The sequence below is a fragment of the Rhipicephalus microplus genome, chromosome 10 (genome assembly GCF_043290135.1).
Source record: "Rhipicephalus microplus isolate Deutch F79 chromosome 10, USDA_Rmic, whole genome shotgun sequence".
Taxonomy (NCBI): domain Eukaryota; kingdom Metazoa; phylum Arthropoda; class Arachnida; order Ixodida; family Ixodidae; genus Rhipicephalus; species Rhipicephalus microplus.
This window is the reverse complement of record NC_134709.1, coordinates 57,913,115-58,057,293: the sequence shown is the minus strand read 5'-3', so window position 1 is coordinate 58,057,293 and position 144,179 is coordinate 57,913,115. Positions and strand designations below refer to the sequence as shown.

General features: G+C 45.5%; 5 protein-coding genes across 5 annotated transcripts; 1 reads left to right on the top strand and 4 right to left on the bottom strand.

The window, feature by feature from the left end:
• Positions 1 to 62,039: 62,039 nt before the first annotated feature.
• On the bottom strand, positions 62,040 to 117,914 carry LOC119181056 (uncharacterized). Its single transcript, XM_075875738.1, has 5 exons — positions 116,859 to 117,914; positions 116,622 to 116,783; positions 116,349 to 116,556; positions 116,148 to 116,258; positions 62,040 to 63,940 (listed from the first exon to the last, which is right to left on the bottom strand). The coding sequence occupies exons 1-5, from the start codon at positions 117,038 to 117,040 to the stop codon at positions 63,032 to 63,034; spliced, it is 1,572 nt and encodes a 523-aa protein (XP_075731853.1). The 5' UTR covers positions 117,041 to 117,914; the 3' UTR covers positions 62,040 to 63,031.
• On the bottom strand, positions 85,974 to 90,881 carry LOC142774740 (uncharacterized). The gene is made up of 2 exons (XM_075875733.1): positions 90,462 to 90,881; positions 85,974 to 86,505 (listed from the first exon to the last, which is right to left on the bottom strand). The coding sequence occupies exons 1-2, from the start codon at positions 90,871 to 90,873 to the stop codon at positions 86,183 to 86,185; spliced, it is 735 nt and encodes a 244-aa protein (XP_075731848.1). The 5' UTR covers positions 90,874 to 90,881; the 3' UTR covers positions 85,974 to 86,182.
• LOC142774738 (uncharacterized) lies at positions 94,607 to 111,337 on the bottom strand. Its single transcript, XM_075875730.1, has 3 exons — positions 102,856 to 111,337; positions 97,024 to 102,123; positions 94,607 to 96,882 (listed from the first exon to the last, which is right to left on the bottom strand). The coding sequence occupies exons 1-2, from the start codon at positions 103,518 to 103,520 to the stop codon at positions 101,523 to 101,525; spliced, it is 1,266 nt and encodes a 421-aa protein (XP_075731845.1). The 5' UTR covers positions 103,521 to 111,337; the 3' UTR covers positions 94,607 to 96,882; positions 97,024 to 101,522.
• On the top strand, positions 99,350 to 100,441 carry LOC142774741 (myb/SANT-like DNA-binding domain-containing protein 1). Its single transcript, XM_075875734.1, has 2 exons — positions 99,350 to 99,573; positions 100,234 to 100,441. The coding sequence occupies exons 1-2, from the start codon at positions 99,350 to 99,352 to the stop codon at positions 100,439 to 100,441; spliced, it is 432 nt and encodes a 143-aa protein (XP_075731849.1).
• A 15,609-nt stretch (positions 117,915 to 133,523) lies between the features above and the next one.
• Positions 133,524 to 138,394, bottom strand: LOC142774739 (uncharacterized). The gene is made up of 4 exons (XM_075875731.1): positions 135,385 to 138,394; positions 134,908 to 134,970; positions 134,672 to 134,734; positions 133,524 to 134,204 (listed from the first exon to the last, which is right to left on the bottom strand). The coding sequence occupies exons 1-4, from the start codon at positions 135,464 to 135,466 to the stop codon at positions 133,537 to 133,539; spliced, it is 876 nt and encodes a 291-aa protein (XP_075731846.1). The 5' UTR covers positions 135,467 to 138,394; the 3' UTR covers positions 133,524 to 133,536.
• Positions 138,395 to 144,179: the final 5,785 nt, after the last annotated feature.

The window sequence follows — 144,179 nt, the reverse complement described above, 5'->3', positions numbered from 1 at the left end:
TTTTTGTTCAGTAGCGTTGGCGGCCACCGACCACGGAGCCCAACGAGGGGACGCTACAAGTTTACAGATGCTGAAAACTGCAGACGCCAGCCGTACAACGCCACTGTAACCCAATGCGCCTAGACCAAGGTAGGCTATTTGCACAGGGTTGACCCTAGCCGCCAGGAAGTTTGGAAGTAAACGGAAGAGAGTAGAAGACAGGACAGATCAATAGTAAGAAATAAAGACGTAGATGTAAGGAGCGAGATATAGGAAAAGGCGACTGCAGATTTCCCTGGGTGGGTCAGCCCAGGGGTGCCGTCTACATGAAGCCGGGGCCAAAGAGGTGTGTTGCCTCTGCCGGGGGGCCTTAACGGTCCAATCACCCAGCGTCGGCTCAACCCTCAGGATCCCCTTTTCCCCGGACACGGCAAAGCCACGCACGGCTAGGCGTGGGAGGGAGTCGAAACCCCCCCGTTAGCTCGGGTCCGTGGTGTCGCTACACACCAAACGCCTGCTTGCGCAGGAGCCCCTACGGGGTCATTGCCACTCTGGGTCATCGTCATCGTCGGTGTACTCGCTCTGCCCGTTCGTTTTGCGAGGCGTTTCTTCAAATAAACACTGACACAGCCAAGACTACCAAGACTTCATACGTGGTGGAGGTAGATTTTTAGTCCTCTGACCTCCCGCAGCCCGCTATACCCCCTGGAGCTTCGTTCAGGCCGCCGCTTGCGCCCGCAGTCAGGCAGCATGTCCCAGACAGAGCCTGCCAGCGCTGATGTCATCAACCACGCACCGCCGCAAGCTGCCCCTCCTACTTACATACACGGACACCAGCAGGAACCCCGCTTTTCACTGGTTTTCGGGGAGAAGACGTAGAAGACTGGCTCGATGACTACGGCCACGTAAGTGTCGCTAATAGGTGGGACGAGGCCGCCAAACTGCGTTACGTGCCTTTTTATCTGACCGGAGCCACGAAGACATGGTATTTTAACTACGTCGTTGACTTACCCGACTGGGCTACCTTCCAGCAGCAGCTGCGACACGTCTTTGGGACTCCGGACATTCGATCCGCCGTTGCAAAGAGGACGCTCGATACTCGCCGACAACATCCCGGTGAATCATACACTTCATACATCGAGGATGTCCTCGCACTGTGCCGGCGTGTCAATCAATCCATGCCGGAATCGCACAAAGTGCACCATTCGTGTGCCTTATCGAATACTCCACTCCGCGCACTCCTTCAACGTAGTCATCGATCATCCAATCATCGCCAACGCAAGACATGTGACGTCCCGCAGCGAAGCTATAAAGGAACCGGCCATCAGCTTCAGCTTCAGTGGGCATAGTGGCAGCAACGAGGACACTATGTTAAAACGATGCCTTTTTTTGACGCAGCTCCTTGTCAGCCTGATCGGACCCTCGCTCTGCGCAAGTGCCGTTCCTGGTTTCAGCGCTGCATCGCCTTCTGACGTGCCATTCTGCCTGGAGGGTCATGTGGTCTTCGGTGGCGGCACGCCCCTGGACTTTCCTATCGCCCCCGTGTGCGATAGTTGCGACGTGTCCACCCGTGTGCCTTATCGAAGACTCCACTCCGCGCCCTCCTTCAACGTAGTCATCGATCATCCAATCATCGCCAACGCAAGACATGTGACGTCCCGCAGTGAAGCTATAAAGGAACCGGCCATCAGCTTCAGCTTCAGTGGGCATAGTGGCAGCAACGAGGACACTATGCTAAAACGATGCCTTTTTTTGACGCAGGTATGTTACTTTTCTGACGCGTACGTAGTCCGTAGCGATGACCGTTTTTTATTGCTGCTGCTCTGCCCAAAGTGTTTGTTTTGTCATGTTCGGATGCAGTGTTTTCCTTTAACAGTATTTTACTGTGTGGTGATGTCAAACCTAATCTCGCCCCCCCCCCCTCAAAACTGCACCTGGAACTAATAACCGGCCGCATAGCACTCGTCCCGCTACTCGTTCATTCGGAAATTCTATTTCGACCCCTGAGCTCGGTGCACGTTCCCGAATAGCTGATTGTTCTATATCAGACAAACCCGATGTCGCTGCTTTGTTTTCACAACTGCTGGCTACTCAGCAGCAAATCGCAAGTGATATTGCTGACATTAAGCTCCGTTTCGACAACCGATTTGATGCACTCGAGTCTCGGGTATGTGCTTTGGAAAAAGCTTCCACGGGTTCCAACTCCAATTCTGCTTCTGTTGGGTCGCCTAACGCATGCATTGCCGAACTCGCTTCCAAGACGGATGATCTTGAGAATCGTTCACGGCGCAACAATATTGTAATTTATGGACTGAAAGAGGAAGCCTTTGAAGACGGTGGTTGTTTGGCAACTAAAATTGAGGCGTTTTTTACTGAAAAGCTGCAGATTGAATGTCCTCAGATTGAACGTTGTCACAGACTCGGTAGACAGCAACTAGATCGCTCCCGTCCTGTTATACTTAAGCTTCTTGATTATCGGGATAAAATGACCATATTTAAGAACGTTTCAAAGCTTAAAGGAACTAAAATTTATATTAATGATGATTTCTCTCCGCGAGTTCGCGCTCTGCGTAAAAAAATATGGGACGCCGCAGCTCCTTTTCGTGATATAGGGTGTTCTACTAGTTTGAGGTTTGATTACATTCTAATAAACAAAGCTCGGTACTACTGGAATAAAACACTGAATTCTCTTGTCAAAGCGCCTAGTCTTCCAAATAATTCCGATGCGATGCCCTTCCCGGCTACATCCGGTTCGGAACTACGATCTTCTCCTGGTAAACCTTCCCCGGCAGCAGCGCCTGTTGTCTCCGGTTGACGTCGTCCCGGTAGGAATGAAAATTTCGTCCTTCTAAACTTAAACGCTAGGAGCGTAATAAAGAAATTGCCTAGCCTTCTCTCCTTTGTCTCAGTGTATTCGCCTCACGTCATCGGCATTACTGAAACGTGGCTACATGATGGTATCCTTGATTCCGAGTTCACTCCCCCAGGGTGCACAGCAGTTCGCACCGATAGACTCGTGGGGAAAGGGGGTGGTGTTGCTCTTCTTATCCGTTCGGACTTAAAATTTGCTGTGATTACAGGCCCAGTCGACACCGAGTCTGTTTGGTGCAAGATTTGCCTCGAAAAATGTGCAATTGTTGTTTGCGTTTTCTATCGGCCTCCTGCCTCGAGTATTGAAACACTACAGATTCTTAATAACTTCATGTACGAGCGCAATTTTAGTGCGTCGAACTTCATTTGCATGGGCGATTTTAACGCCCGAGGTATCCACTGGCCTTCCCTTACGTGTGATGGTCACGAAAGTAATATTTGCAAGGAACTTATAGACTTTACCGTATCTTTCGGCTTAACTCAAATTGTTCATGGTGCCACCAGGTTGAATGCTGTTCTCGATCTTGTATTTTTAAGCTCCGACCTTTCGGATAAAGGCTTTAACTATGAAATAATTGATGGCCTGTCTGACCATCAGGCTGTTCTCGTTTCCCTCGCATGCGTAATCAGTAAACCGCGATATGTTTTCACTTCGTTTCCTGACTTTGAACGTGCGGATGACCTTTCTGTTTTAGACGCTTTGGCGGATGCGTACGATGACTTTGTGCCACTCAGCGCTTCAGGAGACATTGATACACTAACTACCACTTTTGAAAATCTAGTAAAATCATGCATTTCAGAGTTTATCCCTACAAAGACTAAAAAGAAAAATACTGATGTTCCCTGGATGTCCCGCGATCTTTTACACTTATCTCGTAAAGTCCGAAGACTTCGGCGCTGCAAATCATCGAGCAATCCAGAAAGCATTATCAGGTTTGCTGGGGCCAAGAGGGAACTTCGAGAGCAGCAAAATATAGCTAAAGATTTCTTTTTTCGTGTTCAACTTCAAAGTTTACTATCCGACAATCCCCGCAAGTTCTGGCGTTCGGTCCTGCCTCGCGATGCTTCTTGTAATTCTTTCAAAATAAACGATAGAATCATTGATGATCCGGCGGAAATTTCGAACAATTTTAACTCGTTCTTTCAGTCTGTCTTTACAGTGGACGATCTGGTTGTTCCCTCTTTTTCCACCTTGAATCCAACGTCTCCAATCAGTGATGTAGTGATCACTGAAGAGGGCGTGCTAAATCTCGTACTTAATTTGGACACTAAAAAGTGTAATGGACCCGATGGTATCCCCAACATGTTTCTCGTTCGCTACTCCCTTTGGACCTCTCAATACCTTACCATAATTTTCAATAAATCTGTAAAATCTGGAACCGTTCCCAGATCTTGGAAAAACGGCAAAATAGTACCTTTACATAAATCTGGTGACAAGCAAGTTTTCAGCAATTACAGGCCCATCTCTCTTACCCCTCATTCCTGCAAGCTATTGGAGTATATTATATACAAACATATTACTGCATTTCTCGAATCTAACAAATTGTTGTCTAGCTTCCAACATGGATTCAGACAAAGTTATAGTACTGTTACGCAGCTAACCGAATTCGTGCACGACATTTCTAGTAATATGGACATTGGTAATCAGGTTGACGCACTATTCATCGACTTTTCGAAAGCGTTCGACACTGTACTTCACTCTAAATTACTATGCAAATTAAATGCCATATTAAACAACCCGCAACTAGTTACCTGGATTTCTAATTTTCTTTCTGAGCGCTCGCAATACGTTTGTTATAACTCAACTGACTCAGACATTGTTAGCGTTAATTCAGGCGTTCCACAAGGTTCTATACTTGGCCCGTTACTGTTTCTACTGTACATAAACGATTTACCTAATAACGTCACCTGTAAAATTCGTCTGTACGCGGATGATTGTGTCTTGTATGAACCCATCGACTCTTCTGAAGCCCATTATTGTCTAAATGACTCATTTACTATATTTTGTGAATGGTGTGCAACCTGGCAAATGAGTATAAATTTTAACGAATCTGTGCTTATGTCTTTCACGAATAGTAAGTCCCCTTCCTGCTTCACGTACTCGTTTAACGGATCCACCTTAAAAAAAGTAACAGAATACAAATATCTTGGTGTTGTTCTTTCTAGCCATTTATCTTGGTCTCAGCATATTAACCTTATCTGCACAAAATATTTAAAAAAGTTAGGTTATTTAAGACGAAAACTGTCCCAATCCCCCAAAAGCACTAAATTACTAATGTATAAAACACTGATTCGTCCTATACTTGACTACGCATGCCCGGTATGGAATCCACACAAGCAGGGTGAAATCGATAGAATTGAGGCCATTCAAAAAAAAGCTATCAGATTTATTTGTAACTGCTATGATCGCTACTTTTCACCTTCCCTTGCCCTGTCTTCTCTTGAACTAACCACATTACGCATGCGCCGTCTAAAGGATTCTATGAAACTGCTTTACTGTTTTATTAACTCGGTCTATCGCATGTCCCACAATACCTACATCTCATTTGCCTGGCCGTCCACAACTAGAAGTAATCACCACCTTAATATCAAGCCTTACCATTGTCGAACTAACATATTCAAATTTAGTTTTTTTCCTTTGACTGCCGAAATGTGGAATCAGCTGTCCGGTGATATTCGCTCCCTTCCGCTGGAAAACTTTTTACTTGCCCTTGCTGATTTGCGTTAAGTGTTCTTTTGTTTTATTGCTCTGTTGATCTGTTTGTTTGTGTAAATGCTCACTCCTGCCATAGCCCCAAATTGGGGCTGCAGTATGTATAAATAAATAAATAAAAATAAAATATATTGAAAGGCATTGGGCATGTTGCCTTTAATACCCTCGCTGTGCAAAACCCAGCTACCATCGCTGATGTCGTGACGACATGCCAGCGCCTTGATGCGCTGGACTCCGTTCGCCTCTATCCGGACATTGGCGACCACCACTCCACGTCACATGGCCATCTGCGTGACCTCATCCGGAACATTATACGCGAAAAATTGCAGTTCATGGGCTTCACGCCTCCTACACCGCGTTCTACACAGCCTACGGAAGTGTCCTTACGTGACATCTTCAGGGAGGAACTTACATCCCTGACTGGCTCAGCGCCCGTACAGCCACCTGCTTCTCGCCCTATATCCACGTACCCTCAAGTTGCTGCCGTGCCTCCCAGCGACGCCCACGTGACATTGCTGCGTCCATCCTACGCGTCAGTTGCTGCTGCTCCCCCGGTGAACTACCATTCCGTGCCCCCTGGCCCTTCGGCCCACCTGACCGCGCTATCTCCAGGTGCCTCTAATGCCTTCTATTCCCCACCGTGGCGCTCGTCTCGCCCTGTATGCTACTACTGTGGCTATCGCGGCCATATATCTCGTTTCTGCCGAAAGCACCAGCAAGATGAACGTCGGAACGATGTGCGCGAACAGTACACTGGGGCGTCTCATCAAGGTCGGCGTTATTCATCTCCCCCGCACCGGTCTCCATCTCCTCCGGCATCGACTGCACCACGAAACAGCCGAAACACGAGACGCCGCTCGCCTTCACCCTTCCGCCGTTCCACTACTCCACTTCGGCCCGCCTCTTTCTCCTCAGATATTCATTCGGAAAACTAAGTGATGCAGTTTGTGGAGGAAAAACTACATTCGGAATTAGAACTAAAATTCCTCCATCAGGCCCGTGTAACATGGTTTCTGTGGAAGTGGGAGGAGTGCGAGTCGATGCTTTGGTGGACACAGGCACGACATTGTCTGTGATACGCGCTGATTTGTGAGAACATTTAAGGAAAGTAATGATGCCTTACGATGGCGCCACGTTAGTTGCTGCCCAGGGGAACGTCATTCGCCCTTCCACGTTTTGTACTGTGCGTGTTTTCATCGATGGCATCTGCCATCATGTCCAGTTTGCTGTCCTGTCCCGCAGCTATCACCAACTAATTTTAGGGTGGCATTTTCTATCATCTGCTTCCGCGGCGATTTGTTGTGGACAATGCGTCGTTCACCTCGCTGACACCGACTACATGCTTGACGACGACAATCAGAAGCCACTTCGTCTGGTCGCTGCGAAAAACATCGAACTGCCACCACTACAAGAGCAAATTGTCAACATTACGTCCAACGACATCTATCACGGTGATGTATTGGTCTCAACGTCACCACTTTGCGTTCGTAAAGGTATAGTTCTTCCGTCTGGTGTCGTTCGTTTTTGCAATGGCTCTGCACTTGTCACCGCTGTCAACTCTACACCGGAGAAGATCTTACTGACACAGGGCACTACTGTGGCCCCTGTTGCCAACTTCGAGCCTGTATTTGTCACGCCACTTCAGGCCATCGCATCCAGGGAACCTTCCTTCGGTGAGCATGTTTCTTCCTCCGCCTTTACCACCGCTATCAGCAGCGCATTGACATATTCACAGAGGCAGCAGCTGCTCGCATTGTTACAGAAACATGGAAATTCTTTCGATACTTGCTCGTCAAAGCTGGGCCGCACTAATACTACAGCACATCGAATTCAAACTGTTGGGACATCTATCGTACACCGCCGACCCCACCGCAGGTCTCTAGCTGAAAGAAAAATTAAAGAAGAAAACATTGCGGACATGCTTAAACAGGAAGTCATCCGTCCCTCATCTAGCCCTTGGTTGTCTCCAATTGTTTTGGTCCGTAAAAAGGATGGCTCTCTGCGCTTTTGCGTGGACTACCGGGCGCTCAATAAGATCACACGCAAGAACGTGTACCCTATGCCACGCATTGACGACGCCCTTGATTCCCTACAAGGCGCGGAATTCTTTTCAAGCATCGACTTGCGTTCTGGGTACTGGAATATCCCCATGCATGAAGACAATAAGAGAAAATGGCGTTCGCAACTCCCGACAGGCTATGTGAATTCAACATGATGCCTTTCGGGCTCTGCAACGCACCCGCGACTTTTGAGCGCATGATAGATACCGTGCTGCGCGGCCTAAAATGGAAAAGTTGCCTTTGCTACCTGGACGACATTATTATCTTTTCGTCAAATTTCTTGAGCTCCTAGAACGATTGGATCAAGTTATGACGTGCCTTGCCAGCGCCGAATTCAAATAAACACTAAGAAATGCTCTTTCGCTAGCAAATCTATCAAGGCTTCAGGACACGTCATTAGCAAAGATGGCATCCGGCCCGACCCTGACAAATTTTCCCGACCCTGACAAAAAAGCTTCACAGTTTACTTGATCTCGCCTTCTATTTTCGCTGGTTTATCCAGAACTTCCCTTCTATTGCTGCTCCTTTACACCAACTACTTGCTTCTAACGTCTCCTTTCTGTGGTCTCAAGAATGTCAAACGGCATTCGACCTGTTGAAGTGGGCACTCACGTCTGAACCTCTGCTCTGCCACTTTGACGAAGCCGCACCGACTATTCTCCATACCGACGCTAGCGGCCTTGGTATAGGAGCCGTTCTTCTACAACACGACAAGTCTTCCCGAGAGAAAGTTGTTGCATATGCCAGTCGCGTACTCACCCCTGCCGAAAAGAACCACACGATAACTGAGCAAGAGTGTTTGCCTGTGTTTTGATCGGTCCAGAAGTTCCGTCCCTATCTCCACGGCTGTCACTTCACAATCGTTACAGACAACCATGCCTTATGCTGGCTTTCTACACTGAAGAACTTGTACGAACGCTTGGGTCGGTGGATACTACGCTTGCAGGAGTACGACTTTGACATAACTTACAAGTCAGGCAGAAAACATCAAGACGCGGACGCTTTATCTCGTCGCCCGCTTCCAGCTACTCATATCAGCGTTGGTGAGAACTCAACCGCCACATCTACCAAAGTTCATACGCTCGCATCAATAAGGCAACCCTTTTCGGACGACAAGCCAACAATTATCTCCCGCCAGCGGTCCGATTCATACTGCAGACGCATGATGATGATGATGATGATTGATGTTTTGTGGCGCAAGGGCCATTTCACGGCCAAAGAGCGCCAGTTCACCTTACTAAAAATATAGACTATGATTGTGATAAGCGGCTGTATAAGGGCCATAAAATTCCTCGTGGTAAGGCGGGTAAAAACACACAATTATGATGATGATGTTCGATGTTTTGTGGCGCAAGGGCCATTTCACGGTCAAAGAGCGCCAGTTCATCTTACTAAACACATGGACAGTGATTGTGATAAGCGGCTGTATAAGGGCCATAAAATTCCTCGCGGTAAGGCGGGTAAAAACATACAAGTAATAAAATCATGACCATGCCGTGAAAGGTGTGTGTGGTGTGAATAGATGACAAAAGTCGGTGATAATAAAAAACGATGGTGAGCACGTATGGCATTAGCACAAGTGCCTCACTCGTTCATACCCTTGTGTCCAAGAGCCGTGAGGCAAGTACTTTCTTGTGTAGCCACCGCAGCGAAGACCTCTCTGCAGAGGTCGTGCTACGGAATGCCCGGGTATATGATATGAAAACTATGAATTTCTTTTAAAAACACTAACAATGACTCATGACTAAAAAGCAGTTCCCTACCGACGAATATTGCCAGGTGTAAAGGTAGATGTTGTCGGTAGGGTAATGGAAAATGTTGTTTTCTTAAAGTTTCTAACTCTTTGCACTGGATTAACATGTGAAGTACTGTTAATGCTTCACCACATCTGTCACACAATGGTGGATCCCCACCGGACAAAAGATATGTGTGTGTTGTGTATGTGTGTCCTATACTGAGCCTCGTTAGTATTACCTCTGCATGACGCGATTTTGACACTGGAAGCCAATGATCAAGATGTGGCTTAATATAGTGTAGTTTGTTTTGTGTGTGTCAATTCCACTTGCTCTGCCAGTAGTCCCTGAGGTTTCGTTTGAGAGACGGCTTAAGATCAAGGGCCGGGATTGATATGGGTGTAGGGGCAGTGCTCTCGTGGACGGATGCAGCGAGCTCATCCGCCCTCATGTTGCCTTGGATCTCACGGTGCCCTGGCACCCAGCACACAACATGTTGTTTGAGTGTGTAGGGTGTGCATAAAGTGGAGTAAAGTGAAACGAGGACAGGGTTTGTTTTTTTTTTGTTTTTTAAGAGTGTGCAGAGCTGTTATTACACTGAGGGAGTCCGTATAGATTACGGCTTTTTTGCATTTGTAATTGCCTGATGTGTTTAGCCGCCACAAGTATCACATAAGCTTCCGCTCTGAAGATACTTGTGCCTGGATGTAGAGGGCCAGCATCCGAAAAGGATGGGCCGACAGCAGCGTAGGACACAGAGGATTTAGACTTGGAGGCATCTGTGAAGAACTCAGGACGTGTGTATTTGTGTTGAAGTTCCAGGAAGTATGTTCGGATATGGGCAATAGGCGCATGTTTTGTAACTTCAAGAAAGACACATCGCAGTCTATAATCTGCCACTGCCACGGTGGCGGGTATACTACAGGAGCCACTAAACTGTGTTCAAGTAACACTCCAGTTTCTTCAGCTAGACCCTTCAGGCGAACTGAGAAGGGCTGCCTCGTCAAAGGCCTGTTTTGAAACAGAATTGAGCTCGACAAATCATTAATAGTAGAGTATGAGGGGTGCTTCTTGTCTGCTTTCACCTTAAAGAAATAAACAAAGGACATGTAAGTTCTCTGCAGATGAAGCGACCACTCATTTGACTCAACGTAAAGGCTTTCTACGGGACTTGTGCGAAAAGCAGCCGTAGAAAGGCGGATGCCCAAATGGTGCACGGGGTCCAGCATCTTCAAAGCACTTTGAGTCGCAGACTGATATACAACGGCCCCATAATCCAAGTGGGTGCGAATGAGGCTTCTATACGTGTTCATCAGACATTGCCTGTCACTACCCCACATAGTACGTGACAACACTTTTAAAACATTCATGGCTTTTGAACATCTTGTTTTTAAATACTTGATGTGCGGTACGAAGGTCAACTTGTCCAAGACTAAGCCTAAGAATTTATGCTCCGCATTAACAGACAGACATTGACCGTTCAGTTCAATGTCGGGTTCCGAATGCATGCCTCTCTTTCGGGAGAACAAGACACACATGCTTTTTTGTGGGTTCAGTCGGAATCCGTTTTCGTCTGCCCATTTGGAGACCTTGTTTAAACCTAACTGAACCTGCTGCTCACACATTGCCAGATTGCAAGATCTAAAGCCAAGCTGGACGTCATCGACATACGTACAATAAAACATATTGCGAGGAATGGACAAGCGCAAGGAATTCATTTTGATGAGAAAAAGTGTGCAGCTAGGTACACCACCTTGTGGCACGCCTGTTTTCTGGACAAAAGTTTGGGAAAGAACCGTGCCCACTCGGACACGGAATGTCGGGTTTGACAGGTAAGTTTCGATTATGTGAAACATTCTTCCGCGCACGCCGAGGTGGGACAGGTCTCTTAGAATTCCAAAACGCCATGTTGTATCATAAGCCTTTTCAATATCGAGGAACACAAAGAGAAAATATTGTTTATGGACAATGGCGTCTCTGATCTGTGCCTCGATACGAACAAGGTGGTCTGCGGTGGATCTACTCTCTCGAAACCCGTACTGAAATGGGTCGAGCAAATTGTTTGTTTCAAGAAAATGTACAAGTCGGCAGTTTATCATTTTTTCGAAGACTTTGCAGAAGCAGCTTGTAAGTGCAATAGGCCTATAACTCGAAGCTAAAGGGTCCTTGCCCTCTTTCAAAATGGGAATCATAATAGCCTCTTTCCAGGAGGTAGGGATAATGCCAGAAAACCAGATAGCATTGTACAAAGTAAGGTTTTTCGTGTTTCAGCTAGAAGGTTTTTAACATTTCATACACCACACGGTCAGAACCTGGGGCAGAAGTACTGCAGGAGTTTAGAGATGTTCGGAGCTCAGCTAGACTGAAAGCTTTATTATATGCCTCGTATCTAGTGCATTTGTGTTCGAGTTTTCTTTTTTATTCTTGTTCTGTACTTTTGCAAAGCGTCAGTATAGTGCGAGGAGCTGGACACCCGCTCGAAGTGTGCACCGAGGAAATTCGCCTGGTCTTCCAAAATGTCACTCTGCGTGTTTACCAGTGGGAGTGTGTGTGCTCGTCTTCTTGCTACCCTACCAACCATGTTCTAGACTTTAGCCTCCTGTGTGTATGAATTGATCCCTGACAAAAACTCCTGCCAGCTTTCTCTTCTGGCCTGCCGACGTGTTCTCCTGCCTTGAGACTATTTTCTTAAAGCTGTCAAGATTTTCGGCTGTCGGCGAGTTCCGAAGCAACCTCCATGCTTGGTTTTGCTGCTTGCGCGCATTTTGGCACTCAGAGTTCCACCGTGGCACACGTCGTTTTCCATGGTGTCCATTCGTTTGTGGGATGCATTTTGTTGCTGCATCAATCAAAAACGAAGTGAAGTAGTTGACAGCAGCATCAATGCTTAAATACATATGTCGCGCCAACTTAAATGAGTGATAGTATAAAACTGTTCCCAATCGGCTTTGCTTGATAGCCATTTGGGCACCTGTTGCTGGCATTTATTGATTTGTGGGGTTTAACGTCCCAAAACCACCATATGATTATGAGAGACGCCGTAGTGGAGGGCTCCGGAAATTTCGACCACCTGAGGTTCTTTAACGTGCACCCAAGTCTGAACACACGGGCCTACAACATTTCCGCCTTTATCGGAAATGCAGCCCCCGCAGCCGGGATTTGATCCCGCGACCTGCGGGTCAGCAGCCGAGTACCTTAGCCACTAGACCACCGCGGCGGGGCAGCCTGTGGCTGGCATTCAGTTGATGTAGGTGTGCTTAAAACTACGGGAAAGTGGTCACTTCCGTAGGGATTAGTGATGACTTTCCGGTGAAGTAGAGGTACAAGCGATGGAGTACTATGCTTAGGTCTATTGAGGAATAAGTATTGTTAGCGAGGTTATAAGTTGGTTCTTTTCGATTCAGAAGGCACGCACTGAAAGAGAGAAGAAACTGTTCAATCAGTCTACCTTGGCCGTCACAACGAGTCGCCCCATAGCCTGCTATGCGCATTCTAGTCTCTAAGGAGAACAAAGGTTCCGGGAGTTCATCGATTAAGGACTGTGTCATAACCGGCAATACAAGGAACCGGCATTCAAGGGACGCTCATCGGCGTACCTGCCATACGCTGTCCGCATTCCACAGGAACGCGGGAAATCTCTTGGCGCGCTGCGAGGAACGCGCATCGGCAGGCCTGCTGTATGCAGTCGGCGTCTAGCGCGTGCACGGACGGCTATAAAAGGAGCGTGTCGGGAGTGCGCTGGGCTCTCTCTCTGGGCTTCGCTGGCCCGCTCGTCTCGAGTGCGCTCAGGGCCCTTGTGATGGAAAGGCGCGTCTGTGCGCTCTCGTTGCAATGTACTTCTCTTGCAAATATGTAAATTGAACGCGTCTTCTACTTGTTCGTGAGACGCGTCGCAAGAGTCGTCCTTCGCCGGATCCTGGGTGGCAGCCTCATCCCCTCCCCGGGCATATCAACTGGTGGCAGCGGCGGGATCGGTTCGTGTTCTTTCCTGGTACCGATGCTGGTGAGTGCTCACTTTCCGTAGAGATTCTGCCAGGTGTTTTGGATAGATGGTGATGTTTATCTAAAAGGGTAGATTAGTTGCTGCTTTGTGAAGGATTGGGTTTATTAGAGGTACCTTCACGGCAGTTTGAGCAACGGAAGTCTGCACGGGGTGACCATGGACTTGAACAAATTGAGGAAACTGGATTTAGTGCTGTTGTGCCAGGAGCTGGGTATTGAGGTGGCGACTATACATAGAAAGCCACTTTTAATACAGGCGGTTACGGAGGAGCTCGCCGAGTGCTGGGAGCTAATTCAGGAGAGGATGAAAGGGGCACAAGAAGTCGAAGAGCGAGAGCGCCTTATGTTTGAATGAGAAACCGTCAGGCGCAAAGAAGAAGCGGAAAGCCAAGAAAGGGAGCTTGAGCGCTTGCGGCTTTAGCTTAAGATTGCAGATGCAAAAGGCGCTAGTGATCTGGGAGCAGAAAATGCAGAGATTCAGGCAGGCGCACGAGTGAGCATTAGGGACCTCTTGCAGCCTTACAAAATGAGCGAGGACATAGCGTTGTTCCTTGTAAATTTCGAAAGAACTTGTGTGAGGATGGGGTTTATCGTACCACGTGGCCTCAAAAGCTACTAATGGTATTGCCCGGCGAAGCAGCGGACACGCTTGCGCGTTTGCCAGCAACAGACGCGGATGACTATAACAAAGTGAAGGCTGCCCTCCTAAAGAAATTCCGGCTTTCAGCAGAAGCGTTTCGCCGTCGGTTTAGGGACGCACAAAAGAAAACGGGCGAGACATTTCAGGAATTCGCACTCGACATGAAGGCCGATTTGGTGGAGTGGCTGTAGGGAGAAGGTGTCAACGAGGATCGGAAAAAGCTGGTGCACTTGATCTGCCTTGAGCAATTTTACGGGTGCTTGGATGAGGAAATGCGCCTGTGGATTCAAGATAGACCGGGGGAGAGGAACATGGAACATGCGGCTGAGCTAGCTGATGAGTACACCGTCCAACGCCAGTCAGGAAAGGCACGCGTTCGTCCATTCAGCAAACAGCCGCTCAAAGATTGCTCTGTGCGTAAGGGCGCCAGCTCTGCAGTGAATGCGCCCGAGACCGAAGCAAAGGAAAACTCGGGGAAGGAAAAGAGTTTTGGGGTGAAAAAGCCACTTTTGTGTTTCCGGTGCCAAGAGCCAGGACACATAGCTGCTGGCTGTCGGAAACCGAAGGTAGTGTTTTCTTTTACGGGCAGTGGCGACGAAAATATGCAGCTTTTGAGACCGTACCTTCGAGACTTAGTCGTAAACGGAAAAGAATGTAAGGTCCTTCGTGACTCCGCAGCTACAATGGACATTGTCCATCCTGAATACGTTGAAGCTAAACACTTCACGGGTGATTGCGCGTGCATAAAGCAGGTAGTAGAAAAGAACAGCGTTTGCCTGCCTATCGCAAAGGTAACAATTGAGGGTCCATTTGGGGTACTGGAGACTGAGGCAGCAGCATCTCCGAACCTACCGAAGCAGTACCCGTACCTTTTTTCGAACAAGTCTGATATTCTTTTGAAGCAGAGAGGTCTCAGATTCTGGGAATTCGTAGCACAGGCTATTACCCGTTCCAAGGCGCGCGAGCTCGCCGCTGTGAGGACTAATGAAGTTGAACAGCCAGTACCAGCTGATCACTGTGAGCAAGCATCAACTAGTACGCGTGAGGAAGGAAGCATGTCTGGAGCACCTGTGACAGTGGACGATAGCAGTGCTACAGAGGCTGCTATTCAATCATCAACGCAAGTGCCCGCATGCTACACAATGAAACAGGCGTTTCCCCATATTGTGCTACCACATTCTAAACGTTTACTTGACCTTCTCAATGTCAACAAGGAAACTTTAGTGCACGAACAAGATCTAGGCCCGTCGATGCAAAATCTAAAGAAACTTGTCCAGGAAGGAGTATCTCGCAGGCGAATAGGTTTCCAACGCCGTTCGGGTATTTTGTATTGTCAATACAAAGATAAGAAAGGGGTCCATTACGACCAGCTGGTTGTCCCTGAGAAGTATCGGAAACAGGTTATTCTCCTGTCACATGGCGAGGGATGGGCTTGCCACTTGGGAGTGAAGAAAACTAAGGCGAGGTTGTTAAGGGAGTTCTATTGACCTCGTTGCTTTAAAGATGTCGAGAAGTACGCACAAACATGCGATGCATGCCAAAGAGTAGGAAAACCACATGAAATCCGGAAAGCACCCATGAAGTTGGTGCCGCTAATCACAGAGCCTTTCAGGCGCCTTGTTGTAGATGTAGTAGGGCCGCTCCCCGTGACCAAATCAGTCTATAAGTACCTTTTAAGCATGATTTGTTCAGCCACAAAGTTTCCCGAGGCTATTCCACTGAGTGAAGTCAATTCAGTAAATGTGGTGGATGCGCTACTATCTGTTTTCTCAAGAATAGGTTTTCCAGCAGAGCTCAAAAGCGATCAGGGTAGCGTATCTACCAGCGCTCTGACGACGGCGTTTCTGGAGCGGTGCGGAATTCGCATTGTTCAAAGTTCAGTGCAGCACCCACAGAGTAATAGTGTGGAGGCGTGGCACGCTGTGTACTCCGCGCGATTTGTTACGAACAGAAGAAATATTGGGAGGCTTGTTTACCAGCCACTTTATTCGCCTTGAGATCTGTGCCACATGAGTCTACTGGGTTCAGTCCTGCAGAACTAGTTTATGGCAGGTCTCTAAGGTCACCCCTCCGCATGCTGCGCGAAGCATGGGAAGGCCGCGGAGAAGATCATACCGTAGTTGACTACGTATTGAAGTTCCTAAACCGTCTTCAGTCATGTAAGGAGTTGGTGGAAGCCAGCATGAAAAGCGCCCAAGCTAGGGCCAAACTGTACTATGACAAAAATGCCCGCAAGAGAGCTTTCGCTGTGAAAGACAAGGTGTTATTGTTAAACACTTCCCGAAAGAATAAATTGCAAGTACAGTGGGAAGGTCCCGCAGAAGTGGTAGAAAAGCTATCAGACACGAACTATGTCGTTAAAATGCCAGGGCGGCGTAAAGAGGTTAAGATCTACCACTCCAACTTAATGAAGCCTTATAAGGAATGCGAAGCGGTGGTTCAAATGGCGCTGAATGTACCTGAGGAGGTAGAAACCAATTTTTAGTATCCAGAACAGAAACATGAAAATTCGTTCGAAAAGCTCTTAGCAGATATTGAGGAGAATGCGCACCTAAGCAACCAAGAAAGGCAGGAGCTCAGTGAATTAGTGCGCGAGTTTGAAGGTTCCTTTAGTGACACGCCAGGGAATACCACTCTAATAGAACGCGACATAGAACTGATTTCTAACGAACCCATTCTCAAAAACACCGCCTCCGTTTCTGTTAACATTTCGTATCACCTTTTCAGGCAAACTTTAGCGACAGGTCAACTCCCTTCTGACTGGAAAATTGGTAAAATAGTGCCTGTGTTTAAATCCGGTAATAAGCATTTGCCCGAAAGTTACCGTCCAATTTCTCTTACATGTATATGCTGCAAACTTCTTGAACACATAATCGCTTCCCATGTTTTCCGACACTTAGAATCAAATAATTTCTTCTTTCCGAACCAACACGGATTCAGAAAGGTTTTTTCTTGCGAAACACAGCTGCTAGAACTAACAACCGAGCTGCATTCCAATGTGAACAGTAACCTTCAGACTGATTGTATCTTCCTCGATTTTTCTAAGGCCTTCGATCGCGTAGCCCATTGCCGTCTGATTTCTAAATTATATGCCCTCCGATTAGACTCTCTTACCCTATCTTGGCTTCGCAACTTTCTTTCACTTCGTCAGCAGTTTACTATAATTAACAATTCCCCTTCCCCTCTTTCCCACGTAACTTCTGGCGTTCCACAAGGCTGCGTCCTCGGCCCCCTACTGTTCTTAATCTATATAAATGATCTGCCAAATAACATATCTTCCTGTATGCGTATTTTCGCAGATGATTGCATAATTTACCGTCCTATATCATCCCCCGACGACCACTTAACTCTACAAAGCGACCTTCACCGCATTAATTACTGGTGTAACAAATGATTAATGTCCCTGAACACGGAAAAATGTAAAATAATCTCCTTTACGCGCAAACAAAACGTTTGCACTTTCCACTACACTATCAACAATTCTGCACTATCACAGGCATCATTCTATAAGTATCTTGGTGTCCATTTCACACCCAATCTCTCCTGGTCTCACCACATCACCACCATTAGCGCGAAAGCCTCCAAGTGCTTAGGATATCTACGCCGTAATTTACATAGCTGTCCCGCTCACGTCCGTCAACTAGCCAATCAAACCTTTGTCTGTCCCCAGCTTGAATTTGTCGCTCCTATCTGGTCCCCTTATCACAACTACTTAATTAACATGCTTGAAGCTATTCAGAATAGGGCGGCCCGTTTCATTTCACGCAATCATGACTATCGCAGCAGCATAACGCAAATTAAAAACAATCTTTCTCTTCAACCCCTGAGCACTCGTCGCGACATTTCCTTTCTTTGCCTCTTTCACAAATACGTGTACACCAACAGACCCCTCCCACTCCACCTCGATGTTCCTTCCATTACTTCACGTAGGTTGCATAATCACTTCAGTTTCAAGCGATTATACGGGGCAACTGATTCATTCAACTCATTTGCTCTTCCTCGCGCCATTCGTTTGTGGAATGGTCTTCCAGATAACATCGCATCTGTATCAGACAATAATTCTTTTCGTCAGTTGCTGCTTACTCTCTTCTCACAATAGACTTGCCACTGTTCTGCACATTTTTTTTTCGTGTCGGATTTTGTGCCCGATTATGTTTGTTGCACACTGAAAATGTTTTCTGTGTATGGGCATAGGTTCTGCGTTTTTTGGTGCTTTTTCTATTGTATGTTCTGCAACTTATAAACAAATTACGGCACGTCGTTGAGGTAAAGCCAGCTGGCTATCTTTGGTGATGTCACCTTCATATGCTATAATGACTGTATTCGGTTCCCACTGTCGTGTGCGCACTATGAAATCGCCTTTTCTTTCTTTCTTTTTTCTTGTTATCGCCTGTTAACTTCAACTTATATTGCAAACCACGTCATATTTTCATTGTGCTGATACGCTCTGTAACGCGTGAATTAATTTTGTGTGATCTGTAAAACTTCACCAATTACCCCCCTTACTCAATGCCCTGTAAAGGGCCTGTAAGGAATTTTAAATAAAAAAACAGTATCGTTGGTCTCCTAGAAAGAAAGAAATCTTGGAAAGTGAAGTCAAACGCATGTTGGAGCTTGGTTTGATTGTCGAAGCGGATAGTGAGTATACCTCACCTATATTTCTTGTAGAAGCTCCAGGCAAAAAGCCTAGACCATGCATTAAATCAGTTAAATCGTCAGTTAAATGCAGTAACTCGAGACCAAACCTACCCCATCCCTAACCTAGAGGAGATAATAGAAATCATAACCCGTGCAAGGTATATATCGACGCTTGACCTGACCAGAGGCTACTGGCAGGTTCGCTAACTGAACAGGCAGAAGATTGCTATGCCTACCGGTCCAACAGCATGGCATGGTGGACACGACGAACCAGCTATTGCAGACTGTGGCCCTTCGGTAGGGCTTCCTGCTTCCTTCAGCCAGTGGACGACCAGGCAGCGGTGACGGGGCCTTTGCAGCTGAGGACAGTCCCATGCTGTGACCAAGCGTGTGATGTGCTGGGAACATTACGACGTCGAGGTGCGCCTACCGTAAGATCTGCTATGTGGTGAGTGTCTCTGTGTTGTGGTGGACAGTGTTGCGCCTACGGAGACAGACTACGGCAACTTCAGGGAGCAGCGCCACTACAGCCCTTACGTGACCTCTTCGGACGGCGGACGAGCTGTCATAACCGGCAATACAAGGAACCGGCATGCAAGGGACGCTCATCGGCGTACCTGCCATACGCTGTCCGCGTTCCACAGAAACGCGGGAAATCTCTTGGCGCGCTGCGAGGAACGCGCGTGGGCAGGCCTGCTGTACGCAGTCGGCGTCTAGCGCGTGCACGGATGGCTATAAAAGGAGCGTGTCGGGAGTGCGCTGGGCTCTCTCTTTCTCTGGACTTCGCTGGCCCGCTCGTCTCGAGTGCACTCTGGGCCCTTGTGATGGAAAGGCGCGTCTGTACGCTCTCGTTGCAATGTACTTCTGTTGCAAATATGTAAATTAAACGCATCTTCTACTTGTTCGTGAGACGCGTCGCAAGAGTGGTCCTTCGCCGGATCCTGGGTGGCAGCCTCAACCCCTCTCCGGGCATATCAGACTGGAATTCATTTTTTTTTGTAGGTAATAGCTTGGAGGTACGTAAAGAGTGCAAACTGTTACGAGTTTGTCGAAAAGCACAGCTCGAACAGACACTGCCTAAGGAGATGTTTGGAGTTGAAGGTGTGTGCATGCAATCCCTTGATTCACTATAATGGCAACACCTCAAGATGATGTCATGGCATCAACACGGTCCTTTCGAAAAATAACGTATTTACGAAAAAAGTTGCTGTGTTTTGAATTCAGGTGTGTTTCTTCTACACACAGCATTTTTGGTGAGTGTTCGTGTAAAAGTTCTTGGATATCGTCAAGGTTTCTGAGAAGGCCCCTGACGTTCCATTGTATAATTTGAGTGTTCATGATGAATGTAAAGTAGTGCTGTGTGTACGAAAAGCGAGTGGCTGTTTAGACAGGGAGTTTGAGTTCACGTACCAGGGCCGTTACCAGGCCTTGTTATCTGCTTTTTTGTTTTCTTGGCGCGCTCCAAGGAGCCACGCCGCTCTTTCGGCACCAAGGGTACCGACGTATCTATCCATTGCCTCCTCGGAGGCACTGGATGCCCGCACGTGCGAGCTGGTTGTTCGAATTCTGGGCCTCGCCTGGTGAGGTGAGGCCTTGAGACCTGAGGACCCTGGGGTCTCCGGTCTCTTTTCGGGAGTTGGCGGTGTAGTATGGACTGCAGCCGCCTTGGGGGCAGGTGCCACAACCGACGGCTCGCTATGCGCGAGCCGAAGGAGTGACGGGGGCTGGTGCGGTGGTACCCCCTGACGCGCCGCATCAGCATACGTTGGGCCATAAAATGGCGAGACTCTTTTCCTAGCTTCCTTAAAAAAATGTTTTCTTTCACTTTCACCGTTATCTCCTTTTCTTTCTTCCAGTATGGACAGGAACGTGAATATGCAGCATGGTTTCCGTCACAGTTTACACAGTGCGGCTGCTCTTTCCAGTTCTCAGACACGTGGCCCAGGGCTCCACATTGTGCACAGTTCTGGCGACCACGACAGCTTTTAGAGCCATGGCCATACCTCTGACATTGGAAGCAACGACGGGGGTTTGGTATGTATGGCCTGATTGAAGTTTACGTGTTCCCTGTTTGAATGGTTTCTGGAAATTTACTGGAAGCAAACGTGAGTACCAAGTGTTTCGTTGGCGTTTACTTTTTGTCTCTTCTGATAATAATTCTCTGTACATTAGTCACATTTTGGCTCTTCCACCCCTCCGAAAGTTCAGTCTCGGTCAAGTCAAGTAAGTCCATTTCAGATACCACTCCGCGAGTTGTGTTCATTGATCTATGTGGTGTTATGGTTATTAGATATCACCGAAATCTGAGAGACGGTCTAGCTTTTCAAATTGTTCTTTGTCACGCATTTCGAGGAAAAGGTCTCCGCTAGCCATTTTGGTTACCTTTTATCACGTGCCAAGAGTTTCGGTAAGACATCTAGCCACTACGAAAGGAGAGACGGCCCTGGCTTGCTTTCCAGTTTTTTCACAGTGGATAAAATGAAAGTGAAGAATTGTTTCTATTGGCCTGTTGAAAAAGTTTATGTCATCGGTGCGCACCCGCTTCAAGCCGGTACGATCGCTAAGTGAGGGGAATGCTTTATGCATGCCGGTTTTATTTTTATCCGGCAGCGTTGGCGACCACCCACAATGGAGCCCATTGAGGGTATGCTACAAGTTCGTAGGTACTAGAAACTTGCCAACGCCAGCCGTACAACGCTACGATAACCCAATGCGCCTAGACCAAGGTAGGCTATTTGCACAGGGTTAACCCTGGCCACCTGGAAAATTGGAAGTAAAAGGAAGAAACAAGAAGACAGGAAAGGTAAAAAGTGATGGCAAAGACAAAGATGTAGAGTGAGGGAGGGATAGGAAAAGGTGAGTGCCGATTTCCCCTGGGTGGGTCAGTCCAGGGGCGCCGTCTACGTGAAGCCGGGGCCAAAGGGGTGTGTTGCCTCTGCCGGGGGCCTTAAAGGTCCAATCACCCAGCGTCGGCTCAACCCCCAGGATCCCCTTTTTTTCGGACACGGCAAAGCCACGCACGGCTAGGCATGGGAGGGAGTCGAAACCCCCCATTAGCTCGGGTCCGTGGTGTCGCTACACACCAAACGCCTGCTTGCACAGACGCCCCTGCGGGGAGAACCAATAGCATCTGCACAATGCCGACTAGCAGGGCTGCTGACCTAGAGCAAGTGCACAGAGATCTCTTAGCATCCAGCTACCCGAACTCTGGTTAAACGCCAGCTCTTTCAACCGCAAACACATGACCGCGTGTTCCCAAGAAAACGTGCCGCTATACCGTATGTGTCTGATGTGTGCGAGAGTCGGGCACGAGCTCAAATGCCATTACGATGTCCAAGTAGTTCCGTTTCAACAAAGAAATCGCATCATGGGCTGGTAAACGTGAAAGACAAAAAAAAAGGTATCTTGATGCTTACTGGATACCATATAGACTGTGATTGTGTATATATAAGTGAGACTGGAAATTTCGAACATCAGGTCAGACAGTATGTCAGTGATGTCAACGAGGTAAAGGTGTCTTCTAACGCCTAGGCAAAACACCCTGAAAACTTGAGCGATAAAATAGATTGGGATAACGGCATAAGCTTGGGAAAAAAATTCGTCAGGACGCCACTTGCAATCGATCCTAATTTGAACAATGAATACACATAACACATGGAACAACGTGGACAATACATGGAACCTTCTTTCTTATCTACACTCGCTGTTATGTCACTTTTGAAGCCCTCATAAGCATATTTTCACTCCGTCTTGCTGTCACTCTGAACAAGACTCCCATCATGGAAGCTAAAATGTCTCATTTGTATTCCTTTCGTGGTTCGTGTCATAAATTTATCAGGTTCTCACCCTAACAGGCTTCTGTCAATATCTCAACTTCACCCATCTTTTTGAGTGGAATGTAACTACTCTTTGCACGGGATTAATTTCTTTTTGTTTATAACATGCTTCCTCGGAAGTAAAGCGGTAAGGCAACTTAATTGGCGCATTTCAGAGAATAAAAGAGTTTTATGGCAGCCGAGGAATTTAGCAAAAAGCACTCTGGTAAAATTGGGAAAAAAATCAGCCTGACACGCTGGTGTAGATTTGAGCAAATACAACATAATTGTATTCCTAATAATGAAGTTGTGATATATTGAAGTTCTGAAAAAGTAATGCTTCGTTCAGGATGCAATTAAGAAATGTGCCCTCTTTATTTTTCACATATGCAGTTTTCAGAAACATTGGCCGGCCGTTCATGTTGCCACCACCACTGCAGCACGAGCACATCAAATCATCATGGCACCTACGAAAATGAGGCCAACCACAGCAGCATTCAAGAGAAGGTATGAGCACATGACAACGTATTAAGGGGAAAGCTTTAGATGCTTTATCAAATGCGAAAATTGGCCGTCAGCACCAACAGGAGTGACAAATATAACCTTGTGATGCTATCATCGTGACATCAGAAACAAGTTCCCAAATTTGTCGTGTCATCACGATGTCACATGATCTCATTGCTTGTTCTAAGGTTGCCTATCCCGGAGGCATTTGTAAAACAACAGGGAGTGCAGAAAGCTGTTGGGAGTCATGGCGGGTCAATACAATCGACTTTAAAGAAAAAGATGAATTTTGTTATATGTTGTTTTAAACCAGTCGTGAAAAGGGAATGAAGCTGAAGAATGAAGTGGATGAAAAGTCCCCGACTTTATGAACACCTGCGGGCCGACAGAATTCTTGTCCTTCCTAGCCGCGCTTGCCTGCAGAAGTACATTAAGGTATGTGGCTTCATATTTCGGTACTATGAAAACAGGCTGATTTACGATTTCTTGCTTACAGGGATTTGAAGCTTCGTGTGTAGCGACACCACGGACCCGAGCTAACGGGGGAGTTTCTACTCCCTCCCACGCCTAGCCGTGCGTGGCTTTGCCGTGTCCGGGGAAAAGGGGATCCTGGGGGTTGAGCTGACGCTGGGTGATTGGACCTTTAAGGCCCCCCGGCAAAGGCAACACACCCCTTTGGCCCCGGCTTCACGTAGACGGCATCCCTGGGCTGACCCACCCAGGGGAAATCGGCAGTCGCCTTTTCCTATCTCTCTCTCCCTACATCTTCGTCTTTCTTACTTTTTTAGCTTTCCTGTCTACTTCTCTCTTCTGTTTACTTCCAATTTTCCTGGCGGCAAGGGTTAACCCTGTGCAAATAGCCTACCTTGGTCTAGGCGCATTGGGTTATAGTGGCGTTGTACGGCTGGCGTCTGCAGGTTTCAGCATCCGCAAACTTGTAGCGTCCCCTCGTTGGGCTCCGTGGTGGGTGGCCGCCAATGCTGCTGAACAACATACAATTAGCATGCATAAAGCATTCCCTTTACTCAGTGATCGTGCCTCCTCAAAGCGGGTACGCACCGAAGACATCAATTTTTTCAACCGGCCAAGATAATTGTTTCCTCATTTTCACGTTATACACTGCGAAAAAACTAACAAGCAAGCCAGAACTGTATCCCCCTTCGTAGTTTCTAGATGCTTAACCGAAACTCTCGGTGCCGGGTACAAGGTTACCAAAATGGCCAGTGGAGATCTACTCCTTGAAATACGTGACAAAGACCAATTCGATAAACTGAACACCATCACAACGTTTGGAGACACACCCATTAGTATTACGCCACACAGGTCCATGAACTCATCTCGGGGGGTCGTATCGGACGTAGATTTGCTTGAGCTGACGGAAGCTGAACTTCTGGAAGGATGGAAAAGCCAGAACGTGACAAACGTACAGCGTATTAAGATCAGAAGAGATCAAAAGGAAATCCCAACCAAACACTTAGTACTGACCTTTGCTTCGAGCGATTTGCCGGAAACTGTTCAGACTGGGTACACAAAGACATCCGTGAGACCATATATTCCCAACCCTCGCCGTTGCTTCCAATGTCAGAGATATGGCCACGGCTCGCAAAGCTGTCGTGGCCGGAAAACTTGTGCTCTGTGTGGAGTCGTGGGCCATGCGTCCGACAACTGCGAAGCACCTGCACACTGTGTGAACTGTGGCGGTAATCACGCTGCGTACTCACGTTCCTGTTCTTTCTGGAAAAAAGAAAAAGAGATCATCACTTTAAAGATAAAAGAAAACATTACATTTAAAGAAGCAAGAAAAAGAGTCTCGCCATTTTATGGCCCCACATATGCTGATGCGGCGCGCCAGGGGGCAGTGTCGCACCAGCCCTCGCCACTCCTTCGGCCTGCGCAGAGCGAGCCATTGGCTGTGGCGCCTGCCCCCAAGGCGGCAGTAGTTGAGTCTACTCCGCCTACTATTGAACAGAGACCAGAGACTCCAGGGTCCTCGGGTCTCAAGGCCTCACCTCGCCAGGCGAGGCCCAAGATTCGAAAAACCAGCTCGCATGAGCGGGCATCCAGTGCCTCCGAGGAGGCAATGGATACGGCGGCACCCTTGGTGCCAAAAGAGCGGCGCGGCTCTCTGGAGCGCGCCAAGAGAACTAAGAAGCTCATAACAGGGCCTGATAATAGCCCTGTTACTTGAGCTTGATCTTTCACCTTAAACAAGTCACTCCCTTAACGTACACACAGCACTACTTTACTTCCAATATGGAAACACAAATTATTCATTGGAACGTCAGAGGCCTGCTTAAAAACCTCGACGACGTCCAAGAGCTTTTATGCAAACACTCACCTCAAGTGCTGTGTGTACAGGAAACACACCTAAAATCCTCCAATACAAATTTTTTACGTGCTTACGTCATATACCGAAAGGACCGAGATGATGCTGTGGCGTCATCCGGTGGCGTAGCCATTATTGTTAACCAAGGAGTAGCGTGTACACATTTACCACTCCAGACATCCCTTGAGGCGGTGGCTGTTCGAGCGGTACTTTTAAACAAACTCGTCACCATTTGCTCTCTGTATGTACCTCCCCACCACCGTCTTGAAAGACGTGAATTTCAGTCTTTAATAGACGAACTGCCTGAACCCTATTTGCTTCTTGGCGACCTAAATGCACATAGTGGACTCTGGGGCGATTCACGCTGTGATGCACGAGGTCGTCTCATTGAACAATTTCTCTTCTCTTCCGGTGCCTGTTTGTTGAATAGGAAAGAGCCAACATACTATAACATTGCCAACAAAACTTACTCGTCTATAGACCTCAGCATCGTATCGCCTTCACTCCTACCCCTACTGAAATGGAAAATCATAAATAATCTATATGGAAGTGACCATTTTCCTGTAGTGTTGAGTTCACAAACAACATATGAATGTCCTCTACATGTTCCCAAATGGCTGATGAACAAAGCAGACTGGGAACAGTTCCACAACACTACACGTTTGAGTTGGACAGACATATGTAGGTTAGACATAGATGAAGCTGTGAAGTACTTCACAGCTTTTCTAACTGACGCAGCAGCCAGGTGCAGCCAGGTGCATACCGCAAACATCTGGAATGCCCGGCAAACGACACGTCCCATGGTGGAACACGGAGTGTCGTAATGCGCAAAAGGAACAGAACAGGGCATGGAGATTGCTGCGCAACTCGCCAACAGCGGAAAATCTTGACACGTTCAAGAAAATAAAGTCTCAAGGAAGGAGAACGCGTCGGCAGGCCAGAAGAGAAAGCTGGCAGAAGTTTTTGTCGGGGATCAATTCATACACACAGGAGGCAAAAGTCTGGAACATGGTCGGTAGGATAGCAGGGAAACAAGTACACACACTTCCACTCGTAAACACTCAAGGTGATACCTTGGAAGATCAGGCAAACTTCCTCGGGGCACACTTTGAACGGGTATCCAGCTCGTCCCACTATACTGATACTTTCCAAAAATACAGAACAAGAATAGAAAAGCAGAAACTAGAACATAAATCCACTAGATATGAGGCATATAACCAAGCTTTCAGTCTAGCTGAGCTCCGAACATCTCTAAACTCCTGCAAAACTTCTGCCCCAGGTTCTGACCGTGTGGTGTATGAAATGTTAAAAAACCTACCAGCCGAAACACGCAAAACCTTACTTTGTTTATACAATGCTATCTGGTTTTCTGGCACTATCCCTACTTCCTGGAAAGAGGCGATTATTATTCCCATTCTGAAAGAGGGCAAGGACCCTTCTTTAGCTTCAAGTTATAGGCCTATAGCACTTACAAGCTGCTTGTGTAAAGTATTCGAAAAAATGATAAACTGCCGACTTCTACATATTCTTGAAACAAACAATTTGCTCGACCCATTTCAGTGCGGGTTTCGAGAAAGTAGATCCACCACAGACCACCTTGTTCGCATCGAGGCACAGATAAGAGACGCCTTTGTCCATAGACAATATTTTCTCTCTGTGTTCCTCGATATCGAAAAGGCGTATGATACAACATGGCGTTTCGGAATTCTAAGAGACCTGTCCCACCTTGGTGTGCGCGGAAGAATGTTTCATATAATCGAAAGTTACCTGTCAAACCGGACATTCCGTGTCCGTCTAGGCAGTGTGCTCTCCCAAACATTTGTCCAGGAAACAGGCGTGCCACAAGGTGGTGTGCTTAGTTGCACACTTTTTATCATCAAAATGAATTCTTTGCACTTGTCCATTCCCCGCATGATGTTCTATTGTACATATGTCGACGACGTTCAGCTTGGCTTCAAGTCATGCAACTTAGCCATGTGTGAGCGGCAGGTTCAGATGGGTTTAAATAAGGTCTCCAAATGGGCAGACGAAAACGGATTTCGACTTAACCCACAAAAAAGCACGTGTGTCTTGTTCTCTCGAAAGAGAAGCATGCACTCGGAACCTGACATTCGGCTGAACGGGCAACGTCTGTCCGTCAAAGCCGAGCATAAATTTTTAGGCTTAATCTTGGACAACAAGTTGACCTTCGTACCACACATAAAGTATTTAAAAACTAAATGTTTAAAAGCCATGAATGTTATAAAAGTGTTGTCACGTACTACGTGGGGTAGTGATAGGCAATGCCTCATGAACCTCTATAGAAGCCTTATTCGTACCCGCTTAGATTATGGGGCCGTTGTCTATCAGTCTGCCACTCAAAGTGCCTTGAAGATGCTTGACCCCGTGCACCATTTGGGCATCCGCCTTTCTACGGGTGCTTTTCGCACCAGCCCCGTAGAAAGCCTTTATGTTGAGTCAAATGAGTGGTCGCTTCATCTGCAGAGAACTTACATGTCCTTTGTTTATTTCCTTAAAGTGAAAGCAGACAAGAAGCACCCCTCATACTCTACAATTAATGATTTGTCGAGCTCAACACTGTTTCAAAACAGGCCTTCGATGAGGCAGCCCTACTCAATTCGCCTGAAGTGTCTAGCTGAAGAAACTGAAGTGTCACTTGAACATAGTTTAATGGCTCCTGTAGCATACCCGCCACCGTGGCAGTGGCAGACTATAGACTGCGATGTGTCTTTCCTAGAGGTTACAAAACATGCACCTATTGCCCATATCCGAACATACTTTCTCGAACTTCAACACAAATACACATGTCCTGAGTTCTTCACAGATGCCTCCAAGACTAACTCCTCTGTGTCCTACGCTGCTGTCGGCCCATCCTTTTCGGATGCTGGCCCTCTACATCCACGCACAAGTATATTCACAGCGGAAGCTTACGCGATACTGGTGGCAGCTAAACACATCAAACAATTACAAATACAAAAAGCAGTAATTTATACAGACTCCCTCAGTGTGGTAACGGCTCTGCACAGTCTTAAAAAACAAAAAAACCCAGTCCTTGTCTCACTTTACTCCATTTTGTGCACACTCTACACACACAAACAACATGTTGTAGTGTGCTGGGTGCCAGGGCACCGTGAGATCCAAGGCAACGTGAGGGCGGATCAGCTCGCTGCATCCGTCCATAACAGCACCGCCATTACATCCATATCAATCCCGGCCCTTGATCTTAAGCCGTCTCTCAAACTAAACCTCAGGGACTACTGGCAGAGCAAGTGGGATACACACACACAAAACAAACTACACGTTATCAAGCCACACCTTGGCCATTGGCCACCAGTATCAAAATCACGTCTAACAGAGGTAACACTAACAAGACTCAGGATAGGGCACACATACACGACACACACACATCTTTTATCCGGTGGTGATCCACCATTGTGTGATAAATGTGGTGAGGTTTTAACAGTTCTTCACGTTTTAATCCAATGTAAAGATTTAGACACTCTAAGAAGACAACACTTCCCATTACCCTACCGACAACATATACCTTTACACCCTGCAATGTTTGTCGGTAGGGAACCACTTTTCACCCATAAATCATTGTTAGCTTTTTTAAGAGATGTTAATTTTTACCATGTATTATACCCAGGCATTGCGTAGCGTGACCTCTCAAGAGAGGTCGCTGCTGCTGTGATTACATTTAAAAGCACTTGCCTCGCAGCTCTTGGACACAAGGGCACTGATGAGACAAGTGTGCTAGTGCCAAATATTTTTACATGTTTTTATTATCAAAACCTTTGTCACCCTTTTTAATATGCATATCACGCCACTGTCATGTCTTATACTTATGTTTTTACCCGCATTATCGCGAGGAATTTTAAGGCCCCTATACAGCCACGCAACATATCATTGTCCGCATCTCTATACTCATTGAAATGGCGCTCTTTGGCCACCAATTGGCCCTTGCGCCATAAAACACCACACATCATCATCATCAGGGATTTGAAGCTTCATTCGGCTTTAATGACAAGCTGTTGCAGTCAGTAAAGGTAAAAGCTGAAGAAATGGACGAAATGAAAAGGCACAGTGGCCTAGTAGTAGATGAAATAAAACTTTCTACTCATCTTAACATGAGATCTTCCGGTCACATTGAAGGATTTGTTGATTTGGGAAAGTATACTGATGACTGCGACAAGCACACAAAAGCAGACCGCGGTCTGGTTGTCATGTTCCAGCCGTTTATTGGAAAATGGACTCAAGTTATAGGTATGTGTAGTGTTCACTGAAGCTCTCATAGTAAAACTAGTTCACTTATTTGCTTCTATATTTTTTTTTGTTTTTTCAGCTGTATTTGCGTCTAGAGGAAATGTCAAATCCAGGCTGCTCGCAAAAATTCTTTTGGTAGCAACAATCCTATGTGAAAAAGCAGGTCTCCATGTAAACTATATATACTCTCACGGCGCAGCTTGGAACCGCTCCATGTGGAATGCTTTTGGCATACGTGGCAATTTGAACGCTGTGCAGTGCAAGCTCATTCACCCTTGTGACACGAGCATGTTCCTTCACTCCGTGTCGGATTTTCCGCACCTCATTAAATGTGTACGAAATGCAATGATGAAAACAGGCTTCAACACTCAAAATGAAAGGGTACGCTTCTTACATATTACCTAGATAATCTGTGAAGTATTAACAAGGCATGCCCATTGTATAATTTTTATGTTTGCATAATACTCTCATTTGTAAAATTTTTCTGGCTCACTGGGAGCACGTGTCTACAATGTGGAAGATAGACAGCAACAGTGTCACCTTAAAGGTCGCACCAAATCTTACAAAAACCCACTTGTTTCCAAATGGGTTTGAAAGGATGAGGGTAAATTTGGCTTTCCAAGTTTTCAGTGCTGCAGTTGTACATGGCATAGATTTACATAAAGAAAAAATCTAAAGTCAGTATCACAACGTGGAACCAACAAGGACATTCATCAATCTTATGGGCAACTTGATCGATGCCATGAAGTCCAGATTTCCAGCTGAAGCTCTAATGTAGGACTAGGATAAATATCACACTCATCTGTATCGTGAAGGAATTCTAAGATAATGTTTCATGTTATCATTCCAGACCAGGCAATGCGAGAGACGTCACTCTCGACCAGATGTTGGAGTTTTTGGATTCATAGGAGAATCGCTCTAAAGAACTTGGCTTCTTCAGCAAGAACACCTCAGCGGGTCTGCGTGTAACGCTTCAGACAACCAAAGACTTGCTGAGGTATCTCGCGCAGAAAGTGGGGTTCAAGTATTTCATGACTGCCCACCTCAGCCAAGATTGTCTTGAGCGAATTTTTGGTATAGTTAGACAGAAGGGGGGGGGGGGGGGGGCAATGATCACCGTACACCCACTCAGTTCGTCGTAATCAAGAGGTATTTTAAATTTTATTTCTCTTCAACTTGATCTGCTTTTTTGTCACATTATACACATTCAATATGTAAAACACCAAACTGTCTACATTTAACGGTTCGCATTAGTTAGTAACTGCTGCTTGCTTGCTTTTAGGTTCATCAGTTTCTGCCCCGCCGCTGTGGTCTAGTGGCTAAGGTACTCGGCTGCTGACCCGCAGGTCGCGGGTTCGATTCCCGGCTGCGGCGGCTGCATTTCCGATGGAGGCGGAAATGTATAGGCCCGTGTGCTCAGATTTGGGCGCACGTTAAAGAACCCAAGGTGATCGAAATTTCCGGAGCCCTCCACTATGGCGTCTCTCATAACCATATGGTGGTTTTGGGACGTTAAACCCCACAAATCAATCAGGTTCATCAGTTTCTGCAGTCTGGCAAAAAGTCCAAAAGGCGGTAACGTCTCTGATGGTGTGCTGGAGTCACTACTGTCTGTGGAGCAACTGCTCCCTGAGAGCAACGAAAGTACCGATGCTGGAGCCAACACAGATGTTCCTTCAGATGCTGTGGAAATATTCGTGGACCACGTTTCCTACGTCGCCGAAAGAAGTGATGCCCGCCTTGTTTATTACATCGCAGGCTATGTGGCAAGGAAACAGATTCTTTCCATAACTTGTGACCTATCCAAAGCAACTTGCTTGATCGCTAAAGAAAATGTGACCTCAAATCAGCCGGCAGGTGCCTGTTTGCAGTGGGACCTCGGCGGACTTTTCTAACCATCAGGCGCGCTGTACGGCCTCATTCAGTCGCTTGAGAACAAGCTCACTCACTTTTTCAGCACAGCTCGCCTTCATGCCCATTATGTTGCAGACATGTGGCAGAAGATTGGGCAAACTCCACAGGTTGGCTGCAGTCACCATTTCATTACGCTGACTCGATCTGTTGTGCGTTTTTATTGTCTTACTCGACTGCATTTCTTCCTAAAAGGAGTCAACGAAACTGACGGAGAAAGGAAAGCCAAGCGGCCTAAGCCCTGTGTTTTGTAGAGAACTTTTTATTGCAAAGTTTGAATAAACTTGCTCTGTGTACGAACGTGTTTTCTTTTAAACTAATATTTTTTTTCTTTCTGCCGATGAAACGTACACCCGACGGTTTGACCAGCGGCTAGTGAATAGTAATGGGTCCAAGTTCGATGACAGGCAAGTTTTTAACAACACGAATATTTGGAACAAGTCGCAGTGATGCATAATTGTAATATTGTTAAAACGGCAGGACAAGCGAAAAAAAAAGTGCTTGAGTGCGCGAAATTCCGCGAGCGATATTACTCTATATCGCACGCAGTGCTACTTGGTAAGCAGCCTGCTACCCAGTTAATGCATACGATAACTATTTTTAAAGGAGGACAGGAAGTCTACCTTTATTAGTTAACTCACTTAGGGGGGAAAAAGAGACAATTAGCGCTGCAAAGTGTTGCACGCAAAAAATAGCGCGAGCAATGTTCATCGGACGCAAGCAGGTCTGCGGTATACGTTGCCTGCACAACGCCATGCGCCCCTGCGTACAGCGCCCCTTGCGGCATCGGCGCAACTTGGGGACCGGTTTCCGTGGCCGCTTTTCACACCTCCCCATTCTAGCCACCCTACCACCGTATCACATTTGGTACGCCAAGTTTGAAGCTAGCCCCGCTGCTACAAACCGAAACTGAAAGCACGAAAGCAGTGGTGCGATTATACACAAGTTCTAAATCCGGATAAAGGTGGTCTGTTCCATTGAGTCGCACGCGATTGGTCCATACAAGCTGTGACGAATGCTGTCACGTTATGAGTGACGTGGGCTGGGGTTTCACGTGACTGTTTTTTCCGGTTTTCGGAGAAAGGCGAAGGAACGGTCGGAGAGACTATAGTGTACTAGATTAGGGGTAGTGGTCCGAGGAGCGCCGCTGGCAAGGCGCGCGTCGGAAGCAGAATATCCAGAAAAAACTCGTGGCCGCGAGGTGGCGCCACAGAGCCTTTCACCTGGGATCTGCCGCCGCTCCGCCGCCGCCGAGTTCGCTTGTAGGCTGTCGCCGCTCTCACTTCAGTCTTTCTTCTGTGTTTAGTCGCTGCATTTTTAAATTCAGTTCGATGCTTTTATCACTGGCCATTGAAAGGACATGACGAAGCCTCGTCGGAAGAACTACTGCTTCGCCCCCGGTTGCAGAACTGGGTACAGCGGCGTGAAGAACGCGCCGAAGCTGTCGTTGTTTGGTGTCCCCGAGGACGACGAAAGGCGTGGTGTTTGGCAGCGGAACCTTCACCGTGCTGATAAGCCTCTGGAACTATCTGACGCTGTGTGTGAACTCCATTTTGAAGAAAAGTACATACTCCGGGACTATGTTCATGTCATTGGTGGCAGAGAAGTAAGAATACCGCGTGGAAAACCGTCGCTCTCACCGGACGCAGTCCCGACCATTCTGCCAAATGCTCCCAAATACCTGTCTAAACCGCCAGTACGCGAAAGACCCCCGCGGAAACGGGCATCCGCAGAACCAGCAAATTGTGGCTCATCTAAGAAACCATTCTTGGAAGAGAATGAGCTTCAAACAGACGGACCGGCTATCGACGTACAGGTCACGCCGTTTGATTTATGGAATGTGCCTCCACCGACGGAGCACTGGGCTGCCCACAAGTTTGCCAATTACGATGGTGCTGCTTATGTTCAGGCGTCTTTCAACAGCGAATCTCATGCTGTCGTGGTAGAAAAGACTGTTTTCATGAACTCTGGAAGTACGCAAGGCGACGTTGTGTGCCGGACGTATGTACGCCGCACACTAACATCGGAATCGTTCTCGCGCACCGTGGAAGAAGCGCAGCAGGTGTTACGTGATGCTGACTTGCTGCACATTTGTAAAGGAGCAGGCGAACCACCGGAGTTTTCTTCTTTGCCGCTTACGAGTCGGCTAAAGCAACAGATAGTCAACTTGGATGGAATTGTCTTCAGTGTCAAATGCAGAGGAAGTGTGCCTAAAGAAGGTAAGAAACTAATTTTATACTTTGAAATATTATGAATATGCATGGTACACCCCAGGAGGTCAAATTTGCGGCGCCCTCCCCTACGGATTGCCTGTACTGATTTTGGAACATAAAGCCCCATAAGTTAATAAGCACAGTTGTTTTCGTTTACTATTTTCGGGTCCTCGATTGCATAATACCCGCACCTGTGCTTGCTGTTGTGAAACAGGTAGTAATTGTAAAGAGCCTTTCACTAAAGGTAGCAATGCCAGAACTTTTTTCCCTCGCACCTGGTTTCATGCAAGTGTTTTACTTCACAGGAACTCCATGCATATCGTGCAAGTACCTTAGGAAGGCGCTACTGACGAGGCGGAGCGAGCTGAAACGAAAAACGCTGCAGGTCACGCCTGCCAAGAAGCTTCGACTTCTGAGTCAGAAGAACCGCCGTGCTCGTGCTAGGCTAATCAGCCTTACTGCCAGCCTGAATGACATGAGGGCCCAGTGTGCAAGTATAAGAGCTGAAGTGCTCGAGGAAAGCATATCTCGCTTGCCACCTAAACAGCAAGAAAGTGTGCGCCAATGCTTTGCAGCGTCGAAAAGGGCCAGCCGAAAGGGGATGATTTACAGTCAAGAATGGATTCTGGAGTGCATTTTGATGAAGATGAAAAGTCCTATACTCTATGAGCATATTAGGAAGCACAATATATTAGTTCTGCCATGTAAGACAACACTGCAGAAATATACAAAGACGTACAGGTCATCATTCGGTTTTAATATCAGATCAATGGACATATTAAAAAAGAAAACCAGCACTATGTCTCCATTCAAAAGGCATGGCGGCCTGCTTGTTGACGAGCTCAAGCTATCGCAGCACTTCAATGTCATGTCATCAGGCCACATACAAGGATTTGTGGACCTTGGGACCTTCACGAGACCTGAGCACAAACACCAGGCATGTGACCATGGCATGGTAATCATGTTCGTCCCCTTCACAGGAAAATGGAGTCAAATAATAGGAGTTTTCGCCACCAAAGGCAACATAAAAGGAGATTTACTTTTCAAGATAATCATCGAAGCAGTGATAGTGTCTGAAAAGGCTGGCTTGTTTGTGGACCACATTTCATGTGACGGGGCCGCATGGAATCGAAAGATGTGGCAATTGGCTGGAGTGTGTGCTTCTGCAAAAAAGGTTGTGTGCAAGACGGAGCATCCTGTCGACAGCAAAAGAGCCTTGCATTTTGTGTCGGATTTTCCCCATCTCATCAAATGCCTCAGAAACGGACTACACAAGACTGGCTTCACAACACCAGATGGTCATGTAAGTCAAATGTTTAGGGCTGCTGAAATTACGACCATGCCTTACATAACTCACATGTTCCCTCTTTTATTCGCTTTACAGGTGTCCATTCGGGCTGTGCGTGAAGCATTTTTGCGCGACTGCAGCGTGCGCACGCTCAAGGTGATGCCCGGTTTAACTGAGGCACACCTAGATCCCAACTCCTTCGAGAAGATGAGGGTCTGTCTGGCCTTCCAACTGTTTGGGACGTCTGTTTTGAGAGGAATGACATTCTATAAAGCAGACATTGAAAAAGTATGCGGCAGCATCACTGCAACACAGGAGTTCTTTTCGTAAGTTGTTGTTTCTTAGTTCAGTTTATTCGCAACTAAAACGAATGCTGCAACAATTAGCTGTTCTGATTTTTTTTGCAGGAGGATCAACAAGCTCATCACTGCCATGACCTCACGATTCACAGCGCAAGCACTGAGGCCAGACTCCGCAGCTGAAGCCACTCTTGTCAGTTTTCTTGATTATATCAACAAGTGGGAGGCATGTGGAGGGGCATTTCTCAGCAACTCAACAGCTACAGGTCTCCGAGTAACCATCGCAAGCACACTTTTTCTGCTCAAGTACCTCACCAAGTCTATCGGCTATAGGTACCTGATGACCTCAAGGCTCAGCACTGACCCTCTGGAAAACTTTTTTGGCATTGTTCGCCAATCTAGTGGTTGCAACGCCCATCCCTCTCCAGAACAATTTCTTGTGACTGTAAACTTGCTTTCTTTTTACAACTTAGCAAGGAGTGTGAATGGAGCGAATGCAAATCCGGATGTGATAAGTGCTCTCATGAGTGTTAATGACAAAGAAAATGTGCCCGTGAAGCCCAAAAGAATTGATGAGATGCTTTCGGAGGGTAGGCTCGATGAAGCCGAAGTATCTCTGGAGAAAGCTAAAGGTAGCTCGCAACATTTCTCCTTTGTTGTTGAAAAGAGTGATGAAAGGTTGATATATTATGTTGCCGGATACGTGGCTAGAAAATGTGTGCTTCAGCTGAAATGTACATTGTGCAGGGATAATCTACTTGTGGAATCTGTAAAAGCTGCTGCTGAGAGCCTTCCTTCTAGCTACACTGAGCACTGTGACTGGGGTGGGTTGTTGTACCCCTCCGGAGAGCTGCACAACTTCATCACCTGTCTAGAGAACATTTTCACTGAATGCTTTAGCTTGAGCGAATTGCACGCGAACAGTGTTTGTGATGTTCTCTCGCAAGTGAAGGCAAACTTTTTACCCAGGAATTCTGTAGGCTGCGTTGAGCATGGTAAAGAAGTGAGTGAGAAAATTGTGTCATTCTACATTCTCACGCGCCTCCATTTCCTAGTGAAAGGCATCAACAGCTCCAATGCCACAAAAAGGCAAAGGGCAAAACACCTGAAACTGAGCAGGAGTACATAGTTCATTTCTCCTGAGATGTTTGGTTCAGGACCCTTAAATCATTGAATTTTTGTGTATATGTATGTAAATAAACTGCTTTCTGTCAAACCACGCTTATATTGTCACAAAGAGTGCGCGCGCATTACGTGCGTTATTTTTAATGGAAGTTTCGATCATCCAGCTGCACCACCGGCGCTAGTTCAGACACTGTACCCGTGAGCAAAAGAATACGGACCACGGGAGCGCCTGCCGCACTCGTTTTGTTTTGTTGTTTAATAGACACTGTCTAAGCCGTTTATTTGCGAGCAGTTTGCTTTCGAGAGCATTACTCTAACGGAATTCGCCAGAGAAATACTCTCGACAGCAGACGGCTCGCGAACAAATGGCGTAGACAGCGATTTCGGCACGCGCTCCCATGGTCCGTATACTTTTGCTCACGGGTGTACTTAACAGATTAATTAGAATTTGCGTTCTTGCGGAACGAAAAAAAAAAGGAAGCGATTCTGTTCATTTCCCCGTCCTTCTAATCTTTTCTGTTAGAGAACACGCTGTTTCTCAGGCGTGCGAAAGAATTCATCCGACGCGAATGCGCGCAGAAGTGCCCAGGTGAAAGGCGCAGTGGCGCCACCTGTGTATGTCTGGGAGAAACGCTTCACCGCGGGGCCGCTCCTCGGACCACTACCCCTAATCTAGTACACTATAGGAGAGACCATCCGAAAGCAACCGGATGGATTGAAATGGCTGCAAGGCGGCCTGGATTGGATTGAAATGTAAGGAATTTGCGACTTTTCGCCATCGTGGCACTTAGACAACATGACGTTTCCCACTGCCACGGATCTTCGTCTTGCCTGTGCGGCAGCTGTAACCGAGCAGAAGCGCGCCCCGCCGCGGTAGTCTAGTGGCTAAGGTACTCGGCTGCTGACCCGCAGGGCGCGGGTTCAAATCCCGGCTGCGGCGGCTGCATTTCCGATGGAGGCGGAAATGTTGTAGGCCCGTGTGCTCAGATTTGGGTGCACGTTAAAGAACCCCAGGTCTAAATTTCCGGAGCTCTCCACTACGGCGTCTCTCATAATCATATAGTGGTTTTGGGACGTTAAACCCCACATATCAACCGAGCAGAAGCGACGACGCGAGGTAAAAGATGCATTTTAAGAGTTCAGCAAAGAAGAGTTCCGGCAATGTTTTCGTCTGTCCAAACGAACAGTGCGTAGCTTGTGCGACAAACTTGACCCTATCATCGGATGCCAGCGAGCCAGTGGCCTTTCCACATAGAGAAAGGTGTTGTGCGCGCTGCGATTTTTCGCCACCGGTAGCTTCCAGAGGATCATTGGTCACGAGAAACACATCGGCATGTCTCAGCCGGAGGTGAGAGACACCATACACGACGTGACGGAGGCGATCATTACCGTGGCTGCTAGGAAAAGGGTGGTGGACTTCCCACTGACCACAGTTGCCAAGGATGAGGCTAAGGCGAAGTTTGCACGACGTGGTTGCATCCCAGGCGTGCTGGCGTGTGTCGACGGCACGTTGGTCGCCGTTCGCAAGCCAGAGGAATACAGCCTGGCCGACACGGCGAGTTTCATGTCCAGAAAGGGCTATTATGCCCTGAACGTCATGATTGTAAGTACCGTTAGGATCCTTTCTTACTCACCCATCGGAGTAGTTGTTCAGTTTTGACGTAGGAGCTGGAAACAGTACTAATTCAAAGAATATGAGAGAGCCTGCGGAGAAATGGGTGCGCGCTAGTTAGTGGCTCGCATGGCCTCGGTTATCATAAGTGGCAAGTGTTTGTGTGAGTGAGCTAGTTGTCGTTTTTTGTGTTTTCGTTCTGGCATGCATGCGCAATGGAATTGCGCATTTTGAAGGTAATCAGAATATGGGCTGCAGTCGTAGCAAAATTATATAAACGACAGGGAAGTATTTCAAGCACAAAAATGCATACAACCACAATTGCAAGAGGTGGCTTTGGCATTTACTAGTGTTCTTTCCCAAGAGCAAGGCGTAGGTTTTAACTTATCGATCATTCAGTGGAAGTCGTAGCCATGTATACAGAGGATGGTCATTGCCCCCTTCCCTCCTCAGTGGCTACACCCTGTCCCTGTGTTCCCCTCTAGATGAAACTGCCTGTACCAATGACTGTACTAGTATGCATTGTTTCCGGCTTATGCATAGCTAAAAGGGGCTTGTTTGGAGCATAGATGCAGTACTATTTTGTATCACTCATTACAGGTGTGCAACGCGCGGCTGCGCATCCTTGTCGTGGACCCACGATTCCCAGGTTCGTGCCACGACTCCTGGGTTTGGGAACACAACCCTTTGCGTGCACGCCTAGCTGCACAGCTGCAGCCTGGTGAATATCGGCTTGGTAAGTATTAATGTGAACAAACTGGGGTAGAGCACTCAGCCGCCATTGTTCTATTGCAGGGGACGCAGGGTATCCCCTCGAGCCATGGCTCCTAATTCCAGTCCCTGGCAGTCACCCCGGCAACACTTCCGAAGGCCGATTCAACAAGAAGCACGCATCCATGCGCAATGTTGTGGAAAGATGTATCGGAGTGTTGAAGAGCAAGTTCCGTTGCTTGCAGCACTTTCGAACGATGCTGTACAACCCCGATCGAGCAGCGCAAATTATTTATGCTTGCGTTGCTCTCCACAACATTGCATTGGACACAGGGGACTGGACCTTGGATGAGTACGTTGGGGACATGCCACCAGCTGAGGATGACGATGGGGAGCCAGGAGAGAGCCATGTGCTCACACCTCGCAATGTGCTTCTCAGAAGACAGCAGCAGCGCAGCGCTGGCGTGGGCCGTTTTTGAAGTACACAGGAACGGTAAGCTGTCATATCACACACATAATTTATTCATACTAATTCCAGTGCACCCAGACAAGACAGGCCCGTGTTTGCCACAATACAAAGTACTTACTCGTGCTTAAACATGATGCATGGTAGCAATGAGAAAAGGCTGCATATTCTTTAAATGTCACATGAAATAGGCAACAGAAACACCCTTTTCTATATCAGTGATCAGTCACAACAGACTAGATTGGAGCAAGCGCATATGAGGGGCACCCTGTGCTGACTGTTGCCATCGAAAGATTGTGGGAACAATGCAGCAACGTCACACAACTTCTTTCACGAAAACGCATAAAAATTGCAGTTACATTAGAAACATGTTGCAAGAACGCATGATACGTATGTCCGTCTCTTCTCATAGTCATTGACTACAAGCATTCAATTGTACACGCTAGGCTTGCCAAGCACAATGCCGTGCTGGCTTTTTGTTCATTGTCCTCAACATTGTATAAATATTTAAATAATATTTCATTTGATTTGAATTCTCAACTGCAGCTATACTGCAATGCTACAAAATACGTAAATCAAAGCAGCAAATAACATGTGGGTTGTTTTGATGACATACGGAATGAATATTTGGCTCAGCAATCTCACTGCTCCCAAAGCATACCACGTTCAAAATTAATTCCTGCAATGAGTAATTTACAATGAAAACTAGATGAAAACAGTCGCTGGCATGTTGCTGTGATGATGACCATTCTCATTAGTGAAACTGTGCGACATACCCACTTGCTAGTTCAGTGGTCTCAAAAAAAGACTTGGTTCTAGTTGTACATTAGCCTCATTGCGCTGAAATGACAATATCACAGTGTAAGCAATTTTCGGCAGGTAAACATGCTTCATAAAGAATGCAGCGAGCTGCGAAACAGTGCGAGGCTAAAAGATATCACAGTCCAACACTATGTGGTAATGCTGCATAAAAAGCGCAGTGAGCTAGAAAACAGTGAGGCAACACAAATTTCACAGTGCTAAAAACATTCACAAAAATGTCAACTATACGCTCGTGGTCTTCGTGTGGATGACTAGACACCTTTAAGATGGTGGGGGAAGGGGGGAGACGCTGCCTCACGAGTAGGTCGAACATAAATTGAGAAATGCATATATCGAACATCAAAAGAGATGAAAGACATGTGAAGAAAAAAATGCTGTACTCCTTGTACAAAGTAAATGCTAACCTAAAGTTAGTATTATGTATTAAATGAAACAAACAACGTATGAAATAGAACATCATTGAAAACATTATGAAAAATTTAAAATAACTATGTAGCTCTTTCCCGCAGAAGGCCCTCAGCTGTAGCCCGGGCCAAGGATTGGACCGCCTGCAGGATGCTCTCCTGCACCACTGCCGCCCCCTCCTGTGCTGCTGCCATACGCCGCGCTAGAGAAGTGATGTGGGTGGCTCGAAGCTGCTGCTGCTGAGAATTGCAATGTGCACAGCAATTTCCCCTCAGTTTAAAATTCATTGGCCTGGTGGCATACTTTGAAAGTGTGAAGCTTCGTGTACAAGTTATGCCCTCTTTGTTTGGATAAATAAACAATTCCTGGAACTACTCTTCATTCATCTCCTCAAATGCATTTCTTACGATCAAACAGCCCTTTTCAGGGCTAACCAACCTTTTGCCCGGCAGTTTAGTATTGCAGATGTCAGATACCGTGCCCTCAATACAATGCATGTTTCTTATTTACAGCCCCAGTTGGTTTCAGTCATCATAACAGAGCATCAAAAATGTTCACACCCTTTACGTAAAATGTAAACAAAGGGTCTACTCACATCAAGCAACTGCTCGGTCTGCTCGAGGCGCTGGTCGCACTGCGAAGACACCCACAACAAGGTGTCGGCGCGCCATGGCCTCTGTCGACGGCGAGGCCACACAGAAGGCTGAGACACTGAAAACATGCAGCATTTTCGTCACCGCATGCTGTGGTAGGCTTTAAGTCTATGGCCATGTTGTGGATAATTGGGCAATCCGAATAACATACGAGAGGTTATTTTCTCAAAACACTTTGATGATCAATAACTTACCCGGTGCAGCGGGCGTGCTTTCAGGGTAACTTGGTGGGCCTTCTGTGGAGTAAAGATTAAAAGTTCACGAACTGGGGGCCCATACGTCCCATAATCAATAAAACACTAAGTTCTCAGATGCTTACGTGTCACTGTGTCACTGCCACCTGCAGCCGCTTCAGTGGCCTCCACCTCCACTGCAGGAGCGGGAACACCCGCCTGCTGGAAAGTGTCGCGAGTGTGACCCTTCAGAAAGTGGCTATTCATTACTTTGGCTATTTTACAACCTTACGTTCGAAACATTTGGGTAAATGTAGTGCACCTATTCAGAGGTCATTGATACCATGTATTACCATTTTAGTGCATGCACTTGCCTGCAGGCATTGTGTGTCTGTTATGATAAATAAATATGCCTTTTACTGCAAGGGCTGCAAAGTGAGATTTCAGTTGATAGACCGACCTGCTTTTGAATTCTTCTTCCTGCGCTATCTTACTGTTCAACAAGGTTCCCCTAAAGGCACCCCTTACAAATATGGGCAAACTCTCATGGCACCGCTCAGAAACCAGCGATACTGCGGTGGCAGAGTGCTTACCTGTTGATATTTGAGGCAAGCGAAGACGCCACCGAAGCGTGTTAACCCGGTTAGCTGCAACAAGCGACTACGGAAGCCTGGCAGACGACCCCCTCCAGTGCCCCTGGAAATATACACCAATGTCAAAGAACAAATCGCCCGCACATTCAACGGTCACTCACGTTTGTGCCTCCTTGATGGCGGCGGCGTCACGGCGGGCCTCGTGCACCTGCCTGCGCCATCAAGCCTGCCACTCATCGACGTTTTTCTGCGCAGGGCCTTCAAGGTTCAGCGCGTCGCTGAGCTCTTGCCACAGCCGCCGCGGTCGGCGACCGTGACGCCATGCTGCAGCCCAATAGCTTTCGCCGCGAGCTGTGGATGTTCGGTCATGAAGGCGAGCACCAGCGCGCGCTGACACTCAGAAACGCCGATGAGCCGCTGCTGCTGGTGGCTAGCGGTGCCGTTGCCCTCCGCCATGACTGCGCTCGACCGAGCCAACGACTTCGAAAGTTGCGCCGTTTAGTGGTGGAGATATGAAAACAGTAACTGCTTGAAACAAAGTTGTACCTAGCGCCACCACTAACCGTCCCGCTAAATTTAGCGTCGTTTAGAACAATAACAGAAAAAATACGTTTGGATTGTGTCGTATTCTTTATTAAACGTTCGAAAAATAGTGCCAACACATTTTAATAGTGCGCAATAATAGTCAAACACTCCCTGAACATGTTACAAACACTTTTTACTTTGCTATACGGTCCCCAAGTCGACGTCAAAATGATGACGCAGGCCTTCTTATCCCACATTGGCTGTTTGCTTTCCCTCGTCCTCGCGACCACTGCGAATCACCAACTTTTTGACGTCACCGACAGAACGCCTCCGTCCGGATTTGGAATTTGTATATAATTGCACCACTGATTGGTGGTGCTTAGGGAACGTTGACGAGTGTTCACGAATCTCCATGCTTCTATTTTTTGCCACCAGATCGCCGCTAGCTCACTTTCGAAGATGGCCGCCTCTAGCACCGCACGTGACAGGATTCCAGCTCGAACGTTCTACACTAGAAAAGGTAATTATGACGCATGTTTTCCTAAACCTTCTGTGAATTGTTTAGCCTAATACATTATCTGATCACTGGGTATAATTTTTTGCGATGTGTGGTAGCTTCGGACCCTACGATGGCGTGGTAATTTCGCCCGTATCATATCTGATACAGCGGGCGTTACTTGAACGCACGATCTTCTTGCTCTCAGTTGGAAATGAAAGCATAAGATGAAACTTTCTGCTCGCCGTAAAACACAAGCAACTGTTCGATGCTTCTTGCTTCACTATTTGGTTATCGATTGTGCTGTCTTTTTTTATTTTAGGTGCGGCGGGGAGAGATATCCTCCAGCGTGTTGCTGTTGGTGACGACGTAAGTGACTTCAGTGATTTTTCAGACAGCGATGAAGAAGAATGGACCGTTGCTAACAACGCTGCGCCAGATGACGCTAGTGATGACGATTAGCTGGATTTCATTCGCAGCAGTGCATCATCCTGCTCAACTTCTGGAAGGAACTGGGAAAAGGATTTGCTACAGGTTTGCCACCCAGACTTCTCCGGGATGTTTAGTGAGTCGGATGAGCTGAAGACACCGATGAAGTTGTTTCGGAAGCTGCTCATCAACGACATGTTAGAGATGCTGGTTCAACAAACAAATCTCTACAGCACTCAAAAGTGTGGCGCATTAGTAAATACAAACATCTCAAAAGTTGAGCAGTTCCTGGGAATCTACCTGCAGATGGGCCTCGTTCAAATGGCAAATGTGAATTGTTACCGGGAGCGGGCCAGCAAACATTCACCGATAGCAGACACAATGTCTAGGAACCGCTTTCTAAAGCTGATGGCATGCCAACAGGCAAGGTATGGAAACTTAGACCTTGGATGATGGTTGCTTTTACAGACAGGAGTACGCAGAAACAGTCCATGCCAAACAAGCCTACACCGTGGCTTTTTAAGCTTTGTGGGTGCACTGGAGCAAAAGGCATTCTCTACCAATTCGACGTTTATCAAACGCAGCCGAAAGAAACCTACACATTTGGACTGGAAGGTGATACTGTCCTCAGATGTGCAGCGGACTGCCCTCTGACGAGGGCTTCAAGGTTGCTGCCGAGAACTTTTTCAGCTCCCTCCACCTCGTTGAATGATGATGATATATGGTGTTTTTTGGCGCAAGGGCCATTTGATGGCCAAAGAGCGCCAGTTCATGGGATAAGGAATGTGGTCAATGATTGTGATTAGCGGCTGTATAAGGGCCATAAAATTCCTCGCGGTAAGGCGGGTAAAAACATACAAGTAATAAAATCATGACCATGCCGTGAAAGGTGTGTGTGGTGCGAATGGATTACGAAAGTTGGTGATAATAAAAACGATGGCGGACATGAATGGCATTAGCACAAGTGCCTCACTCGTTCGTACCCTTGCGTCCAAGGGCCGTGAGGCAAGTGCTTTGTTGTGTAGCCATCGCAGCAAAAACCTCCCTGGAGAGGTGGTGCTACGGGATGCCCGGGTATATGATATGAAAATTATGAATGTCTTTTAAAAACGCTAACAATGATTTATGACTAAAAAGCGGTTCCCTACCAACGAACATTGCAGGGTGTAAAGGTATATGTTGTCGGTAGGGTAATGGAAAATGCTGTTTTCTTATAGTTTCTAATTGTTTACATTGGATTAAAACGTGAAGGACTGTTAATGTTTCACCACATTTTTCACACAATGGTGGATCACCACCGGACAAAAGATGCGTGCGTGTCGTGTATGTGGGTCCTATCCTGAGTCTCGTTAGTATTACCTCTGTATGACGCGATTTTGATACTGGCAGCCATCGACCAAGGTGTGGCTTAATAATGTGTAGTTTGTTTTGTGTGTGTGTATCCCACTTGCTCTGCCAGTAGTCCCTGAGGTTTCGTTTGAGAGACGGCTTAAGATCAAGGGCCGGGATTAATATGGGTACAGGACCAGTGCTTTTGTGGACACATGCAGCGAGCTGATCCGCCCTCACATTGCCTTGGATCTCACGGTGCCCTGGCACCCAGCAAACTACAACATGTTGTTTCAGTGTGTAGAATGTGCACAAAATGGAGTAAAGTGAGACAATTAAGGACCGGGTTTTTTGTTTTTTAAGACTGTGCAGAGCCATTACCACACTGAGGGAGTCTGTACGAATTACTGCTTTTTGTATTTGTAATTGTTTGATGTGTTTAGCTGCCACAAGTATCGCGTAAGCTTCTGCTGTGGAGATACTTGTGCCTGGATGTAGAGGGCCAGCATCCGAAAAGGATGGGCCGACAGCAGCGTAGGACACAGAGGAGTTGGACTTGGAAGCATCTGTAAAGAACTCAGGACGTGTGTATTTGTGTTGAAGTTCCAGGAAGTATGTTCGGATATGAGTAATGGGCGCATGTTTTGTAACTTCTAGAAAGGACACATCGCAGTCTATAGTCTGCCATTGCCACGGTGGCGGATATGCTACAGGAGCCATTAAACTGTGTTCTAGTGAGACTCCAGTTTCCTCAGCTAGACTTTTCAGGCGAACTGAGAAGGGCTGCCTCATCGAAGGCCTGTTTTGAAACAGAAATGAGCTCGACAAATCATTAATAGTAGAGTATGAGGGGTGCTTCTTATCTGCTTTCACCTTAAGGAAATAAACAAAGGACATATAAGTTCTCTGCAGGTGAAGCGACCACTCATTTGATTCAACATAAAGGCTTTCTACGGGGCTGGTGCGAAAAGCACCCGTAGAAAGGCGGATGCCCAAATGGTGCACGGGGTCCAGCATCTTCAAAGCACTTTGAGTTGCAGACTGATAAACAACGGCCCCGTAATCTAAGCGGGTGCGAATGAGGCTTCAATACAGATTTATGAGGCATTGCCTATCACTACCCCAAGTAGTACGTGACAACACTTTTATAACATTCATGGCTTTTAAACATTTTGTTTTTAAATTCTTGATGTGCGGTACGAAGGTCAGCTTGTTGTCCAAGATTAAGCCTAAGAATTTATGTTCGGCTTTGACGGACAGACGTTGCCCGCTCAGTCGAATGTCAGGTTCAGAGTGCATGCCTCTCTTTCGAGAGAACAAGACACACGTGCTTTTTTGTGGGTTAAGTTGAAATCCGTTTTCATCTGCCCATTTGGAGACCTTGTTTAAGCCCAGCTGAACCTGCCGCTCACACATTGCCAAGTTGCACGACTTGAAGCCAAGCTGAGCGTCGTCAACATATGTACAATAGAACATATTGCGGGGGATGGACAAGTGCAAAGAATTCATTTTGATAATAAAAAGTGTGCAACTAAGTACACCACCTTGTGGCACGCCTGTTTCCTGAACAAATGTTTGGGAGAGAACACTGCCCACACGGACACGGAATGTCCGGTTTGACAGGTAACTTTCGATTATATGAAACATTCTTCCACGCACACCAAGGTGGGACAGGTCTCTTAGAATTCCAAAACGCCATGATGTATCATAAGCCTTTTCGATATCGAGGAACACAGAGAGAAAATATTGTTTATGGACGAAGGCGTCTCTGATCTGTGCCTCGATACAAACAAGGTGGTCTGAGGTGGATCTACTTTCTCGAAACCCGCACTGAAATGGCTCGAGCAAATTGTTTGTTTCAAGGATATGTACAAGTCGGCAGTTTATCATTTTTTCGAAGACTTTGCACAAGCAGCTTGTAAGTGCAATAGGCCTATAACTTGAAGCTAAAGAGGGGTCCTTGCCCTCTTTCAAAATGGGAATAATAATAGCCTCTTTCCAGGAGGTAGGTATAGTGCCAGAAAACCAGATAGCATTGTACAAACAAAGTAAGGTTTTTCGTGTTTCGGCTGGTAGGTTTTTTAACATTTCATACACCACACGGTCCGAACCTGGGGCAGATGTACTGCAGGAGTTTAGAGATGTTCGGAGCTCAGGTAGACTGAAAGCTTGGTTATATGCCTCGTTTCTAGTGCATTTGTGTTCGAGTTTCTGCTTTTCTATTCTTGTTCTGTATTTTTGGAAAGTGTCAGTATAGTGGGACGAGCTGGATACCCGTTCAAAGCGTGCACCGAGGAATTTTGCCTGATCTTCCAAGGTATCACCCTGAGTGTTTGCGAGGGGGAGTGAGTGTACTTTTCTTCCTGCTACCCTACGAACCATGTTCCAGACTTTGGCCTCTTGTGTATATGAATTTATCCCTGATAAAAACTTCTGCCAACTTTCTCTTCTGGCCTGCCGACGCGTTCTCCTGCCTCGAGATTTTATTTTCTTAAAGCTCTCAAGGTTTTCCGCCGTCGGCGAGTTCCGCAGCAACCTCCATGCCCTGTTCTGTTCCTTTCGGGCATTCTGACACTCAGAGTTCCACCGAGGGACATGTCGTTTGCCGGGCAGTCCAGACGTTTGAGGAATGCACTTGGCTGCTGCTTCAGTAAGAAAGGCCGTGAAGTACTGCACAGCTTCATCTATGCCTAATCCGCATATTTCAGTCCAATTTAAGTGAGTAAGCTTTTGAAATTGTTCCCAGTCGGCTTTGTTTACCAGCCATTTGGGAACATGTGGAGGGCATTCATATATTATTGGTGTACTCAAAACAAAAGGAAAATGGTCACTTCCGTATGGATTTTTTATGACTTTCCACTGAAGCAATGGTACAAGTGAAGGAGATGCGATACTGAGGTCTATGGAAGAGTAAGTTTTGTTGGCAAGGTTATAGTATGTTGCCTCTTTCCTATTCAACAGACAAGCACCCGATGAAATGAGGAATTGTTCAATGAGACGACCTCGTGCATCACAGCGAGAGTCACCCCACAGACCATTTTGTGCAATCAGGTCCCCAAGGACCAGATAAGGTTCAGGTAGCTCGTCTATTAAAGACTGGAATTGAAGTTTTTCAAGAGGGTGCTGCGGAGGTATGTACAAAGAGCAGACAGTGACAAGTTTGTTTAGAATAACTGCTCGGACAGCCACCGCCTCGAGGGAGGTTTTAAGGGCTAATTGTGTGCATGCTATACCTTGACTAACTATAACCGCTACACCACCGGATGGTGGCATGGCATCATCTCTATCCTTTCGGAAGATTACGTACTTACGTAAAAGTTTGTGTTTGTTCGTTTTAAGTGTGTCTCTTGTACACACAGCACTCTTGGATTGTGTTCATGGAGGAGTTCTTGTAAGTCATCAAGGTTTCGAAGAAGGCCTCGGATGTTCCACTGTAATATTTCTGTCTGCATATTAAAAGAAGAGATGCTGCTGTGTGTACAGAGAGTATCCTGTGTTAGAGTGAGCTTGTTATTTTAGGTGGCAGGACGGTCGTCCGGCCCCGTTATTGGTTTTTTATTTTTCTTGGCGCGCTCCAAGGAGGCGCGCCGCTCTTTCGGTACCAAGGGTACCGTTGTATCCATTGCCTCCTCAGAGGCACTGGATGCCCGCACATGCGAGCTGGTGGTCCGGATTTTAGGCCTCGCCTGGTGAGAGGAAGCCTTGAGACCAGAGGACCCTGGAGTCTCCGACCTCAATTTGCTTGAAGGCGGAGTAGACTGAACTACTGCCGCCTTGGGGGCAGGCGCCACAGCCGATGGCTCGCTCTGCGCTGGCTGAAGGGGTGGCAAGGGATGGTGCGGCGTTGCCCCCTGACGCGCCGCATCAGCATATGTTGCGCCGTAAAATGGCGACACTCTTCGTCTTGCTTCTTTGAATGTGATGTTTTCTTTGACTTCAAGAGTGATTATTTCTTTTTCTTTCTTCCAGTTAGGACATGAACGCGAATACGCGGCGTGTTCCCCGTCACAATTCACGCAGTGAGGCGTAGTAACACAGTTATCAGACGGGTGGCCTTGGCTACCACATCTTGCACAAGTTTCCTGATCCCGGCAGTTCTGCGAGCCATGACCAAATCGTTGACATTTATAACACCGTCTTCGATTGGGAATGTAGGGACGGACAGAGAGTTTGATGTAGCCTGTGTCTATAGATGAAGGCAGTGTGCTAGATACAAACGTGAGTATTATATGTTTGGTAGGTATTTCTTTGTTGTCGCGTCTGATGACGATTCGTTTCACATCCGTGACATTTTGCTCTTTCCACCCTTCAAGCAGTTCCTGTTCATACATTTCAAGAAGGTCTGCTTCTGAAACAACTCCGCGTGAGGTGTTCATTGATCTATGAGGTGAAACAGATACTGCGATATTACCAAATGCTTTGAGACTGCCAAGTTTTTCATAGTGGTGTTTTTCTGGCGGCTCAAGGAGAAGGTCTCCGCTAGCCATCTTTGTAACCTTGTATCCTGGGCCAAAGAGCTCAGTCAGAGATTTAGCAACAAGAAATGGAGATATGGCTCTGGCTTGTTTTGTTGGCTTTTCGCTGTGCACTACATGGAATTTCGGAAAGCATTGTCTGGGTTGGTTGAAAAGTAATATTTCATCGGTGCGTCCCCTCTTAAGCGGAAGACGATCTAGGAGATGGGGAAATGCAGGTGTTCCCATAGTAGTGTACTTTTTTTTCGGCAGCAATGGCGACCACCCACCATGGAGTCCAACCAGGGACGCTGAAGCACTTAATAGCATAAGGCTGCAGACGCCAGCCGTACATTGCCACTATAACCAAATATAGCTACTCAAGGTTGAGTAATTACACAAGGTTAACCCTTGCCGCCAGGAAAAATCGGAAGTAAATGGAAGAGAGAAGAAGACAGGATAGATTTAAAGACGAGAAAAGACTAAGATGTAGGAAGAGAGAGATAGGAAAAGGCGACTGCCCATTTTCCCTGGGTGGGTCAGCCCAGGGGTGCCGTCTACGTGAAGCCGGGGCCAAAGGGGTGTGTTGCCTCTGCCGGGGGGGGGCCTTAAAGGTCCAATCACCCAGCATTGGCTCAACCCCCAGGATCCCCTTTTCCCCGGACACGGCAAAGCCACGCACGGCTAGGCGTGGGAGGGAGCCGAAACTCCCCCGTTAGCTCGGGTCCGTGGTGTCGCTACACACCAAACGCCTACATGCGCAGGCGCCCCTGCGGGGGGGGGGGAGGGAGTAGAAACTCCCCCGTTAGCTCGGGTCCGTGGTGTCGCTACACACCAAACGCCTACTTGCGCAGGCGCCCCTGCGGGGCCACCTCGTTGAAGAACTCGCCAGTAGAGGTATACAGTACGTGGGTACGCTCCGCCAAAACAGACTGAAGAATTGTCAGATCATGGAGGAAAAAGCCCTAAAGAAACTTGGACAAGGTTCCCATGACTACCGTGTCAACAACAAGAACGGTCTCGCTATTGTACGGTGATTTGATCGAAAAGAAGTCACCCTAGTTTCAAACTTTGCTTCTGTGGAGCTCATGGAGACGGTCAAACGCTTCGACCGCAACGCTAAGAAGCACAATGACGTACCACGCCCATGTGTTGTGGGCGTGTACAACAGCTTCATGGGAGGATTGATCAACACAACTACCAAGTGTCCCTGTATAAATACACCATCAGGTCGAGGCGGTTCTGCGCAAATGACTTAGTGCATACGTGGCAATGGTAGGGCTTCTCTTCTGTGTGAGCGCACAGCTGCACCTCGAGATTACCCTGTTGTGTAAATGATTTAGCGCATACCTGGCAATGGTAGGGTTTCTCCCCTGTGTGAGCGCAAAGGTGTGCCTCGAGATTGCCTGTTGTGTAAATTATTTAGTGGATATATGGCAATAGTAGGGCTTCTCTCCCGAGTGAGCACAAAGGTGTGTCTCGAGATTACCCTGTTGTGTAAATGATTTAGTGCATATGTGGCAATGGTAGGGCTTCTCTTTTGTGTGAGTGCGAAGGAGTGCCCCGAGATTAACCTGTTGTGTAAATGATTTAATGCATATGTGGCAATGGTAGGGCTTCTCGCCTGTGTGAGCTTCGAAGGTGTGCCTCGATGATGATGATATATGGTGTTTTTTTGTCGCAAGGGCCATTTGATGGCCAAAGAGCGCCAGTTCATGGGACAAGAGATGTGGACAATGATTGTGATTAGCGGCTGTAAAAGGGACATAAAATTCCTCGCGGTAAGGCGGGTAAAAACATACAAGTAATAAAATCATGACCATGCCGTGAAAGGTGTGTGTGGTGCGAATAGATGAACAAAGTTGGTGATAATAAAAGACGATGGTGGATATGTATGGCATTAGCACAAGTGCCTCACTCGTTCATACCCTTGCGTCCAAGGGCCGTGAGGCAAGTGCTTTCTTGTGTAGCCACCGCTACAAAAACCTCTCTGTAGAGGTTGTGCTACGGAATGCCCGGGTATATGATATGAAAATTATGAATTTCTTTTAAAAACACTAACAATGATTTATTACTAAAAAGCAGTTCCCTGCCAACGAACATTGCAGGGTGTAGAGGTATATGTTGTCGGTAGAATAGTGGAAAGTGTTGTCTTCTTAGTGTCTAAATGTTTACATTAAATTAAAACGTGAAGAGCTGTTAATGCCCCACCACATTTATCACACAATGGTGGATCACCACCGGACAAAAGATGTGTGTGTGTCATGTATGTGTGTCCTATCCTGAGTCTTGTTAGTGTTACCTCTGTTAGACGTGATTTTGATACTGGTGGCCAATGGCCAAGGTGTGGCTTGATAACGTGTAGTTTGTTTTGTGTGTGTGTATCCCACTTGCTCTGCCAGTAGTCCCTGAGGTTTCGATTGAGAGACGGCTTAAGATCAAGGGCTGGGATTGATATGGATGTGATGGCGGTGCTCTCATGAGCGGATGCAGCGAGCTGATCCGCCTTCACGTTGCCTTGGATCTCACGGTGCTCTGGCACCCAGCACACTACAACATGTTGTTTGAGTGTGTAGAGTGTGCACAAAATGCAGTAAAGTGAGACAAGGACCAGGTTTTTTTGTTTTTTAAGACTGTGCAGAGCCGTTACCACACTGAGGGAGTCTGTATAAATTACTGCTTTTTGTATTTGTAATTGTTTGATGTGTTTAGCTGCCACAAGTATCGCGTAAGCTTCCGCTGTGAAGATACTTGTGCGTGGATGTAGAGGGCCAGCATCCGAAAAGGATGGGCCGACAGCAGCGTAGGACACAGAGGAGTTAGTCTTGGAGGCATCTGTGAAGAACTCAGGACGTGTGTATTTGTGTTGAAGTTCCAAAAAGTATGTTGGTATTTCCTTATTATCTCTTTTGATGATAATTCTCTGTACATTTTTGACATTTTGGCTCTTCCACCCTTCCAAAAGTTCAGTTTCGGTGAGTTTGAAGTCTGCATCAGATACCACTCCGCGAGTGATGTTCATGGATCTGTGTGGTGTTACGGTGATCGGTACGTCACCAAACGTTGAGAGGCTGTCTAGCTTTACAAATTGTGCTTTGTCCCGAATTTCGAGAAGAAGGTCTCTGCTAGCCATTTCGGTTACTTTGTATCCAGCCCCGAGAGTTTCAGTAAGACACCTGGCAACTACGAAAGGAGATACGGTCCTGGCTTGCTTTCCGGTTTTTTCACAGTGAATGACGTGGAAGTGGGGAAAAGTTTCTATTGGCTGGTTGAAGAAATTTATGTCGTTGGTGCGTACCCGCTTTAGGCCGGTACGATCAGACAGTTGAGGGAATGCTCCATGCATGCCGGTCTTATTTTTGTTCAGCAGCGTTGGCGGCCACCCACCACGGAGCCCAACAAGGGGACGCTGCAAGTTTGCAGATGCTGAAAGCTTGCAGACGTCAGCCGTACAACACTGCCATAACCCAATGCGCCTAGACTAAGGTAGGCTATTTGCACAGGGTTAACCCTTACCGCCAGGAAGTTTGGAAGTAAACGGAAGAGAGTAGAAGACAGGACAGATAAACAGTAAGAGATAAAGACGAAGATGTAGGGAGAGAGAGATAGGAAAAGGCGACTGCCGATTTCCCCTGGGTGGGTCAGCCCAGGGGTGCCGTCTACGTGAAGCCGGGGCCAAAGGGGTGTGTTGCCTCTGTCGGGGGGCCTTAAAGGTCCAATCACCCAGCATCGGCTCAACCCCAGGATCCCCTTTTCCCCGGACACGGCAACGCCACGCACGGCTAGGCGTGGGAGGGAGTCAAAACTCCCCCGTTAGCTCGGGTCGGTGGGAAGGTGTGCCTCGAGACTACCCTGTTGTGTAAATGATTTTGCGCATATGTGGCAATAGGGGCGTACGGCTGGGCCAGGTGGCGCGCCGGAGCGATACTAGCAGCGCTGCGCGCGGCGGAGAACCGCCCTAGTTGTCCGCAGGCATACCGAGCTGCCGTGCCGCCGCTGCTGGTTTTCAATGGCGAGTAACACGTTGGCGTTCTATTGCGGCTTCTTTCCTCTCGAAAACTGTGAGCTATTTTTTAGGGAGGCGAACCTGACAAAGGGAAAGCTACTCGTGAAACATGTGTTCGCGGTGGAGGAGATAATACAAGCAGACGAGCATCAGCTGAACGCCCAGTGCGTTTCACAAGTGCAAGACAACGACGTCTACAATGTGCGTCTGAGGTAAACGCTCTTTCTCTTTTTTTGTGTTCTTTCTACCGCTTTTGTCGAATGTATTCGCACTCAGAGGCTAAGTACACAAAGGTGGTGACCCTAAATTGACTTTTCGCATGCAGATCTGCGCTCATACACGGTCCGTAGCCTCCGGGACGTGCTCTTGCAAGGCGGGAATAACCGGCCGCTGTAAGCATGCCGCGGCTGTGTGCACCTACGTGAATGAGGCAACTGACGATACCTGTACAAGCAGACTTCAGCAGCGGGGAAAACCGTCGAAAAAACCCAAGCGGGACGTGAACAAGACCAACGCGGACCTTTTCCCAGGTATTTTGATTAGGAATGCATTCGCTCGATTCCTCTTTTCACCGTGGATTCGTGATTGATTGATTGATTATGAGGTTTAACGTGCCGACGCTACACAGACGGCGGGGCGCGCCGTAGTGCAGGGTTCCAGATTAATTTTGACCACCTGAGGATCTTTAACGTGTGCCGAAAGCTCAAACACACGGGCGTTGTTGCTTTTCGCCTGTGTCATAAAAGCGGCCGCCGCGGCCGGGAACCGAACCCGCTTTCTTGACATACCCTGGTTTCGTGAACTTATCCTCCTCTTATCTCTACTGTTAAACCGAGGGAACGCTGATTAGTTTCATGCTAGCAGCATTGCATTCTTCGTAAAAGTAACACCGAAATAGCTATTTCTATGCAGTAGCAAGAGGCTGAGAAAAAATGCCGTCTCGAAGTCTTTCTTTTTACTCTCCATACACAGCTATCTGAATGTTTCTAGAGCCTCTCTACACAAAGAAAGTGTGTAAAACTTTGTTCTTCCTCCAAAAGTTGCAGGGATAAATCAATTTAAGTAAAAGTTCCAGTTATTCAACTAGGTGATTCAGAAATTCTAATGCCTGTATAGCCGCTTAAAAGGTAATAAAGCTCGGTCAGTGCGAACTATATTAAAAAACTAGGATGGAGCTAATAGTGTAAGTTTGCCTTTAATGACCACTGTTAACCTGACCGGAATTCTTTCTTCTAGCTGGACCCCTCACGTGTGCCAAAGACACAAGGCCAGAGTCACCCACTGATGTCATGGCATGCTATAAAGATTTAGTTTGCCCACTCAACAGTGTTCTAAAGGCCATGAAGATGACGGAGGTAGAGCGAGAGGCCAAGATAGTGGTGGAAAGTCTGGTGTCGACGGTCACCGCCAACATTGAAAGGGAGCATCTCGCGGCCCTTCTTAGAAATATGAGTGCTGACAGGACACTGTTTCACCATACGCGTACTGTGTACGACCTCAACAGTCAAACAACGCAGCAAGTAAACACAGACTTCATGGGTGGCCTGTCCTGCGAGGCCAGGATCATTTATTCTACAGAGGTGTGCTTGGCTGATGAAGTCGTCGACCTCGCAACGGCAACCCGTGGCCAGTCGAGCAATTTTCGGCAAGTTGAGAGACCTGTTTACAATGGAAAAAAGTTTTATTAGATTCTAGAAAAGGGTGTTGAGGTCCACATAAAACTGAAGTTTACATACCTCCCCAAGTCACAATCAATTCATCAAATATTGACCATAAGTATACCTTTCGGCTTACGATTTTCTGGCAGTTTTCAATTAAAGGGTTAGAACAACCAGCCCAGGAGTCGCCACTTTGACGATTACAGAATTGCTTCAGGTGGTGTACAGAGGTATCAATTAAACTTTTTGTTGAATGCAATCACAGGGGTTACAGAGTGCAGTATGAAGGTTGCTTGACATTTCCAGGATAAGACTACCAAAAATTATATACGGAAATATTGCTGCATATTTCATCACGGCAACTGTTTCGGCTGTGAAAAAAAAAAGTTCCTCTAAAATGCAGAATTTCATTGCGCTCGCACCTCTATTGACAGACATGTGCAGCACAATTTATTTACACCGGTTGTTTTCGTTTCACCAATCTTTCTTTTCTCTGTACAGATGGCATGAAGCGCGAAAGTATCGCCTCACAAGCTCAAGCTGCCATCCTATCCGCACCAAGAGAAAGCTACCCGAAGCCTTCGCGAAGCAGATGACCTGCAAAAACCTTTCTCAACTCCAGCCACTCGATATGGTAAGTTTGCTAATATCCAAACCTTGAAGTTGATCCGCCGCAATTAGTCACATACCATGAATAATGTTTTATGTGTCCTTGATGATGATGTTTGATGTTTTATGGCGCAAGGGCCATTTCACGGCCAAAGAGCGCCAGTTCATCTTACTAAAAAAAATGGACAATGATTGTGATAAGCGGCTGTATAAGGGCCATAAAATTCCTCGCGGTAAGGCGGGTAAAAACATACAAGTAATAAAATCATGACCATGCCGTGAAAGGTGTGTGTGGTGTGAATAGATGACAAAAGTTGGTGATAATAAAAGACGATGGTGGATATGTATGGCATTAGCACAAGTGCCTCACTCGTTCATACCCTTGCGTCCAAGGGCCGTGAGGCAAGTGCTTTCTTGTGTAACCACCGTAGCAAAAACCTCTCTGGAGAGGTCATGCTACGGGATGCCTGGGTATATGATATGAAAACTATGAATTTCTTTTAAAAACGCTAACAATGATTTGTGACTAAAAAGCGGTTCCCTACCGACGAACATTGCAGGGTGTAAAGGTATATGTTGTCGGTAGGGTAATGGAAAGTGTTGTTTTCTTACAGTGTCCAATTCTTTGCACTCAATTAAAATGTGAAGGACTGTCAATGCTTCACCACATCTGTCACACAATGGTGGGTCGCCACCGGACAAAAGGTGTGTGTGTGTCGTGTATGTGTGTCCTATCCTGAGTCTCGTTAGTATTACCTCTGTATGACGCGATTTCGATACGGGCAGCCAATGACCAAGGTGTGGCTTAATAACGTGTAGTTTGTTTTGTGTGTGTGTATCCCACTTGCTCTGCCAGTAGTCCCGGAGGTTTCGTTTGAGAGACGGCTTAAGATCAAGGGCCGGGATTGATATGGATGTAATGGCGGTGCTCTCATGGACGGATGCAGCGAGCTGATCCGCCCTCACGTTGCCTTGAATCTCACGGTGCCCTGGCACCCAGCACACTACAACATGTTGTTTGAGTGTGTAGAGTGTGCATAAAATGGAGTAAAGTGAGACAAGGACTGGGTTTTTGTGTTTTTTAAGAGTGTGCAGAGACGTTACTACACTGAGGGAGTCTGTATAAATTACTGCTTTTTGTATTTGTAATTGTTTGATGTGTTTAGCTGCCACAAGTATCGCGTAAGCTTCCGCTGTGAAGATACTTGTGCGTGGATGTAGAGGGCCAGCATCCGAAAAGGATGGGCCGACAGCAGCGTAGGACACAGAGGAGTTAGTCTTGGAGGCATCTGTGAAGAACTCAGGACGTGTGTATTTGTGTTGAAGTTCCAAAAAGTATGTTCGGATATGGGCAATAGGTGCATGTTTTGTAACTTCTAGGAAAGACACATCGCAGTCTATAGTCTGCCACTGCCACGGTGGCGGGTATGCTACAGGAGCCATTAAACTGTGCTCAAGTGACACTGCAGTTTCTTGAGCTAGACACTTCAGGCGAACTGAGAAGGGCTGCCTCATCGAAGGCCTGTTTTGAAACAGAGTTGAGCTCGACAAATCATTAATTGTAGAGTATGAGGGGTGCTCCTTGTCTGCTTTCACCTTAAGGAAGTAAACAAAGGACATGTAGGTTCTTTGCAGATGAAGCGACCACTCATTTGACTCAACGTAAAGGCTTTCTACGGGGCTGGTGCGAAAAGCACCCGTAGAAAGGCGGATGCCCAAATGGTGCTCGGGGTCCAGCATCTTCAAGGCACTTTGAGTAGCAGACTGATAGACAACGGCCCCATAATCTAAGCGGGTGCGAATGAGGCTTTTATAGAGGTTCATGAGGCATTGCTTATCACTACCCCAAGTAGTACGTGACAACACTTTTAAAACATTCATGGCTTTTAAACATTTTGTTTTTAGATACTTGATGTACGGCACAAAGGTCAACTTGTTGTCCAAGATTAGGCCTAAGAATTTATGCTCAGCTTTGACGGACAGACGTTGCCCGTTCAGTCGAATGTCAGGTTCCGAGTGCATGCCTCTCTTTCGAGAGAACAAAACACACGTGCTTTTTTGTGGGTTCAGTCGGAATCCGTTTTCCTCTGCCCATTTGGAGAGCTTGTTTAAACCTAACTGAACCTGCCGCTCACACAATGCCAGATTGCAAGACCTAAAGCCAAGCTGGACGTCATCGACATATGTGCAATAAAACATATTGCGAGGGGTGGTCAAGCGCAAGGAATTCATTTTTATGAGAAAAAGTGTGCAGCTAAGTACACCACCTTGTAGCACGCCTGTTTCCTGAACAAATGTTTGGGAAAGAACCGTGCCCACTCGGACACGGAATGTCCGGTTTAACAGGTAACTTTTGATTATGTGAAACATTCTTCCGCGCACGCCAAGGTGGGACAGGTCTCTTAGAATTCCAAAACGCCATGTTGTATCATAAGCCTTTTCGATATCGAAGAATACAGAGAAAAATTATTGTTTATGGACGAAGGCGTCCCTGATCTGTGCCTCAATACGAACAAGGTGGTCTGTGGTGGATCTACTTTCTCGAAACCCGCACTGAAATGCGTCGAGCCAATTGTTTGTTTGAAGGATAAGTACAAGCCGGAAGTTTATCATTTTTTCGAAGACTTTGCACAAGCAGCTTGTAAGTGCTATAGGCCTATAACTCGAGGGTAAAGAAGGGTCTTTGCCCTCTTTCAAAATGGGAATAATAATAGCCTCTTTCCAGGAGGTAGGGATAGCGCCAGAAAACCAGATAGCATTGTACAAACAAAGTAAGGTTTTTCGTGTTTCGATTGGTAGGTTTTTTAACATTTCATACACCACACGGTCAGAACCTGGGGCAGAAGTACTGCAGGAGTTTAGAGACATTTGCATGCAGCTCAGCTAGACTGAAAGCTTGGTTATATGCCTCGGATCTAGTGCATTTGTGTTCAAGTTTCTGCTTTTCTATTCTTGTTCTGTATTTTTGGAAAGTGTCAGTATAGTGGGATGAGCTGGACACCTGTTCGAAGTGTGCATCGAGGAAGTTTGCCTGATCTTCCAAGGTATCACCCCGAGTATCTACGAGTGGAAGTGTGTGTACTTGTTTTCCTGCTATCCTACCGACCATGTTCCAGACTTTAGCCTCCTGTGTGTATGAATTGATCCCTGACAAAAACTTCTGCCAGCTTTCTCTTCTGGCCTGCCGACGCGTTCTCCTGCTTTGAGACTTTATTTTCTTGAAGGTGTCAAGATTTTCGGCTGTCGGTGAGTTCCGAAGCAGCCTCCAAGCTCTGTTTTGCTGTTTGCGCGCGTTTCGGCATTCAGAGTTCCACCATGGCACACGCCGTTTTCCTGGGTGCCCATTTGTTTGTGGGATGCATTTTGTTGCAGCATCAATCAAAAAAGCTGTGAAGTAGTCGACAGCAACATCAATGCTTAAAGTACATATGTCACTCCAATCTATACGAGCGATGGTATGAAACCGTTCCCAGTCGGCTCTGTTTATGAGCCATTTAGGAACACGGGGTGTACACTCAGTTGCTGTAGTTGTGCTCAAAACTACGGGAAAGTGGTCACTTCCGTACAGATTACTGACGACTTTCCACTGGAGTAGAGGCACAAGATATGGAGACACTATGCTTAGGTCTATGGAGGAGTAGGTGTTATGTGCGAGATTATAATAGGTTGGTTCTTTTCTATTTAGGAGACATGCGTTCGACGAGAGAAGGAATTGTTCAATCAGTCGACCTCGCGCGTCGCAACGAGAGTCTCCCCATAGCCTGCTATGCGCATTGAAGTCTCCAAGGAGAACATAAGGCTCCGGAAGTTCATCAATTAAAGAGTGTAAATCACGTTTTTGCAGCTGATAGCTAGGAGGGATGTAAATAGTGCAGATTGTGATTAGTTTATCAAAAAGAACCGCTCGAACAGCCACTGCCTCAAGGGATGTTTGGAGTTGTAAGTGTGTGCATGCAATTCCTTGATTCACTATGATGGCAACACCTCCGGATGATGTCATGGCATCATCACGGTCCTTTCGAAAAATAACGTATTTGCGAAGAAAATTTGTGTGTTTTGAATTAAGGTGTGTTTCTTGTACACACAGCCCTTTTGGTGAGTGTTCGTGTAGGAGTTCTTGGATGTCGTCAAGGTTTCTGAGAAGGCCCCTGACGTTCCATTGTATAATTTGAGTGTTCATGGTGAATGTAAAATAATGCTGTGTGTACGAAAAGCGAGTGGCTGTTTAGACGGGGAGTTTGAGTTCACTTAACAGGGCCGTCACCAGGCCCTGTTATTTGCTTTTTTGTTTTCTTGGCGCGCTCCAAGGAGCCACGCCGCTCTTTCGGCACCACGGGTGCCGACGTATTCATTGCCTCCTCGGAGGCACTGGATGCCCGCACGTGCGGGCTGTTAGTTTGGATTTTGGGCCTCGCCTGGTGAGGGGAGGCCTTGAGACTTGAAGACTCTGGAGTCTCCGGTCTCTGTTTGGGAGTAGGCGGTGTAGCCTGGGCTACAGCCGCCTTGGGGGCAGGTGCCACAGCCGACGGCTCGCTCTGCGCAGGCCGAAGGGGTGGCGAGGGCTGGTGCGGCGTTGCCCCCTGACGCGCCGCATCAGCATATGTTGCGCCGTAAAATGGCGACACTCTTCGTCTTGCTTCTTTGAATGTGATGTTTTCTTTGAATTTAAGAGTGATGATTTCTTTTTCTTTCTTCCAGTTAGGACACGAACGCGAATACGCGGTGTGTTCCCCGTCACAATTCACGCAGTGAGGCGTGGTAACACAGTTATCAGATGGGTGGCCGCGGCCACCACATCTTGCACAAGTTTCCTGACCCCGGCAGTTCTGCGAACCATGACCAAATCGTTGACATTTGAAACACCGTCTTGGATTGGGAATGTAGGGACGGACAGATAGTTTGATGTAGCCTGTGTCTACAGATGAAGGCAGTGTGCTAGATGCGAAGGTGAGTATTAAATGTTTGGTAGGTATTTCTTTGTTTTCTCGTCTGATGACGATTCGTTTCACATCTGTGACATTTTGCTCTTTCCACCCTTCAAGCAGTTCCTGTTCAGACATTTCAAGAAGGTCTGCTTCTGAAACAACTCCGCGTGAGGTGTTCATTGATCTATGAGGTGAAACAGATACTGGGATGTTACCAAATGCTACGAGACTGCCAATTTTTTCATAGTGGTGTTTTTCCGGCAGCTCAAGGAGAAGGTCTCCGCTAGCCATTTTTGTTACCTTGTATCCTGGGCCAAAGACCTCAGTCAGAGATTTAGCAACAAGAAATGGAGATATGACTCTGGCTTGTTTTGTTGGGTTTTCGCTGTGCACAACATGGAATTTGGGGAAACATTGTCTGGGTTGGCTGAAAATTGAGATGTCATCGGTGCGTCCCCTCTTAGGTGGAGGACGATCTAGTAGACGGGGAAATGCAGGTGTTCCCATAGGAGTGTAGTTTTTTTTTTCGGCAGCAATGGCGACCACCCACCATGGAGTCCAACCAGGGGACGCTGAAGCACTTAATAGCATAAGGCTGCAGACGCCAGCCGTACATTGCCACTATAACCAAATATAACTACTCAAGGTTGAGTAATTACACAAGGTTAACCCTTGCCGCCAGGAAAAATCGGAAGTAAATGGAAGAGAGAAGAAGACAGGATAGATTTAAAGACGAGAAAAGACTAAGATGTAGGAAGAGAGAGATAGGAAAAGGCGACTGCCGATTTCGCCTGGGTGGGTCAGCCCATGGGTGCCGTCTACGTGAAGCCGGGGCCAAAGGGGTGTGTTGCCTCTGCCGAGGGGCCTTAATGGTCCAATCACCCAGCATTGGCTCAACCCCCAGAATCCCCTTTTCCTCGGACACGGCAAAGCCACGCACGGCTAGGCGTGGGAGGGAGCCGAAACGCCCTCGTTAGCTCGGGTCCGTGGTGTCGCTGCACACCAAACGCCTACTTTCGCAGGCGCCCCTGCGGGGGTTTTATGTGTCCTTTTTTTGTGTGTTACATTGTTAATATTTTTGTCCATTGCATGTAGGTCTCCGGAATGAACCAAAGGCACGAAAGGCACTGGAGCAGAAACTTCAGACTCCCATTCTTGAGGTATGTGTGCCGCAAATCCTGAAGACCCTTTATGACCGCATGGCAGCGAGACTTGAACACTTCTTGAAATAGCTTGTGCCTGTGCGCGTTAGATCTAAACAAACACAGCACCCTGCAGCTGCTCACCTTAAGATACATTCTCGCACGGCAAAGAATATTTTTTGAGAAGACCCCCCATTGCCACTACTCCTGAACTAAAATAAAATAAAGTTTATTCCTCCTCCCGCCTCCTCGGCAGCTAGAGCTCTGTCGTGACATCTGTATTAAATGGGCATTTTGGTAATGACCTGCATAAATGTCATTGGATCTTGTAACATAAAATCATGACTGCTTCTCTTCGTCTACCGTCCATTTGTATTTTAGGATGGAAGGCTTGTCACTCAATCTAGTAATCTGCTGACTTGGGCAAAGTTCGTCACATTCCGATAAAATGAATATAAGGTGGTAATCTGGCAAGGAGTAATCAGGCTGCCTCTGCGGTCTGATGATACAGATACATTGAATTCTGTGAAGTAAAGGCTACTGTAGCCCTGACTATATTATTATTTGTGAACATGTAACACAATTTTAAATGCTTCAAACTTTTGTCTTCGGCAGAAAATAAATATCGTCCAGGGTCTAGCAACTTCGTGTTCAGACAGAGCTGCTTAGCAGTTTGAAATAAATATTTTGCATCATTAGCCCAACTTGACAAATTTTTCAGACTGGACTTGTCATGCTGCCGGAGCAACCATGGCTCGCTTGCAGCCCCGATGGGCTCATGCGGTACGAGGGAAACACGGTGCTCGTGGAAATCAAGTGTCCAGCCAGGTGTGAGAAGGTACCCATCATCGACAAGGAGGGAAAGACGATCTTGGAGTTTTTCGATTGTCAGGCTGGAACGCTGACCCTCAAGAAATCCCACAGCTTCTACACTAAACTACAGCTCCAGCTTTACATCATGAACCTTAGTCAAGCACTGTTTTATGCTTGGAGCCCTGTGCAGGATGACAAGTTTCTTTTTGTAGACAGAGACATGAATTTCCTTTCAGAGGTTGTTCCAAAACTAGAATTCTTTTATTTCACTTATCTACTTGAGGAACTCTCTAAGACAACTTAAACAAAAGTCTTCTTTTTGCTTTGTGAGCAAAAATTGACATGTCTCTCATTTGTTTGGGTTTTAAAAACACATCTATTATACCACCAAGTGATGCTGGTATGTGGTCGAGAAACTACAATTAAATGTCAGTAATGTTTTAGGGCCTGGTGGCTGTCACTCTACACCAAGGAGCAGTCGATACTGCTGGAATGTTTACAGACTAAAGAACAGGACATTCCTTTTCAGAATAAGTGCGCTCTAAAAAGCTATATTTTTATTTACGATTGTTTTCCACACTGCTCATACCAAAGTGTTAACTAAATATTGTCCACACGTTTCACGAATGTTGAAAAATTGTGTGTCGTGCTTTAGACATCTTTAGCTTGAGTGACTGGTTGCTAACCGAACTTTTTCCGAATTTGAAATTTGAAAGAATGGTGATCAACAAAGGCATAACACATTTGCCAACGCTGATGTTGCGAGATGCTTTATACTGTTGTTCCATTGCGTACATTGAAGTGTTTCGCACACACCTTCTCTGCATTCTTTACAGCTTTATAATTGGGCTCTGCATGTTCACCAGAGCACTGCAAACCTGTACGACTTTCTCCATCTGTGGAATCAAAGTCAGTGGCACACTGTTTGTCAACACATTGTGCAGTTTCAACCTCTGAATGGCACTCTCCACATGAATGCGCACCTGGGCGATGGTTAAGGTAGTCTCCATGTCTTCCCTCGAAAGCTGCCCTCCCTCGACATTGAAAAGCGGCATCACTAAGACAGCGCCCTCGTCTGCCATGGTGGTTTTTATCGCAGGAAACCCCTTATCGCAGAGCACCAAATCACCCGGTTCGATAAGCGACAGAAATCCCGAATCTCGAGTAATGAAACAGTCTGAATGTCTCCCGCCATAAGCTTTTGAAATGAACGACACCATGCCATTGGGAAGGATTGCTATAAGGAACTTCAAAGTATACGATCCCTTGTAGTGTGAGTAGAGGTAATGTTGAGCCTCTGGATCCATAGGCGTTTCTGTCCGGATTTCAGTGCAGTCAATGATGAACGTGCACTTAGGGTAATGCTGAACAAAGCATTCTGGGAGAGTGTCCTTGATAGCACACCGCGGGGGAGCAAACACCCACTTCCTCAGCTTTACGCTCAAGCAATCTAGTGTAACCCTGAACACCCGTGAGGCTGTATATTTACTTATGCCGAAAATGGCCCCCAGTGCTGTTAAGCTTACACCTAACTTAAGTTTCATCAAAAAGAGAACCAATCTGTCCTCTTTTGTCACATCTGACGACCGGTACCATTGCTCGGGCAGAAGGTTGAGCAGCATGCTGAAGACTGTCACTGTAACACTGCAGAGGTCCTGAAGTGCTTGCTCAGATGATTTCACAGACTCGTATCCAAAGAAGCCGCACCTCCTTGCCCATGTCTTTTCAGGATGGGTGACCTAGAATAAAATCTACCATTCATAAATATTCAAGAAAGGAAATAAAACTTTCCAATAAATATCTACTACGAGGCTTCATTTTTGTGTTTAGCTTCATCAGCTTTGCCTTTGTATTCGTCGAATGTCACTAAAAGGATGGGCAATGTGTATTGTTATTATGTAGCGACTTAAAATAGAAATGGTTATAGCACAGTTGTCAATGAACATGTCAAAGAACAGTTGACATCATTCAGCTTGCCCACTGCGCGGATATTGACCTTGCATGCAAATCTTAAGTTACGGGAATAGCTCATTCGAGCACCCAGCTTCCATAAGCAAGATATGGCAACAGCGTCTTCACCAACGGATAGTGTGTGCAGCTGTACTCAATGACAGAAGTTACTATAACCCACTCAACGAGGATTATCTGCAGCATTTAACCAACTGCTCTCAGTGCAGCCCTCGGATTATCTGCAGCATCTAACCAACTGCTCTCAGTGCAGCCCTCGGTAACATGGCTGAATTTTAAAAAGTAGAACTTGCAGGCCCAAATTTTATACTAATTCCAACGACAAATCTGGTTCGTTGGGCAGTAGTACTTCAGAACCAACTGCGGATACAAATTCAAATGCTTGGGATGAGTGCAGCTCCGTTCCGGAGGTTAGAGGGGTGAAAGGCAATTGACTAGAGTATAGAGTTGGGCATTTTGGTAAGACATAATTAATCAACGTAGCGCGTTAGAATCATAGGACAAGGGGAGGGACAGGAGGGAGCGCTTACTTCCAACAAAATTTTATTTCGAGGAGCGTACATATATATGCTCACGAAATTTGAATACAACAGCCAAACAGATGAAAAACCCCCTATTGCCATGCGCTAAAAACTTATGATCTCAAAAACGACAATTCTTTATCACAAAGACCGAGAGAAGGAGTGCTGACGCAGTTCAGCCCTAATCTACTAATCCTTTCTGCTTCAATAATCTCCCTTGTCACTTTATTTCTGTTTTTTTCCTATGATTACGGTATCATGAAAAAGTGGTTTGCAGCCACACGTGCTGCAATGTAGTGACAAAAAACAACCTCGACCATTTTTTATGTTGCAGGCGTGTTCGCGGAGCCGGTCAACAATACACCTGCCAGTTTGTCCTATGTACTGTTTACCGCATGAAAGTGGTATCTGATAGATTACAAATTGCGCGCATGTGACAAACAATGTTAAGTGCTTTTTAGAGCATCCCGGTTTTGCATGTGAAACAACTTTCATACACAAGTACGAGAACTTTTTCGGGGCAGAAAACACCACCTTTACATGAGCCCGCTCCCCAACCTTCTTCAAGTTGTGAGAGATTCCATGCAAATAAGGCACTACGGCAAGCTTCTGACGTCTTACTGGCTCAACATGAGGGAGATCTTGCTGCAAGGTCTGAAGCTTCTTGACCGGAATTCCTGCGACGGAAACCTGTACGTGAGAGGAGTAGCCAGCGTCCAGAAGTCATTCTGCTTGTTCCTTGAAACTAGCTGCCATCAGATGTGGACAAGACTTCTGTAAGGCGTTACTAAAGCACATGTTTACAATGCCTCGTTTTACGAGCTTAGTATTGACGGAGTGGTACGAAAGCAAGGGTTTGTTACTCCTCGGTTTGTACGTCCAACAAACTTGGTCTAGGTGAAAAATGAGAGCGATATATAAAAATCTGAGAGTGTTATTAACAGGCAACTCATGGGTTAAAACAAGGGGACTAAACCGCTCCTCGATGAAGTTGAGGATATCTAGGGCACAAAAAGTGGGGTCACAGTCAAGAAGAATGAGGAAGTCGTCAACAAATCTAAAGATGCGCATGATTCGGTTGTCACTAAGGTCACCGGAAACGGTTCTGTTGAGCTTGGCTAAAAACAAATCACTTAAGATTGGAGCAATACATGATCCAATACAGATGCCCTCCTTTTGAAGATGGGGCTTCCCGTTCCATTGAATAAAAGTAAATTGCAAATAAAAGGATAAAAGTTCCAAAAAGCTACTAGACGACATACCAGCACTATTCTGAAATGTTATGCTACCAAGCTTGTCAATGCACTCTTCTACACAACTAAGAATCGATTTGTGAGGCAACGAATAATACAGATCTTTTACATCAACGGAAAAACCACACATGTGCTGATTCAAACGGGATCGGACGAAATCAAGAACTTCATCGGAATTTTTCACGAGAAATGGGTCATCTACTGTTAATAGACCAAGCTTACTTTGTAAAAACAACGCAACATTTTTTTGCCATGTGCCATTTTCTGAAACGATAACATGACACGGTTTTTCAGGCTTATGTGTTTTCGCTCTGAAGAATACCTCAAAACAGTCTTTTTTGCTATTTATTATGTCACTAACAAGTTTACTGAGGTCGAGCTTTTCAGACATCTTTTTTGCCTGAGACTTGACTTTAGAAAGAACAACATTGTCGTAACTTTTGAAAACAGATGAAACAGATTCACTTGCTTTAGAACTGAAAAGCTTGTAAGAAAGAACGGCAAACCCTCCTTCCTTGTCGGCTGGAAGTACGACGAGGGCGTTGTTCCTAAGGTAGGCCTCCACTTTTCTCAGCGGCAACCTGGAAGAGTGTTGCTTCAAACGAAGGAGCACATCAGCACCTACTGATACACACCGGTCATGTTCCGAGTCAGTTGCCTTCCCAGAAATTTGGCGGACCAAGGAGAGCCTTTCGGGTGCGGAAAGCCTTGGCTCTACCGCAAACTTCGGTCCTAGTGACAGGGTATCCGACACTTCCGGGGGCAGCTGTAACGGCTCCAGCCTGTGAACGTTACTCATGCCTTCTTCATCCCGTCTTGGTGCCGATCTAGCCTGACTTCGCACACGTGCCAGATCACAGACCCAAATGGCCTCTGTAATTTGATGAATGGCGCGCTGAAGTTCATGAAGCTGTCTTCTTTGCCTGGCATCATCTCTGCTATTCAGAATTTGAAGCGAAAACCACTGCCAAAGCAGTCGCACTTGCCTTCTGAACTCAGTCCTCAGAATCTTGCACACTCTTATGCCATGTCCGACGGAAGGGGTGAACCCACCAAAGAGTATCCGAACTTCTTCAAGGAAAATTTTCTTTCGCATACAGAACGTAAGTCTTCGTGCACGGCAAGTGGTGTGGGCTATCAACGCAGCCGTTATAGACAGAGTAGGAGGAGAACACATAAAAGGGCCCGTTGTACTAGAAAGGTAATTGACTAGAGTATAAAGTTGGGCATGTTGGTAAGACATAATTAATCAACGTAGCGCGTTAGAATCATAGGACAAGGGGAGGGACAGAAGGGAGCGCTTACTTCCAACAAAATTTTATTTCGAGGAGCATACATATATATGCTCACGAAATTCGAATACAACAGCCAAACAGATGAAACACCCTCTATTGCCATGCGCCAAGAACTTATGATCTCAAAAACGACAATTCTTTATCACAAAGACCGAGAGAAGGAGTGCTGATGCAGTTCAGCCCTAATCTACTAATCCTTTCTGCTTCAATAATCTCCCTTGTCACTTTATTTCTGTTTTTTTCCTATGATTACGGTATCATGAAAAAGTGGTTTGCAGCCACACGTGCTGCAATGTAGTGCCAAAAAAACCATCTCGTCCCCTTTTTACGTTGCAGGCGTGTTCGCTGAGCCGGTCATTAATACACCTGCCAGTTTGTCCTATGTAGTTAGTGTTTACCCGCGTCGGGGTGTCAGCGCAGCGTTACGTCAAAGTTCACCGAAATACCTGACGTCATCGTGCATCAATCAATCAATCAATCAATCAGTTTTATTTCTTTTCGATAAGAAGAGTACGGGAGTAAAAGCTTGATAAGTTGACGAGGTTTCGATGGCCTCACTATATATATATATATAGGAGGCAAACCATCACGAAGACGGACAATAATGCGTGAAGAATACATAATGGTGGCTTGTTGAACGGTGAGCGAATGGTGGAAGCTATGTGAAACTGCGGGAAATGCGAAAGCTTTAAGGACAAAAAAAAAAGGGGGGGGTGCACTGGGATAAATTCAGTCATCACAATCCACACAGAAATAGATAATTAAGATAACGTTTGTTTTGCAGCTGTCTTACATACCCTGTGAGTTTTGCTTTATTCTTACGTTTTAACTGGTGGAGAGTGGGTGTAAAATTTTATCATTATGTTAGTAAAAAGAGAGAAAAAAGAAAACTGTCATTTGTATCGCTGGAGTGCGTCGAGCATCAGTTCAATTCATGCCAGTCCGCTGTTTAAAGAGAGTGTGCTGATTAGTCGAGAAGGGAATCGGTCTCGTGACAACTAGTAGACACTAATGAAAGCAATAAAGCATCCCCACGAATGCACTAATTTAGCATCCCTCGCCGTATACTTCTCGAAAAAACAAGCATCTACATTTCATCTGAAAAAGTGGATTAACAAATTTTTCATTCCGAACGTGAGACCAAAACTAAGTGCTACTCACTGCAATTATTCATGGCACTAGTTTAAATAAACAACAATAACTGCCACAACCAACCAAAATGAATGCAGTGGTATTATAGCGATAACACCTAGAATTAATGTTACATTTCATTAAAATTTGATATTTTTTCGCCATCAATGGTAAACTGGAGCCCACTGTAAAAGCTATCCTTTGATAGCTTGACAACGACTTGGACACCTATCAATAAATACTTTGGTGGTAAGACATTCGCAAAAAAGCAGATAAAAACTAGGTAAGGCTTCGACATAACTAAATTGTAGTACCATTCAAATCAAAAGAACACATGGATATGCATCATTGAGTGACGAAGACATTACTGTACAAATCCATCATCTGTTTTGTGGTCTCGAAATGCGTGAAAGTTGGCGAAAAGCAACGTGGTGCGAAGTACCTATATACAGTAGCATCAATACACTATGATTGAATCAGAAGGTCATAATACTATAGAAATATAACGGCAGCGCAAGGCTAGAAAAAAATTTATGTAATAATATTGATACAAAACAGCCGCTAAACACGGCTGCATGAAAGAGGAGGACGAAGTGGGTTTTTCCGTTGGATGCTGGTCTGGCGCCATCTTACTCGTCGAGTTCTGTGCGCTGTAAATAGATCATTAAACAAGTTACTCGTAACATTATTGGTGGAGGTGGACGACCCCTGTACCTCGATGGAGACGCGCAGCGGTCGCATCATCGGCGAGCTTTCGACTGCTTCGACTGCTGGTACTTCCTCTACGCCGCCCTCGTCAGTCCAAGCCACCACCTACGTCACACTCCTGCACCTCCGGGATCCCGGCACTTTCTCCGGTGATGGTACGATCGATCTCGACACTTGGCTGAAGCGGTACGAGCGCGTCAGTGCAACTCACCGCTGGGATCCCACGCTCATGCTCGCCAACGTGCTTTTCTACCTGGACAGCACTCCCCGAACACGGTTTGAAAGCCACGAAGCCGACATAACGAGCTGGGATCTCTTCAAAGAAAAGATACGTGACCTGTTTGGCGATTCATCTGGTCGTCAGCTCGCTGCGAAGAAGACTCTTGCCACACGGGCCCAGTCTTCTACCGAATCGTACGTCTCCTACATTCTTGACGTTTTGGCCCTTTGTTCCAAGGCCGACCAGTCCATGTCCGAAGACGAAAAGGTTAACCACGTATTGAAAGGCATTGCCGACGATGCTTTCAACCTGCTGGTTTTTAACAACATCTCGAGCATCGACAACATCCTTAAAGAATGCTGACGTCACAAACAAGCTAAAGCCCGCCGTGTAGCCCAAAACATCGTGCGCCTTCCGAACACAGCGGCCACCTCTTCGTGTGATGACGTCTTCCACCAGGCCCCTCCATGTGACAACCTCACACGCATCATTCGTCGAGAGGTCGAGGCAGCACAACCGGTAGCCGAGCCACGACATAATATTAGTGCACGGTGCTCCCCGTCAACTTCTCACCGACCGTGGCCGCACGTTCTTATCAGCTGTCGTTCATGAAATCCTGAGGTCTTGTCATACCAAGCACAAATTTACTACGTCGTACCATCCCCAGTCAAATGGCCTCACGGAGCGCCTTAAAAGGACCCTAACCGATATGCTTGCCAAATACGTTGCGCCAGACCACCACGATTGGTACATTCATTTGCCGTATGTGACGTTCGCCTACAACTCATCTCGTCACAACACTGCCGGATATTCACCCTTCTATTTACTATATGGCCGGGACGCGAGTTTAAAAAGGCGAGCGGATAGAGCCACCCACAATGCACCGCGGCCCAGCGCTCTTGGAGGCTATGCATTTCCGCCAGCCTAACTGTGTCATTGCGCTGTCGCTCCCCGCACTTTCGTATAGTGTTGTCGGAGGCTGCTGCTGCAGCCTAGCGGGGGGCCGCGCTCGCGGAAGGAAGCCCTGCCAAGCCATATGGCCCTGCAATCGGATGCTCGCGAAGTAATCGTGTGCGGCTCGTCTGACCGAACATGCTGCACTGAGTTAAATACTTGTGAATAAAGCGTGTGCCCCCACCTCTCACTGTCGCAAAGGCGCGTTATTCAGGACGCAATAAAGCCAAGTCGCCACTACGCCTGTTGCCAAGTGCTCGGAAGGAAGCCCTGCGCCGAGTAGGATACTCGCGAAAGAAGCGTGTGCGCCCACCTCCCACTGAACAAACGCCCTACGCCGAGTTGGATACTCATGAAGAAAGCGTGTGCCCCACCTATCACTGCTGAGTCGCAAAGCCGCGCCGTTCAGGATGCATTGATGCAGAGTCGACTGACTACGCCTGATACACCTAGGCCTGCTGCGAAAAACGCCGCACCGGAGATTACTGAACTCCACTTGGTGAGTTTTTGTTAATTATCAGCATGCTGTTATTGAAAGCGCGTTTCTGATACTGTCGTTTTAAATAAGGCTACGAACTGAGTTCGGGCAGCAAGGACAGAAATGTAGTGGTGATACATGCGTGCGATCGTAAAATCCTTGACAGCATGCTGTTATTGAAAGCGCGTTTCTGATACTGTCGTTTTAAATAAGGCTACGAACTGAGTTCAGGCAGCAAGGACAGAAATGTAGTGGTGATACATGCGTGCGATCGTAAAATCCTTGAAAGCCTGCGCGCAAAACCTTGTCGTGCGTCACTACCACAATGTCGAAGCTAAAAGTAAAGCATGCAGCCTCAAGACATTGTCTTTAGTCGAACTAATTTGAGACAAGAGAATTAAACTTATTGGAGAGCTCTTCGCGGATGTTTTTTTTTTTTTCATGGCTTCACTGCAATACGGCCCCGTGTTCAGGTGAAGGCAAGTTAGACTCGCAGTTATCCTCGCCCGTTTGTGGTTGTCGCTTTTTTTTTTTCGCCCCACTGTGTTATTATGGGATCTGAAAATAATCTGCCACCCTTCTCTATGAAACTGTCGAGTGCACTCCATGCGGCTCTACTCTGCATGATGTCTCCTTTGAGAGGCTTCTTCAATAAAAGAATGTATTAGGGCAAAGCTTACTAAAATCACAGCTGCCAACTGTTGTAACCACTATACCTATGCAAAAATAAATATACAATACATGAGATAATAATTTATTAACATGAAAACTGTCCCATGAGAGAACACTGAAGGTATTTACAGGAGAATGGCACAACAAAGATAACACTTTATGCGTCAAGCATAGACATACGTGAATGTACACATTGGTGAGTTCATGTATGAACAGTCATGGTAATAACTTTGAAAAGCAAAATGAACTCTGTTTGCAGTGCAAGCTGAAGGGAAAATGAGAAGGGAGACAGGAAAGAGCGTACTCTTTCCTGTCCCCCTTCTCGTTTTTCCATCAGCTTGCACTGCAAGCAGAGTTTTCAAGTATGAAACCAACTGGTCTGCAAAGAAGTATTGATTCAAAAAGCACAAAGTCTTTGTTAGAATTTCAGTGGAAGCGGCATAGCAGGCACGTATATTAAATGGACACTATCGACACGATGCTGTCATGCCAATGTGTGTAAAGTACACAGATGAAGCATGGTGCATACACAGGCAATATCAATTTGACTTTCTGTTGACCAGAAAGCACTATACTGCACTTAGGCTCAGCCATCTTGAGACTAGAGTAGGGCTCTGTTGTTTTGAGCTAAAATTGAAAATGCAAGTGGCACATCGGTACTAAAAATGTGGGCTCGGTAGTTGGCCATCATATAATGATGCACTGGATGATGTGTTCACAGAAGGGCATACTATTGCTGACAGCACAGGTAGTTTGCCGGGTTAACACATAAGTGTGCATTGCAGGGAACTTGGTGGTGACAAGTGGTGTTCTGGTACCGTTTTATACATTGAGTGATGTGGGCCGACAGCACTGAGGACCAACCCACCACATCTAGTGGTGACCTGCAGGTTACGGCATTGAAATCCCGGCCGCGGTGGCAGTCTCGATGCAGCACATTGGAATGAAAAAAAAAAGGATGAGTGCACTATACAATGGGACGGCGTGTCATAACGCAAAATAGCTCAATTGGCCGCTATCAAGCAAGGTATCAAATAAGAATAAACAGCAAACAACAAAATGGAGAAGATGAATTAAAAGAAACCATACTAAGTTGTCAATACACTGTAATGTTGCTAATTAGATGAGTCGGAGCAAGAAAAATACGGTTAAAGTCTAGAAACGCGCGCGACTACACTTTCTGGAAGCTAATAGCAGTTTCTTGAGGTGCCTTCTGGGAGAACCTCATAGGGTACTTTAGTATTTCGCTGTAAAACCTTGTAAGGCTCGAAATAGAATCATAGCCCAAAAACCTTCTCCGAAAATATGTCTGTGCCCCAACGGGTGTTTCATAAATGATATTGTTACTGGTAGATGACTGAAAACAGGTATATTTACAATATATACAGTCACATTAATGCGGGTAAAAACAACTGCGATAGCGAGAGCAGGCACCACCTAGTCCTTCACTTTTTCGTCCTCTCTATGTGAGCGGCACATATTGTTACCCTCCGGCGGTGAAGGCACAGACTCGGTGCAGTCAGAGAAAGACGGTATAGAGGTGGTTATTATACATGTGCGTTGCGGCAGCCCGGTGTATGACATGGCTTCAGACGTACAACGTAAACGATGTTGGTACGGGGTTGAGTCGACGAAGACAAAGATAATTCAATTTCTTAAGTCCCGACGGTCACTTGGCGGTGCATAGGGTACGGTTCGGAGGGCGAGAACAGTAGCTTTGTAAAAAGCTCAATACAGCGTGCTGGAGACCACAGCACAGGAATCCTGGAGGAAAGTGAGTGTTTATATGACTGCTCTCGTAACGAAATCATTGGCCCGCTTGCGAGTCGGTTAGCCGAATGCACACAAGTTGACGTGTATGGTCGGCATGGGCTATAGCTTATTGAGCATATTCAGTGGGTGGACATGTTGAAGGAGGCATCATTGGTGTCCATAGGCAACATTGGATTTCAGTGAGATAAAATAAAGGCGAACAGCCAGCTGCCTCGTGTTACGACGTATATGTTGCACAAGACTAAGACATCTTGTATGTAAACCATGTGCAGCTTTTTTGAGGTTTGGGCACGGCACGAGAGTTCTTTATGTTGGCGTGCAATGGGCTTTCCAAAAAGGTGTTTCATGTTTTTTGTTTACATACGTCTTTTTTTTGTTACGTACGTTTAAATTCTCCTCGTGTGTGTCGAACCACACGCTGGCCCTACCCCTGAGGTAGTACCTGACGTTTGCAAGCATCAAAGTCGAATCCCAGCGGTTGGTCTTGCTGCTGCACTCTTAGTTGGCCAGCCACTTCTCCACCTGACTGTTATCAGCAGTCCTGCAGAAGGGGCCTGGGCCTCGGAGGTGGGTCACGACAATGTGACTGGGTGCTTTCGGCATAGCGGGGGCTGAATCAGCAGAATCGTCTCCCGGCATGATGGACTGTCCAAGAATACGCCCGCTGCGAAGTTCCGTTGTGTGCTCCTGATGTGCCCAGCACTTCCACCAAAGATATTACAGGGAGATGACAGAAAACGAGTGTATTTACAATATTCATAGTAACAATACTGCGGTTAAAAACAACCACGATGGCCAGGACAGGCACCACCTAGTCTTCTAACTTCTTCGGTTTCTAGGTAAGCGGCACATAACAATACTGTCAGTGTCGTGGTTTTGGGACATTAACCCCCCCGCCACTCAAAAAACGCAATTGAAGAGCTCGTTACTCCTGACGGTAAGGCGAAACAAAAGTCGCTCATGGCGGAATGGCACAATGTTACTGCACAACATTGATGAGTATCTGATTGTGACTTGTGAGGGCCACACCTGGTGGATCCAAGAGACTAGTGGGATTAGTGGGCACCATTCTTTAACATCAGCTTTGACAAGGCTGTATGCATGATACTGAGGTAGTAGTGCAGAGCCAAATGCTTCTGCCTGTGGCTAAGGTGACTAATTGTAAGGTTATGATATTACAGCTAGTGCGAGGAGTCGTTCTCGCTTTGGTTCAATCAAAGATGAAGCATCAAGTGCAGCGGTGGCGATGAGCTGCTCCTTCGCATAGATTTAGGTTCACATTAAAGAATCCCACATGGCCTAATTTGATCCGAAGTCACCCACTGTGGGCCCCGTCGCGGTGGTCTACTGGCTAAAATACTTGGCTGCTGACCCGCAGGCCGTGGCATTGAATCCCGGCTGTAGTGTCTACATTTCCGATGGAGGTGGAAATGGTGTAGGCCAGTGTGCCCAGATTTGGGAGCCCGTTAAAGAACCCCAGGTGGTCGAAATTTCTGGAGCCCTCCACTACAGCGTCTCTCATAATCATATGGTGGTTTTGGGACGTTAAACCAACACCACCTAAATGAGTTCAGGCCTCTTCACTCCGGCACACCTTCGTGTGACGTCATTCAACTTTGCCCGAGCCTCTCACGCCAACACCACCTAGCTCACGCCGTACCAGCAGCGTTTCCGCGTGTCCGGGCATGTTGACAGGCAAGGAGGAGGGCGACCTCTCTCGAGAGAGCGAGCACCGTGGTAGCCCGTAGCTTTGCGGCAGAGCCGTAAGTTGTCCGAGTCTCTGACAGGTGGCGGCAGCCGTGACAATTATTTCACTCTGTCGTTGAACGAGACCACGCGGCCACGCCGTGCGCGCTGTTTCGTGTTGCAGTTACCGCTTCCGCCAAATTTATTTCGTTGACGAATGGATCCTGAGACATGGGGCGGTGTTGTGTACCCAAATGTCGAGGGAGCTATGACAATGGTCCGAAAGTCCGCTTGTTTTCTTTTCCGAGAGACGCTAAGCGAAGAGCGGAATGGCAGCGGGCTGTGCGACGGAACGACGTCGACATGAGGCTGTTAAAGGACCCCAAGGTAAGCTGCATCGAGCGTACCCCTTCAGAATTAACAAGATTTCTCGTAATTATCCCAGGAGATTCTAATTGGTGTTTTTTTTTTGTTCCGGTCACGCGCAGGTTTGCGAGCGTCACTTCAAGTCGGAACACCTGCGCACAACGTCAACGTATACGGACTGCGATGGACGAACCATTAAAGCTCCTATGAAGTTGACACGGCTGACTCCAGACGCCTTCCCAGCCATTTTTCCAGACTGCCCTTCGTATATCTCGGATTTGCGCACGTCGCGAGAAGAGCCTGAACTGAAAAGGAAGCGGACTGAAAATGAGCTACTCCAGAAAGCCATACACGAGTCCCAAGCAGCGTTTGAAAAAGAAGAAAAACAGTACAAAGTTTGTAATCTGGGTGAACTGATTTCTCGGGTTAACGAGCGTCCAAATAAGAAGTTTTGGTGTACAACAGCCTGCAAGACGTGCCTCATCGTCGCCCACATCGAACCGGCGTTGCAAGCTCCGGAGATGCTTGTATCTGTGGTGGTTACAGAGGATCTGTCCGTTTTCGTGTATTTTAAGTGCGCTCCGTTGGTGTCGGATGATGTGTGCATTCCTGATGAAGTCCGTGATGTCCGTGTGCTGGACAACCTTCTAGACAGCGTGGAGCGATATTGTGAAAAGAAGGCCCGTCAACAGGAGGACAAGGTGGGAGGAGTGCTTAGGCTTGTTTTATCCTTGCTGGATGACATTTGTGATGATGAGCTGCATGATGATGAGAGGGCTGACGCACTAATCTTCCTGAAGGAGCAGTGCAAGCTGCTGACAAAGAAGAGTAATGGCGTGCGGTATTCTGCAGAGCTTTTAGTTTTTAGCAGTATATTGCACACAATTTCTCCACATGCTTACAAGTTTTTTCGCCACAGCAACAAGCTTGTCTTGCCGCATGACACTACCATCAAGCGAGTTTGTGCTGCACATGATGTGAGCCCATCGAAAGGGCAGTGCGAAGAAGGTTTTCTGAGGTACATTAAGCGCAGAGCAACCATTCTGAAGCCTCATGAAAAAAATGTGACTGTCATGCTTGATGAAATACACCTGCAACAGTTTTTTGAATATAAAGGTGGCTGCCTAACAGGGTTTGCTGCGCATTGTGCGGAACCAGCAAAGACAGCGCACGTGTTCATGGTACAGTCTTTGCTTTCATCTTATAAAGATGTTGCTCATATCCTTCCGGTAACTCGTATCACAGCAACGGAGCTGCATGATGTTCTAAAGACACTAATCATGAGGCTTGAAAGTGCTGGTCTGCATGTTGTTGCGGTCGTAACAGACAACAATGCCATAAACAGGAAAATGATGTCTCTGTTTAGCGAGCAAAATGAGCCAGGGATTGTTTTTCCTCATCCTGCCAACCCGCAGCAGCCATTGTTTCATGTTGTGGACACTGTTCACTTGCTCAAGTATATACGCAACAATTGGCTCAATCAGAAGGATGATGACAAGTCGTTTTTGTATCCTCCTTTTGAAAGCTGTGGAAGTGGTGAGGACCAAAAAGCTTCGTTTACTTTTTTGAGGAAGCTGTACCAGAGTGAACAAAGCAAGCTTGCAAAGGTTGCCTATGGTCTGAGCTATAAAGCACTTTATCCAAGCCACCTAGAGCGTCAAAATGTGAAATTGGTGTTGAAAGTTTTTAACAGCTTTGCGTCATCAGCTTTGTCACTTGAAGCGCAGAAATTGCATTTGGCTGCACTGCAGGAAACGGCCACCTTTATTGATTTGATTGTCAGGTGGTGGAGCATTGTAAATGTTAAGACTCCAGAAAAGGAGCACAGACTACGTGATGTTTATCAGCAGCCTGTGAAGGATATGTCTTGTTTGCAAGTTCAGTACCTTGATCAGTTCATTACCTGGCTTGACAGGTGGAGCCAGAGGGGAACCATGGCTGGAGGTTTGACAAACGAGACCCACTTTGCTCTCCGGCTAAGCACGTATTCATTGATTGAGCTGTCACGGTATTGCCTTGATGAGCTGGGCTTTAGGTACGTCCTTTTGGGGAAGTTTCAAACAGATTGCCTTGAGGCCAGGTTCGGGAAGTACCGCCAAATGTGTGGATCTCACTACAATGTGTCAATCACAGAAGTATTCGAAGCGGAGACAAAGATTCGCTTGCAGGACACTTTAAAGCTGGAAGACATGCCGCTGTCATTGGCACCTAAGGAACAGGAGCTTGATGCCGAGATGCTAATAGCAAAGTATGCCATCAAACTCACCCAAAGTGACCTGAAGGCATCACAAACTGACGTGCCTGCGTTGGCATACATTGCAGGCTATTGTGCGCATGCTGCAATTAAACGTCAGCCATGTGAGGATCGTCAGTCACAGCTCATGATCACTGACCGAGAACTGCAGCAAAGTGAGCACGTACTCATTGACAGCATGAGCAGAGGCGGCTTGAAGTTTCCGAAGCCTTTTGTTGTTAATGTTGTTCTTGGCACTAAGATAGTATTAGAGCACCTTGTCAGTAAGGAACAGGAGCAGCGGTTTCATGCAGAAGCCAACCAAAGGATGGTCCTCTTGAGCATCATGCAGTTCCTACTAAGCGACGGCGAGGAGTTGGACATGTGTGCAAGTGGCCACCATCCAGATACCGTACTCAAGAACATTCTAAAACCAGCTGTCAACACGCTTCTAAAAAACTATGTCGCTTGCAGGAATGACAGTGTCATGAAAGAAAAAGCCTGTACAAAGCAAAGAAAGTTGCTAACGCTACAGTAAACTTTGCTAGTGGCCCCTTCGCTAAAATATGAAGCAAGCTTTACTAATGGCTAGTTTTTTTTAAGCTGGCCGGTTCGTATTTTCTTTTTGTCCCACAATGTGAATATGGCTTTGAATATGACTGTTCCAAATGCTAAATGTTTGTTCCTTGTGATACACTTTATACATTGTAATAAATACTCCAGTAGCTAGTTTCTTTCGTTCTAAGAGCAGTTGTGTTCTTCTGTTTGCCCCATAATGTGATTATGGCTGTGAATATGACTGTACCAGACGCTAAAAGTTTTTCACTGTGATAAATTTTGAAACATTATAACGAATAATCTAGCGCCATGTTTTTTTTTTTTGCTTAATCTTGTCAGTTTCGGTTTTTGTGTTGCACAATGTAGTCATAGATGTCAATATGACTGCTAAAAGCTGGAAGTTCGTATGTTCCTTGTGATACATGGTACTTACATTGTAATAAATATTTTGCCAGGTGCCCGGGACTTGTGTACGTTTCTTTTAAGTGCAATCTGAAGCAGTTACGTCCGCCAAGATGGAGCGGAACAGCACTATTTCATCTTGATGTGAAATAACGTTCGTTCAGAAATTTTATATTCTATGCCTATATCGCGGCAATGCAGAAATTAATGTTTTACTCATCTGTAGTGGCCGCCGCGCGGAAAGCGTCCGCGCCGCAGCGGCTCGCGCGCGCGTCGACGGGCCAGGTGCGTGACGTCACGGAGGCAGTGAAGAGGCCTGCCTGAACTTATCTAGGTGGTGTTGGTTAAACCCCACATATCATCAGTCACCCACTGCGGTGTGCTTCACAATCATATCACCGTTTCGCCACATAAAACCTTAGAAATGATGTTTGAAACAAAGTTGGCTCTGTGCCTAGAACTGTCGTGAGCCCAGTTGGTGGGAGGCAGCTGCCATTCAGTGCAGCGTTGCACCAGGCACATTTTTCTCTATGCTGTGGCTCAAAGAATGGGGCCTCTTCTTTGCTCTCTTGGCAGCTGGCTCAACTGCTGGGCCCCCTGTAGGGACCCTCTTGGACCCCCTTGTAAGCCCTGGCCTAGGCCTAGCAGTGCTGGTCGGTTGCACCCTTATGTGACGGGCCCAGCGACGTCTTGCTGCAGCGGTAGCCATGAATGCCAGCATCAGTCCTGTCCCATCGCTGCTGTTCTGAACACGAGCAAGCTCCTCTGCAAGGCCCTTCACGATATAAAGGTAAGCTGGATTGTGTGCATTCATAGAATGCACACGCCGCAACTGGACCTCCAGGAACTCATATGCATGTTCTTGGGCCTGCACAAAAAGTGATGAAAGAAATATACTTCAAGTGTACAGCACACCAACAAGAACTGCACATTTATTTTGCTCCTCTCTAACTGCAGACAACTGCTCGAGAATAAAGTTCAAGCTGAGGAGTCAGTTTAAGTTAAGGTTTTCCTGTCACCTGTTTTCACTATTCTGTTAGTGGAAGTGCTGCTAATACCAACAATTGGTGACCTGTAGTCCCAAACATGGAACAATACGACACCAATAGTGTTGAAATCTTGAAATCGCCCTCAGAATGATGACATCCACTAATATGAAATTGTAAATTCGTGAGTGCAATGGAGCACAATAATATGCTTACAGGAATAAAAAAAGCCTTGACTACTGTTCAGTAGCATTCCCTATGTTTAATTGAAAAGTACTTCAGGGCCCTTTCAAGGGGCTTGTCCTACCTGGGCAAGTTAAGCTGCATCAGGCACCGACGGTACAGGTGCGAGGTGTGTGGCCTCTTGCGTGCTGGTGCCTTGCATTGTTTGGAGTTCGTCTGGCTCCTCCTGCTGGGCACTGGTACCTGCCGTGGTTCTGACTACTGCTGGGCTCCTCCTCTTGGAAGGGTTCGAAAAATATCCTGGGGGGACACTTTCCGCCCAGGGCCAGCTGTCCCAGTTGGTACCGGTCGTCAGTACTCAGTGCCGGAGCATTCGGAAACAGTCCTCCGTACTTTTTCTGCACCAAAGCCTGGTGCTTACAAAATGCACCTTGTTTACCAAAAAGACACGTACATAGTCCTATGTCAGCATAGACCTCATAACTGGAGCTGGGGTGGGTCGCACTAGGCACAATGTACTGTTCCTGGCCTACGACTTGGATGGCCTCGGCTGCGTCTTTCGGCATTCTCGACAGCAGCCGCTTCTACAATAGTTGATGGGCTGCAACACGGCTGTAGGCGTGGCGGAGGATATGGCTTTCAAAGTATTTCTCCCACACCAGAGCCACCGAGTCTACGAGTGGGACTGCATTAAACACTTCGACTCTGTTCAGGATAACGTCTTTGAGCACGCGTATAGTTGCCTCCGCAAAATTGTTGGTGTTGTGGCCCCTTGTCAACACGTCCAAACGGTAGAGCTGCACCCACTCTTCTTGTCGGCGCAAGAATGTCAGAACTCTAGACACGAAGGCATCGTGTTGTAGGGCCATCACTTCGGCAGAGGCAGCTTCAAGTTTTTCTGCTGTGTCTGCATACATGACCTGCAGATAGCAGGAAATTTTTCAATGAGGTGCTCGTATTTGGATATTTTCGCTTTTTTTAAACTACACCATAATACAGATTCATGCTTCACTGTCTGCATTGAAGTCACTTTGTGATCTGCACATGCTTGCCCCAGTTCAAAGGGCCAGTAAACAACCCCTAAGGATCAAAAATCAAAAATATGTGCACCTTTGCTCCGTGAACATGCTGCCTCCTCAAGGATTTTGCAAATACTTTATTAAGGAATTCACAGGGGTTAGAACATTGGTTTCAGCTAGTTTCAAAGTTTCGTGCGGTCTCGCCACCTTTCTCTTTCAAAGGGAGGAAAAAGCGTAGCCTGCCGTCGTGACTGGTTTAACCCAATCGATGAGCTGCGTTCTTCGTCAAGTCGCCGATCGGCGAATTTGTGTCACTGCTCATGAAAGGAGGATTGGTCAGGTGTAGGAAAGGAGCACGGGAATTGTTTTTCGAAATGGAGGCTGTGCACGGTGCGCAGCGCTGTAATCTGGAAATTGATTGCCGCGGTCTGCTCTACGAATTGCCAAGCGGTGGTCCATAAAAGTTGATGCTGCTGACATTTTCTGTACGCTTGTGCGAATAGGGAATTTTAGGTTCGAAGTGAATTCGTAGCGAATAGTGATTTTGGTCGAATAATATCTAATTGAATTGTAATAGTGTATATATTGCATATTATAAACAAAAAGGGGCATATTTGTCATGGGCAAACAAACTTGCACAGATCTTTAAAAATTGAAGCAGGGCCTATGCAAAGGCCTTTTTTTTTCATCAAAGGAAGTGGCAACAACTTCGAATTGTAGCAGCATTCGACTTTTGGTGCAGTCCAAGTAATAGCCAGTAAAATATGCTGCGTTTCAATTTTTTTTTACTTAGAGCATATAAATCTGTGTAACGAGCTTTTAAACTGAAAACAAAAAAAAGCAGAATCGATGTCGTTATAATTCTTTATCAAAACCTTGAAGTAGGGCTTTGCTGCAGTGCGAATTTCTCTTGATTACGTATTTTCACGGCTTAGCACCAATTCACTGCAGTGAAACAACTTTTACATGTGGTCTAATATGCTTGGGTAAGTGCTTTCATGGTTTAGCATCCCTCCACTGCCGTGAAACCACCTTTACAGAGTGTTACATGTGGACTAATATACACCTATTTTGTTCGGTTTCAATAATTCAAAATTTCCAGCAATTTAACTTCGATTCATATCAAATTTGATTATTGCATTATTCATTTGAATATTCAAACCATTTGAATATTTGTACAAGCCTCATTTTATGGCATTTGAAATCATTTGAACCCACCAGACGTTTACTGGTGTACTTTTTAAATGTGATTAAAATGGACACAAATTCTGTCTGCGTTGTCATCTGCAGATTAGGGCATCTTGTGCGGCATACACTCCAAATTATATCACGAGGAAGTGAAGGTAATTCATGCACTAGCCTTGCAGGACAGCTGTGCTTTTCATACACCTATGCTGCTATGCCAGCACCATCATCTTGGAAACATGAAACGAATGCTAAAATAGCAGACCATTGTGAATTTGTTCACTAAGTGCAGATGCAACGAATGCACCTCGTATCTTAGAGCTAGAGTTACAACTAGATTGCAAAAAAACTTGCCAGTTGGAAGGCAGACATGAATCGTCTCCTCTGGTCTTTGTCGACAGAGTTGTGAGATGTCGTCAGCCAGCGCCACTCCGCTTGTGCCACATGAAAATGGCACATAAGCTGCCTTGCTGACGGCCATGTCTGCTGCAGGGCGGCCTTCTCAGCACTCGAATTGTCACTCATGAGTACCTGTGGGGCCTGGCAGACAATGCAATAAAGTTGAAAGCTGTCCATAGTTATAAAAGGCATAGAAAAGTCGTGGATGTTGTGAGAACAATTTTCGTGGGTGAATCTAAAAATATAAATAGCCTTGGCTAATAATTTTCTATTGAATTTGAGTTCACTATTTGCTTTTTAATAAACTATAGAGAGCAGTAACATTTATGATAAGTTTCAAGGTTAAAGACAAGTGTGAGTTTGCATCTGTTACCAGTATTTTAAAAAGAGGAGAGAGTTCGGGCAATAGGTCCACGAACTCACTCATTGGCCAACTCACACGACCTCGCTCAGACTCACATTATGAATCTGAGTCTGGATAAGCACTATTTTTGTGAGTCGAAGTTCGAGAGAGTTTGTTTGAAGAAAATTTTAGTGAGTGTGAGTCCGAGCGGGTTCGGCTAAGCAAAATTTTGGAGAGTCTGAGTCCGAGTGTGTCTAAAGTGCAAAATATATTTCTTGAGTGAGTTCCACTTTCTTTTGCAGACTTGAGGTTCCACCTAGACATTTTCAGCATTACTCAGCCTTACCTAGATTCACATTTATACTCACATCTATTCATAGGTATTCCAAAGCAATGTTTTTCATACACCGTTTCAATACTTATTAATTAGACGTTTTAATTATACAAGGGGGCACCTTGGCAGTCCCAAACTAAGTCTTCCAGGGAATTTCTCGACTATTATATTTTAACATCTCCTCCAAGAAAAATGACTTTACTGGTTTGGAAGCACTCGGAACTCGTTTTCGAAGATGCTGTGTGAAGCGGCACCAAGAAGAGCGAATACATCAGATATTGGTGTTAAAGAGCATTGACACCACAATCAAAGAAGCTAATTCCATTCTGATGAACTCATGAGTTGACTCAGTAGTACTCACTCACACTCAGGTCCAGCCGTGAGTCTGAGGCTGAGTGTGTGCGGTTGAGTAATTTTTTGGTGCGTTTGAGTCTGAGTGAGTCCGGCTTAAGAACCTGTGTGGGCCTGTACAAAGGCTTACAGTATTGTTAAATAAATAAATATGTGTGAACGAGAGTTTGGGTGAGTTCAGCTCAGAAAAAATTTTGTGAGTCTGAGTACAATGAGTGGAAAGTTCAATATACAAGGTGCATTTGATTTACCTGCACCAATTGAAACCGGTTCACGGCTGTGCATGCAAAGTTCAGAAATTGTGAAGTGCAAGTTCAGTGGTGCAGACACAGTGCAACACCCAAAACGAATGACGATGTGCTGATGCAGGCCTTATTTCTGTTCACTTAGTTAACACCGTTAAGGTAACACTGACCGATGGCCAAATGATTATGCATACAGTTTATGAGGCACAAACTTCTTAGCAAAAAACACATCGTGTTAGTGGAGGCAGGTACGGTGCCTGCACCAAAGTATAGCATCGTCTGCTCAGCTGCACGCGCGGCTGCACCAAGCCGGCACTGTCAGTGTGGGAGGGGCGGGAAAATCGTGAACCTGCGCTGTACCTCTTCTGCACCTTTAGAAATGAATGGCAGGGTTCAGAGGTTGTCAATGCTGCACCGCTGAAACGAATGGCAAGACGCAAAACATCTAGAACTGGTTCACGTGGTGCAGGCAAATTGAACAGACTGATATATTTCATGAATGAGCCTGAGAGAGTTCCACAAGCTATGCCGACCTATGGTGTGGGCACATGTTTTAGCTTGAGAAACGCTTATCTAGCCTGAGTGAAATGCACAGAACAGGCACACTTCACCCACAATGATGGTGTCACATGGGAAAGATTAGAATTCATAGCCAAATGTGTCATCATGATGATGATGAGAGCATGTAGGTGATTTCTATAAATGCCCACAAGAACCACAAAGGCCCTCTCCTGTGGCTTAGTCTGTGCAGCATTGTTTACTTTTGTTTTTGTCACAAATAATTTCTGTCCTGGTACAACTTTTTTTTTTTGGTCCAGCTTAATGGAGCTATTTGCTATTGTGTCATTACTTACACTATACAAATTCAGAAATGTCTTCAAAAGTAGTGACATAAGTTTCATAGGAAACTACAGGTTTTCCCGCTCACTTTGATCCAAGTGGCAGCTTAGATAATCTGCACGCCATTGAAATAATCTGAGCGCCAACCTCTTAAATCCATGTGCCAAACATTATTTCCAAGCCCCAACATATTTAATCCAAGTGTCAACTCAATCAGGCCACGTGCCAGTGATTGTAATCCAAGTGCCACCATGTTTAACGCAATCGCCAATGGCTTGAATTCAGGTGCCAGTCAGTTCAATCCATGCACAAAAAGCACAATACGGGGCGTAAAAATGGCAATGCATTTGAAATGCAGTTTCTACAATATAAAATACTATAGTCGGAAAGTAGAATAAATCATTATTATTAGTATTCGCCGCTAGTATTCAAGGAAACAAAAATTCCGTGGTTCTCTTGAGCCATGTTTGCAGTGCTTATACTGTGCTATGTACAAGTTTGTAGATGAGTGCTTGGCCCGGGTGGAGTCATTTTAATAGCAATGAAAGAAAAAAGCAAGGATATTTTGTGTTTGTCAACAAAGCTCATAATTAGATTTGTATAGCATTACATGTCTGGGCCAGGTCATGTAATGCGGCAGACATAATATTGTTATTGGAGTGCCGGGATGCATAACAAGATATGAAGAACTTGACTGTGGGCAGTGATGGGTCAGAAACAGGTACATGCTCAATAAATTAGGGCAGAGCAAATTAGAAATCATTTAAGAGGCTTTCGTCCTGCAGGGCACATAAGACGCAAACTCGTGACCCTGACGTGGAAAACAGAAGTCATATTTTATATTCATATTAGTTATTTTTTATTCAAACAAAATTATGTGTATTCGATGAACGCGTGTTTCAAGCAAACACGCTTCAGGAATACTAGCATTGTCTTTTTATATGAAAACAGGAGTTTCTCTTTTGATGCTTTTATAAAAAACTTAATTCCAAATGAACCGAAACAAATGCAACTTGAGTTTTGAATGGTTGTTTCTGATTTCAAGAATGAATGAATATCAAATGAAATCAAACTATTTATTTACTAGACAAAAACTGGAGGGTCACCAAGGCTAAAAGCCGCGAGAAGGGCTTGACAAAGGCCCTGGTGACCATCTGTCTATCACCGTTATCACCGGGCTGAGCAGACGACTGCGAATGCATCAGCGAATAAGTAGCCGAAAGCCGTCAGCTTAGCAGACGACACGAATCTATGCATATGGGATGGTGTACATGGTTAGCCAGAATTATGCAGTAGCGACGAACCATACACTGACTCTATGAGCAAATACTCTTAGTACCCATAAATGAAATTAACACACACTGTTCTTTTTTTATTTTGAAGCTATGATACCAAAATGTTTGGAGGAAATAGCAATGCGCACTTTATTTCATAAGCGCAAGCATGTATAGGTGAAGGAAAAGTTCTTCCTGTGACTTCATGTTTACGTTATTTTCACATTTATACTGTCTAAAGCGGCAAACTAGTGTTTCTAGTGCGTGGATTAAAATGACTGGCACTTTAATTAGTCATTGGTAATTGGATTAAACTCACTGACATGTGGCCTCATTGAGTTGGCGCTTGGATTAAATGTTTGGCACATGGATTAAATAGGTCGGCGCTCAGCTTATTTTAATGGCAAGCAGATTATTTAAGCTGGCACTTAGATTAAAGTGGGCGGGAAAACCTGTAGTTCAGATACTGAATTATAGTCAAGCCACACATTGAGCACTGGCCTCTACATTTTCTTCACTAGTTGCTTTTGTAAGTTTGTGTTAACAATGCTATTGTAGAGAATTGGGATGGCATTAATATATAGCAATTCACTGTGCACAAAATTTACAATTTTGTGCCTACTTCCTTACTTACTGGTTGGCCTCCAAAGCAGAGAGGATGAGCTTCCTTGAGGAGCTTGAAAGCAGCCAGGTAGCCATTGGTGCTCTGCTCCTTGTGAATTAGTACTGCGTGTGGGACAGCACCAGCCTTGGTCGCAGTCAGCACCACTGTTACTGTGGATTTGGTGGTGCCGCATGAGGCAGTCGAATCAACAAAGACGATCTCCCTCGCCAGCTCGAGGTTATGAGCTCGTCGCATGATGGGGGTAACCATGACCGCTGCCCAGCAGGCACTGCTGCCACCACGAGTCACACTTATGTGAGTGCCTGGAAAGTTATGTGGAATGGCAGGTAGTCTTTTAAGAACAATCTTCAGGCACATGACTTTTAATGGCCATTTTGCTCTCTGTACAGTGCAAAGTGTTCCTGCAAAGTAAGTTTTAGTTCTAGCTTCACCTTGTCTTTTAAAAACGTCCTGCAGGCTTTTTTCAAGCGATCATAACATTACCTCATTGTCGGAGTTTGTTGCCTCACAAATCAATTGCAGCAAAAATATTTTGACTCCTTGAAGTATGAGTGGAGTTCAGGTTTACTGCAATCTTTTTGTACTTCATTTATTGATTCTCCACGAGCACACTGTCAGCTACACAGCGATTAATGACAAAGGGAAAGAGGCTACATCAGCGAGCATTGTTACATATTAGTATCAGATAGAGCAGGAAAGATGAGCAAAATCAAGAGAGCATGGACCCGTGCAGGTGCCCGCATTCCCTTATGAATGCGGAGCATTTCTTTGCGTACTGCATGCACTTTCGGTGTCTATCTACCTGTATATTTATCTATCTATCTATCTATCTATCTATCTATCTATCTATCTATCTATCTATCTATGTATCTATGTATCTATCTATCTGTCTATCTCTCTATCTATCTATCTAAGCCCTGCCGCGGTGGTCTAGTGGCTAAGGTACTCGGCTGCTGTCCTACAGGGGGCGGGATCGAATCCTTGTTGCGGTGGTGGCATCTATCTATCTGTCTGTCAATCTCTATCTATCTATCTAGCCGCTTACGTCTGGGTGCTCTCGTGATAATCTCCTTAACTTGGTGAGAACCTAAATTAATATGAGGGTTTGATGATTATGACACGCTGGTCAAAACACAAATAACATTATATGCATTGTTAAACACTTCTTGTTAAACAGTTAAACAGTGGCACATACCTTGCCACAGCTGTTTGACACTTGGTATCTACCCAAAAACGACAAGAACACACATGGGCCATTGTAACGCATGAACGTTAAAGGGACTCTGAAACACCTTTTTAAGTAACCATGGAATGGATTCACTAAAAGAGCTTATTGCCTCACGAATTCAACGCCGCAAAAATTTTAAGAATACGTCCAGTATGAGCGGACTCGCAAAGATTTGTCATGCTGCAATCGCATTCGCTCTGCTCTCATCCCGGCGAAAGCTCTGGGAGCTAAGCCGGTGGAGGGTATGGCATGAGCAAAAAAAAATATATATGTCACACGTGCCTTTTGTCATTGAAAACTTTCTGTTTTTTTTTTTCGCTTTGAATACATGGTCTTTTCTGTGTGATCGCGAGCGAGCGTGGGGACAAGTTGCGGCCTCTCGCGGCGATCCCTGTAAGGACCAAACGCGCCATGTTAAAATCAGCGAATGGCTCATAGATGGCCTTTGAATGATTTTTCAGCTTCCTCCGTCATTTGTTAAACGAGAGAAAGCAATTTTTAGCTGACTTTGGTCATTTATTTATTGCGAATTCCAAGCCGCGTGCTACACTATAATATTTGGCCCGTGTGTTCTCGGGAGCCTCTTCTACCAAATGGCAACATTTTCTGGCCATGCTCAAAAAGTGTTGCAGGGCCTCTTTAAGACAAAACTGACAGCGGCAGCCTTTAGTCGACAAACACAAAGAAAAATGTCAGGGTGCGAGCAGGGCCCCGCCGCGGTGGTCTAGTGGCTAAGGTACTCGGCTTCTGACTTGCACGTCGCGGAATCGAATTCTGGCTGCGGCGGCTGCATTTTCGATGCAGGCAAAAATGTTATAGGCTAGTGTGCTCAGATTAGGGTGCACGTTTAAGAAAACCAGGTGGTTGGAATTTGCGGAGCCCTCCACTACAGCGTCTCTCATAATCAATCAAGTTTTGGGACGTCAAACTCCACATATTAATCTATCAGGGTGCCAGCAGGAGTCGAACCCAAGCATAATGCGAGGCAATCAAGAATTCTACCACAGAGCCATGCTAGATCTCGGAACTATTTTTCAAATAGACCGTAATGTTCGTAAAACGTCAAATGTGGTTGCAGTGCTGGCTATGCAATCTCATAAAGATTACATATTTACTCCAATGCTACAACCTTTATGTTGTGTAAACGTGCATTGTAGTTAGGTGCCATGCGCAGAAGTGGATTTATGTACCAGTGTCCAGGGCTACCATCCTTGCAAGCACAAACCCTTCATATCAGCTTATCACTTCTGGTGTTGCTAATACTCATGTTACTGATGGCACCATTGTGCAAGTGCAAACAACTGGTTATAGAAACATCTGCAACTGTTCAATATGCATCTGTTCCTGCAACATTTGTATATATATTTAGCATCATTTCATAACATGTCGCTGAATAAAAAAATTACAACACGGCCACCTTCCCTCCGCATGCTTCACATAATGTGAAGTCCCAAAGTACATGGGATCTGCTGAATTTTTTTTTTGTTAGTTTTGCATCTGTCAAATAAGGTGTTCTCTGTTTCGGCTCTACTTCTCAGTCTTCAATGGTATGGCGCCAGGACCAGGATAAGATAGATTTAAGATACCTGACCATCTTTCTGAACAGTGAGAGCAATCGGTTCCACCAAGCTAGGCGGAATGTGCCGCCATGCGAACGAACGGGAAGGAAGCGGAGCAAGCTGTTCAAAGAAACATATCAAGCCGTTCATCCAGTGATCAATATATGTCATAATTCAGTGTTCGTGCGGCTGTGTGTCTGTGGTACAGACTGGGCGGTGCATCAGTTATAGGCCTCGCAAACGTGTCAATTCATGTAAAGATTGGTGTTTGTAGTAATTTAGCCACACATTGTGCTAGGCATGGCTGCAGCATGCCTTCGTCTGTCGGATGTTACAGTCCTAAAATGCTGTTGTCAAAGGATCGCACAGGAGATATTTGAGGCTTTTGCCATCCACCAAAGGGGCCATAGATGTGTAAGCACTCCGCTACTTAATCTGTTTAAAAAAAAATCAATTTGATGTGATGCACATGACTGAAGATTTGTAATCTAACCATTTTTTTTGTATCCATATATCCTTGATTTTGTTGATTAAAATTTCAGTTGGCAGTCAGCGCCCATTTTTGTATCGCCTTCCTTTGTCCCGTTCTTGCGCTTTACGCTTCTTTTCTTTTTTTGTTTTCTCCCAAGTTTAAATGGCCTCTCTAGATTGACCTGTGTGGCTGACACTCTGTACAGCTTTGGTTGCTGCGGCTGTCATGCTTTCCGAAACTTCAACACTTCCTTTAATGACATTTACAACTAATCCTTTCAAGTAACAGCCAAGAAGGACAAAATGCCTTTGACAAAGATAAATACTTACATTGAATCATAGGCCGGCCAGTATGAGGCATCTCATCTCTTTTTTTCATGTTTTATATTTCACAATTTGTTTCCATGGGCTGACTCGCGAGCTTCATTAATGCTGGTTCCCTGTGAATTGATGCTGATGCAACGTGTCAGTTGGTCTAGATTGCCAACTTATGCCTTGAACCAAAAACCTTTTAAAAATAAGTCAGTGTCACTTTCAAAGAAAATAAATAACGTTTTCGTTATTTTTTATCTGGTCATGTATATGTTTTTCTTTCCCCCTTTCTTTTTCATCATTTTGGTTTTCCTATCAATCTGCTCTGGTTTTCTGGTTTCGCCACTTGAAACTCCGACCACCTGTGCACCTCTTGGGCTTTAAGTTTGCCATACCAAGTATTTGATGTTTTTGATTTCACAGGGACATAAATTCATCAAAAAGTTGTGGATTTCAAAGTAAATACATCATTTCTTACTTCCCAAAAAAATAATGGTAAATGTATGCTCTGACTGGCAGGTGCAGTGTACAACCAAGCTACTGGCATGAATCACAAGTAGATGAGGCTTTGTGCTGAATGTGTCTGTAATTTGTCATAGCTACAACTTCACCATTCACACATTGAAAATGAGTGCTTATGAATACTATTTTACGTAGAGGACAGATTCTCCCACAAGTTTAGACATACCTTGAGCTGCATACAAAGAAGCCTTTTCCTCCAGTTTCAGCACTGGGTCGATGTAAGTACCACCAAAACAGGCCTCCCTCCAAACGCTGTGCCAGTGGTAGACCGTTCTTTGAGGCGGATTTAAAGCCGCATTGGCCAGCTTTGCAGGGCCATCATCTTCCATAGAGAGCTTGCTCTCATGCAGTCTCCTTGCTTCACTAGGGGTCATGCCTTCGCTGAAGTAACGGAGGAATGTTTGCCTTGTTGACCTGGTGCCGCGAAGTAGCCGCAGAGCATCCGCTGAGTCGGTGCTGTGGCTGTGCCTGTCGTCGATTCGTATCACTGCAGAAAGAGGCACCTCTCTCTGCAGATACTTGTCCCTGCGTTTGGTGTCAAACGTGGCCAGCTTTATTTTTACATCAACTTTGGCCATGCACTTGGCATTGCATGGGCCACTCTTGTTCTTTGTGTGATGCTGGCAGCGCCAAATTTTATGAAAAGCCATCCTGCATGACACACACGGGTGCAAATGGGGATAAGCTCTTTCGTAATGCACTGCTTTGTAAAATATAATTATCTAAGTAAGAATAACTAGAAGTACAAAACTCTTTTCACAGTTGCACTGCTGTAATAGCTATGCTTTTATCACATTTGCAGCTGGCTGCTCGTATGTTGTATTCTGTGCAATGGCATGGCACCGTACGATTGTATGAGCCCCATATGAGTGGTTGTCGCACATCTCACTGGGGCACCCCAGAGGTGCTTCAGCCACCATGCCATCATGAAGATGATGGTAGTGTTGAACAATCGTTTGGCTCGGTGCACGTTAGGAAAGGACTCTGTCTATACAGACTGTTGACTGAAAGCAACAAAGAATTATTCAATACTCACAATAACCTTTAACTTCACCAATTATGACATATTTTGGACTCCACAACTTAGTGAATATTTTTTTGCCAGACCTGACAATGTGTTAAATAAGTTGTAGTTGGTATTGTTTGCGACGGTCCCCTCTTCCCCTCCCGAGCCAGAAAAAAAAAGAGAGGCATCTAGAATTTGTGGCAGAATTGCATAGAGACGGGCACTATATGAACGTGACATTAACATCAAGTTGGGTATTTATACCAAGAGCCTGCTACAACACATGTCAATTTCAGCTATTACCCTTTTCAGCATCGCTGGTTAGGCCAATACTTGTAGCTTTTGCAGAGCCTGCTAGGTGAAATGACACATAATGTTGCAATCTATATGCACCAAGCAAAGTTTTATGGTAGGGCACATGCTTTGGTGCTGAAGTTGCCACATTCAAGATACTGCAGTGTGCGCATGTCATTGCAGTAGTGCAAGACCGGTTGCAGCAGGCAAAGTTTCCGAACAGATGGTGGTTATACATGATTATTGTGAGCTCAACCAAGAGCTAGGTGGCTTTTGTCAACTGTCTCTTCATTATAATTAGCTCAAGCAAATAATCTCTGTTGAGTATTCAGTTATTGAGTTAAGATGGCTTGTTGGGCAAGTTGCTATATAGTCTTTGTGGGAACCCCAGCAGCATCAACAAAATGCAGAAGCAACCAAGGCAAAAAAAGACAGGGACAGGAAGGATGCTAGGCTGCCAAGTGGCGTGTCTACTACACTGTTGGTATTCCCACTTAGATGTTATTGGCCTGGAGAGATTTTAGGACTATGCAGCTCTTATCTGTGTTGTTCAATGAGCACTAAAATTTACAGCAGTAACTTAGAGACCCTGCTACATTTTTCAAGTAGTCATCTAATGGCTATTTAAAGGAGTTCATTGTCGTACGAATCGACTGCTGCAACAATTTTCAGTGTCAAGTATGGCCAGAGTTAATGGGGTTGGTCGCGTTTTTAAGTGCTTTCTGTACTAGCGAGCGGGCTGAAAGCTACACAATCATGTATAAAAAAAGGCAAGATTAGGCACACCTGTTCGCCAGCGCGCGTCGCCTTTTTTTTTGGGGGGGGGAATGCTAAGCTACTTGCAGCGCGAGCGAGCGAACATCGCCGCATTTTGTGATGGCCGCGGTAACATTGCCCATCACAGGACGTCAAATCAGCCAGTGGCCGTCCACTTTGAGTTTATGGCGCGGTTAGGTTGACGGCATCATTGGGGGGAGAGAAGAGCAAACAATTTAAAGGTGTTTAAGAATTGTAAATTCTGTTTCACGTGCTGCGCTATGTTTGGCTCACATGCCCTGAGGAGCCTAGACTACCGATTGGCAGCACAATTGAATATGATGCGCAAGTAGGCACGTAGAGGACAGGGGACAGAGCGCGTTTTTTCGCCATGGTGAAAAATGGTCGAGCACTCGTGTTTCGATCGCCTACCACTTTTTTTTTTCGCCGAAAGACCGTGAAAACGTCTTGGCGCACGCTCAGCGTTAATTGTGCCTCTTCTGTCAAAATGTTTCAGTGTGTAGCAGTTTTCACATCTCGGCGCAATTGCCGCAGCAACCTCACCACCGCAAATGGAGCTGCCGCCATGACATCAATAAAATCGCCTTGTAGCGCGGCGCGGAATTTCGAAACTATGATTTCAGCTGTAAGCCCTGTGTAAATGATCGCTCAAATGGCTGTAGTGCAGTAAATGGCATCAACAAGGCAAACCCACCTTTTCCCAGCACTCTGGATGCGCCAGACGATCCAAGAAGTGTTGGTCCGTACGCTGTACGCTTCCATCCATTCATTGACGGCGTCTTCGTCGGCCAAGTTCGCTCGGAACACGGACTCGTGTTCAGTAGACTGCTGGTCATCTCTTACGACCTCAAGTGGCTGACGCATCTCCTCCATTGTGCCTCAATATTGTGCAACAACGCGATCGGCACTCGTACAAACTTGACGGTCACAACCACAGTGGTAGGACGAACTTCGTGGAGCGATCGCCTTCGTGGACACCACGTGGACACGACCCAGTGGTCTGACGTCACCGCCGATTCAGCATGTACACTGTGGCCAGTGATGTTTCGTTCTACGCTGAAGAATTCGCGGTCATAGACATGAAAATTCCGTATTTCAGGAATTTTTCCCTGTTAACGTTGACGAAAGTTCCAGCATATTTCCCTGCATAACAGTACTCATTTCCGCCCTCATCTACGCAAACACTATAATTACACGTGTATGACGTACTGGCCACTTTTGAAATCATGACTAGCCCATCCGCTGCCGCACAACAAAGCCATGGCATATTCATTCATATAGTGAGAGTATACTGCACATTGCGGGCTTCAAGTCACACCAATAATGAACTAGAAATCGCCCTGCGTATATCAAATCTCAAGGGTTCTGCTAGCGTGGTGCATGCACCAGAACCGATAACAGCAGATGAAGGCTGGAGGCGCACTGTGACCGCTAATTATCGGTAGTCATACAAGAATTTAACCATTCCTGAAATACCCTGCAATATTACCATTCCCTGCAATTTAACCATTCCTGAAATACCCTGCAAGATTTCTTTTGCCTCAAAATGACAGGCGAATATTCCCCGATAAAACAAAAATTTCCTGCACGGAGCATCACCGAGTGGCTGCGCCTGTGAGACATACTTCACCGTGTGTAACTGCTTTGAAAGGCGGTTTCACTGCCGCATAGGTTTTCTGTGCGGTGAAACCAACCACTTTGGGGATATTCGCAATGCCGTGAAGCGACCTTTTAAGACTGAGTTAGGTTATAGTGCCTGCAACCCTGTTAATTTTAAACAGCGAAGTTCATTGGACATTTGTATTTATAGTGGGATCATATCATAACATCCATCTATATTAAAACACTTGTGGGCTCTTATCGCAATGAGAACAAAAATTTATTGAGAAAACCGAGTTCATGTGTGCTACAAAAAAAAAATCAAGCAATGCTTTATACCGCACGGCACTAGCAATGAGGTGGCACCTCGCTTCCAATTTTCTTTGTCTATTTGAATAGAACCATCATATGCATCATTTATAAATTTGTTGTACTGTTCTTGGGTCATTTATTCTCAAATTGTATATTCTGAATTTTCTTTGTTTTGGAAATTTTGGGTATACAGTGTTTTTATTTCATAACTTGATAAGACAGATGCTTGGGCTAGTTGGTGATAGGGGTTCAACATATTTGTACAGTGCAAGACTACGAGTAGTTACGATGTAACTACAGAAGAAGAGACAAGGACAGAAAGAGCGCTGACAACTGAAATTTTATTAACGAAAATGCTGGAAATATATACTCATGACGGAACACCACTGCACAATGTATTGCATCACAGCAAGACAATCATCATCTCATTATATGGTTACAACGCCACAGCTCAGCACAAGTTCACAATCAATTGTGTCATGGCCAGAAACTCGCTTTCTTTTTTAGACAGAGCAAGCGAAGGCATGCTGATACATCGATCACCCAGCGTTTGCATTTCATTGGCCTCCATAATCTCTCGTGTTAGCTGCTGACGGTGTTTGGCTACAACAGTGCACTTTTCGAAGTGTTGGAGGGCCCTGTTAAGTTTAAAAGCTTGTTATATGGGCCAAGTACGAAACCTTTAAACACAAATATTTCACTGTGTACAACTTGCAATGTAGTCATATTTAAATCATACGTTTAATAGAAACTTGCTTCCACTTTGCTTGAACCCAAGGTAGCGTAAGTCAGAAAAACTTGTGGAGCTTGCTCAGACTCGGGACTCAATAAACATTTTTGGGAGCGGTACTCACTATCACAAAAATTTGTTCAGCTGGACTCGCTTGGACTCACTGTCGTTTTCGACCACAATGCCAGTGCTTTTTAACACCGAAATTTCACGTAATCGATGCTCTTCTTGGCACCTTTTCATATGGTGCCTTCGAATACGAGTTACGAGTGCTCGTAAACCAGTAAGGTCGTTTTTCTTGAAAGAGATGACAGCGCAATATATATTCATCACCAACTTTTTTTTTATTAAATGTATGTAAGGAGAGGTTATCACCAACTTCCTTTAGTTGTCAATGGTTAGGGAAAGGTCGAGGCCTTCCATCATGTAATTCATGCCACTGATCAATAAATATTCAAATGGTATATAAAAGACACAGCTTTGAATTATGTGAGCATTGACGCGAGTATGAACGCTGATCTAGGTAAAGCAGATAGTAATACTGAAGACGAGTAGGTATGACCATAGCTTGGCATATAAAAATCGAACTCAGATTCCCTCAGGAAATGTATCTTGCACTTTGGACTCGCTCGGACTCAGAAACACCAAAATTTTCCAGAGACGGACTCATTTAGACACACACTCACAGAAATGTTAACTCATTCTGAGACTAGCGTCTCCATCCGAGTTAGAGTGAGTAGACTCTGAAGCGAGTTCACTGATATCTACAAGAGACATTCCTGGTATGAGCAAAAAAGGACACTGCTAAGAGGCGAGGAAATTACACAAGCACATGTGATATTCGTACAAGCCTAATTCTTATTCGTAAAATTTTTAAGGTTATTGGATCATAATAAAAATGCTTGATTTAAATGATTCAACCAAATTACTACTTTTTCGACCTCACATAACTATTTGCCCATCACTAAACCTTGCAGTTCTTGCTTCTTCTGGCTATTTTGGACAGGTGCGTGGAAGAAGTTCTGGCCGAAAATCACATGCATGTTTTCTGACAGGGCGAACTGTTGGAGGCCTATATTTTTCAATCAAATGTTGAATGGTAGAACTGAAGATTACCAAGCATATACAAGCTGTCTTGTCAGGTTTCATGCATATTCGGAATTCGCTGCAAGGAGGGCTCGTTATATGTAATCAATTTGCAGTATTTCTAGTGCAATGAAGCTGTAATATTGTGGTACAATTTTTTTAAAGGGACTGTCTACTGCACAGAACTTTCTGCTTATTATGGTGGAAATGAGAAGATTGTTAATCTCATCAGCACTAATGAGCATGTTTTTGTACCATATAAAAGGAGTAATTTTGATGTTGAAAATCTACAAAGCAACTGCTGGCATCACCCAGCAGCTATGTGGTTCTATTTATCCACACAGAAATGCTCGCAAGTAGGCTGATTTTGCTTAAAAACAAACATGTTTAACTTGAAATTGCATTTCATTCCCTTGAGGCAACTTTAGACTGCACAAGGGAGTACTTTTGCTTGTTTTATCACGCGTTCAAAGAGGCACCGTGGCACTGCCGGCAAGACGGTCGCGTGCTTGCCTACGGCGGAGAAAAGCGAGTGCTGCGTCTGGCGCCGCTCTCAACAACAACAAAAAAAAGTCTTTAGCAAATATTAGCACAACTGATTTCAGTAAATTTTCAAACCTTGCCCGTGGGTCCAGTGTCATCTAGTAATGTTGCGCGAGCCTTCGTGCTTAAAGTGCACAACAGTACTTACCAAAGTTCTAACATTGGAGAACATTTTGCCATCACGTTTCGCTTAATCATGTTGCCCATGCTGGCTCTCATCCCATATGCAACGCAGAACACCTAAACATAGTCGAGAGCTCGATGGAATGCCGTATGGTCAGGTAAAGGCATTGTTGAATAAAACAGGTAACTGACCAATGTCAAATATTGTCAAAATCAAAATTGACATTGGTCAGTGACCTGTTTTATTCAACAGAACACCTAAACACAACTGCAAGACAGCGGGGACATTCTGCTGTTTTGTGAAGGACATTTCATGTTTGTTTTAGTTGCATGCACACTTGGCAGGAGTAAAACCACTACAGTTCGTTTCACAATGCTGGCGTACCAGTGTTGCTGGAACAAACTCTTCCCCTCAACTGTGGTGGTTTTTGAGGCTAACTAAACAAAGCTGGAGAAACTTCGGTAATACATTATCTGACAATTTCCATGCTTTATACGACCAGAACGGTGTATGTAGTATTATTGGTGAAGGCCTTGCAAAAACTGCACACGGTTTCAGTTTTAGACTTTCACACCACTGTGATCACCAGCCATCGTTCTGGGCGTTCATCGCTCCGATGGAAGAAGACTGAACGCAGAATAAAAAATTTTTTCCGAGGATTTCTACACACTGGCCAGAGAAGCCGTTGGAATGTTGGACACTTCAGACATATGCTTTTTATTGCGATACAAAACAGCAAAGCAGTGGAGGACTATCATGAACCTTTACCAACACGCCCAACTGGCAGTCATCCTATATACTTATGAGCGCTAAATAAAGCTAGAATAGATTTATCGTCATTGTACCCTACCCACCAGAAGCTTCAGATGGTCTCGTCTAGCCTCTCGATGCCCGTGGGGTGTGTGAAAAAGGATGCAAACAGACAGTTTTTATTTCACTTGTGTATTTGCTTACTTGTAAATAATAAAATCACCAATGTTCATTTTCGTGAGTTTGGTACAATAAGGACATAATAGTAACACGCCGTTAATACAAAATAATTGAACTCTCTTTTTTTTTTGCAAATGGTACTTTCATTCCTTATTGAGCCACCTCTGCTGCTTCTCAGCGCACAAGCTCCACCATCCATTGCCGCGCACCCCCACAAGGCAGTCCTACTTGCCCATGAAGCATAGAAAAATGTGAGCCATGTTAACTCAATACTGTGTGCCCACAGTTGACATGCATCTCCATGTGCAGTACCCTATAGGTGTACTGCTTGCCGAAAATATATCTGGTAAGCTTAGTGATCAAAATATGTCATCGACAATGCACTTCTCATGGTGTTGTATGCATTATGTCTTGGGGTCCTCTTTATTGTGCTGCTTGTGTGCTTCTCTGTGTGTTCAATTTTGATACATCTAGGATTGCTGACTGCTTCCACTTCCTCATATTTCCTTGCAAAGTTCTGCGAAACTAGAATAAAAATTGACTTGAAAGCAGGTCACAGAACTCGATACTTAAAAACACTTTGGTATCTTTCCTACTTGCAGGCTGGCCACCAAAAACAGTGTGAACCTCGGTGCTAAGGGCTTGAATGCCACTGGGTTGTAGTGCCACCAACAGCAAGGGGATCGCGTCGTGATGGAAGGGGATGCGCGGGATCACGTGCGATCCAGCAGCAATACTGGCGCCAGGGGGACAGAAAATAAAGAAAACATTGGTTGTGTGAAAACCTGTAGTCTTTTTCTCACATGTGCTACACAAGGTATACTAACGTTCTCCTCATTGTGGACATGTACTGTGATAGGGACAGCAGCTGCCTTTGTGTAGTATTTCTGAATGCTTTGTTGTTGTTACTAACACAAAGCTGTCACATAATTTAACCTTTTACTTCACTAAAATTATAAATGAACTGTAATAATTACAAGAGCAAGCCTAAAAATGTTGATACTTCATGTTACTTTGCCTGAAAAATGTGAGTTTTTGAACCATGAGTTGGTTTTGTTTAATCCCAAACAAGCGAACTCCACTTCTTAGAGGAGTGCCAACCCCTGATGTCCGACTAAGTTGGCATAAAAAGGACTGAATCATCGGCTTTCAGTGCTTGTAAGGAATGTTGGGTGAATGTCAACCGTTTGACACGCTATGTACACAATTGTGTACACCCCTTGATTTTTCTATTTATATATGTAGGGGCTAATACCCCTGACACACGGGCACCCTAAAGTCCTTTAGACAAGGGGACATCTTTTGGAAAGGCGTTCGGGCGCAGTGACACACGACAAAGGAGTAACTCCTCTCCGGCAAAGATCCTTTTCGCAAAAGCAGATCCCGCATCTACTTTTCTGGCAGGAAGGGAGTACTCTCGCATACAGTGTACCTAATTTATCAATAGAAGAAAACGTGCCGCAACACTGCGGTGCCCTGTCAGTATTTTTTTTGCGCTGAGAAAATGTTTCATTTTCAACAGCAGTGCGATTTGTTGAAAAGTGAAGACCTATAGTCTGTCCATACTCTCAAACACCTGCAATACGTCACTAGCGCGATCATGTTAGGGTTGGCAGTGGCAGTTGCTGTGTCGGGGACGTAGTATTTTGTACAATGGAGTCGGCTCAGTCGGTGAAGAAAAAACCGCGCGTCCAGTGGACTGAAAAGGAGACCTGGGCGCTGATAAAGCTATGGGAGGACCATTTGGACGCCTTGCGAGGGCAAAAGCACAACGGTGGAGTTTACCAGGCGATTGCCGAGAGCCTCACCGACGCCTGTATTCCCCGTACACGGGCGCAAGTTCACAGTAAAATCGACAACTTGACACAGACATTCAGGTAAGACGGTCACTCACGCTACGCGTTGTCGCGCACGTCCTGCTTGCTTGTTTAGTGTGTGTTAAGATCGGGCCTGTAAAACCCGACATGCATGGGCACCTCGCATATCGAGGAACGCGGGACTCCACGGTACCTGCGAGTGCGCGGCAACAGATAATGGCGTCCCTACCATGCGCGGTCCGCGTCCCACAAAAACCCTTGGTGATAAGCGCGTCGGGTGTGCGCTCGGCTGTCTCTGACCTTTGCTGGTACACTCTTGTCATGTGAAGGCGCGTCTCTGCGCTCTTTTTTTGAAAAAAAAAAAACATATAAATATGTTAATTAAACGTGTTCACTTCGTAAGAAGCGGTACAAGTGTCTTTCTGCGCCGGAAACTGGGTTCCAGCCTTTACCCCGCCTCGAGTCACATGAGTGTTTATGCTTGAGAAGTAACCAAACAATGTACCGCTCAGGCCGAATTTTCAAGATGGGTGCCGTGAGTCGTGTACGAAGCATGTTGCTAGGTGCCAGCTGTATTGTATCACCTGTAAGCGAAGGTAGCAACAAAATTATGAAAAGCTTGCATAGGTTGTATTTATATATTTCTGTGCTGGTCATAATATGATGGGGCCTTCCTATGTTGCTTGATAACTAAAAGCGACTGTGATCTTTTTTTCTTAGAAAAATTGAGCGAGAGCTCACGACAGGCTCCTCACCACCAACGTGGCCATACTATAAAGAACTGAAGAGGTTCATTGGCTGCCTGCCGATAAATGATCTGTCCCTCATGGAGGAAAGCTGCTGCGACACCAGTAGCGACACTGTTGAGAAGGTGTGTAACGAACAAATCACCATTGTGCACTTTCCCTGCAATCAATACAAGTACTAGTGCACTTACACCGGTATAATTGTATAAGCTGATGTTTTTAACTAATTGGACTCGCAGAAGTTTTCTATTTACCTGAAAGTATACAATATGTATCATGGCTTATGTACATTAATGTCTTACCGAGCAATATTTACTCACACATGAACATTTTCGCATGTGACTGCATTCTCTTATCGTTCTATAAGGCTGACGATGATCATAAAGTCCTCCACCGACATCTAGAACTTGTTTCTGTTTGGTGTGTAATTGTCTAATGAAGCTTAACGTTCTTGAATGTAAAATTGCCTGTTTTAGCCGCAAACGTACTGCATCTACCTTTTTGTACCATATAAACAACACTAATATAAACATGATACACGATAAAAATATCTTGGTGTTTACCCAACTTCTACCGTTTCGTGATCCACTCACATTGAATGCATATGCACCAATGCTTCCAGATCATTTGGTTACATGCGCTGCAAGTCGCATAATTCTGCTAATGATATTCTAAACAAGCCTACATACCATTTGTATGACCTCAGCCTGAATATGCAGCATCGGTCAATGTTGACCAGCATCATGAAAGTTTATCCTCAATTGTGCTGTTCATTTCATCAATGTAATTATCAAGAGTTACGATTGTGGTGTGCTGCCTCTCAGATCAATTTTTTTTGTATGATCTTTGTAGCTGTTTTCTCTTAAATCTTCGCAGTTGATCTACGAAATGGAGAGAGGAATCAGTTCCGAGGCTACTGAAACTAACAGCACGCCAGTGCCAGGAACATCAAATGAACAGACGCCACCACCTGCACCCACCACGCAGTCGACTCCGAGCCCTGCAACAAATACGGCAGCACGGGCAGCAAGGAAGCGACGGCGGCCACTGAGCGCAGCGCGCGAATTCCAAGAGGCTATGCTGGCTGAACAAAAAATGCTACGAGAGCCGCTGGAGCGAGCTCAGCAAGCCGAGGTAGAGCTGAGATCTAAACACCTCCAGCTTCAAGAAAAGCTTGTAAATGCCCTCGTTGATTTCATCAATAAAAAATGAGGCAGAAAAACTGTCACTCTTTTTATTTACAAATTCCAGCGCAAAAAGATTCTAGGAGCGGGCTGCCTGGGTCTGCATCCTCTGGCTGAAGTGGTCCACAAGTGCAGAACGCACACTGACTGCATTCCCAATCTGTGAATCGCTGCCACGTTTTGGTTGGGGCAGTTGGGAGTCGGACTGCTTCACTTCCTGGAGCCATTGAAGCTGAACAGCATCGCTGAAATGCTCGCAAATGTTGTTGAGCACGCAGCATGCGCGAATCACGAGGCGAGCGTTTGCAATGTCGCATTCCATTCTCTTCGATGTGAAGCGAAATCTTGCCTTAAGCCTTCCAAAGGCGTTTTCTACCACACGTCTCACTCTGCTGATGTGGTAATTGAAATTTTTCTGCTCTGCACTAAGTGGGGTGTTGTGTCCAAATGGCTTGATGAGGTTAGGTGTAAGTGGGAAGGCCTGGTCACAGAGCACCAGAGGTGGCACGGCAACGCCTCCTATTGTAACAACTGGAGCCTTGAAAAGTGGTCCCTCAACCATGCCGGAGAGGCTCGACATTTGATACACATGAGAGTCATGGCATCTTCCAGGGGCACCAACATTTATAAACCTGAAATGGTACTTGTGGTCTACAAGCGCCAGGAGAATAATGCTGTACCTGTAAAAATTAACACAAGAGTCATTAACACAAGTCAAAGTCAGTAAGAACACTTCTCTGGTTTAAAAAATGCTAGCGATATTGACATAAATATATCAATGTGGTGAGAACAAATAATGAACAGATTGCTAAGGCACAAGGGTGAAAAAATGGGCACGTTAGCTTAAACCATTCAGAGGTGGAAGTCGTATACACGCATACGTCTAGATAGCAGTACATACATCGGGTAAACTATCTCGATCACAACTTATGCTCGTCTTGGTTACTATAACGCTTCGCAGCATTTTACGGCTTTTGCAAGGTACTATTGCCAATTCCTATTTGATGTTTCTAATTATGAGAAAGTTTTTCAGCGGCTTCAAGGTCTCAAATGAGATTTGCAACAAGCTTCTCGTTTGACGACACTTACTTGCATGCACAAGTAAGTTTTTTTTCTGAGCAGACTTTTTTTTTCTGAGTAGACTTTGTTGTTTTCTTGAAATCTTGTAGCGAGGATTTCTTCATTGGATCCCTGTATTTGCAAGAAACATGCGCGGCTGCACATTCTAGGGAGAAACTGACGTTGCTGGAGACCAATTTGTGAGTCATATAGGTAGCTTGTAACTTATAATTCGCACACAAGGAATGGTTCACATGCGGATGTTTCACATGTTCACATGCGGATTTCTCGAATATTTAGGTGCGATGCCTTACACGCGAACGTTAATTACCAAAATAGCCAAATCAACTTACCACCCCTTGTAGTTATAGTAATCAGTGGCATGTTCTTGTGGCGGCGAAACTGGGAAGTGGCAGCCGTCGAGGGCTCCTACAGCTTGGGGAAAGTCACTGACGGCCATGAATTCCCGAATGTGTTCGGCCATCTCAGATGGACTCAGCATCTTGATCCAGTCGCTTTCCAAGACAGAAACGGTGGCTTCGCAAAACTCCTTGTAAATGCCGTTCACCGTCGATCGCCCGACACCGAAGACACTGGCCACGACTCGGTCCTCTGCCACGGAGCACAGTTTGAATAAGCCGATGGCCACCACCTTTTCAACCGCAATGCACTCGCGCATATTAGTTGTGACCCTCTCTAGCGAAGGGCGTAGGCTGTCCACAATGAAGCGGAAGGTGGCTGGGCTCACTCGAAAACACTGCTTAAAGTGGCCGTAACCTAATAACGGCAATGTGTCTTCGAACCAGCGTTCGTTGCGCACATAGGCCCACCTTTCGCGGTTGATGGCTCGGGGGGACAGTGCGGAAGCAGTCAAAATGAAGCTGTTCATGACGAGTCTTTGTTTGAGGCTCATCACTCTTGCCTTCGCAGGGTTTAGCTCATCTTCGATGGAGCCGAGGGCGACAAGAGCCAGGCCCACCTCAACTGTCGCTTTATCTCTGTCTCTGCGCTGAGACATCGCAAGACCACGATGAAACGAGGCACGCCGTCACTGACCCAGCTGGACGCAGCCATGTAAACAGCACGACAAAAAACAAAAACAGCAAAACACCGACTGTTCATAGTTGCCAGACGAACTTAAGTTGCTGCTAAAAACGCAAAAAAGCAAAAGAAAATTACAGGTATGCGCATTATAAGCCACCAGACAATAAAAAAATACGGTTTTATGCTCCGGCGTCACTGAATGTGATGTACATGCGCAGATTCTTTTTAATATTTCTAATCTTGCTCCTTCCACAAACAGCGCCATTTTTTCTGCAGCGTTCATCTGAGGCACTGCCTAAAGCAGTAGTCCGGTGCCGTGTGTCATGAGCGCCACTCCTTTCTGCAAATGGTCCCCTTAGGCGACAAAAGGGGTTTACTTCAAAGTACTTTACTTTTGCCCGTGTGTCACGGGTATAAGAAACATCAAAATATATTGACTTTCTAATCTCTTTATTTAACTTCGTTTTGCAGCATACAGTTGCATATTTATTTTTATTTCATTTACTCTCGAAATCCTTACGGTATTAATAGAGGGGACTGGTTACAAAGTAGACAAGGAAAATGCAGCATGAAAAGTTACTAAACAAAGAATAAACTCATCATTACACAATGTTAGCTGTGTAAGGACAACAAACACAATACATAATTCAGCCTGTAAATACAGAATGTTAGTTAGTCTATTTTGGATAATTACAGAATACTGAGTAAAGTTTGTTGGAAAACAATTACTAATAGTGACATGTCTTCAGGTAGTTGGTTTCAATGTACCAATGTACAAGATGAAAACACTGCGAGTTGCATAATGCGATGCCAACCTTATGACGAGGTCACTGCAATGGAATATGTACTGAGAATTCAGGATTAGTTGGTCATGCGGGGTGGTATGACAGAATAATTCGTGAAATGAAGCCAAATAGGATATTTTCCAAGGGGGTGCAAAAGAAGCAAGGCTTCGGCTGGATTTCATTGAAGTTATACCAGCAATGCAATTACAGTGAGAAGGTTTCAAGCGGATGGAGTTATTCTGTACAAACTAGTGAATCAAGTTGTCGTGGCAAGGGTCTCGCACAGAAGAGGCATATTCAAGTTTGGGACGTAATAATGTTTCATATAGGAGTAGTTTTAGTGTATATCGGGGTTTTGAGAAGGTGCAATGTATGTAGCCTAACTTGTAATCGGCATTATTGGTAACATATTCAGTGTGAGGTGCCTGAGGTAAGTTCAATGTGATAAGAACACCTAATTATTTATATGAGCTGACCCGATTGTGTAGGACATTTACCTAATATGTTAGCAAGATGTCTGCATAGCTTCTTACGTACATTTGCTTAAATTTACGCATGTTTAAATCTATTTGCCACGTGCTGCACCAAGCTGCTACAGTGTTGAGGTAAGATTGGAGAAATGAACTGCCATCACCACTACTTGCTTTATTGAAAATTATGCAGTAATCTAAAAAACATTAATGTTTGAAGAAGTTGAAGATTACAGGCTCAAGGTCGGCGTCGGGTATCTTTTTTGGCACTGGAGCTGGGTTCATGGCTTGATGGGGGCGCCCAGAACATAAAAGAAACCACCTCCACCAGATGTCCCATAGTTGTGATATGGACTAAGGCAGCAGGCGGCACTTCCAAGATGAAATTTTTTGTTTGGCCATACTTGTGGCCGAGAAACAAAGTCAAAGACTACAGTAAAGCACAAGTTCGGTGTCTTTTTGAATGCACTTCGTGTTATGCCGCTATTTTTGTTGCGATAGAATATCGAGTGCCTTGAAATGTCAGTTTCACACAAGTACATACAGTTCTTCGTAGGTGGTATCTGAAAGGGCTAAGAGAGCAGTTCACTTTTATTACTTTTTTTCTTCTCGCAAGAAACCCTTGCACCACTTGGGCCGTAGCCCAATCATTCGCAAAGTTTGAGATTAGCTAGTTTGTATGACGAGACCTCAATGTCGAGGTGTTTCATGCATTTGGCACTGTAGTCACTGCCTGCAATGCTTCATTTATGGTGCTGGCAATAGTGCTGTCACCAGGGATATTTTAGGGGGAGAGAGGAACACATGCTCAGTACAGTACTTGCAACAACCCTGAATGGCAGTGAAAACCTTGTGCAAATACACATGCCAGTCATGAGGCATATGAACATCGATACTTGTATAATGCCTTGCTGAATCGAAACTTTGTATAGAGATTAAATAAGAGGTGTGAGCATAACATTTCACAGCTCTGCATTTGGATATCCTCGCACTTTTCCAAATTTATATTTCGGGCTTCTGGATTTATAGATGTCCACATCTCTTTGAGAAACATAAACTAGTATGCCAGCAGTCGTCAAGCTTTTAATCTTCATAACTGCAAAAATATTAGAAATGTATGCAAAGGAATAAGCTATCTTTTATCCTCAATGCCAAAAGATATAATAAACTGGGTGTATTATGCTGTGTCTATAGGTGCTATTATGAATATTTTCATAGCATTACAAAGACTTAGCATCGATGTGTACAGCTGACTGAAATCCATGGCCTCCACATTAGACCAGCAGCTTATGTTGGCAAGTATTTTTACATTTTCAAGGCCACTTGTGGCAGCCTCGGTTGGTCCAATTTTGTTCAGAATGCTTCTTTAAAATTAAGAAATATATTGCTTTTTTTTTTACAACAGCTTATAAGTCTTACAGGCGGTGCGGTTTACTATTTCCTCTGATTTTAACATTACATTGCAGTGAAACGCCAAGTTCATAGGCTGAAGAGGTGTATAGGCATTTTAGACAACTCGTGCAAGAGCTTTCAGAGCTTCGCAGAAAATAGACATTGCTGGCATTAACCGATATATTTGCCACCATGCCTGTGAAGGCTTTGCAAAACAATTTCCAGAAAACATTCGCCTTTGCTGCATTTTCTACCTGGCATATGCTGTGTTGCAAAAGGCAGTTGAACTATTTGCTGCATTGAATTCAATATCTGTTTCTAAAGTGTATACCAATGAATTGTAAAGTCTTATTGCATCTTATAATCCTTGCACAAATCAGGCAGTCATATGCACGGATGTTTATTTGAACAGGTACATGCGTAAGGACTGGCTCTGACCTATACAAGGTTGGATGATGAGGGGTCTAAGCAAGCAATGATCCTGTGATACTTCGAATGACATTTCACCAGCAAAGCGTTGTTTTTAAATGATGCAAAATAAAACAAGGTGTAATTGCAAGATCCTGGGTGACTTTTATGGTCTCATAGTTTCCTAAAAGTAACTCTGGCACTGCAGTCGTTTAGTTGCCATGGGAATGATGGGTACTTCACAGATTTGCCTAGTTTTCGTGTTTGCAGGCTTCCCATGCACTTGTGGCTGTGTTTATAGCTATGCATTGATTTTAAACCTTTGCTAAACTTTGTCTTGTGGCAAAGCGAATTCAGGCCACATGGAGCTAAAAGAACGAACATTAAACACATTCGTGTACTACCCATCCCTGCCATGCTAGCTGAAGTGCTGTGCGTTGCAGCTGCCACAGACACTAGCATCAAAGTTCTCTATGTTTCATTCAGAGCATGGTCTATGCTTTAGAACATCCTCCAGTGTATCTCTATGCATGGTCTGCACTCCTGCTTTTATTTCAATTTCATATGACGGCTATGTCGCACTTGTGGCCAGGTATGTTTTTTTTTTTACTTGCCGTAAAGTTTGCATGACTGCTTGTTGGACAAGGGCGGGTTGTAGAAAAAAAAAAGAGAAAAACATCATGTCGAGGTGCTCGGTCGCATATTATAAAGTTGCGCGTGCCTTCACAGCTTCACCGCATTACACACGCATGCTGCACTAAAGCGCCAAAAAAGAAAAGAAAACACAGGCGCTTTTTTCTGCAGGACGCACCAGAAAAATTTTGTTTTTGTTCGAACCTTACTTGCGCCGATAGGCAATATTTATTCAGCGGCGTTCTTTTGCCTTAACGATGACGTATTAGCTTGTCCGTGTAATATATCAAGGTAGCGTTGAATATATGAACGGGCGAGGCTGGAAGCTTTACTTTTTTTAAGCCGCACAATGCTGTTTGGAAGGTCTCCGTGTGGCATGGCACGTTCCTATTCATAATGCGTAGCTTAGAAGTCAGTGCTGAGCATCAGCTAAAGCTAATTAACCCTGAAGTGACGACCGCGACGCAGCAGAGTGTGATTTTTACGAAACCCCCTTTCTGACCAGCGACGAGGCAAGGCTTGCACAAGTACGTGATCGCGTCGTTTTGTGTTGATTGCATACGACTTAGTAAACATCGTTGATAACAGGCCGACAAAACGTTGGGCAGAGCGAGGAGCGCAGCGGCGATACAAGGCGCGCGCACTGCTTGAAACATGAACGATTGCGAGATGTCAATCGTAGAGGGTTTTCCTTTTCTTGATCACATCGTTCCAGTGCCCACTTGCATCATGAACGAGCCGGCTTTCGGTTGCGAGAGGCGACAGGTGGGCGCACACGATTTCTTCGCGAGTATCCAACTCAACTCGCCGCAGGTCTAAAAGCCTTGAGGGGTTTCCTTTGCGAGCAAGGCGGCCTCCGCTAGCTGCAGCAGCAGCCTCCGGCAACACTATACGAAAGTGAAGGAGCGACAGCGCGATAACACACTTAGGCCGGCAGAAATGCATAGCCTCCAAGAGCGCTGAGCCGCGGTGCATTGTGGGTGGCTCTATCCGCTCGCCTTTGTAAACTCGCGGCCGGGACCCAACTCTACCTTTAGACACGTTACTACCTGCGGCCACTGAATATGCTGGTGAAGCCATTGCCCGCGCCGACCACGGGCGCCAAGTCGCCCGTAACCGTCTACAGGCTTCACAGGCGCACCAACAACAGCTCTACAATTCTCACCATAGGGACGTGCACTTTTCTCCGGGTTCTCTCGTGCTCCTCTGGTCACCTACTCGGCGTGTGGGACTGTCGGAAAAACTGTTGTCGCCCTACACTGGACCATTCCGTATCGTTCGCCAAGTGACAGACGTCACGTCACGTACGAGATTGTTCCAACTGATCCAACAAAGTCATCGTCAGCTGCGAGCGACATTGTTCACGTGGCTCGGCTAAAGCCCTATTACCCCCCTTCGACATCATCTGCGTAAATTTAGCACCGGGACGGTGCTTCTACCGCCGGGGGTTATGATACAAAACAGCCGCTAAACACGCCTGCATGAAAGAGGAGGACGAAGTGGGTTTTTCCGTTGGATGCTGGTCTGGCGCCATCTTATTCGTCGAGTTCTGTGCGCTGTAAATAGATCATTAAACAAGTTACTCGTAACAATATATTAGGCCTCTTGGTAAACAAAGTGCTGAAAAACAATTGTTGTATAGTGTTCTCTGGAATAGTGTTACCTCAAATTATTTTCCCATACTTTTACAGCCAAGGCTATGCATTAGTCACACACCATTGTCTAACGTCAGTTACCTCTAAACAACAGTGCTGGTATTGTTTGAGTGTATGTGGTAGCCAGCGTTGCCGGCAATATGCGGCTATAATCGGTATAGCCATGGACATGTAACTGGTCGGCTCTCCACAGAGTCTGATACATTATCCAAAATATGCCCTTACCAATGACGGTATATAAAAACTTGATAACCGAGGACAGCCTCGGTTGATAACGTAAAAAACAAAAAGAGATTTATTCGCTGCGGTAACTCTAAGCAAACAACACTGTGATGAGTGAAGAAAACGACGACGGAAGTGCGGGGCAAGGCGCGTGTAATGTGCGCGTCAGTGTCAGCGAATCAGCTGATGACCTGTGGTGGCCCATAGAGGTGGCGTGCCATGATTGGGCCACGTGTGACGATTACGTGGCGGTAAGCTTTGTGGCTGGGGACGAGCCGAAGCAGCGGCAGACGGGAGACAGCGGGCCGAAGCGTCGGACGCAGGCGATCCAGGTTCTGGCCATGGGGAACGCGGCTGTCCACGCTACTGCCGTCCAACTACCAGCTGGAGTGACGTAGCCGGCACGGGTACTGCATCTCGGGGCGCGGCCTGGCCTGCTGTTCTCTTCCTTGCCGAGGGCATCGCGGATCTCGGCGAGGCGTCTCCGTGGTCTGACGTTCGGCACAGCAATGTACGTGGCCTGGCTAATGGTCACGGTTGCGCCGAGCATCGCGTCTCGACGCAAGCTGTTCGCTGGGCAGGCTGGCCCATTACACGCATGGAGCATCGCGTCTCCGATGCGGGTTGACTGCTCCGTAGTCGTACCCACGCCCCCACTCCGCCAAGCGTCACCATCACCATAGCATCGCACATCGAGGCGCACCCCGCTCCCGATCGCCTGTCGCCGCCTCCTGCCCTGCACCTCGGTGTTCGTCGGGCCCCCTATCTCATCGTGAGGTTTTGGAACTTTCCGCCTTGAACTCGCGTTCTGTAGTTTTCTTATTCGATCAGACAGTTTTGTTACTTATTCAACTTCACGGTTTTTCTGGTTCTGTGTTCTATGTTTTTCTTTCGTGCTCTGTCATAAACGTGGTGTGTGTTGCTACCGCGTTGTCTCAAAGTCATTTTCTCCTAACACGACACGGAAAACAAGCTTGACGAACCTTGGCACCGATAAAAAATATTTTTATTACAAACACTTTGGAGGTTGGCGGTGAGTTTATTGAAGTCAAGAGCATGAAGAATTTGGAGAAAAAAGATACAGAACAAAAAAAATAACAAGCGTGCTTTCCTTCGGTACCGTTGAAGAGGCTGTTATCAAGACAGTTAAAATATTATCCAAAAGCAAACCTGATAACAATACACAACTGATAACACACTGAGGAATAAAGCGAGGACAGAATTACGCTTTCGCAGACACTCTTTTTGCGGAGGTCGACATAGCGAACTAGCGTACCTAACTATAATGATGATAATAATAATAATAATAATAATATAATTTTGTCATGTGCAGGTGAAGTCACGAAAATAAATTGGGTGAGAAAAGTTTGTCGCAGCAAGAATTTACAACGGCAGCCGAGTTTTCTACGCGTCGTAGTCTGGAGCACTTGAAGCGTGTTTCAAGGTGACTTTCAAATCAACGGTAGGAGCGAAGTTCCTCCGTTCTAAAAAAAAAAAGTATTTGAAAACACCCTGAATTAACATCTGCGACGATATTTCGCCGAGAATCAACAATGTCTAGCACAATAACACAATATATAGCCAAGCAGAGTTCCGCAATGAGGCAAAATAAAGGAGGAAAAAAAGCAAACAAACAAACAGTGAACAAAGAACGTTCCACGGACGGTCCGGGAAGCCATCATGGAGACGTCTGCCATCGCGATCCATGAGAATCAAGCGGGCAGCTGATTTCGATTGCACGCCCTAAAGTTGCACGATAACGCGCACGCGCTGCGACGGGAAAAAAAAAAAACAGCCGGGGCACTGGTGCTCGCCAAAACTTGGTGCATTATTCATAAAACTCACTACCAGCCTATCGAGACTCGAAAAGAATCGAGAACCATCCAGATGCATGCCAAGATGGCGAAGACACTCACCGCGAGGCTTAGCTGTGGTGCGGCGACCGCGAGCAGAAGTTGTGCGGCACCGGCCACGGCCCGAGGTCGGCACGGGCAACTCGGGCATCGTGTTCTCGGTAAGCGTGGACGACGTCTGGGTGCCCTCGCCGTAGTCGTCCTCCATGCTGTCCTCCATGGACGCGGCGGTCCTCGCGAAGTACGAAATCAGGAATAGATCCGTGCTGAAACCTAGGAGGGTCACTGCGATGGTAACCCTTCACTGCTCAGCCGCCGCGATGATTAAAAAGCAGTCTGTTAGGCGAAAGCAGACGATAAATGCTGTTTGCTCTCTCACCTTGACCGCGCAGCTTCGGTGTCTTCTTGCGTGCGATCCCCTCCACCCTGGCTATATAATTGGCGCAGTGGGCATCTGTGTATGGGAAATAAAACAAACAAGAACAAAAGGGAGCAATGAGATCATGTGACCCGTCAACCGCTCGTGCACAGTGCTGAGACGCTGAGTTGCTCAATAAGGAAAGCAAGTCGGCGTTCCTCGTTTCAAAAGTACGCTGAGTTACCCTTACCATGGCAGCGAATCCTTTTCTTGTTGTATTTTGATTTCGCGGAACGCTGACAACATTTTCTGCGCGTTGCATGGTCTTGTACGAAACTTGAAGGATGTGTCATCGGCTGACCTACTTAGGTTGGTCGGAGGGCGGGAGGGGGAAAGGGAATTCGCTGTCGAGCTGCGAAGCATGCATACTTTTGAAGGACTCGAAAATAGAAGGGAAATGAAAGCGATTCGGACATAGAGAAATATATTAGACTCGGTACCTCAGCAAGAGTGGTATTTACAAGTGCAAAATAAGAAATAAAAATAAAATAAAAGGTGATGCACAAAAGATGGCAGTAGTATGAGCGCTCTCAATGTCCTGTCATTTCGAATTCTCTGCTCCATATTTGAGCTATATTGCTCACACTGAAGAAAAAAACCATTGTTTTTTTCTCAGTAAACTTGTTAGTGACATAGTAAATAGCAAAAAAGATTGTCTTGGGGTATTCTTGAGAGCGAAAAACACATAAGCCTGAAAAACCGTTTCGTGTTATCGTTTCAGAAAATGGCACATGGCAAAAAAATGTTGCGTTGTTTTTACAAAGTAAGCTTGGTCTATTAACAGTAGATGACCCATTTCTCGTGAAAAATTCCGATCAAGTTCTCGATTTTGTCCGATCGCGTTCGAATCGGCACATGTGTGGTTTTTCCATTGATGTAAAAGATCTGTATTATTCGTTGCCTCACAAATCGATTCTTAGTTGTGTAGAAGAGTGCATTGACAAGCTTGGTAGCATAACATTTCAGAATAGTGCTGGTATGTCGTCTAGTAGCTTTTTAGAACTTTTATCCTTTTATTTGCAATCTACTTTTATTCAATGGAACGGGAAGCCCCACCTTCAAAAGGAGGACATTTGTATTGGATCATGTATTGCTCCAATCTTAAGTGATTTGTTTTTAGCCAAGCTCGACAGAACCATTTCCGGTGACCTTAGTGACAACCGAATCATGCGCATCTTTAGATTTGTTGACGACTTCCTCATTCTTCTTGACTGTGACCCCACTTTTTGTGCCCTAGATATCCTCAACTTCATCAAGGAGCGGTTTGATGATGATGATGAGTAGTGTTTAGTGGCGCAAGGGCCAATGGATGGCCAAAGAGCGCCATTTCTATTGACTACAGATATGAACAATGATATGGTGCGTGGCTGTAAAGGGGCCTTAAAATTCCTCGCTCTAACGCGGGTTAAAACATGAAAGTATTAAAATCATGACCGTGGCGTGACATATGTATGGTGATAGCTGATGGCGAAATGTCATGGTAATAAAACCATGATGAAGAAGTAGTCACCGCAGCCACGACCACTCTATAGAGGTCGTGCTACGGATGACCTCGAAATATCGGGTGAAAGCTTTGCACATCTTTTAAAAACGTAAAAAGTGTTTGCAGTTTAAAAAGCGGATCCCTACCGATAAGCATCCCAGGGTGTAGAGGGAGCTGCTGTCTGTAGGGCAGTAAAAAGTGCTTTTTTCTTAGAGCATCTAGCTCATTGCACTGGACGAGAATGTGGAGAATTGTAAGGGGCTCTCCACATCTCTCACAATATGGTGGATCACCAGTAGACAGAAGAAATGAATGTGTAGAATGTGTGTGTCCTGTTCTAAGCCTTGTTAGTATTACTGCTGTGTGTCGTGATTTTGATAGTGGCGGCCAATAACCTAGTTGCGGCTTAATAGCATGGAGTTTATTATCTGTGTGTTTATCCCACATGCTCTGCCAATACCCCCTGAGCTTTCGTTTTATAAAAGGTTTTAAGTCAAGTGCAGGGACTGGTGTTGATGCATTGGCAGTAGTGACATTGGCGCAAGCAGCCAGATTGTCGGCCAAAACGTTCCCTTGTATTTCACGATGCCCTGGAACCCAGCAGACAACGACATGCTGTTTTGATGTGTAGAGTGTGCACAGAAGTGAGTAAAGTGACACCAGCACGGGGTTCTTGTGTTTTTTAGAAGTTTTCAGGGCTTTGACCACGCTTAGGGAATCTGTGTATATTACCGCCTTTTGTAATTTTATCTGTTTAATGTGTTTTACGACCGCCAGTATTGCGTAAGCTTCTCCTGTGAAAATGCTTGCATTAGGATGAAGAACGCCGGCCTCGGAAAAGGATTGGCCTATTGCTGCATATGACACAGAAGTGTTTGACTTTGACGCATCGGTAAAGAACTCAGGGCATGTGTATTTATGTTGTAGTTCTAGGAAGTATGTATGTATGTGTGCAAGTGCTGCGTGCTTTGTGACATCAACAAAAGAGACATCACAGTCTATAAGCTGCCACTGCCACGGTGACAGATATGTTGCAGGAGCCATCAAACTGTGTTCAAGAGGCACACCTGTTTCTTCGGCCAGGCTCCTTACACGCAGCGCGTAGGGCTGCCTAAACGAAGGACGGTTCTCGAACAAGTTAGAACAAGACAAATCATTAATTGTGAAATGGGAAGGGTGTGTCTTGTCTGCCTTCACCTTCAAAAAGTACAAAAAGGACACGGAACATCTTTGTAGGTGGAGCGAGCATTCATTCGAATCCACGTACAGGCTCTCAAGGCTGGTGCGGAAAGTACCCGTAGAGAGGCGAATGCCTAGATGGTGGACAGGGTCGAGAATTTTCAAGGCTGATGGTGTTGCCGACTGATAAATTATAGCACCGTAATCTAGGCGTGTGCGTACGAGGCTTTTATATAAGTTAATTAAACATTTCCTGTCACTACCCCATGTAGTGCGTGACAACACTTTCAAAATGTTCATTGTTTTTAAGCACCTGTCCCTTAAGTACTTGATGTGTGGGATGAAGGTTAGCTTGGTGTCTAATATGAGACCAAGAAACTTGTGCTCGGTCTTCACTGACAGAGGTTGACCATGCAGGTCAATGTCGGGGTCAGGATGGAGGCCCCTCTTTCGGCTGAACAAGACACAAGTGCTCTTTTGCGCGTTGAGTATAAAGCCATTCTCGTTTGCCCATTGAGATACCTTGCTCAACCCTAGTTGAACTTTACGTTGGCACATTGAGATGTTGCACGATTTGTAACCAATCTGCACATCATCGACATATATGCAGTAAAAAATATTTTGTGGAAGAGACAGGTGCAAGGAATTCATTTTAACTATGAAAAGTGTGCAGCTCAATACTCCTCCTTGTATCAAGGAGCGGTTTAGTCTCCTTGTTTTAACCCATGAGTTGCCTGTTAATAACACTCTCAGATTTTTAGATATCGCTCTCATTTTTCACCTAGAGCACATTTGTTGGACGTACAAACCGAGGAGTAACAAACCCTTGCTTTCGTACCACTCCGTCCATACTAAGCTCGTAAAACGAGGCATTGTAAACATGTGCTTTAGTAACGCCTTACAGAAGTCTTGTCCACATCTGATGGCAGCTAGTTTCAAGGAACAAGCAGAACGACTTCTGGACGCTGGCTACCCCTCTCACGTACAGGTTTCCGTCGCAGGAATTCTGGTCAAGAAGCTTCAGACCTTGCAGCAAGACCTCATGTTGAGCCAGTAAGACGTCAGAAGCTTGCCGTAGTGCCTTATTTGCATGGAATCTCCCACAACTTGAAAAAGGTTGGGGAGCGGGCTCATGTAAAGGTGGTGTTTTCTGCCCCGAAAAAGCTCTCGTACTTGTGTATGAAAGTTGTTTCACATGCAAAACCGGGATGCTCGAAAAAGCACTTAACATTGTTTGTCACATAGCGCAATTTGTAATCTATCAGATACCCCTTTCATGCGGTAAACACTACATGGGACAAACTGGCAGGTGTATTATTGACCGGCTCCGCGAACACGCCTGCAACGTAAAAAATGGTCGAGATGGTTTTTTGGCACTACATTGCAGCACGTGTGGCTGCAAACCACTTTTTCATGATACCGTAATCATAGGAAAAAAACAGAAATAAAGTGACAAGGGAGATTATTGAAGCAGAAAGGATTAGTAGATTAGGGCTGAACTGCGTCAGCACTCCTTCTCTCGGTCTTTGTGATAAAGAATTGTCGTTTTTGAGATCATAAGTTTTTAGCGCATGGCAATAGAGGGTTTTTCATCTGTTTGGCTGCTGTATTCGAATTTCGTGAGCATATATATGTACGCTCCTCGAAATAAAATTTTGTTGGAAGTAAGCGCTCCCATCTGTCCCTCCCCTTGATTGATTTGTGGGGTTTAACGTCCCAAAACCACCATTTGATTATGAGAGACGCCGTAGTGGAGGGCTCCGGAAATTTTGACCACCTGGGGTTCTTTAACGTGCACCCAAATCTGAGTACACGGGCCTACAACATTTCCGCCTCCATCGGAAATGCAGCCGCCGCAGCCGGGAATCGAACCCGCGACCTGCGGGTCAGCAGCCGAGTACCTTAGCCACTAGACCACCGCGGCGGGGCTGTCCCTCCCCTTGTCCTATGATTCTAACGCGCTACGTTGATTGTGAAAGGTAAGTTAAGTGCATACAAATTTATAATTTTAACAGGTGCACAATTCAATTGTAGATTTATTTTTTTTAGTTACCCCATTGAAGGAGTTGAAAGTATGTTGCTTTAAGTGCAAAAAAAAATCACCTTGTCTGCTTGAGCATCGTGAGTGACTTGTGTGGACCCATGGGTTCCATCAGTTGCAGACGGCATGAGCTGCAAAGGACCCTTGCAGCACACAGGATCTGTCTGCGTTTCCTGCGTAGTTCGAAGAAAAACAATGATACATGGTGAGCTACATGCCAACGGTCACATAGCCTGCGATCTGCACATTGTAAGACAACTAACCGCGACGCAAGTCAATGTGAACTGCTGAGCGTCGACTTCCACCTCCCTCAAGAGCAGCGAGCCCTGCTCCAAGGCTTTTGATTGCGCATTCGCGTCTGGCGAGCAGTCGGCCTCCGACGCGTTCGACAGCACGTCCACAGGTGCGGATTCCTCAGGTGGATGAGGCAATGTCAAATTTCTAGCAGCTGATCGAATCCGCTTTGCCCACCTGCGGTAAAAGCAGGGCGAGTATAAGTCAGTGCGAAATCTGGCTGATTCTACCCTTCATCTTACCTTTCGTGTCTCTCACCGCTTACCCGTTGCTTTTTGTAAACATCCGGAAACAGAATCGGCAGGTAGGCTGGGTTGGCCTGGCTCTCGCTCTTCGCATTGTTCACGAAGTGCCTGCTGCATATTCGTGTGTGTTTTTGCGGGAGCCACGGGAAGCCATCAGAGCTATTAGAAAGCAAGGTAATTTAGAGCAGTTCAGCTACTGAATGACAGGAGAAAGACAGAGAAACGGTCACTCACTTTTTCCGCCGCACAGCCCTAATCCAGGCTTCTCGGCGGTCTGTCTCGTACCACTTGCCGGGAAATGAATAGAGCCAGACGATGGGCTCTTTTCCCTTCGTGTTTGTGACGCTATTGTGGCACCCAACTACACAACAATATTTAGAGCCCGGTCTTTTCCTCTTAGGCGTGCTAGTTTTCATCACGGCGAAGCAGCAAGCAGCGTACTCCAAGCGAATCTGCGGACGAGCGCGCCCCGTGTGCGGCAATGAATTGGAGCAAAGGCCGCTAGGGAAGGAAACGGCGCTGCACGCGCGCGGCGAAACTTGAGCCGTTCCCCCTATGATAAGGCTTATCTCCTGTGTGAGAGCGAAGGTGTGCCTCGAGATTACCCTGTTGTGTAAATGATTTAGTGCATATGTGGCAATGATAGGGCTTCTCCTCTTTGAGCGCGAAGGTGTGCCTCGAGATTACCCTGTTGTGTAAATTAATTAGTGCATATGTGGCAATAGTAGGGCTTCTCTCCTTTGTGAGTGCGAAGGTGTGCCTCGAGATTACCCTGTTGTGTAAATGATTTAGTGCATATGTGGCAACGGTACGGATTCTCTCCTGTGTGAGAGCGAAGGTGTGCCTCGAGATTAACCTGTTGTGTAAATTATTTAGTGCATATGTGGCAACGGAAGGGATTTTCTCCTGTGTGAGAGCGAAGGTGTGCCTCGAGATTAACCTGTTGTGTAAATTATTTAGTGCATATGTGGCAATGGCAGAGCTTCTCTCCTTTTTGAGTGCAAAGGTGTGCCTCGAGATTACCCTGTTGTGTAAATGATTCAGTGCATATGTGGCAACGGTAGGGATTCTCTCCTGAGCGAGAGCGAAGGTGTGCCTCGAGATTAACCTGTTGTGTAAACTATTTAGTCATATGTGGCAATGGTAGAGCTTCTCTCCTTTGTGAGTGCGAAGGTGTGCCTCGAGATTACCCTGTTGTGTAAATAATTTAGTGAATATGTGGCAACGGTAGGGATTCTCTCCTTGTGAGAGCGAAGGTGTGCCTCGAGATTAACCTGTGTGTAAATTATTTAGTGCATATGTGGCAATGGTAGAGCTTCCCTCCTTTGCGAGTGCGAAGGTGTGCCTTGAGATTACCCAGTTGTGTAAATGATTTAGTGCATATGTGGCAATGATAGGGCTTCTCTCCTGTGTGAGTTTCGAAGGTGTGCTTCGAGATTACCCTGTTGTGTAAATGATTTAGTGCATATGAGGCAATGGTAGGGCTTCTCTCCTGTGTGAGAGCGAAGGTGTGCCTCGAGATTACCCTGTTGTGTAAATGATTTAGTGCATATGTGGCAATGGTAGGGCTTCTCCTCTGTGATCGCAAAGGTGTGCCTCGAGATTACCCTGTTGTGTAAATGATTTAGTGCATATGTGGCAATAGTAGGGCTTCTCTCCTGTGTGAGAGCGAAGGTGTGCCTCGAGATTACCCTGTTGTGTAAATGATTTAGTGCATATGTGGCAGTGATAGGGCTTCTCCTTTGTGAGCGCGAAGGTGTGCCTCGAGATTACCCTGTTGTGTAAATTATTTAGTGCATATGTGGCAATAGTAGGGCTTCTCTCCTGTGTGAGTGCGAAGGTGTGTCTCGAGGTTACTCTGTTGTGTAAATGATTTAGTGCATATGTTGCAACGGTAGGGCTTCTGCCAGTGTGAGAGCGAAGGTGTGCCTCGATATAACTTTTTTTTTTGTAAATGATATTGTGCATATGGGCAATGATAGGACTTTTTTCCCGTGTGAGTGTGAAGGTGTGCTCCGAATGACCCATTTGGGTAAATTAAATCATTTACCCAAATGTGTCATTTCGGGGCAGCACATGTGCCGCGAGATCAGGCTTCATTATAAACGATTGGTTGCACCTCTGGCATCGCTTCCTTGATGGTTTCTTGCGGTGGTGGGCATTGCTGCGGACAACACTGCCTTTTGTTTGCTTTTTTTTTGGCACAGAGCCGGTTGGGTAACTGCGAGTGGCGAGACAACGGGATTCGATATGGTATATAGAATGTTTTGTGGAAGAACAGGAGTTCGTTTTTCCCAATGGAAAGATCTCCCGAACAGATTTCAGCATTTGTGGGACGCAGACTCGCCTGTTTCTACTGAACACAGGGAATTTTCAATAATCCATTATTTCGATTCTCCATCGACACTTCGAGACTGGTGCATATGATTTCATGGGTTGGTATCCGCCAAGAAGTGAACAGAGTACCGCTTTTGATAGAGTGCCTAAAAAAATTCGCATTTCTAACTCTGTTAGTTATGCTTACTTTATGAATTCTACGAAGTGATAACACCTTGAACACACTTTCGTGGAGAAAACATGAATCAATCCTAGTGATTATTAGAAACTCTACAATTACACAGACTGAGAATACAGATTTCAAACTATTAGCAACCCAATAAAAGGCACGTGATCGAGCATGTTATGAAGTAGCTTGTGAAGTGATTTGTCTTTCAACTTTCAAGCAACATCTACATAAACCTTTCGGCCCTGGCGTCGTCAATTGACGACACGACATACAAACCTCCTTTTCAGCGTAAAACAGAACCAAAAGAGCTTGTAACTTTTTTCAAAACGTAGCCGTGGAAGTGATAGTGCCATTGCCATCATTAGTCACGTGGTCTGGCTAAGCATTGTTGCAGGAAGAAGAAACGACAACAAACATGGCAGACGCATCGTCAGGTATGTGCACTTTTGCGTCTTTTATAATTAATGAGCAGCTAGATATTGAACGCTGTGATTTTCCTTATAATATCTGCACATGTAGCCGATAACACGGGTCTTTGAATGAACGTCATGGCACATGCGGATTTTTCGCAAAAAGGTGTTTTTCCATGTGTGGTTTTCACGACAGCAGGGCTTTGTGGTTATGCATGGCACGTTGGCCGGCCATTGACTAGCGTTGGCATCCGACTACAATGAGCTTTTTTCTTTGCAGGCGTACCAAAACTTGGTATATCAGCATCAGTATTCTATGGAAGGGATATAGAAAAATTTACAGATGCACTTTTTCGTGAACTGTACAACGGGAATTTGTCTTATGTAGAGGGAGAATTCGACGATTCCTCCGATGTGGGTGATTAACTTGAGAAGCCAGAGCCAGAAAAAGATGAAAGCGAGGAGGAAAGCGCGGACAGTAATTGCGAAGCATCTGCTGCAGCATGGACAAAAAAAAAATTCATCGAGCCAAACACATCTTTTGAGTGCGACGAACTTCCTTCGTTGAAAAATGAAGAGATGCCCTCGCCGTGAGAGTACTTCAGTTATTATGGTCCCAAGAGAGAGTTTATTGACATGGCAGAGAAAACTAACCAGTATTCTTTGTTGCAAGAAGAAAGAAGTGTCAATACAAGCGAACAGGAAATCCGACAACTAATTTTCCTTTACCTCCTCATGGACGTCATGCGATACCCAAAGCTGCGTTTATATTGGAAGCCGGAAATGAAGACTAGGCTGGTCGCATCCACCGAGCTCCCACGCAACCGCTTCGAGAAACTGAGAAACAATCTGCATATTGCTGACGTGTGTCTGCCTGACCGAAATGATCGCTTCTGGAAGGTAAGACCCCTTCTTGATAAATCTGAAGAAAGATGCCTCTCATTAAAGATGGAGGAACGCGTGTGTAATGACGAACAAATTGTTCCCTTCAAAGGAAAGCTGGATATCAAACAGTATGTGAAAGGAAAACCACACCCCTGGGGTGTAAAAATCTTCATGCTTTGTGATGAGTCCGGCCTTGTGTCCACAACAAGGCTAGATGAAAGCCTAAAGCAACAGTATGGTGTGACAGGCGCTATAGTACCGCAGCTTGCACAGCGGATTCCCTGCGACAAGGGGCACAAACTATTTTTCGACAATTATTTCACGTCACTGCCTCTGCTGCGCATGCTGCTTGATAAGAAAATATTTGCTGCAGGAACTATTTGAACCAACCGTTGCCAAAAATGCCCGTTGGAGTTGGAGCAAAATCTAAAGAAGAGAGGTCATGATTCTTAAACTTCTCTGGTCAGCAAGGACGGGAAAGTGGCGGTCAAGCGATGGTACGACAATAAGGCTATGACTATGGCATCGAACTTTGTGGCCATTGATGACGAGGACACCGCAAAGCGTTGGAGCAAGGCAGATGCGTGCTACATGAAGTGAAACGCCCAGCTGTTGTAAGGATGTACAACACCAGCATGGGCGGAGTCGATAAAACCAACTTCCTAGTAGCACTCTACCACACGAAGATCCAGACCCGAAAGTGGACGCTGAGGATATTTCACATCATCAGTGCCTCAGTAGTGAATGCATGGCTTGAATGCAGAAGAGATTTGCCCGCACAAGGGCTAGCGCCTGCCAGTCAACTGGACTTACTGGATTTCACTCTGCGTATTGTGCAAGTGCTTGCACGAGTCGAGAGTCCGCCCAATGCGAAAAAAATGAGGGAGGCCATCAGTTTCATCTTTGCAACCTTCTAAAAATCCAAAATATGCCGAAAATAGGCCGGTGCAGGATGTGCGATATGACGAGGTGGGACACTGGCCCATTCGCTCCAACAGCAGGGAGCAGCGTTGCAAGCTAGAGGGATGCACGGGACAAACACGCATAATGTGTGGGAAATTTAATGTGCATTTGTGCCCTGCGAAAGCTAGAAACTTTTCGAGGCTTCCATACGCACAAATAATGAAACTTGTGTTTGGAACCATACTGTGTATTTGACGTCACAATAAAGCAACTTTTCCTTGTTTTGTAACCACTGAGCCCTAATGTGCTGTTTTGACGACATGAACGTAAATCGGTAAATAATCACACGAATGAAATTTTTTATGCTCAGTCATGTTTCTAGAGTCCTTGAGATATAAAATATGGTAACTAAAAAAATCTACGCAAGAAATAAAAACTCCAGGGCTGAAAAGGATAAACTGCAACTGATAGTAACTCATCTCCCTGACAAGTTGCAGAGCACATACTATGACAGCAGCCTACGGTAGTTCTATACACTTTTCGCGCAATAATACCATGCAAGTTTAACAAAGCATGGGCCCACTACACGTCTGTAAGGCATACACGAGCATGCAAAGTTGCCCCTTTTGTTTTTTACCTTTTTCAGAGATTGATTCATGTGTCTAAGCGCTTGGTGATAGGCAGATGTTTGAAACACTTACAGATGGAAATTCCTGATGCTTGGCGCAATTGTACATTTCTGGCATGCAATTTTACATGTGTTAAGGAAACTTGTTCCACTAGATGGCATATCATGCATTTTAAAGGGTTAGCATCACAGTTCATTTTGCAGAAATTCCAGTGCCAGTGTCGTTGCTTGTGAGCAAAAAGTCATGATCTTGTTCATGACCAAAAAGTCGAGAAAGGTGCACCAAGCTATTGTTCTACTGCAGTCACAATAATTGTAGAAACTCATTTGTAAAATAACACTATTAATATTATGTAATAGAAGGAATACCCTTAATAAATGTTGCAGAATATTACAGTTTAGTAAAATTGATAGATTATATTACAAAATTACATGAAAATTGCTGTGTAGGCAGTTGTAATGTGCTTGGGTAGATGGCACTGCCGCCTTGAGAGTATGTCGCGCGTGTTCCGGCAGATGGGGACTAAGTCGGCGCTTCGACTGGGGAGCCGGAGTGAAGCTATGCTCGGTGTCTCCGTGTCACTGCTCTCACTCTCTATGCAACTAAGTGTAATAAACCCTGTTATGTTGATACACTGCAAATAACTGATTGCAAGTAACTGATTATTTGTAAGGCGTAATGTCCTCTCTACTATCGCGCAAAAGGCAAGGTCTTCCAAGACAGCTCCACTGTCATGACACTTCGAATGCTCCCTTATACATCATTTTGTTGATCATAGATTCAGCTGCCTTTCTGCGCACGCGGCGAACTCTGGGAACCACATCTTTGGAGGCATCCCTGCTGAGCATCAAAAGTGGTAACAGATCAGATGCGTTTTTGGCCGTGTGCAGAAAATCTGAAAGCAAAGGTTGGTCATCGTGCCACAATGATTCATGAGGACTGTCTGTAAAGAAAGTGCAATATTTACCATCTTTTAGAGAAGTAGTTGGCATAAAGGAGAATGATGAGAAGTCAATCATTCTAGATTTCTCGTCTTTTCAAACATGGCATCAATGGGGCCGGAAAATGCTCATAAGGCGTACCAAAATGTTGCGCGAGATTTAAAGTAGAGAGAGAGAGAGAAAAGATAGCTGGAGATTTTATCTGGCTTTTATCTCGACACCCCACTTCTGGTGCTGGGTGATGATTATAACATATACAGTTAAATAAGGTCATGAGATATTGCCTGCTTAGTATCTTATACATATTCCCATGACCTAATTCGAGTTGCAGCGATCTCTTATTTCTGATTGCTTTTTCCCATTTTCATGCTGCAGGTATTTCAGTAAGCCTTCCCAATGGCTCAAGTACTAGTCAGATTACAATGAACGTATACAACAAAGCATGAAAAATATGCAGAATCAAGAATTGCTGAAATCACTATACTGATAATGTGTATTTATTTTAAATACATGCAGATTGTTGCAGTAAACTTGGGCAGAAAGAGGCCCGCTATTGTCTTTTACCAAAATACTACAAAGCAGGACTGCTTAGATACACGTCTCGTATATACCAGTTTTTTTCAATCAATGAAGTACGGCTGTCAAATTAGGTATTGTGTTAAGTCAGGAGCCCTTGTCAGGCCCCGTGATGATGGTTTTTGACTTTCTGGCGCGCTCCAAAGAGCCGCGCCTGTTTTTCGGCACCGAAGACACCGTTGGACTTGCTGTTGTGTCCATCACCTTGGACAAGGTGCTGGATGCCCGCTCGCGTTTCACACGTGCGGGCATGGAAGTCTTAGGGCTATCTGTCGAAACATAAGCCCCCCAGGCTTCAAGTCCGGAGGCCTGCAAGCCTTTTGGTGGCGGAAGAGCCTGCGCTAATTCCGCTGAGGGGGTGAATGGCGCTGCCGCCCATCCACTTTGTGTAGTACGTGCGGGCGCCGCGGATTTTGGTGGCACTGCCTCGTTTCGTGCCACCTCCGCAAACGAAGAACCCTGCATTAGTAGACGCTTGCGCCCCTCCCTAAACAAGATGTTTTCATTTACTTTCAGTGTAAGTACTTCTTTTTCATGTTTCCATGTAGGACATGTGCGGGAGTAAGCGGGGTGTCGACCATCGCAGTTCGGGTAGTGGGTAGTTGCTTCTTCACATTCATCTGTAGCGTGTTCGTGCGAACTACACTTTGCACAGGTTTGACGGCCGCGGCAGCTCTGAGAACCGTGGCCGAAACACTGGCATTTAAAACAACGTCGGGGGTTGGAGATGTAGGGTCGGACCTTTAACTTCAAGTAGCCTGTTTCGATATATTCTGGAAGTGTGCTTGTGCAAAATTTCAGAATGAGGTGCTTTGTAGGGGTTTCTTTGTTGTCACGCCTAATCTTAATTCTCTGTACATACATTTCATGCCATTCATTCCAGCCCTCAAGGAGTTCACTTTCTGTCAGGTTAATTAGGTCTTGATCAGACACTACGCCTTGGGAACTGTTTAGGGAATAGTGTGGTGTGATAGATACAGGTGTGGTTCCAAAAGAGGCAAGTTTTGTCAGGTTTTCATAGTGGGCCTTGCTTTGGACTTCGAGAAGAAGGTCCCCACTAGCCATGCGTGTAGCCTGATACCCTAGACCAAGGGTACTGGTGAGGCATTTCGAAACGACAAACAGAGAGATTGTTCTTGCGTTCTTTTCTAGTGTTTCACATGCAAGTGCGGGAAGGTTTATTTTGACTTTATGAAGACATTCAGTGTTGCTTCGGTGCACGCCTTTTTAGGAGGAGGGCAATCAGACCGTTTAGAAAAAGAAAAGGAGGCCATAAAGCATATATAAATTCGGCAGCCATGCCAGCTGCCCACCATCGAGCCCAACATGGAGACGCGGCAGCACATATATAAAAAGGCATGCCAGCGCCAGCTGTACAAAGTGACTATAACCCAATATTATGTGACCAAGAGAGGGCACATACACAAGGTTAACCCTTGCCACCTGGAAGATGGAAGTAAACAGAAGTGAGGAGATAATAAGAAAGATTATAAGAGAGAAAATATGCATACCAGGAGGGAGAGGGAGACGGGAAAAGGCAACTGCTGATTTCCCCTGGGTGGGTCAGCCCAGGGGTGCCGTCTGCATGAAGCCGGGGCCAAACAAGCTTGTTGCCTCTGCCAGGGGGGCCCTTGAAGGTCTGATCACACGGCGTCGACTCAACCCCCAGGATCCCCTTTTCCCCGGACACGGCTCAGCCACGCTTGGATGAGCCGTGTCTGGTCAAAGCCCCCTGTTCAGTCGAAGCCCCCTGTTAGCTCGGGTCCGTCGTCTCGCTACACACCCAACGCCTGCTCGCGCAGACGCCCTTGCGGGGAATGAAGTGGCAGCGCCTGAGCGAATAAAGGAAATGAATCCCTTCATCGCAGAAACATTGAACAACCTCAATAAATGAGTCATCAAAAAAATCCTCCAGGTTGATTGTGTTTATTAGATGGTATATATGTAATTGTAGCATACATACATTAGTGTATTCATTTTTTTTTACTGTGCGCTTCATGAACTGGCATGCCCTTCTTAATAGTTTTCCACTGCATGTCAATTTTGACCCAAATAGATAACCGAGCCCATATCACCTGTTTTATCTGTATAACCTGTAATGCCCATACATTCATTACATGTATACCACCTATGTGAGCGTACCACGTATATGAGTTGTACCACCTAATGAGCCGTGCCTCTTGAGTTTTAGGCGAGATGGCATTATGCTCTCCCATAGGAAAGTACCAAGTACTCTAAAGTGTTACCCCCTTTTTCTAAACATACACTACCTATATGAGCCGCATCACCTATACGACCCGTTGATTGATTGATTGAATGTGGAGCCCCTAAACCATCATATGATTATGAGAGATGCCGTAGTGGAGGGCTCCGGAAATTTTGACCACCTGGAATTCTTTAACGTGTACCTAATCTGAGCAATCTACAGCATTTTCACCTTCATTGAAAATGCAGCCACTGCAGCCTGGATTCGATCCCGCAACCTGAGGGTCAGCAGCCCGAGTACCTTAACCACTGGAACAGGACTGGCCCGTCACTCTCGTCTAACTCTAAGCCCCAGCCTCCCACACCGGCACCACCCACCGGGCTCATCCTCAAGAGCTCCCGGCCCTCCCGCCCTCGATCTACGTCCCCCACTGCTCGGTCTTCAATGATTAAAAAGTGGCATTCTATACCGGTTCGCCTTCCTTTCTAATGCTGTTTTCAATGTTCTATCTTTTGAAAGATCACGCCTTGCACTGCTCATGCAATGCCTTCACACGGTTTGAGGAAATGATGTTATTTCTTATGAGGCTGATGTGGGGACTCCAAACTCAGGATCTTGCATATTGTTTTAATGCTTCACAGCCCACTGCATGCAGAATCCTTAAAAAGTGGCTAGATGTTTGCTATGGCCGCCTTGGTACACTTGTGTATTGGCCAGAGGAAGAGCACATAATGAAAGTTATGAAGTTGCTTTTTTTTGAGTATTTTGGCTTGAAAGCACAGGTAATCTTGGATTGCTTTGAAATTTTCATTCGGAGACCAAGTTCACTAGCTACAAGGGCAAAAACGAGGTCCCAATACAAACACCACAAAACAATGCAATTTCTTATAGGCATCTGTCCACAAGGCATGATTACATTCATTGCAAAATCCTTTGGTGAACGTGCCAGTGAGAAAATGATCACACACAGACAATAGTGAGGTAGTTCAGCTTCTGGACAGAGCCGAGAGTGTCGGACATGCTGTGCCACACTGGCCATTCCTGTTTTTACAAAAGGAAAAAAGCAGTTGTTTAACACAAAGGTCAAACGAACGAGAAAAACTGCCAATGTCTGAATTGATTCGGAGCGAGTCATTGGAATGATACGAAATAAGTATACCTTACTGAAACACATTGCCTGTCGATATGCTAAGAAAGTACGGCATAAATGAATGCCTAATCGACAGGACTGTTAAGGTATGCTGTGCCCTGACGAACTTGTGCAACTCTGCAGTGCCATTTATTTAAACCTCTCAGAAAATGACTATGGTATTCAGGATTACAGCCATCAAGGGACCTTATCAGCAAATGTTCAACGTATGCAGTGTAAAAATGTTTGTGAACAATTATGTTATGTAGACCATTTTGTTAGGTGCACGTGTAAGAATTTTTTCTGTGCAGCCACGTTGCGTTATCTCTTCTGTTGTGCAAAACATTTACATATATTTGAATACTGTGGCCGTGTATGCAATTGCTGGCGTGTCAATGCTCATTTTCACGCAGTTTCACTGACCTCGTATGCAATTGCTGGTGTGTCAATGCTTATTTTCGCGCAGTTTCACAGTTAAGAGCTTTCACACAATTAAGTAAAAAAATAGGTGTGTCAATGCTTATTTTCGTGCAGTTTCACAGTTAAGAGCTTTCACACAATTAAGTAAAAAAATAGGTGCAGCTGGCACCACATATAAACATGAATCTCTTTGAAGTTATGCTGTTTTTCACTGGTAGATTCGGAGCAGGTTTTTTTGCTCCGTGGCGACGAAACCGCATTTCACTGGTAGATTCAGAGTGGATCCGCGCTTTTCACTGGTAGTTTCAGAGCAGCTCGCTCCGAGGCGGATTGCTCGCACTGCTCCGCCGACAAGTCGCAGATTCGGGCGGAAACACGACGAGCAGCATACGTCACTTCCGTCGTTGTACGTTGCTGAGTTTTGCAAAATGGCTGCGTTCGCTGCCTTGGCGGAACTTCTGTCTAGCGACGAAAGCACTTCAAGCAGCAGCTCGTCCAGCTCAGACGACGAAGACTTCGAGGAAAGACAAGCGCTATGCGAAGCCTTCTTTCGGGAAACTTTTTCGGAGTCCCACCGCGAACGTCCCAAAATTTTGGGGTTCATCGAGAACGTTGCGCGGCTGTACACAGACGAGCAGGTAAGCGCGGAGCTCCCTCTTTTCATAATACTACATGAACCTAATTTCATCTTTTTATCATTTCCTTCTCTGCAGTTCCGTCAAGACTTCAGGGTGTCGAGGCGTGTCGCGGAAACGTTGATCCGTGGTTTTGAAGGCTCGCGTCACTACCCATGCAGTGATCGTGGTGGGTCCCCCTCGAAAACCGCGGAAGAGCACATTCTGGTCTTTCTGTGGTAAGTCTGCACGCTGTTTTAAAAGTCATGCCTACCAGTGTGTATAATCTTAATGCTTTCAAGTGCTTCGGCGTAGAAGTACGTTTTTTCGTTGCGTGCGCAGAATTTTGACGGGGAGTCCAACCATTATAAATTTTTGTTCGTGTGTTTATGTGCGCGTGTGTAGAGAATATACACATGTGAAATTTAACAATTTCGGCGGCGTTAAATCTCCCTAGTAGCCTTCCCGTGGCTACGCCGCTTGTGCTTTTTGTCCTTGAAAGTTGCTAAGTGTGATGCAATGGAAACCAATGAAATATGACCGCTTGCAACTGCACAGCCAGAGAGAACAGTGTTAAGAGCTTCTACTTTTCTTACGGCTGCTAATTTTGATGCAAATATTTCATGCCTTTATTTCACAAAGCAGGCTTTACTTGATCACTTTCTTCCATAATGTGTGTTTGCTGTGTCAGGTTTGCTGCAAACAAGGCGTGCCTGAGGGACGTTGCTGGACGCTTTGGCATGGCAACTGCGACAGCATTTAGAGTCGTGGAGCGCACGCTCGAATATTTCCTTGATATAGCCGAAGAGGTAATATCATTTCCAGGAGATCTTGATCAGCTGTCAGCGGACTTCGAACAAGTAAGAATTTTAGGTATTTCACTGTTCCATGGCAAACACAACAAATGAGTTGTCTAATTGAAGCTTACTTTAGAGAATAGTCACATAATACATTGATTGTAGCAGGTTAAGCTGCCGTTGGGGCACAGGGGATGTGGTACTAAGTTGCGCTTGAAAGATGGGGTTATTGTCAAGCAGTCTCACTATCAAATGAGAAATGCTAGAGAAACATGTATTGTTCATTTACAGTGCACATAAAAGCAGGGTGTCTGCCAACGTGGAAAAGTCAGGGAATTTCAAAAAAACCAGGCCAGGTCATGAAAACTGACAGCAGTTCTGTGGGACCGTCACAAAAATAAGCATCGCCATTCATCAAAGCTTAAAAAGTCTCTCAGCTGCAACTACAGTGGGCTGCTGGAAGGTGTGTGAAAAAAAAAAAAGGACAGTGCATAACTCTTGCTTCTGAGTGTAAACGCGAAAGGGACCCATAGAACACAAAGTTTACTGACATTTCAGTACCTCATATGGGAGAGAGCCTTGTTTAAAAGTCATGAAAAAGGCACAGTGTACTTCAGTACGCCTAAATACGTGACGTAAGCAGAGAGAGTACATTGTCAGAAGCCTCCCATCACTCCTGTGCAGCGTATGTACAGTTGTCTGTATCTGGATTCGAGAGTTTTACAAGTCTATTTGGTGGTCTGTGATTCCGTGTGTTCAGGGAGGGCAGTCGAGGCCACGCCTCGTTTTGTGGTATCATATTTGTGTTGTTTAACTTTTACCAGTTTCACCGATGTACTGGTCACAATTATGTCAGCCTATGGCATAAACTAGACTAAGGAAATTTCTGCTCGGCAACTTGTCCTTCACATTGGCTAAAGCATTCTTTAACATCCATGTTGGTATATCCACTCTTTTGGTGCCTGTTGCTTCTACATATCACACGGCATATCTGACTCACGTCTGTAGATTTATGCATGTTTTGTCTATGCCACGATTTCGGCCCGGCTTGAAGGCCGTCTGGTTTTTCTAGGCTAGAACTGCTATCAGCTGAAGCTTGCTGGGCTACTCATGTCTTTTAATAATAATAATAATAATAATAATAATAATAATAATAATAATAATAATAATAATAATAATAATAATATTATTATTATTATTATTATTATTATTATTGGTGGTGCAACACCAAACGTCTTCAGCTACACACTTATGCTGGTAGCTCGTGTTTCAAGGGTAGAACTTGGGTAACTTCAGCTAAATTTTTCATTTCAGTTTTGTGAGATTGTGTAAATAAATCTGCAATTATTTTTCAGTGTCACGTCTACAGCAGAGTACGTAAATCAAGGTAACATGCGGACATTCATGATTCATCTATAGAATCAAGGAAACTGTTCCACCTTGACAAATTCATTCTCACCACCACATATTCAAATGTCAGCACTTTAAACGTTGACCCCAGCTTTCATTTCACTTCAAGTATGACAGCCCAGATAAATGCATGTGCTTGTCGTAAAAAAAAAAAACATTTTGCAGTATGGCTATGTTCTTGCAACGTTGTCGTTACTCGTTGTCAAGGCAAGATACATAGAATATGCGAGTAGTAGTTATTTACTTTTTTTGTTGAAAAGTATACTTTAGAGGTGTGCAAATTAGGCGGCGGCGCAAATCAATAGTAAATACATCAATCTAGGTCGAATCAGTTCTAATCTAATCTACATATAAATAGGTGAGTCAGTAAATACAGTAGTTCAGGTCGATCTAATTAAATCCAATCCACATCCTAACCGGCGTGGGCTACAGCCATTATAGTAAAATAGATTTTACTCCAGTGGCAGAACCGGCCAGGCTCCTGTGTTTTCATTTTACACGAATGCCACCAAATGGCACCACTTCTAAGTTTCTCAGCAGCTTTGACTGCGATGTCAAACGATCGCAGACACCTTCAAACTTCATCTGCGGTTACTCTTAACTTGTGTGTTTTCTTCCTGGTTCTTCGGAACATCAAACAGCTGACTTGCTCACTGCCTAGCTCAGGGGTTTTATTTTGGCCAGATTTACATGTTTTTTCACAATTGTCGCATGCCCTGAGAACATTTTGAGTGCGTCTGGTAATTATGTTTACCTTTATAGAGCGCCCGGTTTTTTTTTTCTACTCGGGTTTGTTTGCAGTGTACAGTGTTTTCCATGCAAACGTGGCAGTCATGGAATTTGCTTTGAATCATGATGGAAAACCTGGGAAATTCAAGGAATTTAGAAATATGAAATTGGTAGACACCCTGAAAGGGACCCCTGGCACTTAAAATTTCTAATGCCTTTTGCTGTGGTGTTCCGTACAATGATTCCATAGTTCTGGCATGTAAAAGACTTGTGTCACCTAAAGTTAACTCCGCTAAGACCAACAAAACTACTGCATCAAGTGTTAAGATTATTTACTTCAAGAAGTTCACTACAGGTGTGTTCTTTTTCTCTCACTGTCACAGGTGTCAGGAGTGCCCAACACGATCGGTTGCATTGACGGATCCTACATAAGCATCCGCTGCCCTGCAAAAAAAGTGCGTTCAACCTATGTGAACAGGCACAGTTATCCGTCACTGACACTGCAAGCTCTGTGTGATCACAAAAAGAAGTTTCTCGATGTGACTACTGGACACCCCAGCAAGATTCACGATTCGAGAATCTTCAGGACATCGAGGCTTTCTTCAAAGTTGCCGCATGTGTGCTGTTCCGGGAAGTACCACGTTCTCGGGGACGCTGCCTACCCGCTTCGAGATTACCTCATAACCCCATTCAGGAATTATGGTCACCTTGACGCGAGGCAGCGCGCCTTCAATTATCACTTTTCGGCAACGAGAGTGAAGATTGAGAATGCCTTTGGAGACCTCAAGGCCAGGTTCCGCCAGCTGCTGCACCTGGACTTTCTGTTTGTAGACAAAATGAACAAGTTCATTATAGCTTGTTGTGTTTTGCACAATATGTGCATTAATTGTGGTGATGTGGATGTGCCGCCGTACATCGATGATGAACATGCACCGTGGGAATGGGAGGCACAACCGGATGATGTTCCCCCCAACAATGGCCCGCTTGCATCAACTGAAGATGCACTGCGTCGCCAAGGCAAGGAGAAGCGTGAGCGCTTAATGCAAGCGATGCGCATTTGATTTAAAGTTAGGACTGCCTACGTGTACACAAAACAAGAAACGTTAAGGTGTTGTAAATTTTGTTTCGTGTTGTAGAGATTTCTAGCAGAAAATAACACTAAAAGACGGGACGAAGCAAGGACACAAACTACGGCGCTGACTAACAAGCAAATTCGTTTTATTCTTCTAATCCGCGTATATATACTTTACCACAATCTCAAGGAAACAAAAAAAAAATAGAATCATGATAAATGCATGCCCCTCATTTCTGAAGCGTATCATTTACAACGGCGGCGAAACATGCATCAGTTTCCCTTATATTTCCCTCTCTCTGAAGGAGTTACCTCTCCTGTCTTATTGAGCATTTCTTTCCTCCTGAGTCAGCCAACATTTGTGTGTGTCTTTTTTTTGCTTTTTCTCACCCTTCAGATTAGTGGTGGAGTGTATATACCTAGACTGGAAGAATAAGACACATTTGGCTGTTAGTCAGTGCCATGGTTGTGTCTCTGCCATGGTTGTGTCCCTGCTTTGTCCCATCCTTTAGCACTGTTTTCTACAGGAAACACTGTACTAACCAGCTAAAATGCATGCCGCACTGTGTTGTAGTGACTCATCTTGCTAGGGCGCAGCCTGATTTTTTTGTTTCTTAGCTTTGTGACACGTAGCAGCTTCCACATAGCGTGAGTCAACCCAAGATGTTTGCAGGAATCTGACTGGATCAGTGTAATTGTTTCCTATGCGAAGCCATCAGCATGCTTATTGCTGACTAGTGCTAACGCCGCAGCGTGTTGGTCGGTATGGCTACTGCAGCTGAAGATAGCTGGTGATATTGATAGTAACTGCACTCTTCGTGCTGGTGAGACACGAGAAAGTGACAAAGTCAACCGGCCAAACATAGCTGGGCTCCAGCTCTCGTCAGCCACCACAAACATTCTGAGAAACATGTAGTGACATTGGCATAAGTCCAAGCTAGTGCAGGCTACACTGAGGAGCATTTGTGTTAATGGAACAATGTCACCAAAATTACGAGCTTGAAATGTTTGTGTTGTTTGTCTTGCAGTTGGGGCACTATGCTTGTCAGTTAAACCTGTCGCTTCGAGGAATATTCGTAATGAACACCCATCCCGACTCATTGTTTCCCACGCATGGTGCCCAAATTCAAAAAGTGCGCTCTGAACGTCACAAAAGCCCGAGTCTACATAGTCTTATGACTCCTGAGATTGTTCGCTGTGTAATTTTTTGTGATTCCAGTAGTAGTTTTACAGTGATGCCAAAATTAGTCACAAGGAGCCATTCTTGCATTAATTACACAGTACATTGCAATATTTATGATCAAAGTTTGGGGACTACCGGACACAATGCTCTTAATTAAAGCATTCAAGTCAAAACAAAAATTTGTCAGGGGTCCTTTAGGCATGGTGACTGCTGCTGTGAGAAATGGCTTCTTTGTCATGCAATTTGGTTATTGCTTGTGCATTAACATTTCATTTGCCTGATGAAAATTTGCATGGACAAACGTTCTGCATTTCTTAGTCTTTGTTCAGCTTTTCTTACCATCAAAACGGCGTGAAATTATAATGATCATTGCAACTTTGTCTTGTAAAAGGGCCCTGGAACCCTTATTTCACCTCAACAACAAACATTGTCAATCTGTTATCAATGCGCCTGCCAACGTGCACATGTGTACAATGCTTACAATAAACATGCTTTTCACATTTTATTCATTTTTCTTCAAGTTGAAAATTTCACGGAGAAGATTCATCTTTTCTTTGTGCATTTCTTCTCGTCGCTGTGTTTTAGCAAGTCGTCGCTCTTCCCTCTTGCTGTCTCTTTCAGCCTTTCGCTCTGCTCGCCGTTCATCTAACTCCTTCATTTTTTCAAAGAAGGTTTGCAGGTGGAGCTCGCGTGCTGAATTCGGGCGTTTTCTTTTTGAATCAGGAGTGTCGTCCTGCCCAACGGAGCTGGATGGAGAGTGTGACGTTGACGAGCTTGAACCAGCAAGTGGAACAGACTCGGTGGATGACTGTGGACATGTCTTTTTTGATACCACTCCACTTGCGTCGCGTACCACTTCTGGTTCCAAGCTGTCGTCCAGCCACTTGATTTTTTCAAGCTCGGCCTCGTAGGGGACTTCTTGTGGGGAACAGCCAGACGTATTATTTTTCCCAGCTGCCACATTTTTTCTTTTCAGTACGGTTTTGTACCGAGAGCAGCACTGCTCACCAGTTCTCATTACACCCAGTTTATTATTAATGTCTGTTGCAATTTTTTCAAACATGGCCTTTTTGTTGCGAAATTTTTTCAGAGGGCCAACTTGAGGGAAATATGAGGCGTAGAGGTCCAGCAGCAGCTTCGTCTCGCCACTCGTCCACTCACACCCTGCAGCTGAAATATGCATTATACACACATAAAATACATATAAACTGGCATTAATAGACTTTTTTGATACAGGGCACGAAGCTATATGCTCTCTGAGCCATAGAACACTTACTGTAAAGCATTAGTACTGTCACACTGTTTTGGCACAGCAAATATTGGGTGCTGTGGGGATCGCTTTGCATATCAGAACAGACAATCATGCAAATTCATAATATTACTATACATAACTTATTCACAGCATAATTTTCTTAGAGAGTAAATTTGAAAACACTGCATAATAAATATGGGGCCTCTTTGTGCAGCTGACTATTCGTTGAATTCAATTTTATTATTTAAGCACCCAATATTGAGAAGCGTGAGCAAGAAGCCATTAAATGGTTTTGTGTAATTCGTGGTTTTTTTGAGAGGGTTTGCAATCTGCTGGACCTATCTTCATCCTAATGCCACTAGCATGTTTGTGTATGCATGCTTACCACGTGCAGGAGTCCCTGGCTGACAAGCCCGACTTGGTGACGCACCAGTAGACGCTGCAGAATCTGTGTTTGATAATTGAAAAGCATTGTAGTATGTTAATATGTGTTAATTTTAAGCAGGTACACAATTTTCTTCAAGTAGTCCTTACACGTTGCTCGTCAAGGCATTGTCCTCTACATATATAGACGACTGTATACAAAACTAGTTCTACAGAGACACATGTAGACCAATTTACCATTTCCTAAAAATGCGCCCTGTGTATGTGACAAAGCGTCGGTGGCGTCACACTGTGTAGCACCTTCAAATAGAGAAAAAGAAAAGACATTTGCGGGTTAACACCAAAAGAGTAGAGGTCAAGAATCACCAAGAAAACGTTACTTCTCTAGTAAATTTTTCATGCATGTATTCATGCGCGAATACAGAGATCGCCATGCATTTTTATTAAAGGTAATACAGCAGCTTGGTGAGCGCTGCGAAAATTCCGGCGCTTGTGATATTCTAAATAGTAGGACTGTAAGGTGTTGGGTAAGCAACTGCTCTGATTAAAAAAAAAAGCCTGCTCACAACATGCCGTATTTTTGCGAGCGCCGATTGCGGCCGTTACCACGTGTACCCGCATGCTTTACAATTATCTGACCAGTCTTCATGCGGAGCTATCAAAGTTAGCATTCCGTGCAGAGTTTATTATCAGCGTCAAGTACGTCGCACTTACCGTTCAGATCGTTGCCGCTGTTTCTGAAAACGCCCAGCAACAGCCGACGCACAGCCGGTGTCAATTCCGCGTGCTCGTCCATACTTGCTACACAACTGCTGTTCGCGACTGCGTTAAAGTGTTCTACAAAGCTTTAACTGCGTGGTCGAAATGCGCGCCCTGCAGTGGCGGCCAAAGTTGCCAAGGAAACGAAGAGAGCGGAAAAAGAAACTGTTTCCGGAACCGGTTTGCGTGACGTATGCATAATCAACTTCCGGGGCACCTCTCACGGAGCATTCTCGTGTTTCACTGGCAGAGGTGGCTTCGTGCGATCCGAGTGCTCGCTCCGGGATTTCGGCGGTCGCTCTGAATCTCCCAGTGAAAAACACCATTAGATTTAATGAGAAGACACTATTATACATGGTAAGACTTGTAAATGTGTTTACTTAGGCTGCCTGATCACCAAAATTATTCTTGCTGATAGAGTTTGTGAACAGAAGTGACAGCGATGTGTGTTTTGACAAAGTTGCAAAAGTTAGCTATGCAGTAACCAACTTGTGCAACTCAGTCGTCCCACTTGACTAGGTATCTTATGTGCTGCGGAATTTGACTTCACCGATACGCATTGACATGTTGCTTATCACATATGTTCATGCTGTAGTAAATATGTAGGCAGCAGATACAACCTACATGTCCATTTCTACGTCAAACAAATTCGAAAGAGTCTATCCCAGGCTAGTTTGAAAGGGAGGAATCAGATTTAATTAGAGAGAACGTGTGGTCCTCAAGGTGGCTCCACGCGGGCAGCGACCCTTTCGGCCCAGGCAACAATAGCGAGCTGCTTCCCCTTAACTCTTTCCTTACTGCGCCTATTCAATTTCGGTCAATCAGATCGATGGGTTCAAGTTGAAATTCCCACGCCCCAACGCGCCGTATGGACATGAGGCGCCATCTGAAATGAAGCTCAGGAAGCACACAACCCGTGTCAGTTTCGGTTTTGGTTTCCGGAGACCCGGTGATTTTTTACCTTGCTTGGAAGATAAGCTAGCGTTTGGCGATAGCGGCAGCCATGGCGTCGTCGTCGCGCGCCGGGTCTGAAAGGTATCATCGTATTTCTCGTGATTCTAGTGTTGTTACAGTAGATTTTTCGAATGAAAGTGGTAGCAGTGGCCCTGAAGAAGATTCCCTATTATCGGAGTTTAGCACCGACAGCGATGAGGCCCTCAACACACCGGGAACACCTTCGCCAGCTCGACGGTGAGTTTTTTTTTACAGGATTATTGCATTGTTGAGCGCCTGCGAGGGAACCGAGCGTGTTGTCACAGTTATTATCTCTATCCGCAGGGTCTCTACGTCCTATGGGCGCGATTCAATGCCTCCCGCTGCACAGCACGTGCAGTTTTGTCCAAGACTGAAACCGGGAGTCGATCTGGGCATGGCACGACGGAGCAGCGCTAGTCTGTTTCTTCGAGCCCTGGATTTCTTCTTGCTGTTTTTCACAACGAAACTCGTCACAGCGATGTGCGACAACACAAATAAATACGCCTGGGCGCACATTCTCGAGAAACCAACGTGCTCGGAACGCGACGGATCGTGGAAAAATGTTTCCCCAGATGAAATGATGAAGTTCATCGGACTCCTCATCTACATGGGTATAGTGCAACTGCCTCGCCTGCACCTCTATTGGAGCACAGCAGACTTGTTTTCTCAGCTAATGCCACGTGGGGTTATGCCAAGAAAACGTTTTTTCTCCTTCCTCGGTATGCTGAGCGTGACTGATCATGAAGCTACCAATCCCGCTACAGACGGCAAGCTGCACCGAATTGCTTTTTTACTTCGGCACATCAATGATGCATCTGCGCTCCATTTCCAGCCAGACCGTTACATTTCCGTCGACGAAAGAATGGTGAAATCTAAAGGCCGTTCGGGAATACGACAGTATCTTCGCGACAAGATTGTCAAGTTGGGATACAAGCTGTGGGTCCTCGCCGACTCCAATTCCGGCTACACAGTGCAGTTTAGTGTCTACACCGGGAAGCGTGAGACACCGAGCGTAAATGGACTCGCATTTGATGTCGTGACTAGCCGGTGAGAAATGTATTTTGACCAGGGATACACACTATTCATGGACAATTTTTACACGTCCATGTCTCTTTTTTTACACCTCCTGGAGCGGAAGACTCTTGCTTGTGGAACGACACGGAAGGATCGTCGCACGTTCCCTGCAGAATTGAAGGACTCCACATGGGAGAAAAAGGCCAAGAGGAAAGATGTTCGCTGGCTGCGCCATCAAGGCGTCCTGTACCTTCAATGGAAGGACAGACGCGCGGTGCACATGATGAGCACTGCCCATACTGCGAACAGCCATGTGACTGCAACACGGAAACTAAAGGTCGCTGGCCAATGGAAGAAGGTCACAATTAGGAAACCAAGACTAATTGAAGAATATAATGCAGGCATGCTTGGAGTAGACAGGTCAGACCAGCTCATCGCATCGTACAATGTGTTGATGAAGTGCGTCAGGTGGTGGAAAACTTTGTTCTTTCACTGCATCGACATCGCTGTTGTGAACAGTTTTATTCTTTTTGAGGCCCATAGGAGAGAGCACCCCGAAATTCCAGAACTGCACCGAGCGCCTCGTTACGACCTGCTTGCCTTCCGAATGGAGCTTGTGAAGCAGCTATTGGGAATTGAAGCCACAGGTTTTGGCAGCGCCCCTCCCCCTCGAGAGTCTGCACACAAGCCAAAAGTGATGGAAACGAGGCGCAACTGCAAGCTCTGCTATGCGAGCCGCAAGGTTGAGCACAAGACGAGCGCCTTTTGTGAAACATGTGGCGTTTACTTGTGCTTCATCGCGACCAGAGACAGCTTTGGTGAGTGGCACCGCCACCACAAGGGATAACATTTTTGTGTGGTGTCACACTTGTTTACGTGTACTCTTGTAACCTCTGTGGTCTTTAGAAGTAACTACTACCTAACCAATGTATATTCAGAATTTGTATTGCCATCTTTTCACTTGTTACACCCACTTTTAAAAAAAAAAAAAAAAACTTGCATCCTTGAGAATTTTTTGTTTGTTATTTTTTTATTCTTACTGTGTAATAAAAACTTGTTCTAAATTTATTGAAATAAATAGACCATTCATTCCTCTACATTTTGATGGGCTGCAGAACATCTAAAATATTTTTTATCTGCGGATAAAATTTTTTTTCTTGCACCCTCAGAAAATTGTCCCGTAATCACAAGTGCTAACTTTTTTTTCTGCTGTGCTAACAATTTTTTATGTGTACTGTTGAAACTTTTAGGATAGTTAGCTATGTAAATATGCCACACAACGCATATCTTGAATTTTTTTTACTGAGATATTTGTGCCTACCATGCTTACTTTTCCACATTTTTTTTGCGGTAGTTGCGAGAAATTTGTTGTTTGGAATTTTTTTTTCTGCTATTGTGTTGCAAACACATGTTTTGTATTTATATCATTAAAAAGTGCATTTATTTGTCTACATTTTGGTGTATTACAATCAACAAAAAAACATTGTTATATAACGATAAACTTTTTTTTCTGCACCACATGAAAACGGGTCTTTTCCTGGCGGTAAGGAAAGAGTTAAAGGTATTTTGAATGAGCTCATTCCAAGCTGACCGTGAGCGAGCTGGCAGGTTCTGGGGTGAAGAAAGCCATCACAGCCCCACAATACTTGATTTTGTGACGCCAATTCGAGAGATCGGCAAAAAAGGATAGATTTGGGTGCTCCGTTAGGCATGTATCTACGTTTATTGAGTATAGAGCTGCGGTGGTGAATTGTGTGCCCATGTCATGTGGAAAGATATACATTGGCCAAACTGGCCAGTGCGTAAATACGAGATTTATTGAGCACAAGAAAGCATTAGCAAGTAATGCTTACTCTCACATTAGACGGCATTGCTTAAATTGTGGCTGCTCTCCACTGTTCCCCCCCCAGACTGAAATACTTTCCAGTCACAGGGATCAGGTGGCCAGGAAAGTTATCGAGGCATTCCACATCGCTAAAAGAAAAGATAACTGCATTACCCAGGCATATATTAGTTTAGGCATTTGTGAATTGTGCTTTTTGGAAAATATGCTGCCACGTAATGATCATTGTAACACGTGGTCACTATCATGTTGTATATTAACCATGTTGTTTCTACAAAATAAACTAGTTGCGAATGTAGCTGTGTCCCTTTCGTTCCTTTTGTGCTTGTCTCGCCCAACTCGCCTAACTTTCGACATTATAGTAGGGTAACACTTTTCAACGTGTAGTAAAGACTTCTGCCAGATGTGTAAGAATTAGTAAGTACTGATATTTAAAACACGCTTTCCCATAAATACACTATGAAGCAACTCTGGTGCTATTGTCTATGGGAGCTGCAATTCACGACGCTTCAAAGAGCTTGGAAGTGATGGGTAGTGCACATATTTGTGGCAGTGACTGCTACGACCCGGTGAAAATAGCGCAAACGCTATTTTCACTCAACTTGGCTTGATCCGATTGAAGCTATGGCTTTTGGAGAATGGCGGGTCAGGCGGAGGTTCTCTGCAGCCTTAATTAAATCTGGTTACAGTGGCTAGAATAGGAGGCGTTCTTTCGTAGAACAGTGGCGTTCCCTTCTATTCCAGCCACTGTAATCTGGTTCTCTGGGCATATTTTTGTTTTGCGTGTGGCATGCTGTGGCTTTTGGTTAAAAGTGGGTCAGGCAACCTCAGGCGTGTGGGTAGTGTGGGCATTCGTGCGTGTGTGGGATGAGCCGTACGCGATCGCAAGCGTTGTGCTGGACGTGTGTTGATTGCGGTGTCCTTCTGGTGGGCGCGGGCACTGCTATTGTGATTATCTTTGCCCATGTGCTTGACAAACGCAGATGGTGTTTGCAGCGCTTGAACTTGCACTAGAGACCTTGCTTGCACTGTCACTGCATGCTTCAGCGTTATTTTTGTGATTGCTAATATCTGATTTTTTTTTTTCGTGTGAGGTAGCAGCGTTTGTTGTACAAATTTTACTGATCGTGAAAGTATGTTTTTCACTGAGCTTGATCATATGCTTCGGCAACTTGCTTTTGACTGTTTTGCCGCTTGCTCATCAAATATATCAATTAACCAATGAGTGGCATTACTGCCGTTTTATTGGTCAACGAGGGCGAATTTCTCTGTCGGTTAAGCCATGCAAGTGTTACTCTATGTAATTTACACGATCGTGCATAAATGCAGAAGCGAGTCGTTCATGGTTGAGAAACATGAAACAGATTGAAAGAGCCTGTATGACATTACTCAAGCCTCATACAGATGCACGATCAATAGTTGTACATAAACAAGTGTTTGATGCTTGGGTATGTAGTACGTCCGGTTTGCACCCCGCAGGTTTTCCTGCCCACGCGTGCCTTATTTTCCGGCGTGAAATGGCACCTTTGTAAGCAATTGACAAACTAGTATCAATCCCTTTTGAAGAATAAAAAAAAACAGATAGGCACCTGTTTTGTTCTTTCTGTAATTGGAAAGTGAGCAAACTTCTAGGGGAAAAAAAACTTAATGTAGAAGAACAGCGAAAAAAAAAAGCACTGAAAAGGTGGTGACTTCCTTTAATATATAAAAATGATGTACAATGACATAATTTACCATTTTAGACTTATGTATATAATTAAAAGAAGGTCACTGTAATGTATTTAGCAAAACAGACAAATGTTGTATGCACAGGTGTATGTTCAACAGTCACATATATTTTATATAACCATTTGTTTACATTTGCATAATGATGCCGGCAGCAACACGAGTGTTACCAGCATCAGACACGGTAAGCTGATATGTAGCGCTTGTGCTCTTAAGGATGATAGCCCCAAACACTGCGACATAAATCTACTAAAGTGTATGGCACTTAACTACTCTGATCTACAGGCTGGAGTCAAAATTACACTGATTTGACCAGAGGTGAAAACGGTTTAAACAAAAGTATGGGCATTACTTAGCCCTAAATTGTCCTGTTTCAATTCAGACGGAGTGCTGTACAACTATACCCATATAATATCACTTGAAAATATCACTTTGATGGGCACGAGGTGATAATTCTTATTGGCATGCTTGTCAAGAACCACATCACAGAGGTCCGACAACAATCTTTTCATATATTAGTTGACTTTTCACAAGCACACCTTCGATCAATGCTCATGCATCAGTTTGTTTAGAATTTCACATCAGCCGCAGCTGCGATTTAACCCTCGATTCTTTAGGGTTCTCTTCTACAACATGCTTAATTTCCAAGATAGAAAATAAAAGATATTCGCCTTAGTTGTTTATAACAGAGTACTAGCATGCACTCATTCATATTTGCATTAAATTTCATCAGTACGTAACCTGATCAAGCGACGCATTATTTGCATGCAGCATTCGCGCGAAAATCATTTTCCTTCACATTTATTAAGGAATGCACGTGCCGCGACGTTTCACAATGAATTTTCACTGCGCAGTGTGCTGGCACACGATTCACATGAATATTCGTCATTGTGCTCAACTTTTGTTCACTAGTGCAGTGGTGTTACGTACTTATTACTTTGATTATTGGGTATATATAAACTATATATCCTTTAATATATGTGTGTAACAGTTTGATTTATCAGATTATTCTTTTATTTCCATATCCCTTTCCTGCCCTGCCCACACAAACGTGTGGGTACAAAAAGAAACTAATTTTGGTTATTCGGTCGATCCCGCACACGTTGAAGCCCAACTACAGAACACCTACCAGCCAACCCTCACATTTGTGGAGTGAGTGAGTGAGTGAGTGAAACAACTTTATTTGGTCCACAATAGACGCGAGTAAACTCAGCGTCACCTGGCTAGGCCCACTCGGGGACCATTAGGTTAAACCTGACGGCCCTCGCGCGGGCCCTCTGGACGGCCAGGATTTGAGAGGTCTGGTCCTGGGCCTTGATGAGTCGCTTCATTTCCTCTTGGGTGAAAGGGGGACCGGCAGAGGCGCAGCCCCACAGTACATGTTCGAAGTCCGCATAACCACCACACAGGGGGCAGTCCGGGCTTGGAAACCGTTCAGGGTACATTTTGTGCAGTGGTTCACCGAATTGACAGATCGAGGTAGTTCGCAAACAGGCCACCACGTGGCCCACCATCACATTTTCAGAATGGCGCAAATCGCAAAAAGCAAGCCCCCGCTCACCACAAGACGTAAGTACCAGTTAACATTGATACTTTGCTTTTTGAAGGGTATGCAATTGTTGAATATGCATCTTAAGTTATCACGGAACATATCTGTGAAAGAATTGGGCAAAAGTATGCCTAAATTTACCCAGAAACCGTACTCGAAGTGCAGCCCACACATATGTGTGGGTTGGGCACATGTGACTACGAACGCGCTCCCGAACGCAGCTACCGGCTGCAGGCCGCTAGTGTTTTCATGATTTTTTTTTTTTGAAGCGCAGAATTCTCGCTTGCATTGATTGTGTAAAAAATTTGTACTGCAGGAATCTTCAACCCCGAAAACGATGATGACAAAAAAGAAATTATGAAGATGTATGAATCATCCGACATTTAATGTAGCAGCGACAATGATGACCCGGACTGAGAGTTACCAGAGCGCCATGTTGCGGCTGCCGAGGACGAAGAGGAGCAAAGTCGTGAAGACCTTGACGATGCTGCTGACATGATCGCGCAAACTTCAGCATGTGGTACACAAAGTGCGCCATCAGGCAAATATATCTGGGACGAAGAGCCCTTTGAAGAAAAGTCGCTCCCATCCTCCGAGTACGATCTAAGTGAGCCGTCGAGTGACGTGCACACGCCACTTGAATATTTTTCTGAATACTTTGACGACTCTTTCTTCCAAAATGCCACAAAAAAGACCAACATGTACGGCATGTCAACAACTGGTAAAATACTCAAAGCAACTCCACAGGAAATTCCGCAACTTTTTGGCATGCACATAATCATGGGATGTATCCGCCTTCTGAACATTCACATGTATTGGCGCAGGGGCTAAGTCGACAAGTGACTAACGTGATGCCACGCGAAGAGTTCAAAACGCCGAGGTCACCCCGTCATTTCGCGGACGCACAATGCCACCAAATAAGCCAGAAGTGAACGTGCAGAAAATTGGGCAGCCCCATTTGAAGTGCTAAATACTTCACTAAGAAATTACGCTCGAAAACATGTTGTGAATTTGAAAACAGCCTTTGAGTACCGTTTATTTTAAGGTTAACGAAATTTCTGGCATGAAGGTGCACCAACGCAAACGTTTCTGTGCATGCAGCCAGATTGCTTAAAACCTTATATTAAGTTCAAGCTTTGTTATTCATTTCACATATTTCCAACTCACTGCTGCTAAACCTTCCTTTTTATGTGCAGGTACAGCATCATACTGCCAGCCCTCGTGGATCACCTGTATTGCTTTTGGTACTTGAACGTGGGGAGTCCGATAAATGCCTTGACGCGCATGTTTATGGCCGGTCAAGGTTGAAGAGGGTTGTGGAGAGTGATCACTTCAAGTCTCCAGTGTCAGTGATAGAAGGAACACCTGTACTACCTATCATACTCTGTGGCCAAGCACTTCCCCTGACCTTGAATTTATTGAAGCCATATGCAAATGCCCAAAGTGGTTCCAACGAGTATTCGCCTACAATCTCTCAACAGTCGAGACGAATTGTGGAGAATGCGTTCAGCCGAGTAAAGCACGCTTCAGGCTTATTATGAAGAGAATAAAATGCAAACTGTCATATGCTAAGCTTGCCATTAGGGCAATCAGCACTTTGCACAGCATTTGCGAAACCTTTCGAGACAATGTGGATGAGCACTG

Bases quoted from the DNA above. Each gene is read 5' to 3' on its own strand.
- LOC142774739 (XM_075875731.1), bottom strand. From the start codon at position 135,466: ATGGACGAGCACGCGGAATTGACACCGGCTGTGCGTCGGCTGTTGCTG. The intron at 134,735-134,907 runs GTAAATTGGTCT...TATCAAACACAG, and splicing joins GGGCGCATTTTTAGGAAATG to ATTCTGCAGCGTCTACTGGT. The intron at 134,205-134,671 runs GTAAGCATGCAT...TGCATATTTCAG, and splicing joins GCCAGGGACTCCTGCACGTG to CTGCAGGGTGTGAGTGGACG.
- LOC142774738 (XM_075875730.1), bottom strand. From the start codon at position 103,520: ATGTCTCAGCGCAGAGACAGAGATAAAGCGACAGTTGAGGTGGGCCTG. The intron at 102,124-102,855 runs GTAAGTTGATTT...TAATTTTTACAG, and splicing joins TACTATAACTACAAGGGGTG to GTACAGCATTATTCTCCTGG.
- LOC142774740 (XM_075875733.1), bottom strand. From the start codon at position 90,873: ATGGCCAAAGTTGATGTAAAAATAAAGCTGGCCACGTTTGACACCAAA. The intron at 86,506-90,461 runs GTATGTCTAAAC...ATAACTTTCCAG, and splicing joins TTCTTTGTATGCAGCTCAAG to GCACTCACATAAGTGTGACT.
- LOC142774741 (XM_075875734.1), top strand. From the start codon at position 99,350: ATGGAGTCGGCTCAGTCGGTGAAGAAAAAACCGCGCGTCCAGTGGACT. The intron at 99,574-100,233 runs GTAAGACGGTCA...TTTTTTTCTTAG, and splicing joins AACTTGACACAGACATTCAG to AAAAATTGAGCGAGAGCTCA.
- LOC119181056 (XM_075875738.1), bottom strand. From the start codon at position 117,040: ATGAAAACTAGCACGCCTAAGAGGAAAAGACCGGGCTCTAAATATTGT. The intron at 116,557-116,621 runs GTAAGATGAAGG...CTTTTACCGCAG, and splicing joins AGCGGTGAGAGACACGAAAG to GTGGGCAAAGCGGATTCGAT. The intron at 63,941-116,147 runs GTGATTTTTTTT...ATTTTATTCTAG, and splicing joins ACGATGCTCAAGCAGACAAG to GTCACCCATCCTGAAAAGAC.